The 105,428-nt window shown below is 41.7% G+C and overlaps 1 protein-coding gene and 1 long non-coding RNA gene across 2 annotated transcripts; one reads left to right on the top strand and one right to left on the bottom strand.

Annotated features, from left to right (window-relative positions):
* The first annotated feature begins 28,452 nt into the window (after positions 1 to 28,452).
* On the top strand, positions 28,453 to 57,415 carry LOC121628274 (NLR family CARD domain-containing protein 3-like). The gene is made up of 9 exons (XM_041967279.1): positions 28,453 to 28,478; positions 29,379 to 29,480; positions 30,250 to 30,328; positions 30,489 to 30,693; positions 30,840 to 32,640; positions 32,740 to 32,898; positions 44,230 to 44,403; positions 56,546 to 56,595; positions 56,727 to 57,415. The coding sequence occupies exons 1-9, from the start codon at positions 28,453 to 28,455 to the stop codon at positions 57,296 to 57,298; spliced, it is 3,168 nt and encodes a 1,055-aa protein (XP_041823213.1). The 3' UTR covers positions 57,299 to 57,415.
* Positions 57,416 to 78,255: 20,840 nt separating this feature from the next.
* LOC121651838 lies at positions 78,256 to 83,537 on the bottom strand. The gene is made up of 4 exons (XR_006012501.1): positions 83,355 to 83,537; positions 82,515 to 82,523; positions 82,096 to 82,099; positions 78,256 to 78,265 (listed from the first exon to the last, which is right to left on the bottom strand). It is a non-coding gene; the product is annotated as an uncharacterized LOC121651838 (long non-coding RNA).
* Positions 83,538 to 105,428: the final 21,891 nt, after the last annotated feature.

Here is a 105,428-nt window from a genome sequence, read left to right as displayed (position 1 = left end):
ATTTGCCATTACCATTTTGTCGGTCTGGATCTGGAAGTTCCACAGGATCTTAACTTCTCTACCACCTTCGGAGGTGTTTCCCACCTTGACCTCGGGGCTTCCAGTCTGTACTCCGCACAGATGTTCCTGTACACTATACCAGCCACTTGGTTATGACGCTCCTTGTAAGCTTTCCCTGCCAGCATCTTACACCCTTCAGTTTTTATTAATTTTTTTTATTTATACCTTTATTTAACCAGGAAGTCCCATTGAGATTCAGAATCTCTTTTACAAGAGAGACCTGTTATGTGCTGGATTGTCTCAGGAGCCTCATTGCATAGTCTACACCGGGGGTCTTGTCTTGTATGGTAGATCTGGGCCTCTATTGCTCTGGTGCTCAAGGCCTGCTCCTGTGCAGCTATGATCGGTGCCTCTGTGCTGTCTTTCAGTCCAGCCCTTTCTAGCCATTGGCAGGATTTCTCGATATCAGCCACTTCAGTTATCTGTTGGTGGAGGGGCTTTTCCTCCCATGATGGTTCCTCCATCACCACATGATCTGTTTTCCACTGCCTGAGACATTCACCGAGCACTTCGTCCATTGAGGCCATCTTCCTGATCTATTCAAGGATGTTGGATGTTTCATCCTGGATAGTGGTTCTGACGCTCACTAGTCCTCTGCCTCCTTCCTTGCGCTTAGTGTACAGTCTCAGGGTGCTGGATTTGGGGTGGAACCTTCCATGCATGGTCAGGAGCTTTCGTGTTTTCACATCTGTGGTCTGAATGTCTTCCTTTGGCTTATTATTCCCGGAGGGTATCTTATGACCGGCAGGGCATAGCTGTTAATTGCCCGGACCTTATACTTGCCATTGACCTGACTCCTTAGGACTTGCCTTACTCGTTGGAGGTATTTGGCTGAGGCTGCTTTTCTTGTGGCTTGTTCGAGGTTGCCATTTGCTTGTGGGATTCCTAGATACTTGTAGCTGTCCTCAATGTCTGCTATTCTGCCATCTGGGAGTGAGACCCCTTCTGCATGGACTAGCTTCCCTCTCTTTGTCACCATCCGCCCACACTTCTCAAGTCCAAATGACATTCCAATGTCACTGCTGTAGATCCTGGTTGTGTGGATCAGTGAGTCAGTGTCCCACTCGCTCTTGGCATACAGCTTGATGTCATCCGTGTAGAGGAGGTGACTTATGGTGGACCCATTCCTGAGTCGGTATCCATAGCCAGTCTTGGAGATCATTTGGCTGAGGGGGTTCAGGCCTATGCAGAACAGTACAGGGGACAGGGCATCTTCTTGGTATATGCCACATTTGATGGACACTTGTGCAGTTGGCTTGCAGTTGGTCCCAAGGGTGGTCTTCTACTACCGCACTGAGTTTGCAATGAAGGCTCTTAGAGTCCTGTTGATGTTATACATCTCCAAGCATTCCATGATCCATGTGTGTGGCATTGAGTCATAGGCTTTCTTGTAATCAATCCAGGTGGTGCACAGATTGGTATTCCTGGTTCTGCAGTCCCGAGTCACTATTCTATCTACCAGCAGCTGGTGTTTTGCTCCTCTGGTATTTTTTCCAATGCCCTTCTGTGCTGTGCTCATGTATTGACCCACATGCCCACTTATCTTAGCCGCTATGATGCCTGACATGAACTTCCATGTGGTGGGGAGACAGGTTATTCCTTCAGGGGATCCTTCTGGATCAGCATTGTCCGGCTTTCAGTTAGCCATTCGGGGTGGGTCCCATCCTTTAGCAGCTGGGTCATTTGTGCTGCCAGGCGCTCATGGAGTACAGTTAGCTTTTTTTGTTTAGTTTCTATACTTGATTTTATTTTCTACTTTATTTTTCCTCTTCATTCCATTTCTTTCTTCATGTGCATCTTGTACAAACTGGACTGGATTTACTTTCACTGTCTGTTTATTGTTTGTCAGGTTTGAATAAAGCATAAAAACAATGAAGACACAAAGACAATAATGTGACACAGGTCCAGTTTCTCTGAACATCTGATGACATTCAGCTTTAGTTCCACAGCAGTTCTCTCAGAGTTTCTGTCATACGTGTTGTTTTCTGCAGCCTGTCAGGATGTCTGATCACAGAGGAAGGCTGTGCTTCTCTGGCCTCAACTCTGACCTCCAACCCCTCCCATCTGAGAGAGCTGGACCTGAGATACAACCATCCAGGAGACTCAGGAGTGAAGCTGCTGATGGCTGCACTGAAGCATCCACACAGACTCAGGTATGGAGAGGCTGCTGCAGCCACACAATGTCTGATAGAGGAGGAAGATCTGCAGACATTTTCTCTGTCCTTCACTCAGTCCTGCTTCATGCTGGATATGAGTGTTATATGAACCATCACACATGTAGGAGCCTTTTTCCTTTGCTCACAGCAGATATGTGAGTAGGAGAGTCTCCAAGGAGAACATCTGCAGGAACAACAGTGATAACTGTCTGTTGCTCAGAGTTTCTTCAGTCTGGAAACATCTCTGCAGGTTAAAGGGACATTCTGTCATAGAAACATCTTTTCTGTCCCCTGACCCTGGATCAGACACCGAGATGCTCCAGGAAATGTTAATTTAGCTAACTGCTTTACTGGAGCCACTAGGAGGCGGAGTAGAGCCCTACTGTCCCGTAGGAATGGACTGATAACCACTGATAATGCTGCTTCAGTCATGTGATAACGGCTGGATCGGGTGCTGGAGGAGGTGATGGAGATGGCAGTGTGTGTGTGTTGTGATGAAGATGATGATGTTACATCAGGTTTCCTGGTTAACGTGAAAGGACTCAGTATGTTCACAGCTGATGTTGAGGAAAGATGAGACAGACTTTCCTGAATCCTGTCACATCCTGTATTTCAGCAGCTGCAGCTCCATGTCTGACCACCAGAGGCAGTCTAACCTCTCCTCTTCACTCAGGACTTTAGAGCTTTGATGATCCCATGCTGCTGATTCAGTAATTACTAATTCAATCATCCATCAGATGATCAATCAGCTTCAATAACAGTGTAGATGTTGGAGTCAGTAGAAGCTGGTGATGTGGCTGCACTTCAAACTGGAAATGAATCAGCAGACTGGATCAGATGTGGAAGAAGTGTGGTGAGTTGATGCTGCTGATCCCTCTGATTTGTTCCTGCTTTAGAAAGAAATGTGTTTGTGTCCACACAGCAGCAGGATCTGCAGGAATAATGTGAGGGAACAAATCCTCAGTGTGATGATGAAGCAGCTGTTAGTGGTCAGTAGGAAACAAGCCGTCACAGCTCCAAACACACACATCATGGCCTCAAACAGAGTCTCTGACAGTCATTTAGCTTCATGTGCAGGAAAAGAAGCACTTTAACATTTCCCAGCTGCGTCACAACAAAGAATCTGAGCCAATCTGCTCTGCAGAGGAGATTATTGTCAGAAGCTGATCAATAAGACTTCAGGGCAGAGAGAAGATGCAGCCCTTGGTTAGATCAGGAGTTTCTGCAGAGTTCTTCATCTGTGAAGAGATGAAAAGGAGAAGATGGTTGAAAGAAGAAACTGGGACTTCCACAAAGCAGTTTTCTTGGTGTGGGTGTGGACCAATCAACTTCCTGATTCTGCTCCTTCTAGTCTGGAGATGCTCCAATCAGGGGGACGTGTCCAGATGTTGGACTGTTCCTTTCTCAGTGTAGAACAAAGTGTGTATGAGAGCCATGTAATGTCCATGTTAGCATGCTCTGACCCCCTCCTCCTTTCAGGGTGGAGCCTGCTGGAGAACCATGGTTGAGACCAGGAGGTGTGAGGAAGTGTAAGTGTGTTTTTCATTGGATTCATCACATTCAACCATCTTCACACTGTCCCATCACTCATTCATCAGTCAGCATCAAAGTGTCAATAGATCAATAACTGCAGCTGGATTGTGTTTGTTCTCTCCATCAGATTCCTGTCCACTCACCATCCACATGAACACAGTGAACAGAAGACTCAAACTGTCTGACAACAACAGGAAGGTGACATGTGTGAAGAAGCTTCAGTCGTATCCTGATCATCCAGACAGATTTGATGATGACTGGTATCCTCAGCTGCTGTGTGAAAATGTTCTGACTGGTCGCTGCTACTGGGAGGTCGAGTGGAGAGGAATCATTGATATATCATTGAGTTACAGAGAAATCAGAAGGAGAGGAAACATCAGAGACTGTGTGTTTGGATTCAATGATCAGTCCTGGAGTCTGAGATGCTCTGATGATGAAGGTTACTCTGTCTGTCACAATAACAGAGAAACACGCATCACCTCCTCCTCCTCCTCCTCCTCCTCCTCCTCCTCTGTCTCTAACAGAGTAGCAGTGTATGTGGACTGTCCTTCTGGCTCTCTGTCCTTCTACAGAGTCTCCTCTGACTCACTGATCCACCTCCACACCTTCATCACCACTTTCACTCATCCTCTCTATGCTGGATTTCGGTTCTGTGGTTCCTGGTCTGGTTCCTGGTCTGGTTCCTGGGTGTGTCTGTGTTGAGTGTAAAGAGTGTGATGGTAGCAGAGAAACTCTGTCTGGTGAACAGATAGTTCAGTCTGTACATGTCTGTCTCTTTCACTCAGAAACATCTTTTCAGGTTCATGGATTCAATCAGTTTGTGTGTGAAACTCTTCTAAATGGTTCCTTGGAAACTTCTTCCTCTTCCAGTCCTTTAAAGATGGAAGCTGTGCTTCTTCCAGGATCCACATGTTGTTTCCAGTCAAAGCTTCACATTGAATATCAGGATGTTGTGTTGACTTCATGTCAGCTGCAGTTAGTTCCACTTCATGATGCTGGAAATGAAAATCCTCCCAGTGTTTCACTCTTAGTTTGTTTGCTTCATTCTGTCTTTATTTGGACTTTCTCACATTTTCACATGTTGAATTAAAGATTCATTTTCACATCACAAATTTCATGTTTTGCTTCATTTTTCACCACAAATGTTTGACTTTCTACTTGAAATGTAGAATTTAAAGAATTTTCATTAAAAACTTTCAGATATAAATTTTATGTTTATTTTCATTCAGATTATTTTAGACTTTTTGTGAAAGGATTTGATTAATGAAAAATAAATATGATGTAATTTCTCTTTTATTTCAGTGTATGTGGTTTTGATATTTTATCTTAAATTTAAATTAATAATTTTTTGTTTCAATCCAGTTTCCAAAATGCCTTTGGCAGTGTCAGCAGTTGTGGGGATACTAGAAAACGGTATAGGTTTACATGCCTTACATGCATGCTTACATGCCTTGGAAAACCTATCCACCACGACCAATATATAGGTTTTACCTTGAGAAGACGGCAAGTCTGTGTGGTAATCAACTGCTAAGTGGGACAGAGGTCTTTTTGGAATCGGAAGAGGATGTAGCTTTCCTTCTGGAAGATGCTGAGGACTCTTGGCCTGAGCACAGGCTGCACATCCGGAGACAAATCGATGTACCTGGACGGACATCCCATGCCACCAATATCGAGGCTGCAGCAAAACTAGCGTGGCTTCAGTACCAGGATGACCAGTACCTGGACACTTATGCACTGACCCGATGAGGGCAAGTCGTAGATCTGGGGGAACAAAGAGTTGACTGAGAGGAGTGTTAGGTGGTGCAGGATGGTCTGCTAGTGCTTCCCTGATTTGTTCCTCAAGGGTCCACTGGATAGCACCAACCACTAACTGTGGTGGTAGGACAGGCTCTGGTTCCTCAGGTCATTCTGCTTTCTCATGGAGTCTGGACCAGGCATCAGCCTGACTATTCTTGGAACCTGGAACATAAGTAATAGTGAAGTCGAATCGGGTAAAGAAGAGGGCCCACCTTGCCTGTCGGGGGTTTAGTCAGCATGCTTCACAGATATAGGCCAGGTTTTTGTGATTTGTTAAAACCTTAAAGGGATGTTGTGATCCTTCCAGCCAGTGTCGCCATACTTCAAGTGCTAGTTTGATGGCCAGCAGCTCTCGATTGCCTATATCATAGTTTTGTTCTGCTGGGCTGAGCTTTTTGGAGTAGAATGCACATGGTTGAAGGCGAGGTGGTTGTCTAGATCGCTGTGACAGGACAGCACCAACGCCTATGGTGAAAGCATCAACTTCGACACAGAAGGGAAGATCAGGATTTGTATGCTGCAGGACAGGTGCTTCGATAATGGCCTGCTTTAGGGACTTGAAGGTGGTTTCCGCCTCTGGAGACCAGGAAAGAATTTGAGCGTGTCTTTGAGCATAGCGGTGAGGAGACTGGCTAAGGTACTGTAATTACGAATGAAGCGTCTGTAAAAGTTGATGAATCCCAGGAAACGTTGAAGGGCTTTGACGGCGTCAGGTTTTGGCCAGTCTAGGACTGCTTGCCCTTTCTTGTTGTCCATTTTAACACCTTCAGGTTCCACGATATACCTCAGTAAGTCGATAGTCGTCTGATGGAACACACATTTTTCCGCCTTCAAAAACAGACAATGTGCTCTGAGTCATTCCAGGACCTGTTTGACATGGCAGATGTGTGACGAGAGATCTGGGGAGAAGATGAGTATATCATCAATATAAACCAGGAGGAAGCGGTTGATCATGTCACGGGAAATTTCATTCATAAATCCTTGAAAAACCGAAGGAGCGTTAGCAAGACCGTAGGGCATGACCAGATATTCGTAGTGGCCGGTGGGCATGACAAATGCTGTTTTCCATTTATCTCCTTGGCGGATCCGAATGAGATTGTAAGTGCTGAGCAGATCTAATTTGGTGAACACTCTAGCTCCTCGCAGGGTTTCAAGGGCTGATGGTACCAAAGGAAGGGGATGTTTATACTTGACTGTTATGTTGTTCAGTGCTCAATAGTCAATACAGGGTCTGAGTCCCCCATCCTTCTTTCCCACGAAGTAAAAGCTGGATGCCGCCGGTGACGTGGAGGGTCGAATGTAGCCCTGTGCCAGTGCTTCGGATATACAGTTCTCCATGGCTTTGTTTTCAGGGATGGATAGGGGATAGATGTGGCCAGCTGGAAGCTTACCTCACGGACAGTGAGGAGGTAACTGAGCCGCTTTGTGAGGACAGAAAACATCTTGGAAGTGTGAATATGCAGTAGGAAGAGGTTGGACTGCTTGAACATCGGGACCGTGAGTTGGAAGTGGAGCGATGGTTCTAAACTCATGCAAAAGACTGTGAGATCGGCTGCCTTATTCCACCCACTCGATGCGGCCAAAGTGCGAAACTGCCAGACATGTTCTGTGATGGAAGTGCGTCCCTGCTGGAGGCGAAACAATCTTTCCTGTACAATGGTGTCTCTGGGGAAAATCCCAAACATTTCCTGAAAGTGTCTCGTGAATTGGGGATAGGATTGTGTCACATTGCCCCCTTGTTGCCAGAGTGCGTCAACCCACTGGAGTGCTGGTCCTGAAAGCAGGGATATAACGTAAGCAATTTTGGCTCGATCAGAGGGGTACCTGTTAGGGTTCATTTCAAGGTGGAGGGAGCACTGTAGCAGGAACCTGCTACATAGTTTCGGATTAATGGCCAGAATAATGGCTGGAGGTGGAATCCATCCGTCGTTCTTTCGGGTTGGACCTTCTGTTATGAAGGACCCCACTGAGACAGATCGAAGTTTAACAAGGATTTATTCAAGCACTGTTTCTTCTCAAAGAAGCTTACGAAGAGCAGGGAGCCAGGAAGCCAAACTGGAGTCTGGAGTACAGCCAGAGGAGTCGAGACTGAGTAGGATATTCGTCTATGTGGAAATGAGGTCCGACGAGGACTGAGTGGGGAGCTGGACTATTTGAAGCCTGGTGAGTAGATTGAATACAGAATAAAAAACGATCAATGATGTTTCCCTGAACTTTTTTTAAGTGGTTTTCTCTGGTAATGAACCACAAGCTTCAAAACTTATCAATAAATAAATAAATGGTGGGAGTAAGCACTGAAATCTAACTTTGTCAAACTGAGGGTGAATTTAAGGATAATCATGATTTAAAAGACTTTGCGGTACAATAACAAACAGAAAATAAATCCTGCATCTTTTCCATCATTAGAACGGTTCAGTGGTTAATTTGCACACCGTCGCCCTCTGCTGGTAGAAATTATTCACTACAGTATGGCTTATTATTTACTCACCACATGTACTGTCTGAAATAGATATATTTTAAACAGTAATAACTTTTACAATAATTATTTGAACGAAAACAAAAAATCTCCCTTAACACATACCGAGGTGGTTCATATATGTAAGAACTGTAAGAACCATGTGATCTTGTAGCATTACAGCAAAAGACATTTTGGAGATAATATTGACCTTTATGATATTATAGAGCTTGGTCACCAAAAGCTTAAACTGTGAGAAGAAATAAAAAAAAATTATGTTCTGTAGGTAAAGAGTAAAGAGATGAGGAATATATTGCCATATGATCTCTACACTTGCCATCATTAGCGAGAACATGGTGACATACAGGATGTGGTTTTGTGAACCTTTGTCATCCTGCCAAATAGCTACAAAACCAGATGGCTCATTTTTCAATCAATAGTTTTTTCTTTCTTATGTATAAAAAGGAAGAAAACAGCAACCTAAAAACCAGACCTACAAAACAGTAATTTTTATTAGTCTGGACATCAGTCTGTTATGGTTCTATAGATAAAACCTCATATTATACAATCAATGTGAAGAACATTGTGCTTGTTGTGGCTAAATATAACACTGGGGAAGACAAAGCTGTGATGAAAGACTGATTTCCAGTTGAAGCTGCAGAAGTTGCCTCGTGGTGTCTCTTGATTAGAACAGGTGTGCTGGCCAATCAGCAGGTACCTGCAAGTCAGCTGCTCCTCTTCTCCCTCATCTGAACAAACACCCGCCTGGTGAAAGAAACTGCCGTCGGTACATGAGAGTAATACCAGGAAAAAAGCTGTTTGTTGGATTTACTGCGGGATGGAACATAAACACAGAGTTGACGTCATTCAGCTTGAAAAGTCCTCCACGAAGGTCAGAAACAGTTTCAGGTTCATGTGGAGCTGAATGGCTGTCAAGTGTCGCCTGTTGGTTTGTGTTGCTACTGGTTACCAGTAAACTCTTTCCTTAAAGAAGCTCTCTCATTGCTGAAGTAGGACTTTATAGTTTAGTTGCCAGTTATCACATAAAGCTGTTAAATGTACTCCGGTATAGCCTTTACAGAAACGGGAACTTAAGGAGTTGCTGCCCTAAAAAGGGTGTAGTGTTCTGGCAGTGGAGTTTAATTTAGTAGCTTCTAATCATGTACAAATGTTGAGGATTCATATCAGTTATGGAGCAGTTTGCAGCAGCAATGAACCAACCATGTAAAACAGGTGTACTAATCAATGACAGAGCAGCGAGTTAAAAAGCATCTTCACTTTGAAGACTTTTCTTCAATCGCATGTTGGAGCAGAACATTTTTTAAAGCTTCTGTTAGAAACAGAACAAAACACGGAAATTTGACAAAAGAAAACATAAGAAGGGAACTAAAACTCCAGTTTACACTAAATAAGGAGATAGAAACTCAAAGTTTGAAAAGATGAAGAATAGTTTTGGGTGCTATGTAGCAAGGAGACATAAACACATCCCATTTCTTAAGTCTTAAGTAAACGTGTGAAACCTTCACTTCATCTCAGCATAAATGTTGCACCAGCTTGCATCATAACTCTGCTTCTATGGACTTTTTTTCTTTTGTAGCAGCTCTTAAAACTAGATCCTAGATCCACTTTATCCTCCTCATTTATGAAGACTCTAACAGCTTTCCAGCCTTACATTTAGAGGGTGGCCGCTGTATGACCCATTTGATATACTGACCACTCAGTCGTCCGTCTGACATTCTGGTTCCCCTCCTCACCAGTTGGTCGTGCTAAAGCACCAAATTGCTGCCCACCACCAAGAAACCAGGAGGAAGTCATTTAATCTACGATCTACATCAGTGGTTCCCAACCTATTTTCCTTGAGGATCCCCTTCATGCAAATACTAAAAAACTGTGGCCCCCCTGTCCCTCCCCGTGCTGAGCCCATGCTGGTTTCATGCTTTAATTAGCAAGATTCTCACATAAACACTGAATTCTGGCTGAATCCTGTCCTTCCATTAAGCCACAATTAAACATTTAGCTTCACTTTTCCCAGAATGCCAGTTCTATGTGAACAAAATGCCCAAATGATTGAAACAACTTGACCAGACTCTTGACTCTTTAGTGGACCATTTAGAGGTCCCCAGACCCCAGGTTGGAAACCACTGGTATACATAACGACTGATTGTGACCAGAGCGCGATGGAAGAATCAGAAAAACCTGTTGAACACCATCGTATGTTATCTTGGGGGTGGTGGATGAAAACCTGTGGGAAGCGCTGCACTGCTACACTGAACCCAAACGATGTTTTATTACCACTTGAACACAAATCAGGAAACAGAAACTTCCGGCTCACAGAAATCCCACAAATTACATGTAAACATCCATTTCTGTCCATGGGATGTTTTTCTAGTTTAGTTTGTCAAAATATTCACTTCAAATCATAAGTACAAAAACAGCCTGATATTTAGTTTTTAGATTTCTAAAAGAAGAATAAAAAAACAACCTGATTTATTTATTGATTTCTGATTTTAAATATTAAAGGAAGGAAAGATACGGACCCTACGGACCTTCGGAAGCCCAGAGCGGCCAAGCTGGACTATTTTTAAATAGTTCTCTCCAGAAAATGACGTTAGTTTCTTGGAGATAAGGGGATGATGAAGGTGGGTTAAGAAGTTGGTGTTACTGTGTTCCAGCTGGTTTTATTGATGGAAATAGAGCCATGACAGCTGGGAGGGAAGTCGTGGTGTAGATGTGGAATTCTGTCAGTGATTGATGGGAAAACTTAACTGTCAGAGACGTCACAGTTTCACATTGATAGAAGTAGAATGGGATGTATTGATCCGTGATGGATGCTCCTCCATCTGACGGCAGCTTGCATCCGTTGCTGGATTGACTGGACTGAGTCATCCAGTACAGAACAGCTCTGTACTGGGATGCCCCTTAGACCCACCAGTGGAGGTGTTAGGAGAGGAGGATGATGATGGCTAAGCTCTCATCCATGTTGAAGGACAGCCCCCCTCCCCACCACCCCACCCCCCTCCCAAACACTGACAGCCCTGCAGAGCTCCTTAAGGGACAGACTGCTGCACCCAAAGCATGGAAACCAGTACTGCTCCCAGTAAACCACAAATACACTCAATAAAAGCCAAAAAAACTTTTTAATGTCCAAAGACCTGCATGTTAGGCTGGTGTGAGTGTGTAAACTCTCTCTAGGAGTGAGTGTGATTGAATGTTGGTCTCTATGTGGTGGTTCTGTGATGGACCAGGACCAGCTCCAGCCCTCTCGCCACCCTGCATCTGAATAATCTGTTATCTCCAGATAACCAGAGAAATGATCCCGTTATCACCAGAAAACGTTGGTAAAAAACATGCCAGCCCGGCTGCTCTCAGCTTCCTTACACACCATTTTTCAAATTTAATTCTAATTTTCTGGTCCATCTTTTCTACTAAATTCTTTTTCCTGTTTTAATTTCTTGCTGCTGTTACGACCCGACTCAGGGGCATGATTGGGCGCAACAAAAAAATAAAGTTGAGGACAGATGGTGAATTAAAATAAGCACATTTTATTAGAATCCCATGTAACAACGTGTGAAAACCTGTAGCGAACAATACATAGATTAAACAAGTGCTGGGGTTAGCGGACCTGATGAAAGAAATACACCAAAACATATACACAAAACACACCGAGCGCAAACAATGACGTGACCACAGCTCGGCGAGGAAACTAAAACCAAATAAAAGGCCATAGGATGAGAACACTGGCATAATCTGAAACTGAAAGAAAACGTTTTGAAACCTTGAAAGTCAGTGTTTGAAAATTTAAGACCTGAAATAAAGTTTTGCAAATCTGAAAATAAGTTTTGAAACCTTGAAAAGTATTTTGAAAGTCTGACAAAACAGTTTGAATCTCTGCAAGCATAATTTTGTACTTGAATTTTTATTTTTCATAAGTGCAACATGCATATTACAGAGTTTCAGCCTCACATTTTCAGAGATTCAAACCTCTTGTTGCAACCTTACCGTTTTCAAGTCTACATTTTCAGAGTTTCAAATATGGCATTGTTCTCCCACCACATTAGTTTGTAAAAAACTTTTGAAACCTTGTAATATGAGATCTGAAAACTGCTGTGTGCATGTTCGTAAAAAACTTTTGAAACCTTGAAACCTGAGTTTTGAAATGTTAAAATCTTCTCCAAACATCATTTTGTAAGGATTAAATTTTACTTTGAAATCTGGGCGGATGAACTTTTGCGCTCCTAACTTTGCAACATCCGCTTTTCGGAGTTTCGTCTGCGCCGCTGCGAGTTGTGATGGCGGGGATTTTTGGCAGCGTCCTCTCGCTGCTTTGATTTGAAACTCTGAAATTCACACTGGCTGTGTCTGAATGTGCACCCTACTCCCTACATAGTGCCCTATATAGGGAACACGCCATTTTGTAGGGGTGTCCGAATGTCAAGAACAAAAAAAGTAGGGCACTCAAAATTACCCACAATGCATCTTGAAAAGTAGTGAGCATCGTTGGTCACTAGACGGGCTAATATAGTCCACAATGCATTGCGGGCAGAAGCTCAACATGGAGCAAGGAGGCGAAAAAAACGAGCGGCGCAAAATGACCTATAAATGTAAGTTCTTGGTCTACATAAAGACCTTCAGTGTTCTCTATAGAGAAAGGAGACTGATCTCCCATAAAACTAGCTGTAAAAGCAGCTTTTAATTTGAGATGAGGACCAACAGTACATTTAACTTTGCCCAGAAGATGGCGTTGTCTGAATGTGATAAACAGGATACAAAAAAAAAACAACTATTTACTTACGTGGTGTCTTGCTAACGCAACAGGTGCCATTCTCCTCATCACTCGTCTTCTCTGCCGTTTTTTACTTATTTGGACGATTAAAATATGGATTAGCATCAATAAGAAGATATTTAAAACTTGTGCCATTTCTCCGATGGAAAATACTGCATCGAATCACGTGGGTTGTGGTTGCCTTGGTGACGGCAGTAGTCACGTGGTTTCCGGCGAAGAAAAAATAGGGAGCTTCGTGTCCGAATCGCTGAGAAAACGAGTGCACTATGTAGTGTGCTATGTAGTACAGCCCTATGTAGTAAACGAGGGGTTAGGGGGTAGGGTGCACATTCGGACAACATTCTGTTGGTCCTCATCTCAAATTAAAAGCTGCTGTTACAGCTAGTTTTATGGGAGATCAATCTCCTTTCTCTATAGAGAACACTGAAGGTCTTTATGTAGACCAAGAACAGGCCTCAACTCCAGCTTATATCACATCTTAGTTATACATGTTATAAGTTGTATGTACACTGGCTTTAAACTAAGAATAAATTGAGACACTAAATAAAATGACTATTTACATAGAATGAACTTTATTGGTTAAAAGAACCCCACATTGGAAATTAACCAACAGAATAACATGTTTAACAACAAACAACACCGAGCTCCTTCAAACATTGAATTTTAAGTAGCTACATTACTTGGAAAGTTGTTTTTTTTTTATTTTTCATTTAAGTCTTTTTTTTTTTTTTTTTTAAGTTTTTCACACAACCTCACAAAGTTTTATTTCTTTTAGGGACCACCACTTTACTGCCTGACCATGTATTTTGATGGCCACTCTGATCTCCGCCCTGACTTCCGCCTGAACCGAGACACCATCTCGGGTCTGATTGGGCAGCTTTGGGCACAGATCACAATGGCTGGGGGAAACACCTGGACATGATGGGGTTTCTGTTCTGGCTGGCAAGCGGCACATCATACCGTGTTGTGGCACGGGCCTTCGACATGCCCCAGGCCACGGTCTGCGACGTTGTCCACAGGGTTGTGGAGACCATACTGGCTCTGCGCAGAAGGGTCATCAACTTTCCCTCTTTGGATGGACTGGCAGAGGTTTCAGCTGGTTTCCAGAAGCTTGGTGGATCTGCAGCATTTAGGAAGGTGGTGGGAAGCATTGATGGCTGCCACGTCAGGATCAAGCCCCCTGGTGAGAATGCGGAATGTTATTTTAACAGGAAGCTTTTTCAGTCCATTCAGTTCCAGGCAGTGTGCGACCATAGAGGCAGATTTCTGGACATTTTTGTTGGATATCCAGGATCAGTACATGATTCCCGTGTACTAAAAAACAGCCCCTTGTACACCCAACATCTTTACCCACCGAACGGCTTCATCATCATCAGCAATGGTGGAAATCTGTGCCTGTCACAGCCCATCACCCTCCTTACTCCTTACAGGGAGCCTGTAAGGAGTCCCGTTGAAGCCCGGTATAATCGACACCACTCCAGGGCACGAGCTGTAATAGAGAGAGCATTTGGTGTTTTGAAAAGCAGGTTTTTTTTTTGTTTTATTCCTTTGTCTTGTTTTGGTCTGAAGTCAAACAGCAAATTAAATATGTAAAAAACATTTCAAAAGAGACAAGTGTATAGTTTCAGTAGAATAAGTGTGTCCCTATAAATATGCCTTTAAAAATGTAACTATAATTGAAATATCCCTTTTTATAAGTTATGTATAAGTTTATTGTTTGAGTTTCTATTTTTATTTTAAATAAAATGAACTCATCATTAAATGTTCCAACATTTTATTTATTTTCTCAACTAATTTTTCTAATAGAGACAACAATCTCTCCTCCCTTTCCTCTTCTCTCTTTTCTCTCTCTTCTCTTCGCTCAGCCCCAGTTTCTGCAGCACAGCCCATAAACCACACATCACACACACTATTAAATAATTGCAGCAGCAGTAGTACTTCCATTAAATAAAAATAATAAGCTTACTCCCAGCCGGCAGCCGAAGCAAACTTCCTCCCATTAAAGGTGGTCCTCCGCCACACAGAGGCGGACCAGCCTCTCCATGTCCTCATCCGTCCCTAAAAAGACAAAAAACGGCATATATCATATACTACAACATAACCTAAACATGTACCCAACTTATTTTCTCATAAGCAGTTAATTAATAATTAGTGTTAGAAGATGTCATGAACATCGCTGAGCAGATGCACGGAGAGCTAACAGAAGATGAATGCGATCGTTGACTATCCTTATCCTTTATTTATGTATATATACGTGGTCACAATGACCAAAAACCTTCACATCACAAGTTGTTTTTTTTTATTTCAATGCATTAACAACACTCAATTATTGAATATGATTAATAAAATACTTACATTTATAGGTCATTTCGCGCCGCTCGTTTTTTTTCGCCTCCTTGCTCCATGTTGAGCTTCTGCCCGCAATGCATTGTGGACTATATTAGCCCGTCTAGTGACCATTGATGCTCACTACTTTTCAAGATGCATTGTGGGTAATTTTGAGTGCCCTACTTTTTTCGTTCTGGACATTCGGACACCCCTACAAAATGGCGTGTTCCCTATGTAGGGCACTATGTAGGGAGTAGGGTGCACATTCGGACACAGCCACGGACTGCCAGAGCCTGCCGAAGCGGATGGCCCGACTCTCCATAGCCTAACGTTTATAACCGTAAACAAATGTCTTTAGACACAGAAATATTGGTGGACGTAAGCTGCTTCAACCGTGCTGCAGCAGCTCTTTGGAGCACCAGGGAACGGGGGAAGTGCCTGCAACCTGCACCAGGCATGAACCAGATGGTAACTATAATGAGAGGATTAATGTGATTTTATGTACAGCATCGACTTGTATTTGGATTATAAAAGCATATAGTCCTTGTTGCATAAAAGTTATTAATACCCTACTGTTAGACCATGTTGTATGTCAGTGGTTGTGTTTATTGAGTGTAAAATGTTTATTTTACACTTCTGTAGGAAAAAGATATTTTATTGAGTGTAAAATAAACATTTTACACTCAATAAAATATTTTTTTCCTACAGCTCATCACAGTTTGCCAACCAGTTGCCGCTGCCTGCCATGACCCCACAAGAGTGCTGCTTGGCACCAGGTCTGCCTTTGCTTACAGCTGCTGCAACAGATACTGCACCTACAAGTATGTCCTTGTATTGGTACAGCTGAAGTCATAATATATTGTTTTGGGGTGTCCAAACCCTTTCTGATAGTTTGTTCTATGTGGTTGTAATTGTCCCAGCTAAAGTTAAAAAATGTAACCTGTAATGAATTCATAACAAACATTTTATTTAAAGAAAACACTTAACCTGTTAGTTTTTTTTTATTAGTTTTAACACTTGTGCTTTACAAACTAAAATGTTTAATGTTTTGTGTCTTTGTAGGTGTTGCAGTTTAACTAAAAATTGATTTGTTGACTGTGGCCTCCTTTATGGTAATTCTGGACAATTAAAAGAAAGATGATACAGCATTTAGAAAGAGTGCTGTCTTTAATAACATTTTTATAAAGAAAAAGGACAGAGTCTGTAGATAATCTCCACTGGAGTTGGCCAGTTTGCCAGATGCTGTGTTTTATTATGATCATTGAACAATCTTAATCATCTTCACATCTGGCAAAAACTTTGTAGTTTTTTTAGCAATGATTTCAATGCAGAACATCTCATAGTCCTGCTTTCTTTCAAAAATAAAAGTTCAGAGATCTGCTGGAGAACTCTCATGAAGTTCCTCATCCCAACTTTGCAAAGCCTTCGTGTCTCATTTTGTTCATCTTTTCTCATTAAGACAGCTGGAAACACAACTTCCACTGAAGGTTATAGTTCGGCACCAATCAGCTGCAGCCATGATGTCATGTAGTAAAATGCTTTCCTGCGAAAGGGCACAAATAATTTTTAAGTTAGTTTTCATATTAATTAAGATGGACAAAGATGGATTTTTCAACATTTCATATTTAATATCTGTGTGGCCTTTAATATACAGTAGGTAGAGAGGTAGGTAGGTAGGTAGAGAGGAAAGTTGGTCAGTGTGAGAGGGTGACGTACAACAAGGTGTCCTAGAATGGGATTTGAACCTTGGCCACATTAGCACCTTTACAAGGTGCAGCTGCTCAACCAGGTGACCTAAATGACATTCCTACATATCTTGTGTTTTTTTCTATATGAAACACCAGAAAGTAGTTTACCTATAAAATTGAGTTTGGGCATCAGTTAAAATATTTATTGAGCTGCATCCATCAAGGTATGGAGGTTAAAAATGTCTCACCTGTTCAGTTTCTGTGTCTTCATCTGGAGTCTTATCTGCAGGGCTGCAAAAAATCAATGAATAAAAACATTAATACTCACATTGAGCAACATATGGGTGTGAAGGAGACCATAGCTACAACAAAATCACTGTCCTGTACCTTTCACTGTCCTTGGATGCACTTTTCAGGAGCACACATTCTGCTTCACACCTGAAATGTGGCCTTTTTTTCAACCACAGAATCATAACCTAAAAACACATAAAGAACAATAGCTATAATAAAACAACAGTGTTAATATTTTAAAATGCTCATATTTACAGTCAGCTGGATTCTATATATTAATTTTGTGCATATCTTCAGTAGCTCACCTCAGGCAGAATGAGCTCTGTGATGAATTGCTGCTTCTCAGCAATAGAAGCAGGTGATGACGGCGTCTTGTCCAGTCGTTGGATGCTGCTAAGTCAAGCAAAAACAAATAAAATCAGTATATGTTGATAGAGGAGATTGATAATATAACAGCAATCTCACTGGCATATATGTACCTGAAAGAGCATGTTATTCCATCTACCTTTTTTTTCCCTCTTAGTCCTCTATATATTTGTAATATGTCAATAGGGTATGTCATTATGTCACTTCTTTCTGCCCAAAACAACAAAGCATACTACATACTTCACTAAATAATGCAAAAATAAATATATATCATTTTCTCTGTAATGTTTCCGAAGGGTCAGATCCAATCCTACATGTTTCCACAGATAAAGTCTGTTGGAAAGAACGCAGCCTTTCTCCAGATTTCTTTGCAAATCCTGTATTTGACTAATGTTTAGTTGTGTATAAAGTTTTATATTGTCTGAACAACTGTAAGCACCGTCGTGGCTAGAGTTAATTTTATCAGACATTTTAAAAATTTGTCTCAGTTTTAGTCCAGTTTCAATCGCGCTTATTAGTTTTTATCACATTTAATCAACCTCATCTAATATTTATTTTGTCAAGTTTTAGTCGACTATAAGTTGAGCATTTTAGTCTTTTAGTCCAACATAACATAATGTTTAGAAAACATAACTTTATTTGTCTAGTCTTAGTCAACAAAAACTGTCAATTTTAGTCTAGTTTGTCAGGACAAACATTTTACCCTTTTAATTTTGTCAGCAGATAATACTGAACATTGTTAGTAGTTAGTAGAACATTGTTAAATGTAGTTTAACATCGTTAAACTACATTTAACATTTAAAACTCATACTTAAAATATAACAATCCTATTTTATGTAGAAATTATTACAGGCATTTTTATGTTTACATGAATTTATTTATATTAATTTTGATGCCAATTCAAATCAAACATCCTTGTGATGGTAATCTGAAGACAAACAGAACAACATTTTTAGCTTGGAACCCCATTTTGATATCAGAAAACTAGCGACCCCAGACATTCAAAACACAATTTAACTTGTTTTTTATATACCACATTTAGACAATTTCATGTATGAAAATGCAGGTTAAAGTTGTTTTGAATTAAGTGTGGCATATTATTTTATCTACATGATTTGTTTTAGTACGTTTTAGTTTGCATCCATGTGTAGCTCTGAAGTGTTTTGTGTTCACTAAAGTTCGCTTGCAGCTACTAGATTAGCTCATACTTCTAATCTAGTTTGCTTAAATTAAACTTGCAGTCCAACTGAAAACATAGTTACCTGACCAGTATAACATGTCTAAGTTAGCAAAAATTCAACTTCACACATAATTCTACCAACAAGTGGCTACTATCGCTACAAGCTACGCAGCTAGTAAGTTAGCCAACGGTTTGTGGTCGGTTTAATGTTCTTGTTGGAAAATGACAGCCGTTGGTTTAATGTTACATTAAACAACCACCACCAAACGTTTTGTTAACTTACCACCATGTCTTTGTGCTGAACTGCGATGTGTCGCTTCATGTTTGTGTTTTTCCTGCTACGTTGTGCCCACATTCCTTCCCTTCCTTCGATCAAGCATACGTGTTTTTTTTTCCTTCTTTTTTTTTCCTTTTTTCCTTCAATCTAGCGAGAATTGGTCTATATATCATGTCTTCTCTTTCTCTGTAGCTCCGTGCAAAGCATGGCCATTAATGTTTTATTTTTACCTTTTTACCGTGACTCCACCTCCTGACTGACCCATGTGTGTAAACGTGCCTGCTGCATGTTTGAAGGGGGGCGTGTGTGAGTGGCCAAAGAACCGAGGAGGAGGTGGAGGAGACAGGGTTTTTAACAAAGTCATATGATATAATGTTTAAATTTTCGTCTCGTCTTTGTTCGTTACCTAAAATGCATTCTGATTTAGTCCCAGTTATTGTTCATTTATGGGTGTTTTATACAAGTCTAGTCTAGTTTTCGTCCGGTGAAAAATGTGAGTTGTGGGAAAAAATATTTTTGTTTAGTTTTCGTTAGTGTCGTTCAACCACTGACATACAGCACGGTCTAACAGTAGGGTATTAATAACTTTTATGCAACAAGGACTATATACGTTTATAATCCAAATACAAGTCGAGGCTGTACATAAAATCACATTAATCCTCTCATTATACTTACCATCTGGTTCATGCCTGGTGCAGGTTGCAGGCACTTCCCCCGTTCCCTTGTGCTCCAAAGAGCTGCTGCAGCACGGTTGAAGCAGTTTACGTCCATCAACATTTCTGTGCCTAAAGACATTTGTTTACGGTTATAAACGTTAGGCTGTGGAGAGTCGGGCCATCCTTTATATGACTCGGGAGTAACGGGTCCTCTCAGTGAGCGATTCGTTCATTTTCATGCGGTACCTCCTCTCGCCACATGGCAGGCAGCTGCATAAACTCAGTCAGTAGGTCAGGACAGGAAACAGAAATGATTTGTTCAGGACTCGCTCAGGTCCGTCTTTAGGTCCTCGTTCTTTTGTCACGAGACAGCCAGGCTGCTCAGGCTGTGTGGCGAGCAGCAAGTCGGGCTGCACGGTCTCGTTCTCGTTCTCGTTCTCGTTCTCAGTCTCGTTCTCGTTCATCATTCAGGCTGTTTGGCGAGCAGTACGTTCGCTCTCGGATTGGTCTCTCTAGTTCTTCTCTCTGTCATGTGACAGGCAACTCGGTCTCTGAACGGGTCTTCCTTCGTTCATTCACAGTTCAAGCTGTATCAAGCTCAGCAGTACGTTCGCTCTCGGCTCGGTCTCTTGTTCATTTGTCACGTGATAGCTACCGAGTCACTGTTTTGCACTGTTAAACAATGGCAGGGAGGATGTAGGACACAAATCACTTTATTGTGGTGTGTATTTGCTTTCCTACGTTTTCACATGGTTTGAATTGCTTGTGGCATTACCAGTAGTTTTGTTGCCTTCAGTATTTACTGCTTGAGAATCGCAGACTTTTTTACAACGCCACCTGCTGTAAAAATGAACGACATGACTCGTTCAATATTCGTTCACTTTACTGTTCGAGAGTAAAAAACCTGGGTTAGTGAAAAGAGTCGAACTTCGCATCACTAACGGTGACAAGAACTGTGCATTCTTACATGTGATTGGACTAATACTTCACAAGGGAAACGATTAGTTAGAAGAGGCGAGTGTCCCTCCCCCAGAGCCGTTTTTTTTTCCCCCCCTAATTTTTCAGAGTGTGAGTTTCAGAGTTTCAAATCAAAGCAGCGAGAGAACGCTGCCAAAAATCCCCCCCATCGCAACTCGCAGCGGCGCAGACGAAACTCCGAAAAGCGGATGTTGCAAAGTTACGAGCGCAAAAGTTCATCCGCCCAGATTTCAAAGTAAAATTTAATCCTTACAAAATGATGTTTGGAGAAGATTTTAACATTTCAAAACTCAGGTTTCAAGGTTTCAAAAGTTTTTTACGAACATGCACACAGCAGTTTTCAGATCTCATATTACAAGGTTTCAAAAGTTTTTTACAAACTAATGTGGTGGGAGAACAATGCCATATTTGAAACTCTGAAAATGTAGACTTGAAAACGGTAAGGTTGCAACAAGAGGTTTGAATCTCTGAAAATGTGAGGCTGAAACTCTGTAATATGCATGTTGCACTTATGAAAAATAAAAATTCAAATACAAAATTATGCTTGCAGAGATTCAAAATACTTTTCAAGGTTTCAAAACTTATTTTCAGATTTGCAAAACTTTATTTCAGGTCTTAAATTTTCAAACACTGACTTTCAAGGTTTCAAAACGTTTTCTTTCAGTTTCAGATTATGGCAGTGTTCTCATCCCATACTCATCAGGGGCCACTATCCTGCAGGTTTTGGATGTTTCCGCTGCAGCACACCTGAATCAGGTTAATGGCTCAACATGCTTTGGCAGAACTTTAAAAACAAGCTGCTGAGAAAAGCCATTTAAAGTGAATTAGGTGTGCTGGTGAAGGAAATCTCTTAAAACCTGCACAAGTTCAGCCTTGGAGGACTGGAGCTGGACAGCCCGGCAATGACGAAGCAGAACTTTCAGTCTGATGAAACTCACATTTACATGAAACTTGTGTGCTTCTAAATGATCTGTATAATAACTGATTTCTGGATAACAATTAGAAGAAGTTCATGGATGTGATTTAATGTGATGTGCAATCCATTTCCTCTTACATGAACATCTTCATGAGCGTCTGAGTGCAGCTTCTATGAAATGTAGATGGACACATGTGGCATATTGTACAGTAAGAAGGGCAGCTCATCTGGTAAGTTCTACATATTTGTGCTACTTTGTGAACGATGTGAAACAAGCTTCTTCTAGCGGCCGAGCAGGGCTCTATTTTTCTCCTGCATAAAAGCTGAAGCTTTGTTTCTGCGGGTCGTTGCACATGTAATGTGAAATGTTTGTTTCTGCTTGACTCTTCAGCTGTTACACGGTTTTTCTCCAAACTTCTAGTCTCATATCAGAGTCCACAAATTTAGCATTAATGATGTTTTTGTTTTAGTCTTTCTGTTCAACAAAGGATGTTAAATGTTAACGTGATTATTTCTTTATGGCAGTTTAGTGAGTTCTCCAGAGCCAGAAGCTTCAATAAAATGTTTCCTGTGGGACTATTTTTCATACCAGGAACCTGTATAAAAGAAATATCTTTCAATGTCAACATGGAGGTTTGAGCTTGGAGTCACATTTAGAGACAAAGTTTCTGAACAGACCAATAAAAAACTTGAAATGGAGCCATTACAAAGCTTGGCACAGTGTTATTTGACTGGAACTTTATAAACTGGATGATATTCATTTTCTATTTGTCACATGATGGAAAACTGTTAAAAAGCTTCTCAGCATCAATCATATGGATAAAACCAGGAATTCCTCCTTCCAAGAAAATGCACAAGGCTGCAGAATAAATACACCATGATTTCCATCATCTTCACATGGATGAAGGTGCTGAAGAGAAGACGTTGTGGCATCACTGAGAGGAATATTAATAGATGAATAACAATATTATTGTGTGGAACTGCTGCAGGATCATCGTTGCCAAAGCCACTAAGGTAAAAGTGTCCTTCATACTTGGGTTATGTGTTCCTGCATTGTTGTTAACACCCTGCTGCCACAGCTGAAGAGGAGTTTGTCCTCCTTGTGGTGAAAGACGTGGTTATTCCACCCATTCTGAAACTCACTGGCAGCCCTTTGATTTGGTGGCAAATAGATGTAATGAAGACAAACGTAGTTCATGAAGAGAAACTAGTACACCTTGCTCCTCCATAAAACTGAACAGATCAGCAAAATGAAACCACACAACTGGATTCAGTTCTGCCCACAATCTCTCAGTTCTTCTGCTCTGACCTGCAGTAACAACGCCGTCTATTTAATCCTCTCCTGTGATGCATGAAACGGCAACACCAGTGTTTTCCAGTCCGTCATCACGTCTCACTCTAGATGCTTTTCAAAGTTCTGATGCCACAATGAAAATGTCATAATGGAGGCTGTAAGGACCCAAGAGCAGACGAGAAGCCTTTAAATCACAAAAAGGTTTTATTTACAAAAAAGGTAATATGCTGGTGTCGGGGCAGGTTGGCAGGCAGGCAGACAGACAGTCGGGCAGGCAAAAACAGTGGAGTCCTCAGGGATCGCGAACTGGCAGGTGAAATTTCTGAACAGAGTTGAACCAAAAGTTATTTCATACAGGTCATGAGCAAAGAACCATTAGAAAGCTGAAGAAAACCAAACCTTTACCACACAAATGCAAGCAACGATCCGGCAGAGGTTTGTGAACAGACCAGGGCATAAATGCTGTTTGGGTGATGAGATGATTATCCACAGCTGTGAGAAACCTGCTGCCAGAGACAGACACTCCTCCTGCAAAGAAGGCACGCCCACTTCCATATGCGCACACACACACACACACACACACACAGACTACTGCCAGGATAAGCAGAGTCATGACAGAAAAGGGACAAAACACTTGAGGCTCTGCTGCTGTCTGGACCAGCGAGGTAGATAATGGTCCAACTGAAGCATCAACACAGCCGTGAAACATCATCTTCAGTCTCACCAGCGTGTGCTTTCCATCTATGTGCCTGAGAGAAAGTCACATCAGTGATTTATTAGTGGGAAAAGCAGAACAAGGCCCAGATTATACATCACAACTTGAAGACAAAACTATTTTAATGGCATTTTTCTTTCAAAGCTTCATTTAGTTGTATTTTCCTAAAACTGTGGATCCAGTACTTGTACTGATAGATTTACATTTGTATGTATTTTATGTAGTTCTGTGTATTATTACTACACGTGAACACGCTTAGCGAGTCTTCTTAAAGGACTTCCTGGTTTGAGAGTCACTTCCTGTTCAGGGAAGAACTTCCTGTGTCAGTGAAAGTGAGAGACACCAAGCAAACAACAAAAAGGGTTAAATACACAATATGTGTGTCAGAGGAGAATATATATGTGTGTGAGGACAATATATTTGTGTAAGAGGGTAAATGTGTGTGTATGTGAGAGGAGAATGAATCCTGGCCTCTATGGCCTCATAGACAGGTGAGGTAGACGTGGACAGACAGGTGAGGTAGACGTGGACAGACAGGTGAGGTAGACGTTGACAGACAGGTGAGGTAGACGTGGACAGACAGGTGAGGTAGACGTGGACAGACAGGTGAGGTAGACGTGGACAGACAGGTGAGGTAGACGTGGACAGACAGGTGAGGTAGACGTGGACAGACAGGTGAGGTAGACGTGGACAGACAGGTGAGGTAGACGTTGACAGACAGGTGAGGTAGACGTGGACAGACAGGTGATGTAGACGTGGACAGACAGGTGAGGTAGACGTGGACAGACAGGTGATGTGTGGTCAACTTCCAGATGAAAACAAGACTGATGGAGAAAAATCTGACTAATGGGTATTTTTCCATAATAGAATAAGACACAAAGAACTCAGAGTGAAGTCAGCTTCATCGCGATGGGGAGAGACGGTGGTTCAGGCACTGTTTTAAGCTGTTGCTGATACAGGCCTTTTTCATCAGTATCATATCAAAAAACAAAAACCCACGGCGAGTCCTCCTTTTATTTCTACGGCCCTAGTATGTGGAACAGTCTGCCTGAGGACGTGAGGGGAGCACCTAGTGTGGATATTTTTAAAAACAGACTCAAGACCCACCTTTTTAGTTTAGCATTTTAATCATTACTTTTATTATTACTATTGTATTTATTCATTTCTTTATTCTAAACACACAGGCTGTATTCAGCTTCTATTTATATTATTAATTCTCTTATTTCACGGGTTCTCTTATTTTATGGGTCTTAGCAATATTACTATTACTTTTATACCCAGGGTTGGTTTTTAGATTGTCTTAGATTTGGTTTTACAGTGTTTTATCTCAGTGTTTCCCCACACCACTAGACCCCAGAATTTACGACAGCGTTTCCTTGGTCCTTTTAACTTGCTTTTATCCTCTGTGATGTGTGTGTGTGTTTGATGGGGGGGGGGGGGGGTTGAGGGGATGGGGCTTGCTGCTATTGGGTTGGGGTTCTGGGGGATTTTACCATCTGTAAAGCACCTTGAAAGGTATGAAAGGTGCTATATAAATAAAGTTTGATTTGATTTGATTTGATAGAGAATGCCTCTGTGTATTTTAAATTCTTTCTCAAACCGTATGCGGAAATCATCCACTTCTTCATTTGGCTTCTGTTTTACAGCTGCAAGGTGGCTTTAATTAGCCATTTTCTTAAAGGCAACACGCACACGGTCAAAAAGTGCATCTAGCTGAGTTTTATAGGCTCCAGTTATGTCACCATCTGCTGGGTAGGGGCTAACTGCTCCTACCGCATCTCTACCTGTATAATCTCCTCTCACTCTGCCCCAGTCTTTCCCCAAAGAGGACATCATAGCTTCTCCTGCCTCGTGAGCATTCAGTCTGTAGGAATGTATAATGTCAGTTATGTCCTGGACAGGGCCTGGTGCGGGCTGAACAGGTTGGTCCCGTCTCCTTCGGTAGACGGGACCGGTCTCGTTATCACCAGGTCTTACAAAAGCTGTCATAGCAGCCTCTTCGCCCTTCTTTCTTTCTTTAGACTTTCTAATATTATCCCTGCGAATCTTAGACTCCTCTAACCACCTGTGCGCACTCTCCAGCTCCTTCTTTTTTTCATCTGCCTTCTTACCAGTCTTACCACTTACACTTGCTTCCAGCTTATCTACTACTGTCTGCCACTCATCTACCTTCAACTTCCCTGTCACCCCATATTTGGGGACCCATTTTTCCAGAAACTTGACGTTATCCGGATTCCTCTGATTCATGTACTTCACATCGCCCTCTAAGGCGACTGAAGATTCACTGTTTCCCATATTGGGTCTGCGTTGTGTTATGAAATTATGACCTTAATCTCGAGAGGTAAATTGACCTACTTCACCAGACCACTGGCTTGTGTTATCACCGTCAGGTTTCCACCAGTGCGATGCTTCAGTCAAATCTACTTCGAGCACTCACTCTCACAGTCACTCACTCACACACACTTCTGCCTAGGCTCTGTCCCTGTGACTTCTTTCAGACGCTTTACCTTTAACACTGCTCCCAAGGGTTCTCTGGCATGCGTTTTTACACTGCTCCCAGAAAATTTCTGGCGTGTTCTATAGTGCTGCTCCCAGACTTAGTCTGGCGCACTAAGTGACTGCTCCCAAGAAAAAACTTGGCGTCTATAGCACTGCTCCCAGGAACCACTTGGCGTGTTTTACCAACACTGCCCCAGATTTAATCTGGCGTGTTATAACAAAGACTGCTCCCAGGTTTAACCTGGCGTCTATTATTTCTTTCCCTAGCGTCACTCTCTTGCTTATACTCACTCCGGGTTCGGTGTCGTCCTCAGTCACGGATCCCGTCAATCCACCGCTGGCAGGATGAGCATGAAGTAAATCACCGGCCTGTTGGACAATTCAGTCGTCAGGTCTTTCCTCTCAGCCGTCCTGATGATGGCTGCCCGCGCGGGTTTCGGTGTTCAGGCCTCCTCCTGTCAACGAATGGGTCTGTTGGGATCCGGGTCGCGGCACCAAAAATGATGGGTATTTTTCTATCATAAAATAAGACACAAAGAACTCAGAGTGAAGTCAGCTTCATCGCGATGGGGAGAGACGGTGGTTCAGCACTCAGAGAGTGTCTGGTGTCAACTCCGAAGTCTCAACCCCAGTGCAGCCTCTTTATTGAGCAGCTATCACACTTCAGTAAAGCAAGCAAAGTTCTCGCAAACTTCAAACAGGGAAACACATCAGCATACAACACTTTATGACCCTTTTCACACAGAGCTGTGACCACCACATCCTGTCCTCTGCAGGGTGGGTGAGACAACAAATCATTACCCATCCTTAAGGGAGAAAGTTTAAACTGTTAACTTTAAACTGTCAACTTTGCTTACTCTAACACTGACCCTTCAGATTCAGATGAAATGAAGTCCTGGTCCAGGTCTTTGCAGGTCTGTTAATGAGTCCTTCATCTCAGCCTGGTGGGTTAAAGTGTGGAAACATGGAGACATGCAGGACGGGGTCCTGAGGACCAGGATGGAGAAACACTGCTGGAGAACATCTCAGTGGTGCAGGTGAGGCTGTTAAAGAGGAGAAGGAAGCTCTGATGTTGCTCCTCCTACCTGTAACCCCTCCTATCTGTAAACCCTCCTACCTGTCCTCCTCCTACCGATCCTCCTCCTACCTGTCCTCCTCCTACCGGTCCTCCTCCTACCTGTCCTCCCTCCATCACAGGTAGAAATGTGACTCATTCCAGGAAGCAGCTCACCTGTGTATCGGTGGAGATTCTTCTTCTTCTTCTTCTCTGAACAAACTGTAAGTGTGAACTTTCCTCTTTGTTTCTGGAATGTTTGGAGAACGTGTTCACTTCTGATTTCAGCTCCAACTTTGATCTCTGCTGTTTGAAGACAAATCTACATGATGATCAGATTATTGATTATTGATCCTGGAATCAAAGTGTGGTCTGCACCAGATATTCTGTGATGAAATTGTGATCATGTAATTAAACAAAGGACTATTGTAGAGATGGGGACAATAAAAGAAAAAAGAATGCATTGCCTCTAGCACTACATGTCAGCACCTGTGTCCAATAATTAATGATGACGTCCCATCTTGTTAGAATTCTTTATTGTGTTGTTCTTACTCTCAGATGTAATTCACTATGGAGAAAAGCATATGTTTAATGACTGTAGAATAGAAAAGAATAGAATAGAATCAGCTTCCTGCTGCTTCCAGTGAAACACGGATCCTTGGATCAAACTGCTTTAGTAGATAATGAGGCAGAAATGTTGCTGCAGAACAACTTGAACTTTGAGCCTCTCTTTATGTTTCCAGTAACAGGAGTCAGAGAAGTTTTACAAGCTTCATGTTGCAACATCATTTCCTTCATCATCGTTCACCTTCATGTTATTTCAGAAACATCCGTCTTTTCTGTTTCATGTCTTCTTAAAAATCTCCTTCATCTCACAAGCAGCCAGCAAGGCCTCCACCTCCACTATGTTTACATCTACTTTACTTAGAGCTGCCAGAACACGTCCATTTATCTGTGGATCAGTAGAAATAAATTCATCTTTAGCTCATTTTTTCAGCTAGAAAAAGCTGAATATTTTACACTAGTTCACACATGACAGTAAACTAAATATCTAAAGCATTTCCAGCTAAATAAGGTGGAAAACATCACCTTCATCTCTAGAAATGATCCACACATTGTAGAAAACAGTAAAATGTCTGAAAGATGAACAATATTCTGGTGAATAATGAAGCAGTTTGGATGTAGTTTTAATCTAAATTCATGTGTAATCAGCTGAAGTGGCTGCAACCAGTCCCAGCACCAGGAGAAGCTAACAGGCCGAGCAGCTGGTGGTTGCCATGGATACGTGGCTCCTGTCTATCAGTGAACTTTGACTTGTTTATAAGAGGATGAATCCCGGTTTAATCATTCATTATCTGGCTTTTATGAAGCAGATTAGATATAGATGCCATAAAATGTTTTCTCCTCTACTAAAGAAAAAACCTTCATGCCGACACGTAACCCTCATGTTCTGTTAGAATAAATTACGTTGGGACTGTTATCTACTAAACTTCTAGTTTGAACTTTAAGCTGTAATAAAATGATGAAAGATTCTTTTTTTCAGTTTTTTTTCTTTTCATTAATATCATGATTAATGCATCTGCATAAAGAATTAAGATGCCAGTTTTGAACAAACACCAGTAGCAGCTTTATGGAAAAACATTATAATTAAATATTGAAAAAACTAATTAGACCTGCATCAGTATCAGAAAACCAACTGGTCCATCTGATAGAAACATGAGAATATTCATTTAGTTTCATTAGTACTTTTAAAATAATGTTAGATTGAATTAAAACCTGTAAAAACCAGTTGGTGTGAACTAAAAACTGCACTAAAATCATGACAAATTAACGCCTTGATGCCTGTGGATGTAAATTTACGACAAACCTTATCAGTCTATACTAATAAATTAAGCTAGACAATGAGCCACAAATACTACGGTAACTTAAAGAACACACACTCACAGACAAACACAACTTGCAAATATCTGTAGAGGTAAATTTTCTCACAGCTGAAAAAGTTCAAGAACTGATTCTAACTACCAATATAACAATAATAATAATAAATTCTATCTGAAAGTACACAGCAGCTGCTCTTTGTACAGCAGATGATGGAAAGGAGGATTTCAGTTGATGTTCAGATGAATGATGTGTGTTTCCTCTGCAGGTGAAGGTAGAAAGTGTGTGTGAGCTGATGTGAATCCAGCATCATGGATCAGGGCAGAGAGGAGGGAGTCCCTCCCTCTAAAACCACTCAGAGGTGAGATGTCCATCTCTAACTGTCCATGACTCTTCTCCATGTCAGAGATCACAACTCACATCACCAAACATCTGGATTCACAGGAACCAGCCTGAACCTGGACCTGGACCTGGACCTGGACCTAGACCTGGACCTGAACCTGGACCCAGCTGTTTGTCCTTCAAGAGCGACCGGTCGAAGGAACTTCCTCTTCATTTTAAATCAGAGCCACAGAGGTGAGATGTGTGAAATTGTTGCATCAGTTTAGTTTTATTCCATCTTGTGTTTCAACTCAATAATAATAATAATAATAATAATAACAATAATAATAATAATAATAATAATAATAACAATAATAACAATAATAATAATAATAATAATAATAATAATAATAAAACTATAATAATAAATAATAATAATAATAATAATAACAATAATAATAATAATAATAATAATAATAACAATAATAATAATAATAATAATAATAATAAAGGATATCTTCAGTATTTAAGGTGAAATATCCAGATGAAGCTCTAATAATAAACATGTGAGTTTTATTAAATATTTCTTGTGAGCTGAGAATAATCAGGAGGATTCTGTCTCAGTGCAGGAAACATAGAATCTCCATAATTCAACTTTCTCATCTGTGGAACGTCGAAGCAGACGAGAGTTTTTCCTCCTCTGGAAAAAGGAAACAGATTCTGGACGTTTTCCAGAAGTTCAGGAGATTCTCTGAACCTCAGTTACTAAGTGACCTGCAGTCAGTTTGGCTCCTCACAAACACACCAAACTTTTTCTTAGTGGAAAACTCCAACATCAAACACATTATACTGGGAGCTGCCCAGTCTAACCAGTCTCATCCAAGCACACACTGGCTGTGGCTGCCTTGCTCCAGGGCACCTCAGCACAGAGCTTCATGAAGGTGTTGGTGAGAGCTTCCTAAAAGCTGGAAGCAGCTTCTCCATGTGACAGAATGTGATGTGATTCTTCCTGATTCCTCCACAGAGTGGACCAGCAGAGCTCAGAGCTTCCCAGTGGTCAGTCTGCCCAGCAGCATCAAACACAGCTGGACTCCATATTTATGGTCTGTACATGTACAACAACTACTTCTCCATCTCTTCTGTCCACATCATCTCCATGCTGACCTTTGTAGACCAGTGGATTGTCAGTGTGTCCAACATGGATCTGATGTTTGGCTCCATGATTTCAGTCTGATTGTGTCCTTCATATCGTTTCTCTTCCAGCTGCTGGAGGACAACATGATCACTTTCATGAAGAAGGAGCTAAAGAAGATCCAGACGTTTCTGAGTCCAGATTACCCAGAATGCTCAGTGTTGGAGGGTGAGGATGAGGAGCAGAGGAAGAGCAGCAGAGAGGCGTTAGTGAAGATCACAGTGGACTTCCTGAGGAGGATGAAGCAGGAGGAGCTGGCTGAGCGTCTGCAGAGCAGTAAGAGGATTTCTCTAAAGATTGAAGCTGCTGGATAAACGACACATTTACTGATGTCTCAACACACGAACATCACATATTCACATCCTCATTCCTCAGAGGCTTCAAATCTTTACTGACTCTTCTTATTTCTTCTTTTCTTTCAGAATATTTTTCTCCAGCTTGGCAACGTAAACTAAAATGTGGTCTGAAGAAGAAGTTCCAGTGTGTGTTTGAGGGGATTGCTAAAGCAGGAAACCCAACCCTTCTGAACCAGATCTACACAGAGCTCTACATCACAGAGGGAGGGACTGCAGAGGTCAATGATGAACATGAGGTCAGACAGATTGAAACAGCATCCAGGAAACCACACAGACCAGAAACAAGCATCAGACAAGAAGACATCTTTAAACTCCCACCTGGAAGAGATGAACCAATCAGAACAGTGATGACAAAGGGAGTGGCTGGCATTGGGAAAACTGTCTTAACACAGAAGTTCACTCTGGACTGGGCTGAAGACAAAGCCCACCAGGACATCCAGTTGACATTTCCACTGACTTTCAGAGAGCTGAATGTGCTGAAAGAGAAAAAGTTCAGCTTGGTGGAACTTGTTCATCACTTCTTTACTGAAACCAAAGAAGCAGGAATCTGCAGCTTTGAAGAGTTCCAGGTTGTCTTCATCTTGGACGGTCTGGATGAGAGTCGACTTCCTCTGGACTTCCACAACAATGAGACCCTGACTGATGTTACAGAGTCCACCTCAGTGGATGTGCTGCTGACTAACCTCATCAGGGGGAAACTGCTTCCCTCTGCTCGCCTCTGGATAACCACACGACCTGCAGCAGCCAATCAGATCCCTCCTGACTGTGTTGGCATGGTGACAGAGGTCAGAGGGTTCACTGACCCACAGAAGAAGGAGTACTTCAGGAAGAGGTTCAGAGATGAGGAGCAGGCCAGCAGGATCATCTCCCACATGAAGACATCACGAAGCCTCCACATCATGTGCCACATCCCAGTCTTCTGCTGGATCACTGCTACAGTTCTGGAGGATGTGCTGGAAACCAGAGAGGGAGGAGAGCTGCCCAAGACCCTGACTGAGATGTACATCCACTTCCTGGTGGTCCAGACCAAAGTCAAGAAGGTCAAATATGATGGAGGAGCTGAGACAGATCCACACTGGAGTCCAGAGAGCAGGAAGATGATTGAGTCTCTGGGAAAACTGGCTTTTGATCAGCTGCAGAAAGGAAACCTGATCTTCTATGAATCAGACCTGACAGAGTGTGGCATCGATATCACAGCAGCCTCAGTTTACTCAGGAGTGTTCACACAGATCTTTAAAGAGGAGAGAGGACTGTACCAGGAGAAGGTGTTCAGCTTCGTCCATCTGAGTGTTCAGGAGTTTCTGGCTGCTCTTCATGTCCGTCTGACCTTCATCAAGTCTGGACTCAACCTGTTTGAAAAACAAAAAAAACCTTCTAAGATGCCCACAAAGTTAAAGAAACCAGATTCAATACATCTCCATCAGAGAGCTGTGGACGAGGCCTTACAGAGTCCAAATGGACACCTGGACTTGTTCCTCCGCTTCCTCCTGGGTCTTTCACTGCAGACCAATCACAGTCTCCTACGAGGTCTGATGACACAGACAGGAAGTAGCTCACAGACCAATCAGGAAACAGTCCAGTACATCAAGAAGAAGATCAGTGAGAATGTGTCTGCAGAGAGAAACATCAATCTGTTCCACTGTCTGAATGAACTGAATGATCGTTCTCTAGAGGAGGAGATCCATCAGTTCCTGAGATCAGGACGTCTCTCCACAGATGAACTGTCTCCTGCTCAGTGGTCAGCTCTGGTCTTCATCTTACTGTCATCAGAAGAAGATCTGGAGGTGTTTGACCTGCAGAAATATTCTCCTTCAGAGGAGGTTCTTCTGAGGCTGCTGCCAGTGGTCAAAGCCTCCAGCAAAGCTCTGTAAGTACATATATAGCAGGATGTGGAGAAATATACTGCTGCTGGTATAAGGGTACATCATGGGACAGATTATTACTTGTCTTATTATTTCCTCTTCAGACTGAGCAGCTGTTCCCTCTCAGATGAAGGATGTTCAGCTCTGTCCTCAGTTCTCAGCTCTCCGTCCTCCAGACTGAAGGACCTGGACCTGAGAATCCAGGACTCAGGACTGAAGGAGCTGTGTGATGGACTGGAAAACTGGAAACTGGAAACTCTCAGGTCAGGTTTCTCTGCTGCTCTCACATGTTTTTCCTCTGTTTCAGCTTCAAACATCTCTGTGATGGAATAATCTGCAATGTTTTCTAAACTACTTTGAAATATTGTGAATGAAATATGTCCAGAGTAACGCATCTTTTAAAATGAAGGAACATGTGTTTTATTTAGGACTTAAAGGTATAAATGAGCCTCTGGTTAAATAAAGAAGCTCTACTTTGTGTCTCAGCTTTGGTTGAAACGTTGCTCGTCCTGCTTGTTCATCACGTTGTTTCCATCCAGTGGTTCAGTCACATAGTAAACAGAATCACCCCCAATGCTTCTTCCTGCCTAAACTCCTTTACCCTGATGGAAAACATCATGGAGTTTAGGAAAGGTGGTGGGATAAATTCAGAGGATCCAAGAAAAGATGACAGCGTTGCATTGAGAATCCGACCACAATGAGCCTCACCTGTGGTTTTATTCTGCAGCTCTGAAACTACAGATGTTCAATAAATATTCTACAGAAAGGGATTCAGATATTTCATCTAATGCAGTCTGACCACACTGACATGGAAACTATATGTCATGTGGACGTGTTCAGATATAAAATATGACTTTATAATCAAGCTTGGTGATTAAAGGGAAGGAAAAGTAAAACATGTTGTCACAGCTGCTCACACACACCCCACTGTCCTCATATATGTCCACACATTTACCAGTTAGTACAACTGGATAAACACCAGCATTGCTTCCAAGGCTGCAGCCAGAATGAAGTGTGTTATGGAATTATCTCCTTTCATAAAGGAAGCTACACTGTTCCTCAAAGAGGTCATAAAGAAAGCATTGGAGCAGCTTTCATTAGCATCTGATGGTTTCAGACAGCTCTTACCATGGCTGCTGCTCACACACTTCCAGGTTCTTCACTCTGTAAGGAGGTTCTGGAGCAGACTGGACACTTAGACCAGACCAGGGATGGTGTATCCATACTCTGGAGTCCATACTTTGATTTCAGCCAGTCAGATATCAGATCTGATACTGTGTGAATATGGAGATACCGCTCTGCTGAGACAAAAAAGACATTTGTTTTCACTTCTGAGAGTTTTAGACACTAAAATTGTGTGTGAAGTCCAGCAACAGTTATTCCTTCTGTGTCACATGATCATGGCAGCTGATCGTGGCTTCAGATGTCAGGATGTCATGATGATGCTGCTTCTGTAAGTGATGATGAGGTTTAGATATTTTACTGGTTTAATGCAGGTTATTACACAATATATTTTATTATATTTAACATATTACTATTACTTATAGTTTATTAACTTTCCATTTAATTAGAATAACCTTATTAATCTGTAGTTTAACTATTTTATTATTATTTTAAAAAGATTTTATATTTTTAAATGTAAATCATTATAATTTATTATCGCTTTAAAAGCCTCTCAGGTATTTATATTTGTGAGTTTTATTTATGTTTCATGCTGCCGTTGTAATAAAGATAATAATACACACTGTAATCATGATTCTCCTTTAAGGGCCAAGAAGCATCAACATCGGTATCAGTATTGATGAAAAGTTCCATAAACTAATGGTATCGTACTGACGGGGAAGATTTTGGTACCGCCGTCCCTAGACTAGACGGACTAGACAAGACCAGGGGTCTCATTTATAAAACTGTGCGTAGGATTCTTACTAAAAGTGTACTTACGCCCAAAACCGGAAGTTGGCGTACGCCATAAAATATTCTGATTTATAAAACCGTGCGTACGCACAGGTGCAAGCAATTTCCCCTTTATAAATCACACTCGTCCTTGAAGTTTGCGCAGGTGAATTTGGCTCATGTTCCGCCCACTACACACCCACTTTCCACCATAAATGGTCAATGCAAAGTACCTCAGCGTGTATTAAAATGAGCCAGCTGATCCATGTTGTGATCCATGAACAACGGCAACCGCAGGGAAGCGAACCAAAAAACGCAACTTCACAGAGGCAGAAATCGATGCATTAGTGAGTGAGGTGGAGAGTCGAAAAATTATTTTGTTTGGTAGCCACAGTAGTGGCGTGACAAATAAGAGTAAGTGTCGTGAGTGGCAACACATAGTTACCTCAGTTAACTCTGTGAGCGGGACAGAGCGGACCATGGCGAGATCAAAAAGAAACCATCAATGAACTGAAGGAAATCAGAACAACACTGCATAATTTGTGTGACATTATGTTCGACATTTCAAACACATTAAAAGAGCTTGTGAAAAAGTGAACCTTATTGTCTGCTTAATCGCTGCATGACCTCCTCACGGAGCCGTGCCCCGTGTTGGAACTCCCTGTGTCTGGGAGGGGGCTGTGGGTGAGGGTCGGCATTCCGAGGAGGGGGGAGGCCAGGAGGTAGTTGGATGCCGTGCCTCAGTGCCAGGTTGTGCAGCACGCCACACGCCCTCACGATCCTGCGCACCTTTTGGGGATGGTACAATAATCTACCCCCTGACGCATCCAGACACCGCCACCGGCATTTTAAAAGGCCGATGGCGCGCTCTACAGTTGAGCGCGCACGGGAGTGAGCGGTATTGAACAGGGTCTCCTCTGCGCTCTGGGGGTTTGGGAAGGGGGTCAGGAGCCAGCGCCGGAGGGGGTAGCCACTGTCCCCTGCATTTCAATGAAACAGTGCATCAGTGGTCTGCATCTGGCTAAGCTGGTTGTCAATATAAAGTTATTGTCTTACCAAGAAGCCAGCCATCACGTACAGCGCCTGCCTGCAGTCTCTTCCCTACACTGCTTTGCGCTAGGATGTAAGAGTCATGTGTAGAGCCAGGCCATCGTGCAACTACATTTGTCAACATCATGTTGGATTGACATATGACTTGAACATTGATAGTATGCACATGCTTCCTATTGACATACATGAATTCATCGACATATGGGGCCCTTATAGCAATATGAGTGCAGTCAATTGCGCCGATCTGCTGCTACACCCTCCCCCGTGCCGCACCCACAATCACTCACCACCACACAATCACGCCACACACAACCCTCCCACCATGCCCCGTGGGGGAGACCCCAGGCCCCAGGCGGACCAGCGGACAGCGAGCCCCAACCCCCATAGGGCCAGCAGCCCACCAGCGCAGCTACCCCGGTACCCGGCCCCGGGGCAACCACCCCCACCGCCCGCCCCCCAGCCACACACAGGGGGAGCAGGGGTGTGAGAGGTCCCCATTACCCTCTCCCTCCCCACTCCTGACTGTTTATATAGTGTGTGTTGTGTGCAATTAAAATTGAGGGGCAGTGACTGCAATGAGCCGGGAGCCGGGCCACCTAAGTGGCCCCGCCCGCCATGCACTGCATGCCATGCCCCCCAGGTGTTGTTTGTGTGTTGTATTTCTTGTGTTTTGGTGTCTAGGTGCAATTAAAACTGAGAGGCGAGCAGCCACTGGGTAAATGGTAAATGGTAAATGGTCCGTATTTAGATAGCGCTTTTCTGTACCAGGGTACCCAAAGCGCTTTACAGTATACAGCACATTCACCCATTCACACACTGATGGCGGAAGCTGCCATGCAAGGCGCTCGACCACGACCCATCAGGAGCAACTAGGAGTTCGGTGTCTTGCCCAAGGACACCTCGACATGAACACGACTTGGCCGAGGATCGAACCGGCAACCCTCGGGTTACAGGACGACCGCTCTACCTTGCGGAGCCACGCCGCCCCAAGGAGCATCCAAGGAGACCACTGAATGGTCTCCTCCGTTCCACCCTGCATGGCTCCACGCCTCCCAACTCCGTACGTGTGTGTGTGTGAGACAGAGAGAGCGGGAAGTAAGAGGGGTCCGGGGATGTACGTCCAGAGGGAAGCAAACTTCCCTCTGGATGATGAGCCTTTAGTGGCATTAGGCACCCCTGCTCCCCAGGAGGCCCCCCAGGGCAAGACAGGCCAGGAGAGGCCGCCCCCCACGACCGGGCCATTCAGGGACCGCAGCCAGTAAGCAGCCACCCACCCCAGAAAGTTCCCACCCTCCCACACTCCTAACGGGGAATGAGAGGATGGGGACAGCGGCAGACCCACAGCACACCACCCCCAGGCCCGCCCAAGCCCCCCCCCCACAAGTGCACTTAACCCCGCCCCAACCACACACAGAAACACATGCACACACCTATTTCCTTGCACACTCCCACTCATCATAACTCACATATGCCCTCTCAGCACATATTTATTTTATACGTTAAAGACTAAACTACCAACATCATTACTGTAATTTAGCAGACGCTTCTCACCAAAGCGACTTACTGTGGGCTGTAGCGTTAGGGTGGAGTTAATATTCACCCCTGTCCGATTCGAACTTTGGTCTCCCTCATGGCAGACGGATGCCCTGCCAGCTGTGACATCCAGCCACACCATCCTCCTCTCTGGCATGTCTTCCCTCTGACACGGCGTTGACAGCATCTCCACCTGCTGCCCTCCTCCACCTTTCTGACCCTGGTGATGACCAAGTCGCCCCCACCAGATAAAACCTGTTCTAGTTTTCCAACGTGGTCCATCAGGATCTCGGTCTGACATTCCAAAGAAATCCTCCTCTTCCATCTTTTCCCTCCTGAGCAATCATGGAAATGATGTGATGAAAATGTATTACAGGCGTTCACCTGACCTTTTATAGCCACCATGTGGGCGGAGCAAGGCGCTCCCTCACCTGCACCAACATTAGAGTTGATTGTGATTTATAAACGGAAACAGACGTGGGACGTGCGTCCGCATGCTTTGTAAATCTGGAAGTTTTGTGCTGCATTTCCTTGTTTCCCTGCGGACGCCGCCTGTAGTCTGCTTTGCTACGCTCAGGTTTATAAATGAGGCCCCAGATCTTCTGCAGGTATATTGCTCTGCCACAAATAACATCCACAGACTGAGAAGAGATTTAAAGATGTGTGAAAAACATTTCACATGTAGAAATGGTTTATCAGACTTTCATGTAATTATCAGTCCACACAGGTCTTTGCTGTGAAACCAGCTCTACCTTTAACACTTTCATTTCACGGTGAACTGAAGATGTAGACGCTGTTATTAATTAGATTAAACATGTTTGTGGATAGTGAGATATTTGTAGCTGATGGGAGATATTTGCACAATCTCTCCTATAAATGTTAGAAAGTCAGATAAAACTTGTGGATAGAGAACTAACAATGAAACTAGATTGTGTATCTCCACTTTTCAAAGCTCCCCATTAGAAGTTCAGCAGATATTCTGTCTGTACAGAGCAAATTCTGGATTTGTTATTTTGAGGAATGTATTTTAGTTGTTCATAAACATTAAATGTAACATAAGTTTAATACAAATATTATTCATTTTGTTCAATTCCTTCTCTTCAGACTGAGTGAATGTTCCTCTCAGATGAAGGATGTTCAGCTCTGTCCTCAGTTCTCAGCTTCCAGTCCTCCAGGCTGATAAAACTGGACCTGAGTATAAAAAATATTTGACTATATTTGGTGGCAGATGTAGCAGCCGTTTGCTAAGAGTCAGTGAATTCTGGGCTCCATGTATGTCAAGCCCGGCTCGTGAGAGACTTGACAAACAAGACGCGGAACAACGAGGGATGCCAATTACAGAGATTTATTTAGAAAAGGTGCCTAAAGTAACTTAACAGTGTAACCTATGTGTACAATCTGTAGCATCAGTCGTGCGTGGAAGTGTTGGTTGTAGAGAGGTGTTGAGTGGGAAAGCTAAAGTGGAAGAACTAATGAGTGCACAAACAAAGGACACAGAGTGCTGCAAGTGAGCAGGCCGGCGCGAAGAGAGACCCCCGCAGGTGGAGAAGGCCTGGTATTTAAGCCCAAACGGGCCACGCCCCCGCCAGGTACCGCGGGAAGACCGGAGCAGCATACTGGCCACCTGAAAAACGGAGGACAGAGGCGGAGAGAAGGAGGAGGAGGCAAAACAAAAGACAGAACTAGAAGCAGAAGTCTGGGGTTGTCACAATGTATCACTCGGATCTTGACATTGTCTTAGAGACCTCACGGATTCTGCAGCTGTGTTTGAGATGTCACTTTTTGTAATAAACCTTTTTTATTCATCACCTGGAGCTTTTTTTTTTGTTTGTTTCCCAACCATTTTTGTAATATGACCTCCTTCAAAACGGCTGCACGAACCAGAAAGGTCACCTCACAATGACATCACTAAGGCTGGAAAACTGGGTTGGACTTTCTGGAGCGGTCCTTAACTGGTTCAGGTCCTATTTAGAAGGCCGGAGTTATTTTGTTACGATCGGCAGCTATGAATCTGAGTGAGTGGCCATGACTTGTGGAGTCCCACATGACTTGTGGAGTCCCCCAGGGGTCAGTCCTTGGACCTCTTCTGTTCAACTTGTATATGCTCCCTTTGGGTCAAATATTACAGAACTATAGCATTAGTTATCAAAGTTATGCAGATGATACACAACTTTATGTGTCTCTGTCACCAGATGACTGCAGTCCAATAGACTTATTGTGTCAGTGTCTGGAGCAAATAAACACCTGGATGAGGGAGAATTTTCTACCATTAAATGAAGACAAAACTGAGATTATTCTGTTTGGTAGCAAAGAGAAGAGGGTCAGCATTGGCAAACACCTGGAGACTCGGGCTTTTAAAATCACCAACCAAGTTCGTAACCTGGGAGTGTTGATAGACTCAGAGCTGACTTTCAGCAGCCACATCAAAGCTTCAGTAAGAAGCTTTTTACCAGCTCAGAAACATCAACAGAATTAAAAATTTAGTTTTACTAACCCTAGTTAGTAGGTAAGAGATCTGAACACATCACACCAGTTTTGAAATCTTTACACTGGCTTCCAGTCAGTCACAGAATAGATTTTAAAACCCTTCTGCTTGTTTACAAATCCCAGAATGGTTTAGGCCCAGAATACATCTGTGATATGTTCAGAGAATATAAACCTAGCAGAGCTCTTAGATCCAAAGACTCTGGTGAACTAGTCCAGACCAGAGTCCAGACTAAACATGGAGAAGCAGCATTTAGGTGTTATGCTGCAAACAAATGGAACAAACTGCCAGTGGAGATTAAACTTTCCCCAAATGTAGACATTTTTAAATCCAGGTTAAAAACATTTCTTTTCTCATGTGCCTATGCATGAAATCTGCACGGTAACTTTTTTTTAACTTATCTTGCTTTTAATCATTTTAATGTAATTTATTATTTTATTGTGATTATGTGTTGATGCCTTTTACTATTCTAAATATCTGTAATATCTTTGTTTTATGTAAAGCACTTTGAATTGTCCTGTACATGAAATGTGCTATACAAATAAACTGCCTTGCCTTACCTAAGTTTTTAAAAAGTGTATTTTCTCCCTTTAATGTCGCTCATCCATCTTGTTGACCTGTGATTTTGGGTTCTCCATGGTGAGAGGTGGATCACAGCAACCCAGCTCTCTTGTTCCTCGTCTTCATTCCACCTCTGCAGCCTCTGTGTTGACAGCAGGAATTTCTATTATTCTGGCCAATAAGGCAGCTGACTGCAGGACAATCAGCTGACATCTGGAGTAAACAATCAGAGCAGCATGAAATAGTGCTGCAGTCCCTTGACTCAATGACAGGAACAGTCCTGCAGCTAAATGAACGGCAAAAAATCTCAACCAAGCTGTAGGAGTGGGTGCAGCTTCAATGAAAAGTAAAATATAGAAAGTAACAATTAAGACAAAAAGCTGGTTAAAAGTTAAAGAAACAGGAAAAGCTAAGGAGTGACTGCAGCAGGCTATACACAGGTTGGTGCATGCACTAACTGTGTGTAAAACTTTCTCCATCATTTTATCTCCCTCTTTCTCTCCAGGCTCAAATTCATATATAATGTTAAAGGGATGGAATATTTATTTCTCCAAAAGGAGGGCAGGTAGAAAATGTATGAGAACCACTGAGTTATAGCTGCTGTTAGAATGAGTTTGTAGTTGTAGTTTCTATTAAAAATAAAACATGGTCTCTGGTTTTTGTCTCCTTTCTTCTTTCTCTTTTGTTCTTTTTGCTATTTTCCATCTTCTTCTGTCCCCTCCGGTCGGGTCCAGCAAGATTACATAGATTCCGTGATTCAAAGTAAATAAATAAATAAATGAATCACATTATCAAGAGGAGCCTTACCCATAGGCCTCCCCTTGGCAGAGCAAATTTGTTCAGCACGATACAGCAACCAGATTATCATTTTGCTGATATGATGCTGGACAGGACAAGTTAAAAAAAAAAACAAAAAAAAAAAAAAGAAAGAAAAATAAAACATGGTGACAAGTGCACTGGTTTAGCGTGACGCGTCTTTGATACAAATCCTCATGTTTTATCCTGCCGCGGTGATTGGGTTCAAATTTAAGTTGGTGAGCTGCAATATTTTATCAATAGAAAGTAATTATTTATCAACAGAAAATAATTTTTGTCAAGAGAAAACATGTCAACTAGTAACTTATCCGTCAACGGAGATGATTCTGTTATTTTGTTAACAAAAAGCATCTTGTTAACAGAAGATATTAGCCTACTTGTTGAAGCAGATTTAATGGTATTATCGGTACAACCCTGGATGTTTGAGTTTGCTTTTAAAGTTGTGAGCGGTAGACGTGAACGTGCATTGAAGTCTCGTAAAGCCCATTTATTCACAATTTGCTGCTGTTTGTTTGCTGTCGTAGCCGTTGTTATAACACGACACACACACAGTGTGTTTGAGAACATTTATGGTTGTTTTTTAATAAAGGGTGTTTTTGTTTCCCCTGTTAGGCTGAGCGGTACTTTAACATAAGGTGATTGTACTGGTTTGTTTAATGTGGGATTTTGTGAGTGTTTTTGTTCGTGTGTCAAGCGGCTGAAGCGTTGCGTTTGGGAATGCTGCCGTAGTTCTGGTTCTAAGACGGTCAGTCTGGTTCCAGGCTATCGGTATTTAGGTACATAAATACCCACCGCTAGAACGCACAGAAGACTAGGGTTGAGTTTAGTATAGTCCCAGAGAAGAGGTAGAGGGGAATTAAACAAAAATAACACACTGTATATGTGGAAACATAAGTTATAAATAAATAGATAAATAAATAAAGGCTGTGTATAGTTGGACATTAGCAAATATTTTTGTGGACACTGGATATTTTTTTAATGAAAAATACAGTTAAATGAAACACTTGGGAAGAGACAAACAAAACTTATAGCTAAAGCTTTTGAAAATAAAGTTAAAAGGCTCCAAGGAAAACGTCAAGCAAAGGTAAAAAGGATCAAAGGTGCAATAAGAGAAATTACAGATCTTATGCAAAGTGCTGGTAATGTTGGAAAAATACAGTCATGTCTTGAAAATATATCAAGCCTGTATGACCTTGAGCAGTATATGAAGGGTCAACACAGAGATTTAGTCCGAAGTTGTCAACATTTGCCTGTTTCTCAGGGATATTCAAAGGCAAAGTCACTACTTCAACAGCATTTTGGTGATCCATTCAAAATAGCTTCTGCCTACATTGATAAGGTGCTTTCCTGGCCAATGGTTCAGGCAGAAGACATCAAAGCTTTACAAGCCTGTAGTTATTTGTTACAAGAATGTCGATATTCCATGGGAAATTCTTTGAGTGACTTGAATGTTCCATCAAATATGTAAACCATTATAAGAAAGCTTCCTTATAAGTTGTGGGATCAGTGGAGAAGCATGGTTTGTGATATTCAGGAGAAGTTTTACCGTAGAGACACGTTTCAGTATATTGTGCAGTTTGTGGAAAAACAAGATAGCAAACAACCGTCTTTTTTGGAGATATCCAAGATGAACCTGGAATGAGGAGAAAAGAACTGAAAATGGTCTCAAATTGGTTCAAAAACTAGAAGCAGTAGTTTTGCCACAACTGTAACATCTGTTCAGAAGAGAGTGGAACCTGTAAATAAAGGAGAGAAGAACTCGTTAGTTTGTTTTGTGGAGCTGGTCATTCTTTGGATATTTGCCTTCTTCTGGATAAAAGGACACAAGAAGAGAAGATGTCTTTTTTGAAGGAGAATGGGACGTGTTTTGGTTGTCTGGGCACAGAAGTAAAGATTACAGAAAACGTCTGACGCATGTTCTCCATCTCTGCGTGGGTTTTCTCCGGCCAGTGTTGTTTTTGGCAGACAGTGTTAAAAAAACATGAGAGTGACCGCTCTCAGCTTCCGTAGGATCATTCTGTGTATTTTATTTCTCTTGATAGAAACCACAGACTTACAGATATACATGTGTTTATACGTAGAATGTGACTCAGCAACAATAAAGCGTGGCATAAGGAGAAGTGTGTTGGACTGGTGCTGTATACCTCATCTGTTCTGACTGGACCATCTGTGGAGGCTGCACATATATAAATCAGTGTCTAAAACTCATCTCTGAGGTCACAGGTTGGTCCTTCTGACCTGAGATTATTTTACCATCACCTCTTTTACCAGTTAAACACGTGTAAATGAAACAGTCAACAAACAGTAAGAACACTTGCGTATTAAAATGGATCCACACCTTGCTTTCAATGCGCATATCAAATACCTCTGTAAGATTTCTTTCTTTCATCTTAAGAACATTGCAAAACTTTGCTCAACACTTTCCCTGGTGGATGCAGAGAAGCTTGTCCATGGTTTTGTCTCCTCTAGGCTTGATTATTGCAATGCACTCCTCATCGGGATCCCTGACAAGAGCATTCAGAAACTACAATACATTCAGAATAGCGTGGCCAGGATCCTGATGAGGATGCGAAAGCAAGACCACATCACCCCCAGCTTAAAATCTCTTCACTGACTTCCCGTCTCATTTAGAATCGAGTACAAGGTCTCTCTCCTCACTTACCAGTGCATCCATGGACATGCCCCTACCTACCTACAGGAACTTCTTTTCCCTCACACTCCTTCACGTTCCCTCTGGCCTGCCTATACAAACACCCTCCGTGCCCCCAGGACTAAACTTCGCAGCATGGGTGATCGAGCCTTTTCAGCCGTTGCGCCAAGGTTTGGAACGCCTTACCAGAACATCTGAGAGGCTCACAGTCTCTAAATGACTTTAAACGAAACTTGAAAACCTATCTTTTTAAAAAAGCTTTTTGCTAGTTTTTAACTTTTATTTTGGTTTAATATATGTGAACGATTGTAGTGAAATTTAATAGTTGTTCTTTTATCCTTTACACTGTTTATTACATTTTTATGATGTGTTTTGTATGTTACTAAAATCCATTGTAGCACTTTGAGATTCCTTGGAATGTAAAGTGCGTTACAAATAAAATTTTATTATTATTATTATTATTATTATTATTAACACTATGAAACAGGTAAAACACTGTGGAGTTACACCTGATTTTCTCTACAGGTGTTCTTTGAGTCTACGTTCAACATGAGTGCTGATTCAGTCTTTTCACGTCTTACATTTTCTCTGTAACTTTCTCTCCAGGCTGAGTGCGTGTGGTCTCTCAGAGAGAAGCTGTGGACCTCTGTCCTCAGTCCTCAGCTCCCAGTCCTCCAGTCTGACAGAACTGGACCTGAGTAACAACGACCTGCAGGACTCAGGACTGAAGAAGCTGTGTGGTGGACTGAAGAGTCCAGACTGCAAACTGGAAACTCTCAGGTCAGGATTCATCAAACTAAAAGTTTAAAAGAGTTTTTAGTCATGAGTAACAAACTTGTGGAAGCTGTTTGTATGAATGTCAGATGTTTGTGTGTCTCTGATTTAGGTCTCTTACACCACAACGTTTTTCTTCATACTCCATGTGTGCACAGGTTGCTGCTAAACTAGTAGAACATGCAACAGTCACATGACAGTTAAAGCTAAACCCATCTTCAGTCTCGTTTTTATTTCCATTTATCGGTTTTAAAATAAAGAAAAACATAAAACTTGTATAAAAAGAGGATAGACAGACTTTCTTTTATGGGATGTAGATATTTGTGAAAAAATATGTAAAATAAAAAGAAAAAAGTCCATAATTTCCAACCTAATGACAAGAATATTTTAGCCACGTATTTAGAGGCATTGTGGAAGGTCCAGAGAGCCACTTGCAGCTCCAGAGTCGCAGGTTGGAGACCCCTGATGTAGTGTTTGTAAACCAAAATTTACTGCATTTTCTTTTTATCAAATCAAAATGTATTTATTTGGTAGGGACAAGTATGTTTCATGAGTCATGTCACACATGACAGCATTTTAGCCAAGGTTAATTCTCAATGCCCGTCCCTAGTTAGGCTTTTACACAAAACACAGACAACAGTGACTGTACACACTACAATACAAAACAATGAAACATCACAAATACAACATGGGACGTTCACATGTCTCATTCCTCAATAAAACACTATAAAAAAATAAAACAATGTTTTCAGTTATCAGCACATACAACAATCCCACCCATTTAACACCCACACAGGAAATTACAGTATTTAAAAATTAGTACAGTCCTACAGTCCCAGTTCTTAACCTGTCAAGCCCAACGGACCCACCGGTGGGTCCTACAGGTGTAAACACAAGTTCATGTGTGTAAAAAAGTTACTCTAGTGACGTTAGGATATTTTATTTATAATGTGTCTTAAAGAAGAATACCTAATGCCACTAAATCAACTCTTCAAGTGCATTTGGTCAACAAAGAATTTGTTTAATAACAACTTTAAAATACGAATGCCACAAACAACAGCGCCAACATAACCAGTAACACCCGAAACAAAATGCAACACAACGCGTGATCCGTTTACTCCACCACAACATATTGGGTATGAAATGAAACTAGAAAAGCTGCACTTTCATATGATACCAAGCATAAAAAGATATTCACCAAGCACCTCATGTCAGTCTCAAAACAAGCACAAAGCTAACCGTCGCATATCACAGCAGCCTTATCAGATAGCATGTTTATCACCAAATACACCAAATCCCAAAGATATTCTCACAAACAGCCACAATTTTTATTTCCTTGCCTTTTTGTGGTCATTTTCAGTCTATCCACATTGTTCTTCGAAGAAACTCACAGCATAGTAATCCATAATGGTGAAACTGCGTCATGGCCTAACATGTCATATGCTCCCATTCACAACCATTTTGTTGTCTCGTGGGTCTTGGCAGTGTAAATAAAGTTTGGTCAAATTCTACATCTTACAAACCTTTCGACGTTATGTTACACTTGAACGACACTTTATCTGTCAGGTATAGAAACTTGTGCGTAAACCAAGGAGCATCATTGCCGTGGGCCTTCTTTTAAAGGAAAGAGACATTTTGCCTGAAACAATGCAATTAATCACAATTATTTTTATTATTGCCCAGCACTAGTTAAAACTTTATTTCCTAAACCTGATAAAGATAATTTACTAATAGAACACACTTTAAATAAATGGTTTTGACAACTTAAGTTAAAAAAAATGCACAAATAAATATCAGAATGTTTCTATAATGCTGGGAAAATAACATGGAGAGGGAAATTCTGTTGGGATGCTTGTTTTAGGAATATAAACTGGCATAAAACGTGGCTCTTTCCTTTTAAATTCTGTATCTCAAACAGAATCCGAGAATTACACTTAAAGAAACTACATAACTTAAACCCATCTAACACATTTATCTCAAGGTTTAGAGACATTGATAACAAACGTACCTTTTGTAAAACTGAACTGGAAAGTGTAACTCATTGTTTTATAGACGCAGTTGTTATGAAACTGGCATCCAACAAATCTTCTGGTTGTGACAGTCTTACAGCAGACTTTTATAAATCCTCTTGGAACGACGTTAGACTCCTTATATTTCATACAATACAGGAATGCTGTTACGACCCAGTTCAGGGGTATGAGAGGCGTAACAAAAGAAGAGAACTGCGGACAGATGTTCATGAAGTAAGCTAACAGATCTTATTGGAACAAGTGGAAATGGAGAACAAACAAATGGTGGTAAATGAAAAGTGTTGGGGTAAGCAAAGCTGCTCAAAGCAAAAACAGAAAATAACCGCTATGGTCTAACTCAAAATCAGCCAGTTGAAAGCAAAAGCCAGAAATAACCAAACGGGAGGATGGAAACTGGCCTACTAATCTAAGTTAACGAAGAGTGAAGCAGTTTCAGTAGCTATGCTGATATAAAGCTCTACATACAATTACAATTACAAAACTAACCTAGCCCAGCACATTCTAACTTTAACAACTAACTAATTAACAACTTTAACTAATACAACTGAAAGAGAAGCCAAAAGGGCTTTACGTATTACCAAACACCAAACAAAGATAACAAAAAACAAGACTGTCAGTCAGCAAAACGAAGAACACAAAAGACAAACAGTTTTAATGCTGTTGGAAACAAATACTAATCTTACTTGTAACACATAAATAGGAAAAAAAAGAATTACTGCCAAGCATGAAACAAGTTCTTATAACACTAATCCCAACACAAGGTAAGGACAAAGACTACTGGACACCCTGAGACCAATCACACTATTAACCACAGAGTAGAAACTCTTATCAGGAAACTTGCAGCAAGACTTCAGACCGGTATAAATCAGATCATCAGTGAAACACAATCTGGCTTCCTTGGTGGAAGAATAATTTACAGTAACATCAGGTTGGTCCTGGACTTGAATTTATGAACCAGTTTTCTAAGACACCAGCTGTAAAATGAAATACTGATAAATGTGAGATATTTGCTCTACATGACCAAACAGCTCAGTCAGTTTGTAATATCACAATTAAAACTGGAGTAAAATATGTGGGTATCATTATCACAAAAACACAAGAAACAAGAGAAAAAGAGCATGTAAAAAAAAAAAATAGAAAAAATTAAATTTATTCTTAATTCATGGCTTCAAAGGGACACGACTATATGTGGAAGAGTGCTCCTATCTAAGATGGAAAGTTTATCAGGTTATTTATCCTGCATTCTCACTGGAAATCTCTGAAAAGATAATCCAACATATTAACAGCATTAATTTCAGCTTTATTTGGAAAAATAAATTCCACTAAGGAAAGCAGAGTGAAAACCATCGAGGACGGTGGTGTAAACCAGGATCAGAGGTTTAGGGGGACTGAGCACCCAGACAGCTGCCCAGCCAGGCTAGAGAAATTTCACTGTTTTATATATTTTAACACAATTTCATTCCCACATTTGTGACAGAAAAGCAAAACACTTCTGTGACTAAATCATCAAATCTGTTAAAGGTTATTTCAATGTTGAGCCACAGCGGAAGAGGAATGGATGGAATCATAAAAGAAACTTATTATAACTCTAATTTCTGGAGGAAGACGATTCATTCAGCAACTCCTCAACACACACATAAACAGTATGGATGTTTCCGGAGTAAACCAGCCACCTATAGCGAGAACCAGAAATACCAAGAATGGACCTTAGATTTGTTTTTTGTACTTTAATTTGAAATACAACACACACCATGTAAATACGTTAACAGAAAAGGAATTTTTCAGTCTATTTATTATATAATACATCAATAAAAATACACTAAAAATGTGCTTGAAATCTACTAAATAATAATATTAATAATACATATATTACTACTACTACTACTACTAATAATAATAATAATAATAATAATAATAATAACACAGTTACAAAAGAGAGGCAACCCTGCCGATGGTACCATATCTGCATGTATGTTATTTTTGTGTGGAAACTGCAGATTATTCCTTGTATGTCGCTTCATTGGAAAATCTGTGGATTATTTTCTGGTGTCCAGTCAGTTAGCTGGTCAGTAGCATCTTGGCTTTAACATGACCACATGCACATACATAACAGCAGCATCTCTCATTCCAGTTCAAACAGAGGACAGTGGTACTGACCACTGCTAACGTTTCTTAGCTAGAAAAACGTTGGCTAACTCCTACCTACCAACATAAAGAGTAACCTAAGCTTAAATGCAGCAAACATGAGGACTGCTGATGATAAGAATGTGTTGGTATTGAGTGGTAGAAGTTAAGAATTGTGCCACATCTCCTGGTTTAAGCCAGGTTCTTCCACCACTACAGCAGACACTCAGGAAGGCAGCATCGCTCTGTGCAGAGAGCTCAGAGCCCGAGGTGGGGAAGGCAGGCGGGATCACACCATGTTAGAGAAAACAAGAATAATATTTTTCTTCTTAAAATATTATGTTTCAACCAAGCACAGTATGGTTTTTACACATTTCTAGTTTATTAAAAAGAACTAGAAATGTTAGGGGTGCTGGGATTCAGTTTAGGGGTTGTTATGTAGATAGATGAGCAAACCAGTTGGTTTAGGTGCTTTACGGTAAACAAGATGGTGTATGGGTCAGAATACAGGGAGGAGGCGGATGGCGTATCTTTATCTTGAACTGTGGGTCCAGCTCCGTTTATTTACAGTAGTTCAGCTCAGCAGTGTCATACCAGTCCTGCAACAACAAGCAGACATCAGTCAGTAACTGGACTCAATATTACAGGCTGTGTTACACAAGCATGATACACACAATACCCTCAAGCAGACCTGCACTAAACAGTAACATATAAACCAGCAGGTCTGAGGATAAACATCCTCCTGCCTGAAGAAGCCCAAGCAGCTAACTGGTCCCCACGTAATGTCAGCATTACTATTAAGGAGCGTCTCGCTGGCTGGACTAATCCAGATGGAGCGTTGGTGCCACCTGGTGGCCAGCGCGGGTATACGTCCACGGCAGCATGTGCAGCTCACGCTCTCCCGTCATGAACATGGCACCGTGTCTCCTTTCCTCCTAACGAAACCCTCACCTGCACCGTGGAAGAACACGGATATCTAGGCAGACTTATGGAAGTGTCTGCTGACTAACACCCAAACATCCACCTAACAGAGACTCCGCCCTGTTACGGGTAAATGTCTGAGCTTAACTTCGCTCGTATCAGATAGAACTGAGCCAACAGGAAATCCTCACTTTCCTCATCGACTTAACACACAGGATAATGAACCAGCTGACATAAACCTCTGTAGGACGTCTCACGTAGGCAGAGGAGAACTTCTACAGCAGAACTCGTCTGCTTCACTCGTGGCTAAAACCGGAACGAACCCCAACTCTACTACGTCACTTCCCCCCCACCGTCACAGAGGCTCAGTCCTACACACCCACAACTCAGTCTTTACTACAGGGGCTTCAGCCCCCACAATGAGCTAGAAACGCCTCTGGTGTACACGACATAGACTTTGTTGTAATGAAAGGAGCTTTAAAACTTAAATGCTTAAATTCCTTTACTAGACACAGAGATTCCTTCTGGTTCTGCATTCCCAGGGCAGTTTTCCAAAAATGGGAGGTGCTGACTTTGTACTACGATGTGACGATGATGATACGCAAACTACCTGCAAATTATCAGATTTCCACCAGCAAGTTCTCCTCAGAATCAGAATCAGAATCAGAAAGGTTTTTTATTGCCATATGAGTGAACAGGTTCACATCATTAGGAAAATGCTGCGGTACTTGGTGCAGACATAAAAACAATATAAGTTATAAGTTTAAGCATGCAATAAATATAAAATAAAAATTTTAAAACAAAATAAAGTCTCTACACTTTAACACAAAATTACAAAATATACAGGATGGGTATGGAATTAGAGCATAATCCAGAAAGTATGCTAAAGTGACAGTAAAGTAGCTTTGGTATGTTTGTCTCTTTTTGCATGAAGCACAGGTCCTGTGACTGAGACAGAGCGTTTATGGCCTAGAGTTCTTGTTCATGAGTCCAACAGCAGAGGGGTAGAAACTCTTCTTGTGGCGAGAGGTTCTGGTCCGGATGGACCGTAGCCTTCTGCCTGAGGGGAGTGGCTCAAAAAGTCCATGACCAGGATGAGAAGGGTCGGCTGCGATCCGGCCCGCACGGCCCAGTGTCCTGGAGGCGTACAGGTTCTGGAGAGATGGGAGAGTACAGCCGATCACCTTCTCAGCAGAGCGCACGATACGCTGTAGCCTCTGTACGTCCCTGGTGGTGGCTCCAGCGTACCACACGGTGATGGAAGAAGTGAGGATGGACTCAATGATGGCTGTGTAGAACTGCACCATTGTCTTTGTTGGCAGGTTGAATTTCTTCAACTGCCTCAGGAAGTACATCCTCTGCTGGGCCTTCTTGATGACAGAGGTGATGGTGGGCTCCCACTTGAGGTCCTGGGTGATGGTGGTACCCAGGAAGCGGAATGAGTCCACAGTGGTGATGGGGATGTCAGTCAGGATGATGGAGGGGAGTGGGGCTGTGTGCTTCCTAAAGTTCACAATAATCTCCACTGTCTTCTGGGCGTTCAGCTCCAGGTTGTTGTAGCTGCACCAGGACACCAGACGTTCAACCTCCATCCTGTAGGCAGACTCATCCCCGTCAGAGATGAGTCCAATAACGGTGGTGTCGTCCGCAAACTTAATAAGTTTGACAGACTGGTGGCTCGAGGTGCAGCAGTTGGTGTACAGGGAGAAGAGCATAGGAGAAAGTACACAGCCTTGGGGGGTGCCAGTGCTGATGGTCCGGGAGGCCGAGATGTTCTTCCCCAGCCTCACGTGCTGCCTCCTGTCCGTCAGGAAGTCAGTGATCCACCTGCAGATGGGATCAGGCACGTTCATCTGGGACAGCTTGTTTTGGAGGAGGTCTGGGAGGATGGTATTGAAGGCAGAGCTGAAGTCCACGAACAGGATCCTGGCGTAGGTTCCCGGTGAGTCCAGATGCTGCAGGATGAAGTGCAGGGCTATGTTGATGGCGTCGTCTACAGACCTGTTGGCTCTGTAGGCGAACTGCAGGGGATCCAGGAGGGGGGCCGTGAGGGATTTGAGGTGGGACAGAACCAGGCGCTCAAATGACTTCATGACCACAGAGGTCAGTGCCACAGGTCTGTAGTCATTAAGTCCAGTGATCCTTGGCTTCTTGGGGACAGGAACTATAGTGGAATTTTTGAAGCAGTCCGGCACGTGACACGCCTCCAGTGAGGCACTGAAAATGTCCGTAAACACTGGGGCCAGCTCGTTTGCACAGTGTCTCAAGGTGGCTGGAGAGACACCGTCTGGGCCGGGGGCTTTCCGGGGGTTCACACGTTCGAACTGCTTCTTCACCTGCTCTTCCCCAATGGAAAAGGTTGTGGGGGTGGGGAAGGAGGGGGGCGTTGTGGAAGTCCTTGATGATGCATTCTCCTCTGAGGCGGGGTAGGAGGGGGGGTAAGAGTCTTTGTTGTTGTTGGGACTGGGGCTGGTGGAGGTGTGAGGGCTGCCTGATGGTCCATCAAAGCGACAGTAGAATCCATTTAAGAGGTTGGCTGTTCGCAGGTCGTCAGTGGAGTGGGGGGTTTTGGGCTTGTAGTTGGTCATTTGCCTAAGTCTTCTCCACGCTGAGGCCGGGTCGTTCTCTGAGATTTCCTGTCGCATATTCTCAGAGTGCTGTGATCTAACAGTGTCCACTTCCCTGCTAAACCTGTATTTAGCCTCTTTGTAGCAGTCTTTGTTCCCACTCCTGAAGGCCTCCCTCTTTTCTAGCCACAGCTGTTTGAGTTTAGGAGTAAACCAGGGTTTGTCATTGTTGAAACTCACCCTGGTGCGTGATGGTATAATGCTGTCCTCGCAGAAGTGGATATATGAGGTCACAGTGTCCGTATACTCATCCAAACTGTCCGTGGCAGCCCTCATTGAGTCCCAGTCTGTAGTCTCCAAACACGTGCGGAGCTCCTCCACAGCCTCGCTGGTCCACTGTTTTATTGTCCTCACCACCGGTTTGGAGAGTTTCAGCCTCTGCCTGTACGCGGGGATCAGGTGGATCATTTCGTGATCAGAAAGACCGAGTGCAGCGCGGGGCACTGCGTGATAAGCTCCGCTGATCGTGCTGTAACAATGGTCCAATGTGTTCTCCTCTCTGGTCGGGCATTTAATGTACTGCTTATATTTGGGAAGTTCTTGGCTCAAGTTGGCTTTATTAAAGTCCCCAAGAACAATGATGAGAGAGTCCGGGTATGTCCGCTCCATGCACAGTATCTGGTCCGCAAGTGCACACTGAGCTACGTGCACGTCCGCGTCTGGCACGATGTAAACAGCGGCCAGTATGAATGAGGCAAACTCCCGCGGAGAGTAAAACGGTTTACAGTGAATGAAAAAATATTCCAGAGAGGGAGAACAGTGCTGAGCGATCACTGTCATGTCCGTACACCAGCCACTGTTGATGTAGAAGCAGACACCTCCACCTGTTGCCTTGCCGGAGAGAGCTGCTTGTCTGTCCGCGCGGAGAAGATGGAATCCCTCCAGCTGTAACGCGCAGTCCGGGACCTCCTCACACAGCCACGTCTCCGTAAAGCACAAAACACAGGATAAATAAAAGTCTCTGTTCGTGCTCCTCATCAGTGCTAGTTCGTCTATTTTATTCCTAAGTGAGCGCACATTGGACAGGAAAATTCCAGGTAAGGGCGTGCGTAATCCACGTCGCCGTAGTCGCACGAGCACACCAGCTCGCTTCCCTCTCTTTCGACGTCTCACTCTCCGGATCAAGGTCTGTATTAAATCTGCCGCCGATACGACAAAAACTGGAAATAGATCCACTGGTGTTGTTGTCCTAATGTTCAAAAGCTCTTCTCTGGTGTAAAAGTACCCAGAAGAATGTCCAGACACACAGTTAACGCACAAAAACAGACAAAACAATGCGCACCTAAGCACCAGGGCATCCGTTCGCGGCGCCATCTTGGTTAAAAAAAAAAAAAAAAAAAAAAAACTCCTCTACTGGAAGTTATTGTTCTACCATCATGTTACACCACACAATACACCCCTTTGGAACAACCGATGCATCCTATGGAATAGAAAATCAATGTTCTTAAGAACTCGGATGGAAAGGGAATCTGGTCTATCACCCACCTAATGGACGATACAGGTGAACTATTAAATGATCCAGATTCCTGGAATTAACTGAAATTTCACTGCACAATTCAAGAGTATAATAAAGTTAAAAGCAGTTCCCATTACTGTGAGAAGAATGATCCAACAAACCAGGGAGCGTTCTGATATTCCAGTAGAACTGAAGCCGCTCTGGATCAGCGGTGACACTTGAACAGTTTGACTTCAATAACAGATTCATTGGAAACGGCTTAACAGCCACTATGACCCTTTCCACTTAAAAAGAAAGGACATTCTTAAGGACGATGATACAGAAACATCAGGAAAAGAAGGAAAAGATATTTGTCTCATCCACTTCTACCTACAACTAAAGAAGTGTCTTTAAAATCCTAAATGGAAGATTCCCATCACACAACTTCCTACATGAGAAATTTAACTTGGAGAACAACTCATGTGGATTCTGTGAGACAGAAATGGAAACAACAGAACTTATTTTTCTACTGCAAACAAGCGTATGAATCTCGGACGTCTTTCAAAGTGGCTTCACTCAGAAAATATCCCAGCGCCCCTCTGAATATGTGCTGAGTCACTGCTGGAACATTCAAGGAGAAGAAGTTGGAATTTCTTGGGAATAACTTGATCTGCTGGCCAAACATTTTATTGATAGATGTAAATCTTCCAGAACTAAACCCACTTTAATGGTTGAAGAATGAAGTGAAAATCTTCTCAGAATGTCTTTGTAGAAAATGAAAAGAAGACAAAGACTTCTTTCCTGGATGGACTTGTTCATGTTACTAGGCTGAGACCCACCTGCTGTTTGTTCTTAATCCCCTTTCTGTTCTCCTTCATGTTATTCCTCTGAGTTCAAGAGCCGCCTTAACACATAGAACACGGATAACATGGATATAGTGGCTTTTCCCACATGTTTGTAGACATGTTGTAAAGCAATAAAGCTTTATTAAAAGCAGCTTGTTTTCTGCTTCCAGACAGTAAACATGTTGGAAAGAAGGTGAGAACGATGTTCTGTGCAGAACAACTCATGAAATGAACATAGAAGGAAGAACATCGTTACTTAGTTTGAACCAAAGAAAAAAATGAGGCACTTTTGTCCATCTTTATATTTTAGGAGGAAAATTCCACATCCATAAAAGTACATTTCACAATCCAACAGCAGCATTTAAGCTGTTTCTGATTGAAGCTGATTTTACTTTAAGTCTCTAAAACTGGTTTCTAATCAGAAATGCAGATCAATAATTAATATTCATTCACAGCTTTTCAGCCAATAAACTCTTACAAATACTATTATTATATATAGAATATTATGAAGTCTGTCACGCCAGTTTTTCTTTCATTTCTATTTCTATTTGTTTACTTTCTATACTTTATTTTATTTTCTACTTTATTTTTCCTCTTTGTTCCGTTTCTTTCTTCATGTGCATCTTGTACAAACTGGACTGGATTTACTTTCACTGTCTGTTTATTGTTTGTCAGGTTTGAATAAAGCATAAAAACAATGAAGACACAAAGACAATAATGTGAGACAGGTCCAGTTTCTCTGAACATCTGATGACGTTCAGCTTTAGTTTCACAGCAGTTCTCTCAGAGTTTCTGTCATACGTGTTGTTTTCTGCAGCCTGTCAGGATGTCTGATCACAGAGGAAGGCTGTGCTTCTCTGGCCTCAGCTCTGACCTCCAACCCCTCCCATCTGAGAGAGCTGGACCTGAGATACAACCATCCAGGAGACTCAGGAGTGAAGCTGCTGATGGCTGCACTGAAGGATCCACACAGACTCAGGTATGGAGAGGCTGCTGCAGCCACACAATGTCTGATAGAGGAGGAAGATCTGCAGACATTTTCTCTGTCCTTCACTCAGTCCTGCTTCATGCTGGATATGAGTGTTATATGAACCATCACACATGTAGGAGCCTTTTTCCTTTGCTCACAGCAGATATGTGAGTAGGAGAGTCTCCAAGGAGAACATCTGCAGGAACAACAGTGAAAACTGTCTGTTGCTCAGAGTTTCTTCAGTCTGGAAACATCTCTGCAGGTTAAAGGGACATTCTGTCATAGAAACATCTTTTCTGTCCTCTGACCCTGGATCAGACACAGAGATGCTCCAGGAAATGTTAGCTTAGCTTAGCTTAGCACAGATGTTTATAAAAGCGTGTGAACAGTCATGTTCTTGTAAAGTTCTCTTTAGAAATCAGTCCATGTGGAAATGTGCACGTGTTGATCAGACCTGTATTCCTACCTCTGTATAGATACATTTAAACACATGATGGATGAAAAGCTTCCCATGAATGATGATGCTCAGTGATTCTCCCACTTACTGGAGGCTCCTGATGCTGAATCACAGCAACAGACCCACAACATGAATTTAGATGAGACACATATAGAGCAGGAAGTATTCTGGTCCCTGAAGACTCCTTCCCTCTAGATTCTTTCATTCATGTCGTCTTCTGTTGGTGCCGCTGCTCCGTGCAACGTCACACATGAGTGTCGTTGCAGTTTTTATCACTTTCCTTCAATTAGCTGCACACAGCTGATCACAATGATGGAGACAGTCAGTGGAGCCCCTCCCCCTGATCTGATCTGAAAAGAGGAGTTAGACAGGAAAACACAAGTTCTTTACTTCCTCATGCTCCTGAAGTCTGGCTTAGTGTTTGATGATAATAAGACTTCAGGGCAGAGAGAAGATGCAGCTCTTGGTTAGATCAGGAGTTTCTGCAGAGTTCTTCATCTGTGAAGAGATGAAAAGGAGAAGATGGTTGAAAGAAGAAACTGGGACTTCCACAAAGCAGTTTTCTTGGTGTGGGTGTGGACCAATCAGCTTCCTGATTCTGCTCCTTCTAGACTGGAGATGCTCCAATCAGGTGGACGTGTCCAGATGTTGGACTGTTCCTTTCTCAGTGTAGAACAAAGTGTGTATGAGAGCCATGTAATGTCCATGTTAGCATGCTCTGACCCCCTCCTCCTTTCAGGGTGGAGCCTGCTGGAGAAACATGGTTGAGACCAGGAGGTGTGAGGAAGTGTAAGTGTGTTTTTTATTGGATTCATCACATTCAACCATCTTCACACTGTCCCATCACTCATTCATCAGTCAGCATCAAAGTGTCAATAGATCAATAACTGCAGCTGGATTGTGTTTGTTCTCTCCATCAGATTCCTGTCCACTCACCATCCACATGAACACAGTGAACAGAAACCTCAAACTGTCTGACAACAACAGGAAGGTGACATATGTGAAGGAGCTTCAGTCATATCCTGATCATCCAGACAGATTTGACTTCTGGCCTCAGCTGCTGTGTGAAAATGTTCTGACTGGTCGCTGCTACTGGGAGGTCGAGTGGAGAAGAAACGTTTTTATATCAGTGAGTTACAGAGAAATCAGAAGGAAAGGAGACAGAGACTGTTTGTTTGGAAGGAATGATCAGTCCTGGAGTCTGAGATGCTCTGATGTTGGAGGTTACTCTGTCTGGCACAATAACATAGAAACACGCATCTCCTCCTCCTCTTCCTCCTCCTCCTCCTCCTCCTCCTCCTCCTCCTCCTCTGTCTCTAACAGAGTAGCAGTGTATGTGGACTGTCCTGCTGGCTCTCTGTCCTTCTACAGAGTCTCCTCTGACTCACTGATCCACCTCCACACCTTCATCACCACATTCACTCATCCTCTCTATGCTGGATTTGGGATCTGGTCTGGTTTCAGGTTTGGTTCCTGGGTGTCTTTGTGTTGAGTGTAAAGAGTGTGATGGTAGCAGAGAAACTCTGACTGGTGAACAGATAGTTCAGTCTGTACATGTCTGTCTCTTTCACTCAGAAACATCTTTTCAGATTCATGGATTCAATCAGTTTGTGTGTGAAACTCTTCTAAATGATTCCTTGGAAACTTCTTCCTCTTCCAGTCCTTTAAAGATGGAAGCTGTGCTTCTTCCAAGATCCACATGTTGTTTCCAGTCAAAGCTTCACACTGAATATCAGGATGTTGTGTTGACTTCATGTCAGCTGCAGTTAGTTCCACTTCATGATGCTGGAAATGAAAATCCTCCCAGTGTTTCACTCTTAGTTTGTTTGCTTCATTCTGTCTTTATTTGGACTGTTGTAGCAATCCCACGTACTGTACAGCTACAGGGTCTCCTTATGTGTTCACTAGCAGGAGGCTGTCGACCATCCTGTGTGAAGCAAGCTGCATGTCACAGCTCATTTCTGTTTTATTTGTACAGACTGCCAACAGCTATTAAAGAGCAACCAGCAACGTGGTCCAGTGTGGTCTTATTCATCATCACGCATATGAACACAACGCAGACTATATAAAGAGTCACGGGTGTGGACTCAGTCAGGAACTGAACTGAGAGGACTGCTGGAAGTTACATATTAAGTTTATTCAGAAAAAAATAGCAAGAAATACTGCAGTTCTGACCAAATCTAAACGTTTCTCGGATCAAAATATCTTTATATTCTGTAGGGAAGAGTGGGGTAATTTGTGCCAAGGGGCAAATAGTGCCCCCCTGTTATGTAGAAAACCATGTTAAAAATTGGTTATGTGACCACATATTTTTCAAGCAGCATCCATTTCACTCATCCTACAAAGAAGGGAGACACAAGGCTTGAGAGGGAAGCACATTTAATTTCAACAAACAATTTTTTATCCTCTAGAGTAAAATTTTTACAATTAAGGTTTTTTTGATTGCTGTGTTTGAACCAGTGGCGTCGTCAGGCGATTTTCCCGGGGCTTTAGCCCCAGGTCTTTTGAGTCTAGCCCTGGCAACAAAGACCAATGTAAATCACTGTATAGATGCTGTTAAACTTAACTGCCACCTGCTCCTCCAGTCGCTCCGCTCCGTTATTTCTCAACAACCACAGGCTACACACACACACACACACACACACACACACTCACTCACTTTCACATTCAGAGCAAGGCTGGGCTGTGAGTTGGAGGGTCTGATTAACCCTGTCACTGACGTTAAATTACGTTACTGGGTGTCAGATTACAGCCGATAGCCAGGGCGGGTATGTGTGCGCATGTGCAGAGGAAAGAGTAGCAGCAGTCCGAGCGCAGCAAACCAGAGCTAGCAAAATGGAGAGAAAATCTAAAATAAAGCAGCTACAACTCCTTAGGTTTTTTAGAAGAAAAGTAAAGGGTAAGATATACAGTATTGTCCCAAATATGTGTACTTTTTGTTTGATACAAGCAGATCGCCGTCGGAGGTCGCTACACAAGACATTATGTTACACGCGCGCAGGTGTCAGTGTGTGTGCGCATCTCGGGGAAACTTCAAGATACACGACAGAGAGATCAGCTCTGACATGTCATGTTGTATATCCTACACAGTCTATGTGCATATCAAATAAATAACACCAGACTATTTAGTTTTTAATAAAAGAACTTAGTATAAACTGTTTATTGAGTAAATGAAACTTAAAGGACTTCTGCTGTGACTTGCTATTGCATAGAAATCAGATCAGATTCAGTTTGATCTGGTAGGGGTACTGTATAATGTTAGGGGAAACACTGATAGTTTTTTTCGGAAGATTAGTTATGGAAATTGGGGGTTGTATTATAATCAGGGTTTGGAAATGTAAGTGTCTACATTAGCCAGCAGTCATTCTGACTTTTACAGCATTTTTGTTTAGTTATGCTAGTGCTACCTAAGCTGCTATCCTTAGTTAGCATTAATGCAACTGAACTGCAACATCTCAACACAAATGAAAGCTGCACATTTAAGTACAAATTTTAACAAAAACATGTTAAATTTTCATATCTTGAATCATGATTGCTCATGCTCTATAGCAGGGGTTCTTTTTCAGCACTTTACCCCATTTTGGAATGTTTTTTTTTATCCAGTCTTGTAACCTGGACCGGACCAGGGCAAGCCACATGTTAAGAAATGATTATAATGGCAAAAATGACATGGGAAATACTTCAATAGTAATGCTTTCTATGAAATATTATTTTGTTCTTTCATGTGAATTTTATTTTTATTTTTTTTTACTAATTATTAATTACTCAAAGTTTTCATCACCTGGACATAGTACTCTTTCCATTTCTGAATGCCGTTTCTAGATAGCCAGGAAAGGTTAATGCTTTCTTTGTGCTGGAAGGTGTTGATTTTAAAAATTTGTATTATAATACAACATTGTATTATCATAAGCTTGATTTGTTTTCTGCTTTTTGATTTCATTATTTTGCAGAGGGTAAAGATGAGCTACAGACAAAGGAGGAGCCAGCAGGAGACATGTCCGAATCAGACATGGACATTGGTAATAGTTATTTAGCTTAGTCAAAGAAAGATTACAAGCATTTTGTGGCATCTGGTTCTTTGTTTGACTCTATAGGAGCTGCCTCAACGACTCCCTGTATAAACCCTCAAATGTTTTCTTTTTGTACCTTCTACTGTGCAGCAAGTGCAACAGGCCCTCAAATGTTTAAATCACAGAAAACCTCCTGGACCAGACTTGATAGCGCCTTATTTTTTTTTTTTAATGGCTGCTAATTTTGTTGCACAGCCTCTTAAGATACTTTTTAATGTTTCGATTGAAAGTAAAGAAATTCCATCAGTTTGGAAGTCAGCTTTTGTTGTTCCGATTTTAAAGGGAGGTGATCCGGCAGTTTTAACCAACTACAGGTCAATATCAAATTTGGGCATTTTGTCAGAAATTACTGAATCTCTTGTTTGTGATCAATATAAAGAATTTTTATATTCAAATGAGCTTATTTTAAATTTGTAATCAGGTTTTAGGGGGGGAAAAAAACAGTCCTGCTGCTGTTGAAGAACTTTTGTAATACTCCTGGATACATTTTGTATTTGCTGCAGCCCACTTGTTTACATTAAGATATTTATTTTTGTGTTATACTTTCACGAGTGTAAATCTACAAACTTAATTTGATGTCATGATTTTATAGAGGGTAGGACAGATTAAATGAAGACTGGTGAGCTAGCACAAGCAGCAGGAGCACCAGAGGCAGCAGCAGCATCATCAGCAGTAGTAGTAACATTAGGTATGGAAACTGGCAACAATTATTTATTATAACATTGTGTTATACATAATGAATCAGTGGAGGATATTTCATTACAAAGCTCATACATATAAAAATAAAATTAGAAGCAAATTAGAAATTAGAAACATTTCAATGACAATGTGCACAATTGAAGCCATAATAATTGAAATAATAACTAGTTTTGTGGGATTTCTTTCCCATAGTGTTCAGGTCTATTGCTCATAAGCTATTCTGGGTGTATGTATTTTGGGATGACTTGTGGTAAAATGTAACTAATGTCCCATATCCCTGTTGTATTGGATTACAATTTGAAACCAATTATATGAGGAAGTAGTTGTTTTAAGGCTGGTGTGCAATAAAGTGTGTAATATTATCTGTTTTCATCACAGATTATCCAGAGATGAGTGAGGAGAAGATAGTCAAGGATATCAGAGTGTCAAATATAGGAACTGTAGACACAGGCCCAGAAAGACGAAAATTCAAAGAATACCCATTCACAAGCTTCGCAGAGACGGTCATTCCAACAAAACTGGTTTGACTCATTTGAGTGGTTGGAGTATTCTGTACGTCAAAATTCTGCATTCTGCTACTCCTGCAGGATCTTTGGAAAACAAGCATCAGGAGTTAAGAAAGATAGTCTCATCAGCTTAGTTGGTTTTTCCAACTGGAAAAGAGCATTGGACAGCTTCCGAGAGCATGAAGCTTGTGCACGACACAAAGCCTCAATGCTTGCCTGGAAAGCTTATAAAGCAAGTTTGACAGAAGGCAGTGTCATAGAGAGGATGAATGTGGCAGGCATTGACCTGATCACAGAACGCAGAAAGTACCTCCATCGTATTGTGGCTGCCACAAGCTTTTTAGGAAAACAGGGCATACCTTTCCGTGGTCACAATGAATCTGAGTCCTCAGACAATCGGGGGAATTGAAAAAGTGCTTGAAGCCAATGGATTGCAAGAACTGCAATGTGTTGCCCAGGCATATGATGGGGCAGCAGTGATGAGTGGTCCAGCTGGAGGAGTTCAGGCTCTTTTCCATCAAAGGCATCCAGAAGCAGTTTATGTTCACTGCTATGCCCATGAACTCAATTTGGTGCTTAGCCACACTTGCAAGGCTGTGCCAGAAGCCAGGGATTTTTTTGACACACTGGAGAGTTTGTATTGTTTTTTCAGTGTGTATCTAGTGAATCACAAGGCTTCCATTGACATGCAGAAAGCCCTAGATTTAGTGGAGACTGAGCTTGTTCAGCTATCTAATACTCGATGGGCTTGCCAACTCCACTCAGTAACTGCTGTCATTGACAACTTGACAGCAGTGCTAAGGTGCCTGGAAGAAATCAAAAATGCCACAGCAGTTGGACTGCTCTTAAAACTTGCCAGATTCTCATGTGTTTACATGCTGGTAATGTTTAAGAGTCTGTTGTCCACTACAGAGGGGCTCCACAAGTACCTCCAGAAACAGGACATAGACCTAGCCCAGGCTACCTCATACAAAGATGCTGTCCTTGAAACTCTGCAGTCAATGCGGACTAATGAAACTGCAGACCAGTTACACAAACAGGCTAGAGAAATCTTTGAGGCCAGCAATCTGTCACTGACCTCAATTTCAGAAAAAGGCTCTCTAAGACGTAAGCAAAGGCGTTTGGATGACTACGTGGTGGAGTCCACCACAGGCACAAGAGCTCAAGCAAGTTCTGGGGATGAGCTGAGATACCACATATTTTACCCATGCCTTGATAGAATGGTGAATGAGCTAGAGAAGAGATTTAGCTGTGTTGGTGCTGAGCTGATGAAAGGCATCCAAGCTTGCCATCCGGCATCACATGACTTCCTGTGCGAACAATCATTAGAACCAATTGCAAAACAATACAAGATTGCACTCAGTAAAGAGGAGATTGTAGTTGCTAAACAGTTCCGGATGAGAAAGAAAATAGAAGAGACCATTTCAGATGTGGCAAGTGTGTATAAGCTCCTTGACCCTGACACGTTCCCAAGTCTTAGATTAGTGTTTCCAGTGGCACTAACTATTCCTGTAAGCAGTTGCACTTGCGAGAGGTCTTTCAGCACTTTGCAAGAACTTTGCGTTGCCTACACACATGGCTGAGAAGGACCATGGGCCAGCACAGGCTCAACAGCCTGGCTGTTATGGCCATTGAAAGGGAAGCTGTACATATCACAGACCATAACAGCATCATAGATAGATTCGCAAAGCTTAAACCAAGAAAATACACCTTAATGATTCCACCCTCCTGTAAATAATTGACAGACTAACAAACAGATGAGAAGGAGAGGAAGCTTGTGATAAGGAGAACAAGAGTAGACCAAATGACAAGAAGAGGAGAACAGGTGATGAGGAGGACTGATGAAAATGAGAAGAGGAGAGCAAGTGATGAGTACAAGAGAGGACAATTGGTCACAATGAATGTGGCTGTATAAATTAATATGTGTTTGAGTGCACTTCATATGTTTATGTACTTGAGCAATAAAATAATTGCATTGATCATTTTTAAAGTGACAAAACGGAACTGTTGTGGTTATAACTATAATATATATATCAAGCTCCCCTAATTTTTAAATTACATCTGGTCCGGGCAAAGCCCAGGGTGTCCTCAAAGGCTGGAGACGCCCCTGGTTTGAACAGTTATAGACAACTCTGAAAATGGTTCACACACGCAATAAGGGTCGTCTGCATAGTCGGATATAGAAACATACACATCTGCTACTTTGGAAGTTAAAACAGTAAAATTCAATGATTTGGTGGAGTTAAAACAGCAATAATAATGTACAAAGCAAGAAATAATTCATTACTGACCACATACAAAAATGTTCTTTAACCGTGAAGTGGAGATAATGTGAGGGGAAATTACATCTGAAGGGTTTAAGTATGAGAAAAACTATGAAAAGTATGACGGAGTCACGGCCACACTGAGAAAAACATGGAGGATGACTTTTTCCTGCATCACTTAGAGAATAAAGTAGAAATGTGGAGAATAAAGTAGAAATGTGGAGAAAAAAGTAGGAGTGTGGAGAATAAAGTAGAAATGCAGAGAATAAAGTAGAAGTGCGGAGGATAAAGTAGAAATGCAGAGAATAAAGTAGAAATGTGGAGAATAAAGTAGGAGTGTGGAGAATAAATTAGAAATGTGGATAATAAAGTAGAAATGCGGAGAATAAAGTACAAATGAGGAGAATAAAAAAGAAATGAGGAGAATAAAGTAGAAATGAAGAGAATAAAGTAGAAATGTGGAGAATAAAGTAGAAGTGTGGAGAATAAAGTAGAAATGCGTAGAAATGTGAAGACTAAAGTAGAAATGTGGAGAATAAAGTAGAAACGAGGAGAATAAATAGAAATGTGGACAATAAAGTAGAAATGTGGAGAATAAAGGAGAAATACGAAGAATAAAGTAGAAATGAGGAGAATAAATAGAAATGAGGAGAATAAAGTTGAAATGAGGAGAATAAAATAGAAGTGTGGAGAATAAAGTAGAAATGTGGAGAATAAAGTAGAAATGTGGAGAATGAAATAGAAGTGTGGATAATGAAGTAGAAATTTGGAGAATAAATAGAAATGTGGCGAATAAGATACAAGTGTGGAGAATAAAGTAGAAATGCGGAGAATATAGTAGAAATGTGGAGAATAAAGTAGAAAAGAGGAGAATAAAGTAGAAATGTGGATAATAAAGTAGAAGTGTGGAGAATAAACTAAAAATGAGAACCTGGCTGTCTTTCCCCGGCGGAGAACCATTCACCGGGGTTCCCGGCGGAACTACCACTCGGACAACTCCAAACAGATAAAGTCCATTTGGTCCACATCCAGGCGCCCTCATCAGAACACCGGTCGTGCTGCTGATCACAGTGTGCTAGCCCACCTAGCTAGGTCGGCTACCAACTCTGACACCACCGTAAACTTCAGTCTTCTGAATATCCGCTCACTAACTGACAAGGAACATCTCGTCCAGGATCTTCTCGTCGACCGTGAGTTGGATTTTTTATGTTTGACTGAAACTTGGCAGCAGCCAAATGACTACACTTGCCTAAATGGAGCTAACCCGCCTGGGTTTGTTTACTATTGCAAACCACGTGACTCCGGCCGTGGAGGTGGTCTCGCGCTGTTTGCCCGTGAGAAGTGGAGAGTCTCACAGGTCTCTGCCCCTTCCGCTCCCTCGTTTGAATCAATGGTCCTACTGCTGCCTGGTCCTGTTCCAACCTTCATTGCCACAGTTTACCGTCCACCCAAGCCCAATAAGGACTTTTTAAATGACTTCTCTGCATTTCTGGCTGATCTCTCCTCACGATCGCCCAACATAATAATTCTTGGAGATTTTAACATCCATATGGACAATGTAAATAATATTCTCACCAGGGATTTTATGTCTTGTCTTAACAGTTTTGGTCTCCAGCAGTTTATTACTGCTCCAACTCATTCAAAAGGTCATATTCTTGACTTAGTTTGCTGTTCAGGTTTAATTCCCACTGGTTGCAAAACAGATGTGCTCCCCTTCTCTGACCATATGATCATTTCTTTTTCTGTCAGTCTGGTTCTTGCAAAAAACAAGCGCTCACGTGACATATCCTTCCGTAACATTAAGGACATTAACTTGGACACTCTCTCTACTGCCATTAACGCTCTACCCCACCCTGACAGTTTCTCTAGCCCTGATGATCTTGTCTCACATTACAATAACAGTCTTCAGAATCTGCTCAATAACTTGGCCCCTCTAAAAACTAGATCAGTCACTTTCAACTGCTCTTCACCCTGGTTTACCCCAGCTCTCAGAAAACTCAAAACCAAAGGACGTCAACTGGAGCGACTCTACAGGAAAACTGGTTTAACTATCCACCAGGAAATGTATCAAAACCACATCACTTACTATAGGGACTGCTGCAAACTTGCCAAATCCACCTATTATTCTAGTTTAATTAATTCTAATGAAGGTAACACAAAGGCTCTATTTTCTCTCTTGAACAATATTACACAACCTCCTGACTCCCTTCCACCTCACATGGCCTCATCTGCTTTCTGTAACAGTCTAATCTCATTCTTCACATCCAAAATCCAGAATATTCATCAACATCTCGCTCCAAATGTTTCTTATAATCCTTCTCCATTACCTCCCCTTCTGCCTCCTTCCATCTCTCTTTCTGCATTTACTCTCCCCCCTATCACTGCCATCACTGAATTAATAAGGAAATCAAAATCATCCACCTGTCGACTAGACCCCATCCCAACCTTCCTAGTAAAAGCATCTGCTTCCTCACTGGCGCCGCTCATTACTTGCATCATACACTCCTCCCTCACCACTGGTCTGGTCCCCCCATTGTTAAAAACTGCTGCCATAACCCCAATACTTAAAAAACCCGGCTTGGATCCTAACAACCTTAATAACTTTCGTCCCATCTCCAATCTGCCGTTTATTTCAAAACTACTGGAAAAATAGTTTCCTCACAACTCCGAGCCCATCTATCCATTAACAATCTATATGAAGAATTTCAATCTGGTTTCCGTCCACTCCACAGCACTGAAACAGCATTACTAAAAGTCACCAATGATCTCCTTCTAGCAGCTGACTCTGGTTTATTATCCATTCTTATCCTTCTCGATCTGAGTGCGGCCTTCGATACTATTTCCCACTCCATCCTTCTGACTAGACTCTCCTCTATTGGCATTACCCACACCCCTCTTAACTGGTTCAAATCATACCTTTCTGGCCGCACTCAGTTCGTACAGCTGAAATCATCCCATTCCCAGTCACTCCCAGTCACCACAGGTGTGCCCCAGGGCTCAGTCCTGGGGCCCCTGTTGTTCATCATCTACCTCCTCCCCCTCGGTTATATTTTTAGAAAACATCACATACATTTCCATTGTTATGCGGATGACACCCAGCTCTATCTCTCCACAAAGCCAAACTCCACTCTCCCACCTACCTCACTCACAGATTGTCTTCATGACATTAAGTCCTGGTTCACTACAAACTTTCTCAAATTAAACAGTAGTAAAACCGAAATGTTACTAGTTGGCACCAAATCCACCCTCTCTAAATCTGATAGTTTCTGCATTCCCATTGATGACTCTTCCATCTCTCCCTCCCCTCAGGTAAAGAGTCTGGGTGTCATCCTCGACAGCACTCTTTCTTTCACATCACACATTAATAACATAACACGGTCCGCATACTTCCATCTCCGCAATATCAACCGCCTACGCCCCTCTCTCACCCCTCACACCACCGCCATACTTGTACACAGCCTGGTCACATCACGCTTGGATTACTGCAACTCCCTTCTGTTTGGTCTTCCCCAGAAATCAATTCATAAACTTCAGCTGGTACAGAATGCAGCAGCCAGAATCATCACTAGAACCCCATCCATCCATCATATCACCCCCATCTTACAGCAGCTCCACTGGCTCCCCATCACCCATCGCATTCACTATAAAATTTTGCTGTTAACCTTTAAGGCCATACACAACATTGCCCCTCCATATTTTTCTGATCTCCTCCGTGTTGCCAAACCGGTCCGTTCCCTCAGATCCTCCTCTGCAATTCATCTCATCTTCACCCCCGCTCGCCTTGTCACCATGGGGAGTAGAGCTTTCAGCTGCTCTGCTCCTCATCTGTGGAACTCACTCCCCCCTGACCTCCGCAACTCTGATTCTATTCATCTGTTCAAATCCAAATTGAAAACACATCTGTTTAAACTGGCTTACTCATTATAATATGTACATTGTTGCAATCACTGTTTTATGTTTTTCTTGTATTTTATTTGGATTTATTCATTGTTGTGTTTTTATTGTACGGTGACCTTGAGTGTGAGAAAGGCACCTTTATAAATAAAATGTATTATTATTATTATTATTATTATTAATAAAATAGAAATAAGGAGAATAAAGTAGAAAAGAGGAGAATAAAGTAGAAATGTGGAGAATAAAGTAGAAGTGTGGATAATAAAGTAGAAATTTGGAGAATAAAGTAGAAATGTGGAGAATAAAATAGAAGTGTGGAGAATAAAGTAGAAATGCGGAGAATAAAGTAGAAATACGGAGAATAAAGTAGAAATGAGGAGAATAAAGTACAAGTGCAGAGAATAAAGTAGAAGTGTGGATAATAAAGTAGAAATTTGGAGAATAAAGTAGAAATGTGGAGAATAAAGTAGAAATGCAGAGAATAAAGTAAAAATGCGGAGAATAAAGTAGAAGTGCGGAGAATAAAGTAAAAATGCGGAGAATAAAGTAGAAGTGCGGAGAATAAAGTAGAAGTGTGGAGAATAAAGTAGAAATGCGGAGAATAAAGTAGAAGTGTGGAGAATAAAGTAAAAATGAGTATAAAATAGAAATAAGGAGAATGAAGTAGAAATTTGGAGAATAAATAGAAATGTGGAGAATAAATAGAAATGTGGAGAATAAAGTAGAAATGTGGAGAAAAAAGTAGAAATTTGGAGAATAAAGTAGAAGTGCGGAGAATTAAGTAGAAATGTGGAGAATAAGATAGAAGTGTGGAGAATAAAGTAGAAATTTGGAGAATTAAGTAGAAGTGTGGAGAATAAAGTAGAAGTGTGGATAATAAAGTAGAAATTTGGAGAATAAATAGAAATGTGGAGAATAAAGTAGAAGTGTGGAGAATAAATAGAAATTTGGAGAATAAATAGAAATGTGGATAATAAAGTAGAAGTGTGGAGAATAAAGTAGAAATTTGGAGAATAAATAGAAATGTGGATAATAAAGTAGAAGTGTGGAGAATAAAGTAGAAATTTGGAGAATAAATAGAAATGTGGATAATAAAGTAGAAGTGTGGAGAATAAAGTAGAAATTTGGAGAATAAATAGAAATGTGGATAATAAAGTAGAAGTGTGGAGAATAAAGTAGAAATTTGGAGAATAAATAGAAATGTGGAGAATAAAGTAGAAATGCGGAGAATAAAGTAGAAAAGTGGAGAATGAAGTAAAAGTGTGGAGAATAAAGTAGAAATTTGGAGAATAAATAGAAATATGGAGAATAAAGTAGAAATGTGGAGAATAAAGTAGAAATTTGGAGAATAAAGTAGAAATTTGGAGAATAAAGTAGAAGTGCGGAGAATAAAGTAGAAATGTGGAGAATAAGATAGAAGTGTGGAGAATAAAGTAGAAATTTAGAGAATTAAGTAGAAGTGTGGAGAATAAAGTAGAAGTGTGGATAATAAAGTAGAAATTTGGAGAATAAATAGAAATGTGGAGAATAAAGTAGACATGTGGAGAATAAAGTAGAAATTTGGAGAATAAAGTAGAAGTGCGGAGAATAAAGTAGAAATTTGGAGAATAAAGTAGAAATTTGGAGAATAAATAGAAATGTGGAGAATAAAGTAGAAATGCGGAGAATAAAGTAGAAAAGTGGAGAATGAAGTAAAAGTGTGGATAATAAAGTAGAAATTTGGATAATAAAGTAGAAATTTGGAGAATAAATAGAAATATGGAGAATAAAGTAGAAATGTGGAGAATAAAGTAGAAATTTGGAGAATAAAGTAGAAGTGTGGATAATAAAGTAGAAATTTGGAGAATAAATAGAAATGTGGAGAATAAAGTAGAAATGTGGAGAATAAAGTAGAAATTTGGAGAATAAAGTAGAAGTGCGGAGAATAAGATAGAAGTGTGGAGAATAAAGTAGAAATTTGGAGAATTAAGTAGAAATTTGGAGAATAAATAGAAATGTGGAGAATAAAGTAGAAATGTGGAGAATAAAGTAGAAGTGTGGATAATAAAGTACAATCTTTGGAGAATAAATAGAAATGTGGAGAATAAAGTAGAAATGTGGAGAATAAGATAGAAATGTGGAGAATAAAGTAGAAATGCAGAGAATATAGTAGAAATGTGGAGAATAAAGTAGAAGTGTGGAGAATCAATTAGAAATATAGATAATAAAGTAGAAGTGTGGAGAATAAAGTAAAAATGAGAATAAAAAAGAAATAAGGAGAATAAAGTAGAAAAGAGGAGAATAAAGTAGAAATGTGGAGAATAAAGTAGAAGTGTGGATAATAAAGTACAATCTTTGGAGAATAAATAGAAATGTGGAGAATAAAGTAGAAATGTGGAGAATAAAGTAGAAGTGTGGAGAATAAAGTAAAAATGAGAATAAAATAGAAATAAGGAGAATAAAGTAGAAAAGAGGAGAATAAAATAGAAGTGTGGAGAATAAAGTAGAAATGCGGAGAATAAAGTAGAAATGTGGAGAATAAAGTAGAAGTGCGGAGAATAAATAGCAATGTGGAGAATAAAGTAGACATGTGGAGAATAAGATACAAGTGTGGAGAATAAAGTAGAAATGCAGAGAATATAGTAGAAATGTGGAGAATAAAGTAGAAGTGTGGAGAATCAATTAGAAATATGGATAATAAAGTAGAAGTGTGGAGAATAAAGTAAAAATGAGAATAAAAAAGAAATAAGGAGAATAAAGTAGAAAAGAGGAGAATAAAGTAGAAATGTGGAGAATAAAGTAGAAGTGTGGATAATAAAGTACAATCTTTGGAGAATAAATAGAAATGTGGAGAATAAAGTAGAAATGTGGAGAATAAGATAGAAATGTGGAGAATAAAATGGAAGTGTGGATAATAAAGTTGAAATGAGGAGAATAAAGTAGAAATGCAGAGAATAAAGTAGAAGTGTGGAGAATAAAATAGAAGTGTGGAGAATAAAGTAGAAATGAGGAGAATAAAGTAGAAATGAGGAGAATAAAGTAGAAGTGCGGAGAATAAAGTAGAAATGAGGAGAATAAAGTAGAAATGAGGAGAATAAAGTAGAAGTGCGGAGAATAAAGTAGAAATGAGGAGAATAAAGTAGAAGTGCGGAGAATAAAGTAGAAATGAGGAGAATAAAGTAGAAATGAGGAGAATAAAGTAGAAGTGCGGAGAATAAAGTAGAAATGTGGAGAATAAAGTAGAAATGTGGAGAATAAAGTAGAAATGCTGAGAATAAAGTAGAAGTGCGGAGGATAAAGTAGAAATGCGGAGAATAAAGTAGAAATGTGGAGAATAAAGTCCACTGGAGGTGAGGCGATTACTCCCAGATAACACTGAGGAAGCTGGTAGTGGGTCAGGCTGCTTTTTGGCATGAATTCTACGATCGCTGCACACTGGGGACAACAATGAAAGTACCTTCATCAGACATGATATCAAGGCTGATACCTGGAAAGCCACTGGCAGAATTCTCCTTAGAGGACACCAAGATTACCACCATCTTCCCATTAAGCTCCGCCCCCCTTTTTGGAGGAGATGTTTTTGGAGAAGTTTACAGTGACTTGACAGAGGCCTTTCTTCAGTTTGTAAGCAACCAAGAGCGAGAGATCCTTCGGCATCTTTACAAGATTTCTCCTCTGTCCAACCTGATGAGCTTCTGGAGGTCCCCGACAATGATGCTTGCAGAAGAAGGGTCTCAGCAGACACCCTTAAAGACATTGTAAAAGAAATTTCCCACAAGGAGCTTGTGCAGAAGCCAATGTTTGTTGTTGCTGCTGGAAGGACATCACAAAACCTTGGATCAGTCTAAATGATGAACAGCTGACAATGATGTATGCAAACCTTAAAGCGACATCTAAGAAGGTGTTAAATATGCTGAGATTCCCAGCAGATTTGACAGCAAAGCAAAAAGAGCTTGAACATCATCTTAGAAGATATATTGGAGAACTTGATGAAGAAAAACTTGGGAGGTTTTTGAGATTCTGCACAGGGTCAGATTTGATTGTGTCAGACAGTGTAACTGTGGAGTTTATAGTAACGTCTGATTTCACTAGACGGCCAATTGGTGGCACCTGTGGAAAGTTTCTGCAGCTACCTGACTGCTACGAACGTTTCCCAGACTTCCGTGCTGAGTTCAATGACATCCTTGAGAGCAATGTTTAGGTGATGGACATTATCTAGGACACAGTATGTTGCTTCATAGCCATGGCTGTAGCCATATTGTTGCCAGGCCAGGGTTTCTAAAGCAATGACAAGGACCAGTTTTTCTTAAGTGATATATTTCTCTTACTAAGTTACATGGAACCTTTAGATGAAGCTTGTTCAAAGCGTTCACTAAGTTCACTAAGCTGTAGGATGTTATCATTTGCTCTGTGAAACACAGAAAACATGTTAATGTCATACAACGTGTCATGTATGGTGGAGGGTTTTTGGTTCTGGAAATGCTGTGATTGCCCACAATTAGGGAGAATTCTCTAAATGGAAAGTCTTGTTCTTTGCAGAGAGGATGGAGCTCATAACTTTGCTTTCTTTTAAATAGCCCACCCTGGCCTAGTCCTGTTATCACACTGTTTAGACTTTATTTTGTAAAATAGAACTGCATTAATGGCTCCAGATAGCAGTGCGTCCATTTTCCTTGGCAGTTAAAGGTAAAACTGTCATGCAGGAGAGTTTCATCTGACATTTTTACCCTTTAAAGGTTGTTCATTTCTTTATTTGTACATTTCTACAAAGATAAGATGTGAATGGCATAGTTAAGTTTAAAAAGGAGCTATTTGCTTAAAAACTGTGGCCAAAGACTGAATGCTGCTTGTCTTCAGGTCTCCTGGATTCACACTGCACACTAAGTGAAATGGAGAAACAAATTCTGTGTGAAATTCTTACAACCTAACATGCACAGGCATTTACAAATGAGGTAGTAAGCAAAGTTGTTCCATTTGGCGGCTGAGGAGGAAAAAACCTGCAGTTTAAGAAATCTCAGTCTTCCTACAGTCTTGCAAGACAAACTGTTTTTGTGAATGTTCATTTTTTCATAAATATGTTAACAGTAATACATTTCCTAATTCACTATGTTTACATTTCTGCATATTTATTTCATTTCATAGACCCATTGTAAATAAATTGGAAATGTAAGTGGTCATGCACATTAATTTCTTATAGAATTTGTACAGGTTTTGTTATTTTTCCATAAAACCTTTACTTATGGTAACTTTATTATGGTATATTAAGTATTGCTGATTTAAGTGTTCATTAGATTTTTCTTGCGTTTTGTATTTGAAAGGCTGTTTAAATGTTTGTTGGAAACACTAAGCAGAGGTATTTTGTGGGTTAGTCTTTTACAGAAGTTGACGAGAGAATGTCCATGCTTTGATATTAAAAAAGAAAGAAAGAAATTCTATTTAATCTGTGTGTGTTCTTTTTTAACAGTTCATCAAGTTAAAGGAGGATTAATTGAAACATACAATACCTGCAAGTGTTTATAAAATCATTTCTTTATTTTCAGAATCTTCAATGAACCAGTGTGACAATAATTTGGCATATGTTGGCTAATGGACTTGTTAACCTTGTGTCCTGTAACTTTGGTGAGAAGTGAGGTGCACATTATGATGAGGTTTTTTATTTATTGGTTGGAAATCTTTTCATTAATTCCATGTTTCAACTCAGGAGTTTTGCCTTTTACATCTTAAATAAATTAACATTGGTAAGAAGTTTCTGATGGTTAAAACTGATCTGGTGAGAAGTACTCGGACAAAAGAAGTTAGAAACAAAGGGATGAGGTTATTTGAGGAGACCTATAATAATCAAATGTTACCCTCACACAATGATGTCTTATGTTTCTGGATATTTCCAGTGATTCAAACTAATCATTCAAAGTAAATTAATTGATGAATTTCCCTCTCTAAATGATTTATCAAAATGAATAAATGACATAAATTGGATATGTAAGTGGTTATGCATATTTTTATTGTTTTTTTGTACAAGTTTGTTATACAATCTTACAGGTTTGCTTCAAAACTGCTTCATTTACCCCAAAACCTGAAACCTGTCACCACATCCAGGATTTAACCAAACAGCCTGACAAGAGGCCAAATAAATAGAAGCAGAGTGAAAATCCGAAGTAAAGAGAAGTGAAAGAAATGAAGGAATAAATGAAAAGAAACAAACTTCCTGAACAATCAAACAGGAAGTTAAATAGCAGTTTAGAAAAGCCAAAGTAAACACAAAGAGGGGAAATAAAATGGCTACTACATTTTGAACCAACCTCAAAATGAAGCCAAACCCCCCCAATGACTCTGCAGTGTCATAGGGGGGTTGTGGTGGAATCCAATGAAGCTGCAGTAGTTTATCAGTCCTCAGACCTGGACCCGGCCTTTGCTGCACCAGGAAGGAGAGACTGAACCCAGGTACCTGAAAGAAAAGAAACACATGAATACGAACATAATCTGACCTCACAGCGTGAAGGTGTGTTCAATGTTGTAGGTATGAGGAATGAAAGGAAGGAAAGAGGTGTGTGAAATAGTGTGTATCGTGTTTAGACTTCTGCTTGCAGAGACAATGAAAGTGGAAATCTACTGGTGGTGAGGTGGAGATATCAGCATGTGTGGCTGGCCGTCACGCTCATACACAGGAAGTGGAGGAGAATGAAATGTGTTTATTGTCACGTCTTTGTTCCAGTTTGAACACAAGAATCTTCATGATGCAGTTTCCAGAAGTTTCCAGTCTGAAACCACATCATCACAACACAAGCACCAACATGTTGATAGCAGGAAAAAATCTGATGGAAAGGCCAGAACGTTCCAGATGTTTTTCCTGCTGGGATTAATGCATCATCTGAGCATCATTAGAACTGTTCACACTGAACTCGGATTCAGGTTTAAGTCCAACTTTAGATCATGATGAGCCTTCAAACAGCCATGAGATGAGCTCTGAACTCAGAGGATCAAAGCTTTTTCTCCTCTGAGTCTCCATCGTTCCCTCTAACATCTGCATCATCCAGCTGTGTGTGCATGGCTACAGCGGTCCAGTCTCATGAGTCCAGTCTCAGGTCCTGCTGGCTCTTCTTTCTATGATAAAATGGCAGCTAGAATCAGAACAAAGTGCAGGAAACTGTTGTTCCTGCTGCTGATGGAAACATCTTTTAATCCCATCAGTGATTCATGTTGAAGCTGATTTTAGAAGCTGAGTGTTTCTAAAAGGTTTCCTCAGACTTCCTCTGCTGGTTTAGTGTCGCTGCTTCTTTTCCGTGTAAAGGTTTGTCAGAAATGAGCTCTTCTGCTTCAGCATCACTGTTGGCTTGATTGTGTAGAAATGGCAGAAGTTTCTAGTTTAGCTCTGAAGTGTAAACTCTGGTTGAGGTGATGGCAGGATTAGCAGCTGCTCTCCCTGTTTGAGCCGCTACATGCATCAATACTTCACAAAGGCCTTAAAGGTCTGAATTATTTCAATGTGCACAAATGAGCTGCTTTTCCATCTTTAAACTCCCTGATGGTTCATGCAGGTTCAGCTTTTACTGCCAGGTGAGGTAGAAGCTCCAACCTTCAATTATCCCTGTAAGAAAGTCAGGAATGTTCAAATAAAAGCATCAAAATCTTCATTTAAAGAAACATGAAGCTGACTGAAGCTGATAAACTACATTTAAATGAAACAGTGAAAGTTTTCAGCTCAAACATTTAAAATTCACCTGCTGACTGAAAACAGATTCATGAAAGTTTATTTGAAATGTGGAGTTTGAAGAATTTAATCCAAAGTCAAACATCTGGAGACAGAATGGGAAAACTGAACATTCGACTTTTTGTTTCAGAAACTATTTCTGATGTGAAAAAATCTCTAATTCAACATGTGAAAGAGTGAAAAAGTCAAATGAAGGACAGAATGAGGCAAACAGAGCGACGCACTGGGAGGATTTTCATTTCCAGCATCATGAAGTGAAACTGACAAGAACTAAACACAAACCATGTCCAGTTGATCCTGGAAGAATCCCAGCTTCTATCTTTAAAGGAGGGAAAACAGGAAACATCCAAGGAATCATCTAGAAGAGTTTCATACGTGAATCTGAAAGGCTGTTTCTGAAGAAGACAGACGCTTCCAGACTGAACTCTGGTTAATAATGTCTGACAGGATCAAACTCTTTACACAACACAAACACTGAGGAAGAAAACAAGCTGAACAAGAAGCCAAACCCAGGAAGCAGAGGATGATGAAGGTGCTGATGAAGATGTGGAGGAAGATCAGAGTCAGAGGAGACTCTGTAGAAGGACAGAGTTCCAGCAGGACGCTCCACATACGCTGCTACTGCTGGAGACGGAGGAGGAGGACATGCTGTTCATCTGTTATTGTGAGAGACAGCGTAACCATGACGATGAGAGCAGCTCAGACTCCATGAGGATTCATTTCCTCCCAACATGCCGTCTTTACTGGTTCCTCTCCGTCTGGTTCCTCTGGAACTCACTGACAAACGTCTCCTCTCCACTAACATCCCAGTAACAGCGAGCAGTCAGAACATTTCCACACAGAACCTGAAGAGGGCGCCATCACATCTGTCTGGATGATCAGGACATGACTGAGGGACGTCCACTAATGGAAACTTCCTGTTGTTGTCAGACAGGTGGAGCTTCCTGTTCACCGTGTTTGCTTCCATTGACTTTCCAGGAATCTGATGGAGAGAACAGAACCAATCCAGATTCAGGTGTTGATCTATTGACACTTTGATGCTGACTTTGAAAGTGATGAATCCAATGAAAACACACACACACACTTTCTCAGACCTGGTCTCAGCCATCGCTCTCCAATAGGCTCCACTCTGAAAGGAGGAGGGGGGTCAGGTTTGGCTTCTGTCTCCATCTAATCCCTTCTCCTCTACATCTGACTGCTGAGGGAAATGAATGAAATGTTTGAGCTCCTTGTGTGTGAGAAGCTTTCACCCCCAGCCTCTAAGAGACCAATCACCACTTTGACCTGCTTCTACTTTAATATGAGACTCCTCAGTGAGGACATGATGGAGGAGATGAAAAGATGCTGCTGACAGGAGGAAACTAGACAGGTGAGGTAGAAGTGGACAGACAGGTATGAGGATCTGTATAGGCCATAATTCATCCTCACACACACACAGTTTTATTCACACATACACACATTTTCTCTCTCACATACTGTACATATATTCTTACTCTCACATGCTCACATTTTCTTTCCCTCTTTCATTTATTTTCTCTAATTCAGTGGACGTAGTTAATACGGTGATATCTGCATGTAAGAATAGAACATGTATGTAGAAGAAGCATGTGTGTGTGTGTGTGTGTGTGTGTGTGTGAGGAAAGATTTGGTGGAAACAGAAGGAGTTTGGTGGAAAAGGCAGGCAGTTTATGCTGCGCTGTGATTGGCTGAGAAGCAGGTGCAGGTCGTCTCTAGTTCCCGCCTGACATGGATGGAAGAAATGAGACGCAGTGGTTTCAGAAATCTTTCATCATGACATGGTTGTGTTGGTCTCTTGAGCAGCAGAGGACAGTTCATCCGTCCCTAATAAAACTCAGACCGGGTCCAGCATCAGATGAGAGAACTCTTCAGACCTAAAGCCTCAGCAGTCCAGGCATGTACTCAAGACCTGGACCAGAGGGTCGCCACGGTCTTTAAGACACAAGACTCACAAACACTTTGGCAGCTGGACGTCCCGACCGAGGAAAAGGTGAAAAGAAAATGTGAATAGAATCTCCAAGTGTTAGTTCCAGTGGACTAAGTCCGTCCTGTAGTGTGTGTTTGCTCATGTAGCTGCAGGCTGTGCTGCTGCTCCCATTAAAGAGAAACACACTTCTGAGAGTCATAGAAGCATCAGCAGTGGCAGCTGGGGAAGAACGTGTTGTATGACATGTTGTCAGAGGACAGAAAGTCTTTCTTTGCTGGAGGCTGCGTTCACACCTAATAACCTGCAGACTCTAGACCCGGTCCAGTTGGGGGTCTGCTCCATTCTTCCTGCCCCAGTTAATGGGACTATTTTAATAACACACTCTCCTCACCAGAGCAGCTGTTACAGTCGTCTTTCCACCACTTATCTGGATCACACGTTACATAATTAGTTTCTTCACAAGCTGATGGGATAAAAATAAAGCTGGTAAAATGAAGCTGCTCTTTTATTTTTAGTCTTTTAGTAAAACACAAAGAAAAGTGACTTTTCTTTTAGGCTGAGTTTTATCAAACATGTTTCTGTCAGTTCAGATAAAGAGTTCTGGAAACTGCTTCCATCAGTCCAGTCACATCACTGTTGGAGCTTAGTGTGTGTTTAACACAACTAGCGGCCGTTTGCTCCGTCCGTAACCACGGCAACATGAGGACGTCTCAAAGTATTTACACTGGCTAGAGTTTGATTTAGTTAGTGAAGGTTTGCATGATTCATTTAACATTTAACAACTGTGGGAACTTTCTACAAACATCAAATATTAACTATAAAATGAATGTGTTCTATTTTCAGGTTAAAATCAGGATCATGATACTGGAAACAAGGACGTCGTCCTTCTTCCGGGACATCCAGCTGTTCTGTCATCAAACGTGGCACAAAGCAGAAGCTGCTGAACGAGGGCATGAACTGAACGGATCTGAATTCCAGAAATCTGGGACCAACGGAGTTCCTGAACCAATAAGAGACGCCTTTGGAGGGAAGCTGTCAGCTGATGTCAGGTCTGCACTTATATGTCATTGTTCTTTCTATCAATGTGTAAACGTGCTGTACTGACTACTGACATAGATTTACCTTCATGATTCATGTAGTAATTAATAAAGTACATGTGGTAAATTCCTGCTGACTCATGTTATTGACGATAGACCTGCTGAGTCATGTCCTCATGAAGGATGGAAAACAAGCAGATGTGTCGCTGCTTTATTGGAGCTGCGTGTTGTGCATTAATAAGTTTGTTGTTGTTGTGTTTTTAAGGACTGTTTACTTGAAACTTTTCTACATTGTACTTGATGTTTTCCAGCCTAGAGTTTCTGACGGCATGTGGCAACAGACTGATTTCAGCCAAACTGCAGCTGGACAGCAGCTGGATGCAGATCTGATACACAAAGTCTAGAAATGGAAAGTTGTGTCCATCAGACCAACACAGCGGATTCTGGGATGTTCTGCTCTCTTGGTGAAACAAGCTAAACATTGTCAGTCAGCACTAATCTTTGTAACGTCAGCTCTTCATGAACTTTCTTTAAACTTTGTGTCTATGAACAAACTGAAGACGTGTTAAATTTCTAGCGAGGAGTAAATGTGGGGCTTTGCTCTGGAATTTGACTGAGATCTAATAATGAGGGAATCTGCTGCTCTACAGAGATGCCGATCACCAAAGTCTGGACAACACAGCTTTTAAAGAAACCAACTGCTGACTTTTCACATACTTTTCAGTTTAACGTGTAAATGTCGTCTTTTTGTGCATTTTTACTGAATTTTATTTGAGTTTTTTCTTTTTAAACCAATAAAAACCTCTTCAATCTGTCTGTCTCTGTCTTAGATTCAGAGAAGGACTGAAAACACTTGGTGTGCTGGACTAAATCCAAGCTCAGCTCTTCTGTGCTGGTCTCCTGCAGCCTCTCAGCTGATGTGGCTGACAGTCTTTTCATTATCCGCCATCTCCAGCTGGCAGCAACAGAAGCTGCTGAGGAAGTTCTTCCTTTCTGGAGACACACGCAGAAGTAAATCCATGGAATTTGACCATTTCTTCTTCTAACTGAAATATTTAGCTGCATCTGGTCATTGTGTATCAGTTTAGAATAGTAAGAGATGTTCTGCTTTCTGTTTATTGTCCAGTTTCTTTCTTCCTTTTCCACCAGATGAGGAAGGAACAGAAACTGGGAACGATCCTCGCCTTTTCCACAGGAGCCAACACTCCTTCACCGACTGGGTTCTCTCCTCCACAAAGAGGAGGATTCAGGAAGCTGCAAAGCTGCCGCTGCAAACAGCTGCACTAACTGCTTGAAGCTACGCTGCAGACCTCATACGGAGACCTTCAGGAAAACAGGGGCTCTGCGGTGGGCGGGACCCTTGGTTTTAGCCCAGCGTAATATGTGTACAGGTCTGGATCAAAGTCTTCTGTGTTAAGGTCAAGTTCATGTTCAGTTAATGACACAAAGCAACGTGAAACTTTTCTTCTTTTCTCTTGTTTTTATGTGATTTTGTACAATAAATACAAACCTGCTGCATATTTGTCAAACTGAAGTTAATAGATGTGAAGAACGCTTCACATTTTCAGCTGCTTTCTGCAAGTAATGTTGAAATCGAACTTCACTGCAGCTTTTTAGTCAGACACTATTCCACTTTTAAATTTATCTACAGCTCACTATTTTCCTCTTGATTTTATCGCCTGCTTTTCAAACGGATCAACCAACAAACACCTTGAAATACTTCTTCTTTTGTTTGTTTGTAGTTTTTATGTTTTGGGAAAAGTTTTAGGGTTCATTAAGTCTTACTGCTTTATTTTTACTGTACAATGATGTAAAATCCACATGAGCCACTAAGTGAAAGAATCTTCTGGCTTTGCAACAAACTGGAATGAAGTTTACAATAAGACGGGGTCTCCCAGGCTGCTCATCAGGGGCCACTATCCTGCAGGTTTTGGATGTTTCTGCTGCAGCACACCTGAATCAGGTTAATGGCTCAACATGCTTTGGCAGAACTTTAAAAACAAGCTGCTGAGAAAAGCCATTTAAAGTGAATTAGGTGTGCTGGTGAAGGAAATCTCTTAAAACCTGCACAAGTTCAGCCTTGGAGGACTGGAGCTGGACAGCCCGGCAATGACGAAGCAGAACTTTCAGTCTGATGAAACTCACATTTACATGAAACTTGTGTGCTTCTAAATGATCTGTATAATAACTGATTTCTGGATAACAATTAGAAGAAGTTCATGGATGTGATTTATTGTGATGTGCAATCCATTTCCTCTTACATGAACATCTTCATGAGCGTCTGAGTGCAGCTTCTATGAAATGTAGATGGACACATGTGGCATATTGTACAGTAAGAAGGGCAGCTCATCTGGTAAGTTCTACATATTTGTGCTACTTTGATCTGAAACAAGCTTCTTCTAGCGGCAGAGCAGGGCTCTATTTTTCTCCTGCATAAAAGCTGAAGCTTTGTTTCTGCGGGTCGTTGCGCATGTAATGTGAAATGTTTGTTTCTGCTTGACTCTTCAGCTGTTAGACGGTTTTTCTCCAAACTTCTAGTCTCACATCAGAGTCCACAAATTTAGCATTAATGATGTTTTTGTTTTAGTCTTTCTGTTCAACAAAGGATGTTAAATGTTAACATGATTATTTCTTTATGGCAGTTTAGTGAGTTCTCCAGAGCCAGAAGCTTCAATAAAATGTTTCTTGTGGGACTATTTTTCATACCAGGAACCTGTATAAAAGAAATATCTTTCAATGTCAACATGGAGGTTTGAGCTTGGAGTCACATTTAGAGACAAAGTTTCTGAACAGACCAATAAAAAACTTGAAATGGAGCCATTACAAAGCTTGGCACAGTGTTATTTGACTGGAACTTTATAAACTGGATGATATTCATTTTCTATTTGTCACATGATGGAAAACTGTTAAAAAGCTTCTCAGCATCAATCATATGGATAAAACCAGGAATTCATCCTTCCAAGAAAATGCACAAGGCTGCAGAATAAATACACCATGATTTCCATCATCTTCACATGGATGAAGGTGCTGAAGAGAAGACGTTGTGGCATCACTGAGAGGAATATTAATAGATGAATAACAATATTATTGTGTGGAACTGCTGCAGGATCATCGTTGCCAAAGCCACTAAGGTAAAAGTGTCCTTCATACTTGGGTTATGTGTTCCTGCATTGTTGTTAACACCCTGCTGCCACAGCTGAAGAGGAGTTTGTCCTCCTTGTGGTGAAACTCACTGGCAGCCCTTTGACTTGGTGGCAAATAGATGTAATGAAGACAAACGTAGTTCATGAAGAGAAACTAGTACACCTTGCTCCTCCATAAAACTGAACAGATCAGCAAAATGAAACCACACAACTGGATTCAGTTCTGCCCACAATCTCTCAGTTCTTCTGCTCTGACCTGCAGTAACAACGCCGTCTATTTAATCCTCTCCTGTGATGCATGAAACGGCAACACCAGTGTTTTCCAGTCCGTCATCACGTCTCACTCTAGATGCTTTTCCAAAGTTCTGATGCCACAATGAAAAGGGACAAAACACTTGAGGCTCTGCTGCTGTCTGGACCAGCGAGGTAGATAATGGTCCAACTGAAGCATCAACACAGCCGTGAAACATCATCTTCAGTCTCACCAGCGTGTGCTTTCCATCTATGTGCCTGAGAGAAAGTCAGATCAGTGATTTATTAGTGGGAAAAGCAGAACAAGGCCCAGATTATACATCACAACTTGAAGACAAAACTATTTTAATGGCTTTTTTCTTTCAAAGCTTCATTTAGTTGTATTTTCCTAAAACTGTGGATCCAGTACTTGTACTGATAGATTTACATTTGTATGTATTTTATGTAGTTCTGTGTATTATTACTACACGTGGACACGCTTAGCGAGTCTTCTTAAAGGACTTCCTGGTTTGAGAGTCACTTCCTGTTCAGGGAAGAACTTCCTGTGTCAGTAAAAGTGAGAGACACCAAGCAAACAACAAAAAGGGTTAAATACACAATATGTGTGTGAGAGGAGAATATATATGTGTGTGAGGACAATATATTTGTGTAAGAGGGTAAATGTGTGTGTATGTGAGAGGAGAATGAATCCTGGCCTCTACGGCCCTCATAGACAGGTGAGGTAGACGTGGACAGGCAGGTGAGGTAGACGTGGACAGACAGGTGATGTGTGGTCAGCTTCCACATGAAAACAAGACTGATGGAGAAAAATCTGACCCTTCAGATTCAGATGAAATGAAGTCCTGGTCCAGGTCTTTGCAGGTCTGTTAATGAGTCCTTCATCTCAGCCTGGTGGGTTAAAGTGTGGAAAGATGGAGACATGCAGGACGGGGTCCTGAGGACCAGGATGGAGAAACACTGCTGGAGAACATCTCAGTGGTGCAGGTGACGCTGTTAAAGAGGAGGAGGAAGGTCTGATGTTGCTCCTCCTACCTGTAACTCCTCCTACCTGTCCTCCCTCCTACCTGTCCTCCTCCTACCTTTCCTCCCTCCTACCTGTCCTCCCTCCTACCTGTCCTCCTCCTACCTGTAACCCCTCCTACCTGTACTCCTCCTACCTGTCCTCCCTCCTACCTGTAACCCCTCCTACCTGTCCTGCTCCTACCTGTAACCCCTCCTACCTGTCCTCCTCCTACCTGTCCTCCCTCCATCACAGGTAGAAATGTGACTCATTCCAGGAAGCAGCTCACCTGTGTATCAGTGGAGATTCTTCTTTTCTTCTTCTCTGAACAAACTGTAAGTGTGAACTTTCCTCTTTGTTTCTGGAATGTTTGGAGAACGTGTTCACTTCTGATTTCAGCTCCAACTTTGATCTCTGCTGTTTGAAGACAAATCTACATGATGATCAGATCGTTATTTCTCTGAGGATCAAACTGTGGTTTTGTTGATGTGTAATGAGGCGGGAATGTGGCTCTACAGAACAACTTGACCTCTGACTTTCTCTCCGTGTTTACAGTAAAAACAGTCAGGCAGGTTTTTCAGGTTTTAAGTTCTGTGTTGCAACATTATTTCCTGAATCATAATCCACCTCCACCTTGTTTCACATAAACAGCTCCAGTTACAACAACGTTGGGACTCTGTGTAAAAGTGTGGAAAACCAGAATTCACTGATTCATATATATATATATATATATATATATATATACACACACACATATATATGCATTTAACATATATGCGGCATCCGTTATTAATGACTGCCAGACATGGAGGTGTCTACAGACAAGATGGAAAAAGTGAATCGACTGGCTTTATGCATGGATTTGAGGGCATCACACCAGTAAGAGATGAGGATGCTTTAACACCCACACATTACTGGTGAGAGGGTTCAACACCTCCCCTTTTCCTGCATTATAAAAAAAAACTTTTCATGTAGTGTGCACTGCTTGGGTCGTCTGCCCGCTGCAGTATGGCAGCTTCTCCTCTCCTCCTCCCTCTCCTGACCTGCACACCTAAGTTATCCTCCCCATTTATACTGATACAATGCATTGTGGCTATATGCGTGCATGTGGGGCGCATTCATGTGAATGTGTATTTTGCAAAGGTGTCGTCCCTCCTCCTTCTGGGAATTTGATTCCTCCAAGTCCTCCTTCTGGGGTGCATCAGAGCTGAGGGGAAAAGAAACACTTCTCCCTGTCCTGTTATCTGTCTGCCTCTCTGCTGACTCCCCTCTACCTGTTCCCACAGTTTTCACACAAAGGCTGTTCTTTAATAATTTTTCTGAGTTACTGGGAAATTCTGCTCTTCTTGGAGTGAGTAGATAAGTAAGGGAATATAACAATATTCACAACAACTCCCTTGCTGGACACCCAGAACAGTTTCAAGGTCCCTTGCTATTTTCTCAGTATTGAACTCAGTAACCCTGTGTGAGTCTGTAAACTGTGTTGTTAATCTGTTTCACCTTAGCAGCACTATAATAATGTAGCTCTATTAATTAAAAGCAGAGCCTAATGAATGTTACTAAAATCTAAGGATAAAATGTAAATGAGTAAATGAATAAGAATGTTTAAATGAGTAAATGAATAATAAATGAGTAAATGAATGAGAATGTTTATAAAAATATTTGCAACAACAGTAAAACAGTCAGGCAGGTTTTGTTTAGGTTTTTAAGTTCTGTGTTGCAACATTATTTTCTGGATCATAATCCACCTCCACCTTGTTTCACATAAACAGCTCCAGTTACAACAACGTTGGACTCTGTGGAAAACCAGAATTCACTGATTTATAAACCTCATCAGGTCATATTTTATTCCCAGTAGAAGATAAACAACATGTCAGATGATGAAATAGAGACATTTTAACATGTGTCACATCCCCAGGTCTACAGCCTGTGGATATGTATGTAAATGCTGCTGCGTGGTTGCAACACAGTGACTGGATGCAGATCCAGCTGGAACCATCTTCCTCTTTCACCAATGGAGTTGGTCCCCGACAGTTCAGATCTACCTACGTCAGGACCTACCTTGTTGGCCAACTCTGTAATTGGATGCAGCCAGCTCCGCGCCTCCGTTGAAACGGACCAATCAGAAAGCTTCGGGGTCCTTAAGAAGGAGGAACTGCAATTATTTGGGGCCGCTGTGTTTGATAGACTCACAGTTCGCCAGTTGGGATTGAGACTGACGCTGGTTGTGATTTGTGAATACCCTTTTTGGTTTGAAGCTTTAGATTTCCTATTTGTTGCTTGCACGGTTATGCTAGTGATTTATCAATTGAGAAGAGACACTCATTTTAGAGTAGTGTATTTTGTTTTGAAGAGACTTTTGAGTTACGTTGTCATTAGGAGACGTTCCAGGGTAGTTCCAGGTGGATGTTCAGCATGGTGTAAAAAGTAGTTCCAGGGTGGTGTTCGGCACGGTGTAAAAAGTAGTTCCAGGTTGATGTTCAGCATGGTGTAAAAAGTAGTTCCAGGGTGGTGTTCAGCACGGTGTAAAAAGTAGTTCCAGGGTGGTGTTCGGCACGGTGTAAAAAGTAGTTCCAGGTTGATGTTCAGCATGGTGTAAAAAGTAGTTCCAGGGTGGTGTTCGGCACGGTGTAAAAAGTAGTTCCAGGTTGATGTTCAGCATGGTGTAAAAAGTAGTTCCAGGGTGGTGTTCGGCACGGTGTAAAAAGTAGTTCCAGGTTGATGTTCAGCATGGTGTAAAAAGTAGTTCCAGGGTGATGTTCAGCACGGTGTAAAAAGTAGTTCCAGGTTGATGTTCAGCATGGTGTAAAAAGTAGTTCCAGGGTGATGTTCAGCATGGTGTAAAAAGTAGTTCCAGGGTGATGTTCAGCATGGTGTAAAAAGTAGTTCCAGGGTTTATGTTCAGCACGGTGTAAAAAGTAGTTCCAGGGTGGTGTTCGGCATGGTGTAAAAAGTAGTTCTAGGGTGGTGTTCAGCATGGTGTAAAAAGTAGTTCCAGGGTGATTTTCAGCATGGTGTAAAAAGTAGTTCCAGGGTGGTGTTCGGCATGGTGTAAAAAGTAGTTCCAGGGTGGTGTTCGGCATGGTGTAAAAAGTAGTTCTAGGGTGGTGTTCAGCATGGTGTAAAAAGTAGTTCCAGGGTGATTTTCAGCATGGTGTAAAAAGTAGTTCCAGGGTGGTGTTCGGCATGGTGTAAAAAGTAGTTCTAGGGTGGTGTTCAGCATGGTGTAAAAAGTAGTTCCAGGTTGATGTTCAGCACGGTGTAAAAAGTAGTTCCAGGGTTTATGTTCAGCATGGTGTAAAAAGTAGTTCCAGGGTGGTGTTCGGCATGGTGTAAAAAGTAGTTCCAGGGTGATGTTTGGCATGGTGTAAAAAGTAGTTCCAGGTTGATGTTCAGCATGGTGTAAAAAGTAGTTCCTGGGTGATGTTCAGCATGGTGTAAAAAGTAGTTCCAGGTTTATGTTCAGCATGGTGTAAAAAGTAGTTCCTGGGTGATGTTCAGCATGGTGTAAAAAGTAGTTCCAGGGTGATGTTCAGCATGGTGTAAAAAGTAGTTCCAGGGTGATGTTTGGCATGGTGTAAAAAGTAGTTCCAAGGTGATGTTCAGCACGGTGTAAAAAGTAGTTCCAGGTTGATGTTCAGCATGGTGTAAAAAGTAGTTCCAGGTTGATGTTCAGCATGGTGTAAAAAGTAGTTCCAGGGTGGTGTTCAGCATGGTGTAGCATCTCTTCTTCTAACATGTCTGGAAACGTCTGGGAAGTGAGGAGACCAGTTGCTGGAGTTTTAGGAGATGAATGTTGTCCCATTCTGGTCTGATGCAGGATTCTAGCAGCTCTACAGTTCTGGACCATGGTTGCTGGGTTTCTGTTTCCATGATGCTCCAGATGTTGTGTACTGGTGAAAGGTCTGGACTGCAGGCAGGCCAGTTCAGCTGCCGGACTCTTCTCCTGTGAAGCCATGCTGCTGTGATGGATGCAGGATGTGGTTCAGCTTCGTCTTGCTGAAATCTGCAAGGTCTTCCCTGAAAGAGACGTTGTCTGGATGGGAGCAGATGTTGCTCTAAAACCTCCATGTACTTTTCAGCATTGACGGAGCTTCACAGATGTGGAAGCTGCCCACGCCATAGGCACTAATGCAGCCCCACCCCATCAGAGATGCAGTTTTTCACCTGTCCACTGATAAGAAGCTGGATGCTCCCTCTCCTCTTTAGTCTGCAGGACACGCCGTCCATGCTTTCCACAAACTAGTTCACATCTTCATCCAGGTTTCCACTTTGCCTCAAACCATTTTAAATTAGCTTTGGTCCAGAGAAGATAGAAGAAGCTGGTTCTGGATCCTGTTCACATCTGGCTTCTTCTCTGCATGATGGAGCTTTAACCTGCATTTGTGGGTTTCAGGGTGAACTGTGTTCACAGACAGTGGTTTCTGGAAGTCTTCCTGAGTCCATGCAGTGGTTTCCAGTAGAGAATCATGTCTGCTTTTAATGCAGAAGATCACCAGCATCCAGCCTGGTCACATGCACACAGAGATTCCTCCTGATTCTTTCAGTCTGTGGATGACATTACCATCTGCAGATCAGGAATCACAACCTCTGACCCTTGAGGGCTACTGTCCTCCAGGTTTTAGTTTAGTACATAAAAGTCAGTCTTACCAACAACAAGGTCTTGACCTCCATCATGTTTTCATGAACTTTACTCTGCAGCTCATTTAGAGCTGCCAGAATCAGTCCATTTATCCTCTGATCAGCAGAAAATCTACTGACTGCTTCAACATCAGCTTCATCTCTGGAATTTATTCCAAACATTTTACAAACAAAACATCAGTTTTCTGAAAAATTATCAACATGTTGGTCAGAAATGAAAAGAGATGTTTGGTGGAGCTTTAATTTAAATCCATGTTGAATCTGCTGAGTAAGAAAGACGAGTGGTTGTAACTGGGGAGTGAAAACTTCTTGCTCTCAGTGGACACTGAGTGGATACGAGTCTCTGATGGATTGTGTTCAGCTTTACAAGGATTTTCCACACTTTCATTTCTTCTGATTTAAATCAGAGTGATGCATGTTTAACTTGTCTGGATCATTCTGACTGTACAAGATGCTGCAGCAAAGCTCTGGAAGCAACAGAAGAGCTCACATGGCTCCTGTTTGATGGTCTTCTTACTGGTTTCCAGTTCATTTGGTTATAATGGTGAATTATAATTATTCTGCATATTATGGTCCTCTTTGTCCTGTAAATAGTTGCATCATCATGGCCTGTGCTGGTCTGCAGCTCCATCCCTCCATCTGGTGTCCTGATAGAAGTCCAGCAGCTGAAGGCAGCTTCCTCTTCCTCACTGCTGTCTGACTGCATCCATCTGACTCTGATATGAAGCAGAAACTCAGAGCCAATCAGAGGAGGAGCAGCAGATGATGGAAAGGAGGATTTCAGTTGATGTTCAGATGAATGATGTGTGTTTCCTCTGCAGGTGAAGGTAGAAAGTGTGTGTGAGCTGATGTGAATCCAGCATCATGGATCAGGACAGAGAGGAGGGAGTCCCTCCCTCTAAAACCACTCAGAGGTGAGATGTCCATCTCTAACTGTCCATGACTCTTCTCCATGTCAGAGATCACAACTCACATCACCAAACATCTGGATTCACAGGAACCAGCCTGGACCTGGACCTGGACCTGGACCTGGACCTGAACCCAGCTGTGTCTCCATGAAGAGCGACCGGTCGATGGAAGAACCTCTTTATTTCAGGTTAGACCAGCAGTGAGTATCAGAGTCCAGTGGAGGTTGGATCAGGTTTCAGATGAAAACCAGTTTCAGGTTCATCATTTCTGGACGTCTCTGCTGAGACGAATCTGCAGCATCATGATCGTCATGTGATAGATTTGATTTGTCTTCCAGATTCTTCTGCAAACTAAATGTTGAACAATTTCAGAATTCAGCTGTAAAATTATTAAACCATCTTTATTTACAGGAATCAACCTGGACCTGGACCAGGACCAGGACCAGGACCAGGACCAGGACCTGGACCTGGGCCCAGCTGTTTGTCCTTTAAGAGTGACTGGTCGATGGATCCTCCTCCTGAGTTTAAATCGGAGCCACAGAGGTGAGCTGTGTGAAATTGTTACATCAGTTTAGTTTTATTCCATCTTGTGTTTCAACTAAATAATAATAATAATAATAATAATAATAATAATAATAATAATAATAATAATAATATAATAATAATAATAATAATAATAATAAAGGATATCTTTGGTTTTTAAGATGAAGCTCTAATAATAAACATGTGAGTTTTATTAAATATTTCTTGTGAGCTGAGAATAATCAGGAGGATTCTGTCTCAGTGCAGGAAACATAGAATCTCCATAATTCAACTTTCTCATCTGTGGAACGTAGAAGCAGACGAGAGTTTTTCCTCCTCTGGAAAAAGGAAACAGATTCTGGACGTTTTCCAGAAGTTCAGGAGATTCTCTGAACCTCAGTTACTAAGTGACCTGCAGTCAGTTTGGCTCCTCACAAACACACCAAACTTTTTCTTAGTGGAAAACTCCAACATCAAACACATTTTTACTGGGAGCTGCCCAGTCTAACCAGTCTCATCCAAGCACACACTGGCTGTGGCTGCCTTGCTCCAGGGCACCTCAGCACAGAGCTTCATGAAGGTGTTGGTGAGAGCTTCCTAAAAGCTGGAAGCAGCTTCTCCATGTGACAGAATGTGATGTGATTCTTCCTGATTCCTCCACAGAGTGGACCAGCAGAGCTCAGAGCTTCCCAGTGGTCAGTCTGCCCAGCAGCATCAAACACAGCTGGACTCCATATTTATGGTCTGTACATGTACAACAACTACTTCTCCATCTCTTCTGTCCACATCGTCTCCATGCTGACCTTTGTAGACCAGTGGATTGTCAGTGTGTCCAACATGGATCTGATGTTTGGCTCCATGATTTCAGTCTGATTGTGTCCTTCATATCGTTTCTCTTCCAGCTGCTGGAGGACAACATGATCACTTTCATGAAGAAGGAGCTGAAGAAGATCCAGAAGCTTCTGAGTCCAGATTACCCAGAATGCTCAGTGTTGGAGGGTGAGGATGAGGAGCAGAGGAAGAGCAGCAGAGAGGCGTTAGTGAAGATCACAGTGGACTTCCTGAGGAGGATGAAGCAGGAGGAGCTGGCTTAGCGTCTGCAGAGCAGTAAGAGGATTTCTCTAAAGACTGAAGCTGCTGGATAAACGACACATTTACTGATGTCTCAACACACGAACATCACATATTCACATCCTCATTCCTCAGAGGCTTCAAATCTTTACTGACTCTTCTTATTTCTTCTTTTCTTTCAGACTATTTTGCTCCAGCTTGTCAACGTAAACTAAAATGTGGTCTGAAGAAGAAGTTCCAGTGTGTGTTTGAGGGGATTGCTAAAGCAGGAAACCCAACCCTTCTGAACCAGATCTACACAGAGCTCTACATCACAGAGGGAGGGACTGCAGAGGCCAATGATAAACATGAGGTCAGACAGATTGAAACAGCATCCAGGAAACCAGACAGACCAGAAACAAGCATCAGACAAGAAGACATCTTTAAACTCCCACCTGGAAGAGATGAACCAATCAGAACAGTGATGACAAAGGGAGTGGCTGGCATTGGGAAAACTGTCTTAACACAGAAGTTCACTCTGGACTGGGCTGAAGACAAAGCCCACCAGGACATCCAGTTCACATTTCCACTGACTTTCAGAGAGCTGAATGTGCTGAAAGAGAAAAAGTTCAGCTTGGTGGAACTTGTTCATCACTTCTTTACTGAAACCAAAGAAGCAGGAATCTGCAGCTTTGAAGAGTTCCAGGTTGTCTTCATCTTGGACGGTCTGGATGAGAGTCGACTTCCTCTGGACTTCCACAACAATGAGACCCTGACTGATGTTACAGAGTCCACCTCAGTGGATGTGCTGCTGACTAACCTCATCAGGGGGAAACTGCTTCCCTCTGCTCGCCTCTGGATAACCACACGACCTGCAGCAGCCAATCAGATCCCTCCTGACTGTGTTGGCATGGTGACAGAGGTCAGAGGGTTCACTGACCCACAGAAGGAGGAGTACTTCAGGAAGAGGTTCAGAGATGAGGAGCAGGCCAGCAGGATCATCTCCCACATGAAGACATCACGAAGCCTCCACATCATGTGCCACATCCCAGTCTTCTGCTGGATCACTGCTACAGTTCTGGAGGATGTGCTGGAAACCAGAGAGGGAGGAAAGCTGCCCAAGACCCTGACTGAGATGTACATCCACTTCCTGGTGGTCCAGACCAAAGTCAAGAAGGTCAAGTATGATGGAGGAGCTGAGACAGATCCACACTGGAGTCCAGAGAGCAGGAAGATGATTAAGTCTCTGGGAAAACTGGCTTTTGATCAGCTGCAGAAAGGAAACCTGATCTTCTATGAATCAGACCTGACAGAGTGTGGCATCGATATCACAGCAGCCTCAGTTTACTCAGGAGTGTTCACACAGATCTTTAAAGAGGAGAGAGGACTGTACCAGGAGAAGGTGTTCAGCTTCGTCCATCTGAGTGTTCAGGAGTTTCTGGCTGCTCTTCATGTCCGTCTGACGTTCATCAACTCTGGAATCAACCTGATGGAAGAACAAAAATCATTCTTCAGGTTGTCTACATTTTTTAAGAAACCAGATTCAAAACATCTCCATCAGAGAGCTGTGGACGAGGCCTTACAGAGTCCAAATGGACACCTGGACTTGTTCCTCCGCTTCCTCCTGGGTCTTTCACTGCAGACCAATCAGATTCTCCTACGAGGCCTGATGACACAGACAGGAAGTAGCTCACAGACCAATCAGGAAACAGTCCAGTACATCAAGGAGAAGATCAGTGAGAATGTGTCTGCAGAGAGAAGCATCAATCTGTTCCACTGTCTGAATGAACTGAATGATCGTTCTCTAGAGGAGGAGATCCATCAGTTCCTGAGATCAGGACGTCTCTCCACAGATGAACTGTCTCCTGCTCAGTGGTCAGCTCTGGTCTTCATCTTACTGTCATCAGAAGAAGATCTGGAGGTGTTTGACCTGCAGAAATACTTTCCTTCAGAGGAGGTTCTTCTGAGGCTGCTGCCAGTGGTCAAAGCCTCCAGCAAAGCTCTGTAAGTACATATATAGCAGGATGTGGAGAAATATACTGCTGCTGGTTTATAGGACAGAATGTGACAGAGAACTTCTTGTCTTACTTTTGCTGCTCCAGTTTTCTGCAGAGCAGGTTTAGTTCTGAGATCAGAGATGAACACAGGAGAAAGCTCAGCCTCGTAAAAATTTAAACAAGTCATAAAGATATGGGTGTGTAGACGTTGAGAGAGTCTCTTTCCAACTCTCCTAAAGGAGACTGTGTTGTTTGATTTTCACTGATCTTCATCTTCCTGAGAGATGTGTCGTCAGAAAGAAATGCTGATGGAGCTTAAAAAAAAGACTGATTACTCTAAAGTTTGTTCCTGCAGACATTTAAACATTTGGAACTGGTGTTACTTATTTTTATTTAGTGAGATCTGATTGGTTTCTACAAAGTAGGGTTCTTTTATTAAATAATGAAATAGAGATTTGAACAGTTTTTTGGGGAAAGCTTCATGTGAAAAGCTGCAGAACTTCTGAATTAGATCTTCCAAGATCTCTTGAATTTAATAGCAGTTTAAAAGCTAATAATCCTGCAAAACAAACTACCTTTGAATAATAATAACAATACATTTTATTTTAAAAGTGCCTTTTAAAACACCCACGTACACTGTAGAGAAAAACATTAAAATAGTTTAAATTAATAACTACAACTATAACTATAACTACAAAACAAAACTAACAAAATAGAACAGAGGACAACATTAAAATGGGTAGTGTGTGACCAGATGACCTAGGACTGCTAATAATTACTTATTATTTCATTATTATAGTAATAATGAAATTTTTAAATATTTTTATTAAACACTTTGTTCTTTACATAGTTGAATGTGCTGACAACAAAATCACACAAAAATTATCAATGGAAATCAAATTTATTAAACCATGGAGGTCTGGATTTTGAGTCACACTCAAAATTAACATGGGAAAACACATTACAGGCTGATCCAACTTTGATGTAATGTCCTTAAAACAAGTCAAAATGAGGCTCAGTAGTGTGTGTGGCCTCCACGTGCCTGTATGACCTCCCTACAACGCCTGGGCATGCTCCTGATGAGGTGGCGGATGGTCTCCTGAGGGATCTCCTCCCAGACCTGGACAAAGCATCCACCAACTCCTGGACAGTCTGTGGTGCAATGTGGCATTGGTGGATGGAGCGAGACATGATGTTCCAGATGTGCTCAATTGGATTCAGGTCTGGGAAACGGGCGGGCCAGTCCATAGCATCAATGCCTTCATCTTGCAGGAACTGCTGACACACTCCAGTTACATGAGGTCTAGCATTGTCTTGCATTAGGAGGGAACCCAGGGCCAGCATATGGTCTCACAAGGGATCTCAGGATGTCATCTTGGTACCTAATGGCAGTCAGGCTACCTCTGGTGAGCACATGGAGGGCTGTGTGACCCCCCCCCCCCAAAGAAATGCCACCCCACACCATTCCTTTTTTTTTTTTTTAAACCTGTCTTGTCCAGCATCGTTGCAAACAGAATGATTGTCTGGCTGCCGTCTGGTGCTGGGCAATTTTACTCTATCAAGCAGGGATTTATACTACATGTATAAAGTCCCTCTTGATGACATGAAAAACTTTATTAAATCAGACTCTTAATGCTGGACTTGACCGGAGGGGACAGAGAGAGAGAGAGAGAAAAGAAAGTAGAGAGAAGAGGGAGGGGAGAGAGAGGGACAGAAAGGGTGTGGGGAGTGCGGGTGGGGACTTAAAACATTATACAGAAAACCATGTAATCCATACTACTTGCAACATATATAGCTAAGATCATCCTAGCCAGTAGGTCATTACACAACTAGTTGATAATAGTAACAATAATAATAATAAGAGTAAGAGTAATAATAATAATAAGAACAGAAATAATAAAAAAAAGAAAAAAAAATATGATAATAGATATAAGTGAAACTGCTGTATTCAAGAACACGCGCAGAGAAACCCCACACCATTACTGACCCACTGCCAAACCGGTCATGCTGGAGGACGTTGCAGGCAGCAGAACGTTCTCCATGGCGTCTCCAGACTGTCACGTCTGTCCCATGTGCTCAGTGTGAACCTGCGATGGTGCCAGTGGCGAAGTTGCCAATCTTGGTGTTCTCTGGCAAATGCCAAACGTTCTGCATGGTGTTGGGCTGTAAGCACAACCCCCACCTGTAGACTTCAGGCTCTCATACCACCCTCATGGAGTCTGTTTCTGACCGTTTGAGCAGATACATGCGCATTTGTGGCCTGCTGGAGGTTATTTTGCAGGGCTCTGGCAGTGCTCCTCCTGTTCCTCCTTGCATAAAGGTGGAGGTAGCGGTCCTGCTGCTGGGTTGTTGCCCTCCTACGGCCTCCTCCACATCTCCTGATGTACTGGCCTGTCTCCTGGTCTGGACATGGTCTGGACATGACACTGACAGACACAGCAAACCTTCTTGCCACAGCTCGCATTGGTGTGCCATCCTGGATGAGCTGTACTACCTGAGCCACTTGTGTGGGTTGTAGACTCCGTCTCATGATACCACTAGAGTGAAAGCACCGCCAGTATTCAAAAGTGACCGAAACATCAGCCAGAAAGCAGGAACTGAGGTGTGGTCTGTGGTCACCACCTGCAGAACCTCCTTTATTGGGGGCGTCTTTATAATTGCCTATAATTTCCACCTGTTGTCTATTCCATTTGCACAACAGCATGTGAAATTAACTGAGGCAGACCAAATTAACGTAGATTCTGCATTTTATTGACAAGAAATGTACTGTCATCAATTAAAAATAAGTCATGAACATTAGTGAAAATGAAACTTTGTAAATCAACACATAAATCATAAACTAACTGGACTTTACATTTTATAAATAGACAAGCAGAAAACAAACATATAGACCTAAACAGTGAAGCAGCAGCAAGTCTGAATATTGTTTCTGATTACAGCCCCTCTTCGCCTGTAATTGTAATTAATCCAATAAAATATTCATAGAAGTAGATTTTCTTTGGTAATATGGACATACTGTCTTTGGATTTGCATGTTGTTTGGTTTTATACAGAGAGAAACTGAGCGACACGACGCTAACAGGCTGCACGTTTTCATGGCCATCTAATCATTTGCTGGCAGATGATCACTTTATGGAACAACACAGGGAAGCTGTTCATGGTCACATAATGTGACTTGTGCCTGCCCATGGAAAGATGGGGATTATTTTAAATTTAGAGCTTCTAACTCTAACAATAATGCCCACAATCATTGTTAAAAAATATATAATGGCTTGGCCGAGGTCTGCATGCTGAGTGCTTCTAGTGTTTTAACCAGAATAAGTAGAGTCCGCAGAGCAGCCTCTCTCTAACTCCACCAGGCTGAATGAAGGATTGATGCCTTTAAAAAGATACAAACTCCCCTGAAAACATGATTGGTGGGTCTCTGGAGAAACTTGGAAATTTGACATTTGTCAAAAATTCACCCATGAAGTCGTAAACTTGGAACAAATGAGGACATACAGCTAATAACATCTGATGACGTTCAGCTTTAGTTTCACAGCAGTTCTCTCAGAGTTTCTGTCATACGTGTTGTTTTCTGCAGCCTGTCAGGATGTCTGATCACAGAGGAAGGCTGTGCTTCTCTGGCCTCAGCTCTGACCTCCAACCCCTCCCATCTGAGAGAGCTGGACCTGAGATACAACCATCCAGGAGACTCAGGAGTGAAGCTACTGATGGCTGCACTGAAGGATCCACAAAGACTCAGGTATGGAGAGGCTGCTGCAGCCACACAATGTCTGATAGAGGAGAAAGATCTGCAGACATTTTCTCTGTCCTTCACTCAGTCCTGCTTCATGCTGGATATGAGTGTTATATGAACCATCACACATGTAGGAGCCTTTTTCCTTTGCTCACAGCAGATATGTGAGTAGAAGACTCTCCAAGAGCTTTGATGATCCCATGCTGCTGATTCAGTAATTACTCATTCAATCATCCATCAGATGATCAATCGGCTTCAATAACAGTGTAGATGTAGGAGTCAGTAGAAGCTGGTGATGTGGCTGCACTTCAAACTGGAAATGAACCAGCAGACTGGATCAGATGTGGAAGAAGTGTGGTGAGTTGATGCTGCTGATCCCTCTGATTTGTTCCTGCTTTAGAAAGAAATGTGTTTGTGTCCACACAGCAGCAGGATCTGCAGGAATAATGTGAGGGAACAAATCCTCAGTGTGATAATGAAGCAGCTGTTAGTGGTCAGTAGGAAACAAGCCGTCACAGCTCCAAACACACACATCATGGCCTCAAACAGAGTCTCTGACAGTCATTTAGCTTCATGTGCAGGAAAAGAAGCACTTTAACATTTCCCAGCTGAGTCACAACAAAGAATCTGAGCCAATCTGCTCTGCAGAGGAGATTATTGTCAGAAGCTGATCAATAAGACTTCAGGGCAGAGAGAGGATGCAGCTCTTGGTTAGATCAGGAGTTTCTGCAGAGTTCTTCATCTGTGAAGAGATGAAAAGGAGAAGATGGTTGAAAGAAGAAACTGGGACTTCCACAAAGCAGTTTTCTTGGTGTGGGTGTGGACCAATCAGCTTCCTGATTCTGCTCCTTCTAGTCTGGAGATCCTCCAATCAGGTGGACGTGTCCAGATGTTGGACTGTTCCTTTCTCAGTGTAGAACAAAGTGTGTATGAGAGCCATGTAATGTCCATGTTAGCATGCTCTGACCCCCTCCTCCTTTCAGGGTGGAGCCTGCTGGAGAAACATGGTTGAGACCAGGAGGTCTGAGGAAGTGTAAGTGTGTTTTTCATTGGATTCATCACATTCAACCATCTTCACACTGTCCCATCACTCATTCATCAGTCAGCATCAAAGTGTCAATAGATCAATAACTGCAGCTGGATTGTGTTTGTTCTCTCCATCAGATTCCTGTCCACTCACCATCCACATGAACACAGTGAACAGAAACCTCAAACTGTCTGACAACAACAGGAAGGTGTCATATGAGGAGTTTCAGTCATATCCTGATCATCCAGACAGATTTATGTGGCCTCAGCTGTTGTGTGAAAATGTTCTGACTGGTCGCTGCTACTGGGAGGTCGAGTGGAGAGGAGACATTTTAATATCAGTGAGTTACAGAGAAATCAGAAGGAGAGGAAACATCAGAGACTGTTTGTTTGGATTCAATGATCAGTCCTGGAGTCTGAGATGCTCTGATGATGAAGGTTACTCTGTCTGGCACAAAGACAGAGAAACACTCATCTCCTCCTTCTCCTCCTCCTCCTCCTCCTCCTCCTCCTCTGTCTCTAACAGAGTAGCAGTGTATGTGGACTGTCCTGCTGGCTCTCTGTCCTTCTACAGAGTCTCCTCTGACTCACTGATCCACCTCCACACCTTCATCACCACATTCACTCATCCTCTCTATGCTGGATTTGGGTTCTGGTTCTCTGGTTCCTGGTCTGGTTCCAGATTTCCGTCCTTGTTTGGTTCCTGGTGTGGTTCCTGGTCTGGTTCAGTTCTGGTTCCTGGGTGCGTGTGTGTTGAGTGTAAAGAGTGTGATGGTAGCAGAGAAACTCTGACTGGTGAACAGATAGTTCAGTCTGTACATGTCTGTCTCTTTCACTCAGAAACATCTTTTCAGATTCATGGATTCAATCAGTTTGTGTGTGAAACTCTTCTAAATGATTCCTTGGAAACTTCTTCCTCTTCCAGTCCTTTAAAGATGGAAGCTGTGCTTCTTCCAGGATCCACATGTTGTTTCCAGTCAAAGCTTCACACTGAATATCAGGATGTTGTGTTGACTTCATGTCAGCTGCAGTTAGTTCCACTTCATGATGCTGGAAATGAAAATCCTCCCAGTGTTTCACTCTTAGTTTGTTTGCTTCATTCTGTCTTTATTTGGACTTTCTCACATTTTCACATGTTGAATTAAAGATTCATTTTCACATCACAAATTTCATGTTTTGCTTCATTTTTCTCCACAAATGTTTGACTTTCTACTTGAAATGTAGAATTTAAAGAATTTTCATTAAAACTTTCACATATAAATTTTATCTTTATTTTCATTCAGATTATTTTAGACTTTTTGTGAAAATATTTAATTAGTGGAAAATATATTATGTTATTTCTCTTTCTTTTAAGTGTATGTGGTTTTGATATTTAATCCCAAATTTAATTTTCTGTTTTTTTTCAATCTACTAACTCATTGTAATTTGATTTTTGATGTTTTAATGTTTTCCATCATGTTTCATTCCTTTGTTTTGTTTAATCATTTAATATTGTTTCTTTCTGTTGGGACTCTTCTTGAACCTTTTTTCTTGATGATGATGATGAACTTTCCCCTCAGACATGAAGAAGAAAATAAAACTACCAGCAGCATGATTTCAGGATGAATGTTATTGTGTGAGTTACATCAGCGGCTAATTTCCAATGAACAGGAGATGAATGAAAGTGGCTCCAGTCAGGGCGACTATATTTCTAATCACATCATCAGGGTTTGCTGCCTGTTGACAGGCTGATCTGATCTGCAGTGATTTAACAACTCTGAAGTCCATCTCTTCTTCCTCTTTATCTTTCCATCCTTTTCTTCTCTACTCATAAACTCCAGCGTTCCTAAGAGGAAAACAGGACCCAGGTCCTGCTTCACAGGTGGAAACTGAACTGTGTCCAGGTCCCACTGGACGGGTTTAATGCTGATAAATCTGAGCTGGAAGGATCAGGTCTGCTGGACCACCACAGCATCCAGATGATGGTCCACAAGAAGATGGAGGAAGTCCAGCAAGGGACTGATTCCAGGCTGGACTCCAGTCTGAGACTTGGTGTTGGACTCTCAGGTTCGGTCCGAGTCTCTACAGCAGAAGGTGGACAGAGAAAACCCGTCCAGGTCTCTGAAAGCCTCCATCATCTGTTAACCTGCAGGTAGAAGCTGGAAGGTGTGTTTCCTCCTGTGAGCAGCAGAGGGCAGCGTTTCTCTGAGCTGCTGTCTGGACTCTGAACAGAACCAGTTCTGTCTGGTTCTGATGGAGGTTTATTCCTGTTTTTCATTTTCAGAAACATGGAAACTAGAAAGAAAATTACTGAAGAGGAAATAGAGAAAATGCTGCTACAGCTCAGAAACTTTCTGTCTCATGTCAGGATGATGTAAAGTCGATTTCCAGGAAATATGAAGTTTATTTTTTAATATGAAACAATGAAAAAGAACGTTTTTGATTCAGTATTGTTACGGCCCAGGCCTGCCAGCCAGAGGGCTTGTATGTAAATGTGTGAATGCTTGCAGGTGATCCCGGAACTCGGCTCTGCTATATAAGGCTGGAACTGCCCTCAGTCTAGGCAGTTGTGTGTGATTACAGCACAGCTCGCCACTTGCTCCGTCTGTCTAGTGACTGCACCTGTGTGTGCATTTAGATGATCATTGTTACCCAGTGGGGTTTAGGGTATTGGTATTTGTGTGACTAGACTTGGTATTCATAAGTTTGACTGCTTTAGGCATCTAGTAAGACATCTCCCTTTTGTTTATGGTTTTGTTTATTTGTTCTTCCTTTTGTTGTTAAGTTGCCGCTTTGGGTTTTACCTGATTTCAGGACAGTCTAAGTTGGTTTGCTATTGAGTATAACGAGTTACACTTTTATGGTCGGAGTTAACAAGAAACGTATGTTGTTATGGTGCCTTCTTTTTCGTTTGGTGACTTTTAATACCGGCACCCTACCTTGTTTTGTATTTTTATTTTATTGTTGTAAATAAATCACTCATATTGTGAGTATTTGCCTCCAGCCTTATTTGTTGCTACCCCTCTTGCCCCTAGTCCACCAAGGGGTCGTAACAATTATTTTGGATCTTTATTTTACATAAATGATCTTCAGAGTCTGAATCTAGAATCTGCTGCAGCAACATTCTCTTATTTTCTTTCTCTCTTTTTAACCTGTCCTGCCCAGTTTTTTTTTCTTTTTTTAAGAAAGCAAGGTAGGAAGTAATAATTAGACATAATAATAAAAAAAAACATTGTAATTGATTAAATAAGCTGATATGAGCCTCTTGCTGATATATTGATCCTGGTCACCTGTTGTCACGCCCTCACTTGGTCCAGCCAGCCACCACATCCAAATTCCCTGATCATCCATACCTGCTCCTAATCATCTCACTCTGCCACAGACACTACAGTCCTGCACTACAGCCAATCACTTCCCGGATCCCTAACCAGTCACACCTGTTTCCCATGTACTCACCCAGCCATATATATACCCCAGCACCACGTTCACTCCCTGTCGGATCTTATCGTTGCTACAGTGTTGGACTTCCCTACTTCCCCTTTCCGGTCCCGACTTACCTGGCGCATTTATGGACTCCTGTGTCTTCCCTCCTTGTTCAACTTTCCGTAAGCTCTGTCCTGAAGTAGTTTCTGTAAATAAACTCTGGTTTAACTCTGCTCTGTCTCCATGAGGTCATTCATGACACCTGTAAAGGTTAGAGTGCATTTTAGGTATATTCTGACTGAAATCATAAAAAAAGCTGAGTATCCCAAATTTGTTTGTATTTTATTACAGGAAAACATGTTCTAGTGATATGATAAGATAGTGATAAGTTTTAAAGTTGTTTAATATTAGTTATATATATAATTAATGTACTTCATTAGTTTTCTGTGTATTTGTTTAGGATCCGTGTTGTTAATCAGGGTTTACTAGGATCAGGACGACTTGTGGAAAAGTGTTCAGTTCACTGTTTGCTGCCATTTTATTTATGATTCAAATGTTTCAAAGAGTGTTTAATAATCACATTTCAGGTTCATTATATGTATCAGTGTCAAAGTTTTTTTTTTTTTTACAAAAATAAGTTGATTTTTTTTTTTTTTAGGGCTGTCAAGTTATTTAAATGTGTAATCAGATTTATCACAGTTTACAAATTAAAAATTAATAATCCCCATTTGCGACTGAAATATGCTCATTTTTACCGCTGTAGCTCACTGAAATGTGTTGGGAAACCTCACCATCAGGTGAACTGCACCGTCTGTAGACCCAGCGCTCTGCTGATTCCTAATGGCAAACTCTCACACTGATAGAAGACTGCTGTGCAGATAAATGCTGTCATGGATCATGTGAGACCCCAAATGTCACATCTAAGGGAAGTTCACATGGGGATTACTGACTTTCAGACATCGTAGTATATCTGCTGCTGGTCCTCTAAGACTGTCAGCTCTTCTCTGTCTCGTAACGACATCAGAACGCTGCCACTCATCTAACATATGGGTGGTCTGTTCTACCGGGTTTTACACTAACGAATGGACAGAGATGTACCATGAAGCAGCGAGAAACGAGATTTCCAATAAAATGATAAAAAACCAAGTTTATTAATAATGACTGTCATAGAAACTGCATCCAATACCCATTTGAAAAAAATAATATAGCCCTTTCTGTCTCAGTTTGTGGTACCACACCCTGGTCCGCTTTTGTTGGCGCTCATATGGAAATCCTTCCAGGAAAAACCATCTGTACCTACTTACTTACCTACCTACCTACTGCAGATTGTAGAGTACACACTCTAATGTGTTTATTCAGAAACTTGTGTAAGTGAATAAAAAGAACTTTTTCTATCATGTGAGTTAAAAGCGGTGAGTTGGATGCAGGTCGGTGGTTCTCCAGAAGGTTTGGGTGTAAATTCCTCTTCTTCAGAAGGGGCCTCACCACTGCTGTTTTACAGGCAGATGGGAAGACGCCCGTCTGAAAGAGGACCTCACCACGTCTACAAGCTCACGCTCAAAGAAAGCATCACATGTTTAAAGTGATGTGGGAACGGATCTAAAAGGCAGCTTGTTGGTTGAGTTGGGAGGAAACTGGAGCAGCATCTCTGCATCAACCAGGACAAACTCTCCAGTGTTTCCTCGGGTAAAAACAAAGCTTCAGGTCTGTTAAGATCAACATGTCGCTGAGATAAAAACTGGATCTAATAGCATTGATTTTACTTCTGAAGTGGTCTGCAAAGTCCTCACATGCAGCATGTGATGCTGTCATGGAGGACTTGTTCAAATCTGCCTTTATTAAACAATCAATGATTTTAAAGAAGAATTTGGGATTATTTTTTTGTCAGTTATGAGATTTAGTTACAGAAACAACACCAGACTGGGTCCTATGGTTTTCACAACCTCCTCTTTAGGTGTTGTTGGTTCGCCTGCAGATGAGCTGGAGTGATAGGAGGGGTCACTTTACTCCACAGTCGCACAAAGACACACCCAGGAACATATGGATATATGCTCTGCAAACCACATAAAATCTGTCTGAGCCAAGGTCCCCGTGACATGAGGTGTAGTAAAATATGGCTTATACTGAGTTCCCAGAGTGTGTGCTATTCAGGGTGTAGTTGGATACAAAGGTGGTACAAGGTGTGTAGATAGATTAATGTGTTCTACATCACTCCAGGTGAGTGTAAAAATATTCATGAAGCATTCTTATTTCTGCTCTAGAGGAATGTGTATAGGACCTAGGTGTTTTATCTGATTGGTTCACACATGGGTCCCAGGTGTGCCCCCGTGGTCGTCTGCAGAGTCTGGTTCAGGAAGGCGGCAGCACTAACTGCAGAAGTCAGGATGTCTGGAAAAAGAGTGGAGACATTAGTGAATGGCCGAGGAACAAAATGAGAATTCCTGCTAGCAATGAACATCCTGGTACACACATAACAGCCTGTCTTATTCTGTATTCCAGTAAAGTATTATATGTACTTATACCACATGTTTAATTCAAAGCAACCGTTATGTGACTGTTTCTCCAGCATCCAATCAACAATCAGCTGAACTCCACTGCTGCTTCTCTGCTCCTTTAGTTCTGTAGTTTGGTTTGTTGTCCACCAGATAGCAGCATACCCCAAGAGGCTGATATACCATCACCGACTACCAGTTCATTCCTAATTTATTATGCCTTTTCTCTAAGGGACAGGTAGGTCTGTTGGTTGTTTCACTGACGTTGAGACAACACCCTAATCAGCCCCGCCTCCCTATGTAGTCAGCCTTGTCAACACCTGATCCCTAAACTAATGTTTCCTGTTTTTTTACAAGGTGACAGGTGTATCCTGGAAGTTCTTTCAGCTATTTTGACAGCTGTGGGTGTGGTGAGCAATACCTGGAAAGGTCCTTCCCACCTGGGTGAAGCCAATTTTTTCTTTGTATGTTTTTAATCAGGATCCATTCATGAAATTTACTACATATTTTCACATTGTTCTTCTGATGAAAGCATTCCAAAGTAAGTTAGTCTATATCTGCGTCCATACATGATTTCAGCATCCTGCACTTTGAGGATGGTATGCACAGTCATGTTTTAAATTTATTTGCAGTCTTTGGCCTGTTTTAATTGTCACTGTAGATTTTACTTGGAATGCCAGATCTTGGAATTATTTTTCTTTGTTTCTGTTAGATCGTTAGGTGGGATCGTGGAAAGATTTCTACCCATTTTGAGTGAGGGTCTTTTATGACTGGGCAATATTTTCCCTTCACATTGGCTTAATTCAATGTAATCTGTACAAATGGAGTCAAAAGGCTCTTTGCTTGGAGGAAATTGTCCTTGAGCTGTGGACTTATCGGCAACTGTTTGTAATAGTCTTGTTTTTCTTTCTCTTTTGTTTGGTAATAAGTAAAGCCCGTTTAGGGCTTTTCTGTCTGTCATAGATGTGTTAGTATAATTAAAAGTAGAGTGGTGGTCTTGTAGCCTGACGGTTGCCGGTTCGATGGATGTGTGTGAATAGGTGAATGTGATGTATAATGTAAAGCGCTTTAGGTATCATTCCAGGTACAGTAAAGCACAATATAAATACAGACCATTTACCATTTACCATTGGAGCTGCTTCACTTTCTGTTTATATCATTGATTAGAAGGCCAGTTTTTGTTCACCTGTATACCTGTATAAAGCTATGATTTCTGCTGCTTGGGCAGAGTAATGTTTTGGCAAAGATTCTTATTTTAGAGTATGAGTAGAATCAACCGCTGCATAACCTGTAGCACTTATGCCATCAAGATTTTTCTTAGAGGAGCCGTCTACAAACCACATAAGAGAATTTGGTATTTCAGTATCCAGTAAATCTGGTCTGGGTAAAGTACTCCTGTGTACTTTCAGCAAGACAGTCATGTGGCGATCCGTCATCAGATGTTTGTAATAATGTAGATGGATTTAAGCGTGTGCATCTTTCTGTAATCAGATAAGGTTGTGAAACTAGAACTCTGTACTGCCATACAGGTGGCAACAACCGCCTGGATACAATGTGGCAGTGCAGCTACGACTGGATCAACTTTAGATGAGTAATAAGCTACAGGCCTCAATTTGTCTCCATAAGGTTGTAACAACTCTGAAGTCATATGGCCATCTTTGGAATCTACTGTCTGAATAAAATCCTTTTTGTAGTCAGGAAAAGCCAGTACAGTACTGCTAGTAAGAATATTTTTAGAAGTGTAAAGGCTTTGTCAGCTTCTGGAGTCCATTTTAACTCATCTGTCATTGTGTTGGTTCATCATAGATAAGAGCGGTCAGTGGTCTAGTTACTTCAGTGTAGTTTGGTATCCAACAATATTTGATACGGTGGTGTGAAGTTGGTGAGTTTTACTGACATTGCTTGTGAAAAAATGGTGGCTGATTAACAATAACCCTGGGCGAGCCTAATAACGATGTATTTCTTGTTTTTTGAAGATAAATGCAAACTTTCTTCAGCTATTGGAAATGAGGAAAATACATTACTGATATCTACTACTGTATAATACTTGGCTTTTGGTCATAAGTCATTTAAAGGGGTATGTGGGTCTGGGACTGCAGGAGCCCTCTGTATAACTGCTTTATTTACAGCCTGAAGATCTTGTACCATCCTCCACCCTCAGAGGGTGGAGCCTTTTTCACTGGAAACAGTGGGCTATTACATGGTGAGTCTGGACACTCTCACTATGCCTTTATCAGTCAGAGATTTTAGCAAAGGTGCTTTTCCCTTTTCAGTTTCTGGTTTTAAGGGGTATTGTCTTACTCTTAGCATGTAATAGCTTTTATTTTTACTGGCTCTACACCCTTCATGAGACCTACATACACAGGCCCTTGTGACTGCAAAGTAGAGGGGAAGTGGCTTATGGCTTCCTCTTCTTCTTGTGTAAGATGTATGGAGAAGTTTTGCCATGCCTGATCAGCTAAGTGGATATTCGGTTTGGTTGTGTTAAGTCAGTTTAAAGGTTTGCTGTACATCTCTGTGGATGGGCTGTGCCTTTATTTTCCCAGACACATGCTTTTTCAGACATACTGGCCTTTATTCCCAAAATTACCACATTATCTTTGTGCTGGTAGGAAGACGTGTGGCGTGTAGACTGAGTAAACTAACTGTAGTTGTTCTTCAGTTAAACCACAAGTCCATGCTGTCCCAGACAAGATGTTTGAGCATTAACGTACTTTTATGTTTGTCTAATTGTTTTTTATATGTGGGATCAGGGCCTGTGGCTTGTTTGAAGTACACGGTGAAATTCATGTCTTCAGGTGACTTAAAGGCAGATGTGGGGTTTACTATGTGTTTAGGTTTTTTTCTTTCTAAATCCTCTAGAATCCTACTTGGTTTTCCAGGGATAAGGTCCAAGCTATAGTAATAATGTGGTTCATTGCTTCCTTCAACCAACAGGGCTTCATCCAGTCTGACTACTTTCATTTCTACGGTTCCTGGAACTGCATCTATTTTTAAATGAAACATGAAACCTCGTCCCAGACGTTTGACGGGACAGTTGGGTGAAAATACTACAGGATCTACATGTATTTTCCAGTGTTAGGGTCAGTTATTTTAGGTGGGTGTGTTAGTTTCTCCTTTTGTAGGTCTCCATTTGCTCAGCGGACCAGAACAGAATAATGTGAGAACTTCATATCTTTAAGAGTTCTGTTTATTATTGTGTGTGTTTCTGTGTTTTCTGTGTGAATCACACGGTAAAGTTAATGTCTGGCCCAAAACCCACCATGTTTTTTTTTTTGTGGTTCCTCATCTGCTGAAAAAAGCATCTCTTCTAAGTTAAAAACTTCCACTTCCCCTAAACCTGCATCAC

Source organism: Melanotaenia boesemani, chromosome 2 (assembly GCF_017639745.1).
Source record: "Melanotaenia boesemani isolate fMelBoe1 chromosome 2, fMelBoe1.pri, whole genome shotgun sequence".
NCBI classification, from domain to species: Eukaryota; Metazoa; Chordata; class Actinopteri; order Atheriniformes; family Melanotaeniidae; genus Melanotaenia; species Melanotaenia boesemani.
The sequence above is the reverse complement of the archived record's forward strand: the minus strand, read 5'-3'. Positions and strand labels throughout refer to the sequence as shown.

Excerpts from the sequence above, each read along its gene's own strand:
- LOC121628274 (XM_041967279.1), top strand. The coding sequence starts at position 28,453 with ATGCCGACACGTAACCCTCATGTTCT. Across the intron at positions 30,694-30,839 it reads GGCTGAGCGTCTGCAGAGCA|AATATTTTTCTCCAGCTTGG; the intron begins GTAAGAGGATTT and ends CTTTTCTTTCAG. Across the intron at positions 44,404-56,545 it reads TGCAAACTGGAAACTCTCAG|GGTGGAGCCTGCTGGAGAAA; the intron begins GTCAGGATTCAT and ends TCCTCCTTTCAG.